Here is a 113,362-nt window from a genome sequence, read left to right as displayed (position 1 = left end):
ATATTAGCATGCGGCTCAAAGTGTAGCTGCAGGCTAATGAAGAGACATTTAATAAAGCAAATGCTGAGAATTTGTGGCGTTAGACTTAGCTTAGAAATGGCTAAACACCGCTCGGGCTGGTGAATCGTGATGTTTAAAGCAAATTGGAGTCAGTATTTTAAAATTAGAAATCCAATTTTCCAGGTTAATTTAGTATTTGTAGCAAATCTAATTCGAGTAAAAGTAGATCCTCTGTCCCAGTAACATTCTGTTTCAAACAATGTGTGAAAGTTCCACCAGATCTGTTTTGGTAATAGGGACACTTATTATTTAAGAAGGTGTGGACGTTATCAGGATGGGATTCTTTGAATCTTCCAGCTCAAGGTTCAAATGGGACCATTGTCCTGTCATGCCTGTCCTTCACTGTGCAGTGCGTCTAATGCATCCGACTAGGCTCTTGAGCAGACTTTAGCCCACATAAACCGGCTGGATTACTCTCCTTGTATTGATGAAATGTCAAAGCTGCATAGGTTTCCAGTCCTGGGGAAGTGCAGAGAACTACTGCTGAGGGGCGAGCGAGATGCACCGGGCCGTCTCTTTGTAGCATAGATTTGTCTTCTCAGGGAAAACCTTTGCGTCTCACTCTTCAACAAGGAGCGGATGTGCTCTTAGTTTAGCTTCGCAAGGTAAATTCATGGTAATTGCTGTCCTAAGTCAACAGGAAGTGGGACAGGGTTGTTTTTGCAGTTTAGCCATATGAAAAGGAAAAGCAGTGCATCAATTCAAACTAATTTAATAAATTTCCACTCCACACAGTCATAAGTAAATTACTTAGTGATGTGTAGATAGTCAGAAATTCACAGCAATATCGCTGGAGTTTAGGAGAGAGACTCTGAACACTATTCCTACATTAGTATAACAATGAATGTATTTTTTTTTTATCTATAAGTAGCATGTTTCATAGGACAAATCCACCCATGGCCTTATAACAAATCATCCAAGTTATAATTGTATAATTAATATCTTAGTATCTGAAGTATGCAAAATCTGCACTATAAAGGAAAGATATTCATCTCGATGAAAGAAATCCACGGAGCGTAAGATAACGTCACTTTGTTCTCAAGCACATACTCAACCAAACTAATATATTTTTTCCATTCATATTTTAGTCCAAAGCGCTGAACATTTATGGGGGGAAATGAACAAAGGGGAAAAAGGAGAAGATACTTTCTGAATATTGACTGAAATAATAATTTAAGCCAAGCTGCCAGATCTTTGCATGGCAGCTACTATTCATGTCTGTGCTCCTAATCAATAGAGTTGCCTGCAGCTAAAATAATTTACAAGAGCTGACCATCTTTAGGACAGGCAAACATTAATCACCTGTTGTAATTGGGTGGAAATCCTTAATTTACTTTGGCAAATAAGCTAAATGGGGGCCAGAAAGCAAAATCAATTTCTGCGAGTATTCCAGAAGCCAGAAGATGTTCTCGTTTCTTGAGAATTATGATGCACTTTAAAAGTTATGAGCCTCTCCAATAGGCGATAGCTGATATTTTTTTAAAGAGAGTTGGGGGCTTTGAGGTCCTGAAATGAGCTTTAGAATGTTTAATCTTAAAGTTAAATTGACTACGACATAGTCACGTTTTCTCTATCTTCAGAAAGAACTATATAATGTCGTCCATGTAAATGCTGCTATGTAGTTCCGAGCATCGCCGTAGTGCCAGTAATCAGAGCGTATTACAGGTGCCTCGCCGTGTGTGCTTTTATCCTTTCATCATTGCTCCAGCTCATGTCTGCTCAGAGACCTATGATTGCTTTGATACATCACTTGTCTCTGAAATGGCCGCTGCAGTGCTCACGGACCACCGGCGCCATAAATCACATTGAACTTGTGGCAGAATGTGTCGAGATGAAGGAGCTGCGACTCACATTTATTGTGCTGCCGTCTCCCCCAGTGGTGAAATTGCCATATGAATGGTGTATAATGCAATTTTTTGACATTTGCTAAGGAAAGGCAGTGCATGGGTGAAATGTTTACTGCTTTCTGCTTTCTGGGCTCCTTCAATCCCAGCCTTCATACCAGAGGCGCCCGTGAATCTTAACCCTGTAATGGAAAGTTATCTTGATGGGATTATTAACAACTAGAGGTGGTTCGGTGTCCTCGGCACAAAAAGCCAAAGCGGATCCGGTCAGTTGCTTTCTCAGGAGCCTTGCGATGACAGGATAGGATGTCACTGCTCCCAGCGATGGAAGAGCTTGTGGATGGATTTTATTTTGAGGTTTTATGCCAAGTTAAAATAATAAAATAAGCAAAACTAACCTTTATACAGGCAGTTTAGTAGCACAAGTAATATCAATCTTCTCCTCTGACTCTTGGTGCTTTAAAACGTTATTCAGCACAGGCAACATTAATAGAGTAACTGACTGAGAATTACTTTCTTCTGAGTAACAGTAAACTCATGTATTCAGATGTAGAATCATTTTATAATACATTTTCTGTCAGAACAGCACTAATTTTGAAATGGATAGAACGGACAGCGTCTCCCTCGAGCCGGTCCCAAGCCGCCCGGATGAATGCAGAGGGTTGCGGCAGGAATGGCATCCGGCATAGAACTTTGCCAGAATGAAGCATGCAATCGACTAGAAGGTTGATTTCTGTGATGACCCCTGATGGAACTAAACGAAAGAAGAAGAAGATGTCAAGTACTTTAAGTACCCAAAATGATGATGACATGCAAAATACAGCTTTGTTCCCTGATGAAATCTGTTTGCATTTTAAAATATTTATCACAGGGAAAAGATATAATGCATGAAAGCGCAATTACATTCTGATAACAAATTTTTGGTCTTGTCATTTTCTGTATTCAGAACATTCAAAGAGCTCGTTTAGCTGGAAAGATCTTTTGTGTGAGATAAATCATACAAGAAAAGTCTCTGTCAACTGACAAAAAAAAGAAGAGGATGAGAAAAGAAGCATTTCTTTGAGAGGGTTCTCCTCCCCCCACTGTGAATAGTGTTCTAAATCCTCGTCACATCTTCCTGATGGCCCATCTCCGTCTTCATTACTCGGAGCTCCAAAGGCTCCAAGCTTGTTTAATTCTCCTCCGTGGCAAATAATCTGTGGGCCTTAAACATTCAAACTACGATCATCGATGTTTTGCTATTGTGAATGTCCCTCAGCACAGCATCTACTTAAGAGCTGACTAATCACAACACACCTGCACATACCCGAGAGCTTTGCAAACATATTAGCATTTTTAACGGGATGCCTAAGAGGCGGCCTCGCTCTTCATCCGGCCGGGATCAACGCCATGCCACAAGCGATATCAAAGAGCCTGGGATTGGAATAAACACGGCACAGGCTTCATTAACAGATCCCACTTTGAGCTTGCAGTCTCACCACACGCTTCAGTCTGGGTTATCAACAATATTTTATTAATAGCTGCAGCTGTCTCTGCACAAATTGCATTCTTCAAGTAGAACATGCTACAAAAATAACTTCATAAAATCTTCGACTGTGACCTTGACAATCCTCGTCCAGACGACTGTAAATGTGACATGGTTTGAGCAGGAATATGCCGTTATTCCCCACTTCAGATGAAGCAAATCTGGATCAGACATGCTTTGTTTGTCTGTCTGTCTGTTTGTCCTTTAGCAAGATAACTCGGAGTTATGGATGGATCTTCATGATATTTTCAGGAAATGTTGGGAATGTTACCAGGATCAGAAGATACAATTTTTGTAATAATCCACAATAGATCCTTGATCACTTTGAAGGTTTCGTTAACATTGCAGTAAATGGAGCTTCAACATTTGTTCCTCAATATCTCGATTGATTATTGACCAATGTTTATGGAGTTTGACACAGTCATGTAGGGAAAGGATCTCTATATCACCACCAAATTTCATCCTGATCAGATCAGGAATGGAGACGGGAAAAAAACATATAAAATGTTAACATTGAAAACCATTGAAAATACACAACCAAATATCAACTCCGATTCACTTTCACCATGGTTGGTGTTTAAAGATACCAAGAACAATTTAGAGCCTGTTTGGTGATGATCCAGATTCACCATGCGTATATCCAATTAGGCGGGGAATGAGTGGCTTGGCAGAGGTCTGAGCTCTCTGTGCTTTTCTCGACGTAAAAGTTTTTCTTGTTGAAAAGCATGTTGCCTTTCCTTCCCTTTCCTTTCCACAAGATGGCAGTAGATTTCCTTTAGTTTGTTTTAAACCTCTTAAAGGTGTAATATCTAAATGCACCCCACTCTATTGCTTTTCACTCAGACACTACATACAGCAAACTCCTAAGAACTATCTCTATTATTCTTCATCACATTTCAGACCCTTATACTGAATTCCTTTTTTAAATTTTGCTGAACTTGAACAAAAAACCTGTGATTGTATCAATGTTTAAGTTTTTTAATACTATTATGCAGTATTATCATGTTTATTACAAGTGCTGTACTTAATCGCCACTCATGTCTGCTGCAGTTATCGGTCATAAAATAATCAAATGATGGATGGGTTTTTGTGAAAAACAATTATCTGGTGTATCGGCTTCATGCTCCTCGTTTGTTTCGCACATTCCTCAACTTATTCCTCCAGAACATGCATCTAATCCGGACAAACAGTATTACATGAAATACTGCACCGAAGCACGACTGCACATTCGTAAAGTTAAAGTTAGCAGTTAATCTGCAATGACAAACGCAGATAGATACAAACCACATATTCCACTGGGTGTTATAAATCGTTACACCTGCAAAAGAGTCTAATCTGATTTGCCAGGAACTTTGGGAGCGCTTTGCCATTTAAGAGCTTACGTGTTCCAAGTCGTCCCATTCATCTGCGCTGATTGACATTTTACAAAGCAGCCGATGGACAGAGTTGCACAATTTGAAGAGAAATGGTAGTAAGACATCACATTAAATTATTTTCAAGCTTTTAACTCAATTGCAATTAATGAACAATCATTTATTTTGCACGCTTTCATGGCTTTGCCAAAATGTGACGGAACAACGGATTTCACATTCTTTTTCCCTCTATAATCTGTCCCACCACCGACACACACGCAAATAATCTCACATTTCAGATATTATTATAAACTGAATGTCCATTTGAGTGGAACAGTGTGGGTTGGTGCTTGGTGGCTTTCTACAAGCTGTGATAGGCTAAAGGCCCTGTGGATCGCTATTGATCCATTCCTGAATATCTTGAGCCTAGTCCCTCATTTCTGGTCCTCACAGCAAATCTTTGTCGATACAGACCCAGGGTCACACATTAAAACACGATGAAGCTCAAGATTGTCACTGTCATATCGACGGCGTCTGACGGCGCAGGCTGAAAAACTTGGTGTCTGAAATCCAATCAGCTCGCTTTTATTCCCTGCGGTCAGCAACTGCAACCACGGACAGATGCCCAGTCCATTGTGTTGACAATAAAGTTCCATCTCCTTCTGTCCCGTGGCGTTGGACGTGACAGCTGTGACTTTCATGACCACCAGACCTGATTCTGACCTGTGGCGGTCAACGCAATTATCACAAGGCTAAAACAAGCGTACACATTTGCAAAACCAGTCGGAACGAACAACCAGGAGTTCTTGAAGGGGAATGAGAAACGCAGCGTGGCCCCCCAACAGTTTCCAGCACTGCCCATCGTGTCAATCATGTTGATAGGCAGTCAAGCGAGCAATTTTCAGCTGATTGGCTCCAAGGCTGTTGGCGAAATCTGTTTTATCTATGTATTACAAACTCATCAAACATAAAAGTACAAATATAATAACTATATGAATATATTGTTTCATCTCTCTTTTGGCAACTTGGATTCTGCTCGGCAATAAAAGGAAGGATTGACAAGGCTGGATGTTTTCAAGGGCTTTAGGCGGAGACTTGTGTTGCAGCTCGAGTCGGGCTCAACCTGTTCAGATTGCTGCTGTTTACGTTTGGCGTCTCAGGCTCTTTATCTGAGCAAATTCTGTTCCATCAAACCGACGGCATGTGTTTCCGGAAGGCCTTAACCATCCACTTAAGAGTACAGCATAGCAGCAGCAATTTTGAGAGAGAGGGGGAAAAAAGAAGGGCTTAGGATTCCTATCAGTCTTTGAACTACTGCTCAACCGCTTTGCAGCAGAACTCCCACTTAATAGACACGATGGAAGATAAGCACTCTGAAATTCTGAGGCAAGAAGCTACACCTCTAAGTGCTCTTCTCTTAGAGCGTCCAACTTGTACAGCAATATGCATGTAGATATTTTCTTTTGTTTTGTATCACACATGAATTTTCCCTTTCCTTTTCATGTAATACCCGAATAACCTGAAATGGCATCAACAATTCAATGTTTCTCTAGAGGTCAGTTGTTGCAAAATGTAGGTTGGCCTGAAAAGCAATACTGGGGCACACCTCTCAAGATAACCGGGCATCTGTCGACCTTTTCCTGTCTGCCAGTCCCAAAGCTGTCCATAATAAAAGTCTTTCAGCAAGGCTTATACCGCCCTCCCCCCCTTCTCATCTGTTCCCGTTACAGGTCACAAGGACCAGACCGATCTCACACTTTCTAATCAGGCGGTCACCCTTTATCATCTCCAACTGACGGCTTTAAGTAGCCATAAATAAGCATGGACCAAGCTTCCTCGTTTGTCATGTAAGGATCGGCTAGCTGTATATCTCCCCCCTTTAGAGACCATAGTTCTTCTTTACAGCCCCTGGCTTAAGTAGGCTATGCTGGGGAATGATGGTAACACATAATCCCGTAGTAATAATAATGGTCCTTTGCTCCTCCATATTAACAAAAGAAGGCCCCGCCATAAAAATACAGACTTAAGTTTTCCTTTTATTAAACAGCAGCACCACCATAAGCATCTGGTGATTTATTTTGGTGGGTCGTTGTTGGAGATTTCTAGCCTGTCAGGGGGAAAAGCTGCAATTACATGCAATGTGTCAACTGGAGGAATCTATTTGGACTGTTTTCTGAAATAAAGGTTTCAAATTGGAGTTAGCCAAACCCTGCATTATTATCACGGGAAAAAAAACGTCCGACTGTCCGGCAGAAATAACGTATTAAATGTTTTCTTTTCTCAATCAATGCTCTGCGGTTTTCCTTATATACGGCATTGTATCTGGACTTTGTGACATCCATACGCCATCATCGGTGACACAGCCTAAGATTAATGGTGCCCCTCATACTGCAGTTATTCTTCTTACAAACTGTGTCATATAGACCTCGGTAATTTGTTTTGTGCAACTTTACCCGTTCTCAGATCCTGTGCGGCGAGATCACAGATGAGAATTATATTGACTGGTGACCACTCTCATTTGTCTTCCACATAATATATGCAGACCCTGTGATGAATCATCATTGTGGACTGGATGAACATGTCATTGTTAGCTTCATACCCAGCAGGCGGTCGACTCAATCTCCTGACTGGGGGCGGGGGGGCGGGGGGGGGTAATGAATAACTAATCTATGAAATTGTTAAGTGCATTTCTATCACACATGTGCAAACAGTGAGATGGGACAAACATGGAACTTGCTTGTCCCCTGTTATTGCTGATTGCAGCTTTACTAACCTTTATTACAAGTGCAGGTAAGGACTTGGCCCACCTAGCACTGGAGCTGTGACCCCCACATTACTGAATTATATGATCATTTAAAGTTTAATACAGAGACATGGTTCTAAATACACTTTATTAAGCAAATGGATGCTCAGGTCGTCTTCATCATGTGTCTGGTTCTATAAATCTACTGTGATCTGCGAGCGGCTGTGGATTAAACTAATCAGAGAGCACAGAAGGCTCCCCTTTTGTGATCATGCTATTCCCACACTGGGTTTTATTTATGAGCGATGCAGTGAGAGATGCTCCTTTTATCTTTGCTGACAGGCAGAGGAGTATAGAAGTAAATGAGAGTGGATAATTGGAGTGGGTCAACTGCTATCTTCGATATGTTGACACGAGGTGAGTCTAATATGACTGGATGTTTTCCTGGAGTCCGTGATAAATGCCCCATCTTTCAAGACTGCAAACTTAGACAAAAAAAAAGTTACTTTTGAGTGGTTAGCAAAGAGCAACTGATCCAAAAGTTTTGATGCAGCCCATCGACTGTCCACAGCACCAGCTTCTGGAGTCCAGCGCGGCGCGGTAGAGTTTACTGCTTCTCAGGTCAGAAGTCCTTCAATCAATCTCCCTGAGGAGTCTAAGAGACTAATTAGCACATATGATCCACTCTAAAAAACATTTTTTTGTCACTGGCCTGTCTTGATATATTATCTATATTATGTTTTCAATTGCAATTTGCAAGTAAGGTCATGTAACTGAAAATTATGAGATATAAAACAACGTTTGATGCTTGCATTGAACAAGAATCAATAAGAGAATCGATAAAGAACCGGATCGTTTCAGGGAATTGAAAATGGAATTTGAATCATATAAATCTTATCAATTCTCATCCCTAATCTTTATTGAGTTTGTATGCAAACAGTATTGTGGCGTATTGCATACTGTGTATAGCGTGGATATGTGCTGGCAGGTTGGACAAAGTCGGACTTTCTCTGAACTGGCTTGAGGAACCTACAGATCACTATTAAGGTGCGCGTGTGTGTGTGTGTGTGTGTGTTGGTGCGTGCACTCCACTTGCCATTAGAACAAAAAGCAATTGACCAGCACAGATAAATGTCCTGTGGGAACATCCAGGCTATTGCTCAACCTCACATTGACCTACAGTATCATGGCGCCGCCAACTGTTTTGTGTCCCTGGCAGGAGTTACCATGGTGATACAGCCAGGTTAAATGACAGCCACCTCTGTGACATTAAATAGCCTCACTTTAGGCTTAACGGCTTCAGTCCTCACTCACCCATTAATCTTAATTCGCTTGGCGCTCTTCTGGATTAGGCTAGACGAAACTAGACACTGCTAGAGAAACCAGGATACTGTGCATTGTCAGTTTCCCTCGGTGATTCATAAGAAAGCTCAAAAGTGAGTTCTCTTCATGTTTGATTGATAGCACGTTGAGGCTGTGAATCTCAATGCACAAGTTTCAGCAGCATCGCTTCATTCACTTCTTCACCCACATTTGTGCCATCAATATTTGGAGTCGTCTATTCGTCCGCCGCGCCACCTGTTATGAACAACACTATTTAGCTGGTGCAACAATGTTTTTGAATAATGTGATCCAATATTTCAATGGGATTTTAAAGCAGGTCAAACAGTTCACAGTTTACATTTATACTATTAACGTAATGCAAGTTTGAATTTGTAGTTTAAATATTGGGGGAAAGTACAAAAGTTTTTCTTTCATTTCAACTGGTCCTACTTTGCTCTTCCTTCTTTCGTGAAATGTTATTACATGACATACATTACACTGCAAAATGAATACAGGGACACAGGAAATTGCACAGGGGTAAATATATTACAAGAGTGCTGCGCAGAAGGCCCACCGGTGCAAACCAGCACGGCTGTGGAGATAACGCTGCTGCTTAGCGGCATTGAGCGTCATTCCTCACTGCAGAGAGGGAATACTGATGTCTCATGGGCATCCGGGTTATTTCTTTTTGCATTTTCCATCTTTTGAAAAAAACATTATGCAACAGTTGCATTTATATTAATGTGACATCCAGAGAGCAACGCTGCTGTCTTGAAATATTGATTAGAGGATAACTTCATTTAGACGGAAAAAATTAAATAAATGCAGCCACTTGCTCGGATTCACTTGTTGGAATCAGATGCATCCGTGACATAGTTGATATTCACAAACTGTCTTCACACGCTGGGTTCCCCATACTTAGAAAAGGTTAAGTGAATCAAAGTTTAAACATAATGTCTCCACATTTTCCTTCTTATGTACTTTTGTTGTGCAACCATATACCAAATAATAAAGAGCATAGACATCTGTGATAACAATAGGTTTTATCTTTTCTTTTTCCAGACAGTCCTACCTTATCAGCCCAGCAGAGAACACACACACACAATGCGTTAATACAACCATGAATGGGACACTGGGCAAAACATAGTTATAACATAATGACACAATATTCTAATCTGTTTTGAATCAATATTCTAAACATATTTGTGTTTATCTTTGAGGATACTTTAAGTTGTAAAATGTAAAATTCATCCTAAACTAGCCTACTCGTGTAAAAGTAAGAATGCACTCCGAAAGCAGTCACGTTTGAGTCCTCTTCTTGCAGGATATACAACATTCAGTAATTCCTCATAAATCGTGACAAACAAATAGCACACGGAATGTTTTTCTATTTATAAAACAAAGTTCCTGACATTCAGTTTTCAAATCGAGTCCGCCCACATGTTCTTCTAAATAGGTGAGTCTGCAGACATTTGGCGCCGACGCTTTATGACTAAACTGAAATGTCACACCGTGTCTATACAGCCATTTTATTGGGGCTGCTGAAATGACATCAAGCAGGGAGGGGGGGAAGCTGCATTGTTCACCCCAAGCAGAGGAATTAAAGTCTAGAGAGGCAGTTTGTCATCCTGTCTTGTGGCACTGTGCACCAGCAGGTTCGTAACAGCTCTGCTTAATGAGGACTATGATATACCTCCAACATTTTATTGGCTGGACTTAAATTATTTTCCTATTCATGAAACCACTTTTCACTGTGAGAGAAGCCCTGGCACAAAACGAGTGTAATGCACCGCATCTGAGGACAAAAAAAAAAAAAAAGAATGTGACTACATATAAGAAAATGAAGACAGTAAATTCATTTTGCTTTGCCCTTGTAATTATAAAAAAAGAGTATTCGCACAGAACCGCAAGGTGATGGGTTCAGAGCCAAGTGACGCACTTGGCTAGAAAAACCTTGATGACGTTCCATCAGGTATGTAGGAATGCATTCCGGTCACAGAAAATGGAACGTGATGATCACCCAAAGTAACTTTGTCAAACAAGACAAGGTATGCTGCATTTGTCTGCTGATTCCATGCTAGCTTTCTTTGCTTCTGTGTGCTTAGCCTAAGGTGGCATGACTTGCTGTGCTGTCTTAAGCCCCAAGTGGAGGGATGTGGGGGTTGCATGTGGTTTTGTAACATGCGGGGAGACGTTTCATCTTCTCATCTTTCCCGGTGTTCAGAGATGCGACAGAATTTGCAAACACTTTCTAATCCACCCAACTTCACAGTGCACGCCAAAGTTTCCTGATCCCTCATAGATCCACTTCAACAAAACTAAATATGTGCATTCTTTTATTTGAGAACAGGCAAGGGCATCTGGGAAATCATCCAAAGCCTTTTCCTTTTCTTTTTTCTTTTTGCTTCTCTTTGAAGTAATTCGATGTTGTATAAGTAGAGGTATGTCTTTAAAGTACAACGTTTCTTACTCTTATAAAGATCCTAACGTTTTGAAAGTCACTGTTTAGTGTAAATAAAGAATGAATTTAGGATTATATGACAAGAAAAACATCAGATGCTGCATTTCAATAACTGCAGGAAACCGAAATCACATGAAATAAAAGTACCTTGATGTCACATTTTATGCAAACGTTCCCACGAGGAAAAACATTTTTGGATTTCACAAATTTTAGGAAATTCCAGGTCATTGTTTTTGTTCAATTCTGCTCACAAAGAAGAAACTAATACAGATGAAAACATTAAAAACCGTCCCTGCATTGTCTGTATTGATGCACCATGGTGATGGTAACAGCAGTCTAATTTGGCTGCAGATGCTAAAATAAATTGACGACTAATCTCCTGGGCGAGCTCGTATTAATAACCGTTATATCAGCGTAGCACAAAGAACAGGTGGCAGACAGGAGTGCAAACTGCTTCACTGGATAGCAGCCATGCAACGTACATGCAAGCTGTCACATACCACACGCCATCGTTGTTTGTTTTGTCTGGCCATAAGACTCTTTTTCTTATTCATTTCCGATTTTCATTTCATTTACAAGACATACTTCTGCTGGTGGAAGTTTGGGGTTTACCCCCCCCCCCCCCCCCCCATGAGTGAGTCACTAACTACACTAACTACAAGAATAAATGGCAACAGATGCTCAGCTGAGAAATGGCATAGTATTATTGGATGTTTATTGGAGCAAGATGGAGAACGATTGAATGGGTGGGGCAGTTTGACAAATTCTGCGCTACGCCGCTCTTTAATCTTCATTATCAAGTAATTCATCACCTGCCTGTGGTCGGCCTTACTTGCACCTACGATGACTTCATCCGAAACCATCGTCTGACCCGTAGGTTCCAGAATCAAGCTGGAAAAGCATTTGCTGCATCCCACCGAACCGTCACCAATCATGGAGGATCCTTCAAGGATCTTGATCTTGAGGATCTCAGAGAAAGGGAAATGGGTGTAGTCTGTGCAGGCATGTTGTACTGAATGGGAACACTGATGGATCATGTGCTTTGACTGTCAGATGACCTGATAATTGTTCAGGCATTTAAAATGTTTTAAAATCAGATCAGAAATAAATGTTTATGAAACATGTTGGGCTTAATCTTACATTTAAAGTAATATAGAATATTTATTAATTTCAACCACTGTACTTGCAGAAACTTTCTGATTAAGTTAGTCTCCTCTATAGCAATAAAACCTCCCACGAGGGTCATTCATGACCAACATCGAACCCAAACTGTTTTGATGAGGGATGCAAAATGGCTGCCCTGCGGTGGGTCGGATTGTTTGGGAGAGAATATGTGTATCTGTGACATCACGTGAATAGAAAAGCCTTTTTGATGAATGGCACCGGGTGCGATTTTAAACTTGAAGAGACCTGTTTTTCACACTATCTGCCTTTCTTACACACACACACACACACACACACACACAGAGGGAGAGCGTCTGCTGAAGGTGGGCCTTCTGCAACACCTCAAGCATGATTGAGGGACCACAACCTTCATGCAGTGATCCAAATGCCTGGGGGCTGCTCATTAATATAGATGGGGTTTTTATAGGAATGGCTGTTGGGTTAAATTATTCAGCTGGTTCAGGGAGACACATGGGCAGGCCCGTTCAGTAGCACAGCTAACAGAACACGTAAATGCCTACTGTGGGGCAGGTGAAGCAGAGCAATGAGCCGGGAACCCGGGGTGTGTGTGAGAGGAGTAATGAGATAAAGTCTTAAAAGTCCTAAATCATGAGCTGTAATAGTGTCACTGTACTCGTATACACAAAATACGCTTCGGACATTTTGTAATGACATTTGAAAAAGACAGATGGCATGTTTGAGATATGAAAGGCACAGACATACTGCTGCACTTCCGGTTTGTCCCATCAGGGGTCGCCACAGCAAACCAACGTTCTCCACTTCACCCTGTCCTTTGCATCGTCCTCCCAAACACCAGCCACTCTCACTACGTCCATGTATCTTCTCCTGGGTCAACCTCTGTTCCCTGGCAGTTTCATCCTCAGCATCCTTCTACCGATATAGTCCCTGTCTCTCTTCTGGACATGTCCAAACCATCAAAGTCTGATCTCTCTGACCTTATCTCCAAAACGTCTAACCTTCACTGTCCCTCTTATTGCCTCATTTCCAAACCTATCCAACCTGATCACTCCCAAGGAGAACCTCAGCATCTTCATCTTTGCCACTTCTAGCTCCGCCTCCTGTGTTTTCCTCAGAACCTCTGTCTCTAAGCCATCCATCATGGCTGTCCTCACCACTGTCTTGTAGACCTTTCCCTTCATCGTCTCTGACTCTCTCCTATCACAGAGCACACCTGATACTTTCCTCCACCCGTTCCAGCCTGCCTCACGATTCTTCACTTCCTTTCCACATTCTCCATCACTCTGCACTGTTGACCCGAGGTACCTGAAGTCCTCGACCTACTGTACGTCTATTCCTTGGAACTTCACTGTTCCACCTGGGATCTTCTCATTTACGCATATGTACATAATCCCGGTATTATATGAGCTACATATCGGGTGATTAAGCCTGTCTATACGGATTATTTCAATAGATGACAAAAACCAATCAACGAGGCAGGACAATAAAAAGATGTCAGAAACAGCCGAGGACCTTAAAATAGTAGCTCATAGTATAGCAGTGAGAATTTAACTCTGCTCCTGTCAGGGCTGTAAGATGTTTGATTGGCACCTCGACACAGACAAAGGATTAGTGAAAATCCACAAACTGTTTATGGCTTTTCTTCCATCTGGCATGTACACAAATACACAAAAAATCCACACACTCTAACACACATGGAGATAAATGAGGGGTCTCATTCTGCGATCAGGTACATTAAGTCATCCTGTCAGTGTGGGCATGCTGTTATTGTTGCACTAAGAGTGATGGTAATGTTCACACGAGTGTGTCTCTTGTACTGTAATGTGATGCTGTAGAGTGCGTTGAGAGAAAGCACGTTCCGCTGCGACAAGAATGTTGGTATTTGTGAAATATCAGTATTATAGGTCAAAGATGACGGCGGAAACGAGATGGTGGCATTTCATTTTTGTCCCACCAAAGCATTATGACAAACATTATCTGCTGTTATAGCGAGCTAATAATGTTTTTGAATTATTTATAACCTTCACTGATGCAAAAAATACACTTAGTGGTGATCATTTTAACTGCCTTTTGCTCCAGTGATAAAATGTTTATGCTGCAGCCACACAAGGGCCACCGGTTTGATTATATTACATTTACTTATACGGAATGATTTTCAGGTAACTCTTGGATTACTCACACAATACGACAACATTTAATCATTTATCAACCATAACCTTGAATTACATATTTTTTAATGGGGGTAACTAACAGGCATCGTATTATAGCTGAGTGAATTCCGAATCGGATCATCTCAATGGATTTGTCACCTCCACCAAGGAGGTTCTGTTTTTGATGCCATCTTTATGTCTGTTAGCAGGATTGCAGAAAAACTGTTGGATGGATCTTGATGAAAACAAATCTGAAGATGGTTCTTGGTCTAACTCAGATTCCATAAAACTTTGAGAGCGATCTGGATACCTGCCTGGATAAAAAAAAAAAAAGATTTTTCCATTTACCGGCTTTTTTAAAAATAAATAAATAATCATTTAACATGCATAAAATTCACTCATCAAAAATCAGTCATAAAGTGGTCTGATATGCACTATCATGCAAAGTATCTTCTGGATCTGATTGGTGTATAAAGATACCGAGAACAATTTAGAGCATTTTGATGATGATCCAGATCACCATGTGAACGCTGTAAATCTAGTTATGAGGGGCGGAGGTCTGCGCTCTCCGAGTGCCTGTCCGGTTATTATTGCATTGGCTGGAGTTGCAGTGACACCAAATGGCAAGATGTTGAACCAAATATGTAACGCTTAATGAGACACAGTTGGATATTCATTTAGGCAAATTGTTTTAGTCAGGAAATTATAAAAAATAAACTTCAGAATCATCAGTTCATGGGCTGCCATGTTAATCACCAAATTATTATTTTAAATCCATAAAGGTTTAGGTCTCCATGACTTCTACTGTTCAGCATTGAACAACATATTGTGTTCTAAGCTTTTACACCACGTCACTTCGCTGTTTTATCGATGGGGTATTTATCTTTCCTCGAGAGGGCTTTTATGCTGTCATGCAGTTTGAGATTGTTTGAGGTTAGGACAAGGCTTATATTATGCATGATTATTAGATCTCAGTCTAGAAATGTATTTCTCCACCTGATTGGTTGATGGGGCAGTTTCATAAACTCCACAGGGTGTCAGGAATAATCGCACACGTATCATCTGACATTCTAAAGATGCACACAAGCCTTTTAAACATGAATAAAGAAGCAGACTTGCTCAAACATATTCAGCAAGCACTTCCTCGGGGCGGGTCCGAGGTGGGGGGAAGGGCTATTTTCAGTTACATAAAATCTTAAAGGAGTTCTTTCAAGATGACCTGGAACGTTACAAGCGTGTTAATCCTTAACTAACCCAGGGAAATTCCCGTTTGGCTACAGACGCCGCTTTAACTTTGGGTCCCATTCCATAATTAAATATAATATCAAATATATTTTTTTTCAGGGTGCCTGATTTGAACCTCAACAAGAAAATGGAAGGAACAGATTGCATTATTAAGATTACGTTATTACATTATTACCCATTATCCTTATGGTTGTAGTTAAATATGTAATTATAGTTGGAGGGTGTTTTGGGATGATTAATTATTATTACCGTGAAGTTTGACTCACTAGCGATAAATCACGCTAACCCCGTCCACTCGAAGTTTCCATTGTTGTATGGCACCAATTTGATTTTCAATGACTACGTGGTGATGAATACCACAACAAAGAGACTATTGGTTGAATGTGCGATTGTGGTTTTGGTTATGAAGAAATGTCTTGTGGCTATATTTCCTGCATTGCAGCTTGACCCGCGCTTCCTGGTTTGACGACTAACACACCTGCTGGTCAGATGCTACGTTTGAAGCATCATTTAAGAACATATGTCAGACAGATTAACTGCTACAGCTAATATTCCATCTGTGCTGTCACATAAGAATAAGTATTCTACCAAATACCCAACAGATGGGCATTTCGTCATCTCGACTATAACACACAAAGTGAGACGGGGCGACATGGAACATGCGCTACGTATTAATCCAGACTACGGTAATGTGATTCTGGTACGCAGCGGTGTTGTAACAAATATTTTACAACTCAAATATGTAATGCATTCCTGTAATACCTGAAGGGATATTGCATCGTGCCAGCTCGTTCTAGCGTGCAGTAACATTGTTAAAGCGCTTTGTGTTTTACAGTGCACCAATATTTTCCTGTAGAAATTTGTCATCCTTACGGAGAAAAAGTATTCATTCAAGACAGAAGTCCATTCCCGTAGACAACACTGGAGAGCTCAAGGGAGGTCCGGATCAAATTCTTGTTGCACATTTTTTGTAATCGGCCACATAACATTGTGTAGGTTGTTGCTGTGATTTATTGTGCTACGCAGGAAATGTCCCCCCTTTTGTGTTTTGTTTCTATTTCATGTAGATGTTGGATGGAAATGCAACACAAGCAGTGTTTCAGACATTTCAATGTGATTTGATTCCATAACAAGAAGGACACACACCCACCAATGCACAGCAATTACTTTTATTTAAATTAAACCAAAGTCAACTAGAAAAACACTCGGAGCGCACAGACCTCCGCCAAGCACCTCACTCTCCCTATATTATGATTTACACCAAAAATGGTTGTCCTATATTTATCTCTGTTTTTAGATTCTTTATCCAAGAAAACAAACCTTTAGCAATTGGATTCACTTTGATGTCATTATTAGTTTAGAAGTTATTCACAAAAAGCATCACATTCAGTAATAACGGTTTCTTCTGCATCCCGATCCCGAGCTCTTGAAGACACAGAAAATCTGTTTGTCCACTACTAATTCCACAGTATCTTGGTAAATAGCAGCAATGGTCCGACCATCATCCCTTCATCCATACTGTCACCAGAAAAACTCCTGATGAAAAAATCCAAGTTTTCTTCACATTATTTTTATTTATTTCTACATACATTGTTATTTGCATCACGCTAACATAGAGCTTCACGTATCGAAAGGGATCTACTTTCTAGCTCATTTGCGTACATTAAACTCTCGTTTAGACCATGTCCGACAAACACATGGAGTTAAGACAGACGTGCTTTTTGACCTGATTCCTGCAGCACACTGTACTTACAATGAAAATGTTCAATCGTCAGTCAGCACAGCCCGAAGACCTGCATAACATCGCCAGAGCTTTCAGAGAGAAAGACACACCTCTGCCACATATAATTATTTTCTCCCAGGTGGAAGATAAAATACCCACTATGAGGCGAGAGCAGCAGAGCGGAAATATTAAAGTGATTTCTCAAATGAGGAAAGCACTTTTATTTTTAAAATAATCTCATGCACACTACTTCTTAATTTGCACAATGGGTATCTTGATGGGATATTATGTTTCATTGGAAAATATTCAAAAATATGTGGCTTTTTCACAGCAATTTGTAGAAAATAATATGGCGCCTAGTACATTTTGGGTCGATAAAAATAAATATCCAATTGAGAATCTCATAACTGTCTGTGTGAGGCGCTCGGCGGGTAGCGAGAGTTGACTGTCTGGCACTTCATTCTAACAATATGAAAGGTTTATTTATTATTAGTAGCTTTTTATTAAATTCTTCTCACCAAATAAAACATGTGGTTGTTGTGTGGTGTTATAGCCAAACTTTCTCTATTGTCTCCTTACTCATTGCCAGACACAATGATGTGCAACAAACAACAGTCTGACGTGTCATAGCATCGGAATCAGAAGAAGAAAAAAAAAGAAAAAAAAAAAGAAAAAAAAAGAAAAAAAAAAAAAAAAAAGGAATCAGAAGCGTTTAATTTTAGCTGGATTCCAATTATTCAAGTTACGGTACTCTTTTACGCCGCCGTGAATCCACCATAAAACTCTAACTGTCATAAATAACATTCAGAATGCTTTATATAATTCAGTATGCTTCCATAATGTAGACTTATTTTTTCTTTGAATGAAAATGCAAGGTCTTTTTAATCACGTTCCGCGTGAGAGACTAACAGGTACAACATGTGGACTAATGTGTTTTTGGACTGCTTTTTTTGCTGTGGCATAACTTCTCCCATGTGACAACATCATTTCCATCCAAAGTCGCATTGTTTTTTCTCTTCCTGTGGGTGTCGATGAATTGGGCCACTGCGTTAAAGTCTTCTCCAGCGCATCCACAAATGAGTTTAGGAGTGGAACCGTATTTTTTTGGCGCAGTACATAACACTACCTCCTCAAGCTTAGTGCCTAGTGTGGTAGGCACTAGGCATGATGAGGGGCATCACTTCATCCACCTCTCTTTCCCTCATGCGCCCATCACTCTGAAACAAGACAAATCAGACAACATGACCTTTTTCCATTGCTTCGGAGTCTAATTTTTATGCAGCCCAGCAAACCGCAGTCCCTTTTTCTGATTAGACTCTCTTCAGGCTGCGCTGCTGTTCATAGCCCCAATCCCTCCAGATCTCATTGCATTGCATGCTTGGAAATGCTCAACCTCAAACATAGTTGTGAGTTCTATTTTTTTTTACAATTTTATTTTGCGGAATGTTTCATGGAAACTTCTTGCCTATTTGCTTAGTTAAATCCAGATGGTAATTGTGATCAATATTATTTCTTTTGTGCTCGTATGGATAATGAGCGTTGTTGTTGTTGTTGACTCCAGTGTGATATATTTGGAAGTCTGTTTCCTTCTGCCTGCTCTGAAGTTAAGATATTGTTCACCCTCCCATCCTGCCCCAGCACAGAGGCATCGCTGCCTGCTGTCCTTTATTTCTGATCTGTGAGACCATATTGGATCCATCCATAATGAGGCAAGTCTGTTTATTCCTTATCGTCCGGCTCAACCAATAAAGGTGAGAAATACCGTTTCCTATTGAGTTCCTTGCAAAATGTGCAATCTGTGAAGGAACACCAGCACATAATTAGCAAAACAGTTTTTTTTATTAGAAATATCTTGTATAAAAATGAACATGCTCTACACATTGTATTTTCTTCTATAGATAATTCATAAATATCCAGGCACTGTATTTCTTTTTTTAAATGTTTTTAAAAAATAATTAAGTACATAAAGCAGACATGATCAATTCATTTTAATAACGTACATTAACTTGCCATTTAATTTCATTCAGCACTTACATATTCTATTTTGTAACACAGACAACGTGTTTTTTTTTAGAAAAATTAAAAGGGTTTGCGGGGGCTGTGGCAAAAAAAAACAAAAAAAACGGTAAATTATCATATTCACAAACACAAACAATCTCACAAACAATACTTTTTCAAATGATGAGAATTTCGTTGATCGATAAAACAAAACATATTTATTTCTAACTCTCTGCAGTAGTTTTCCCTCTGGATATCGCACCTTTTTCTCAAATTGATTCGGACAACTGACGAGTTTTGACATGCAACATACACATTTCTGAATTGCTGAGGATAACATTTGAATCAGACAAGTTCCAGAGTTACTGTTTCAGACAAATACTTCAGAAGACTGCAGACATAAATGGAATTTTACACTCTTAATTATAAATTATACATCTCTTCATCGTGGTCGAACAGAATGGATGGAACGTAAAACGACACCGTAGAGCGTCCATGGAGAGAATGGCAGGACCGGTTAAATGGACACGAGGCACAGAATGAAACCAGTGGCCCTTGTTTATCAAATACATCCCATGTCTTCTGAATGTAAAAATGAGAGGTTAGGTCAGCGTTACTGCAGAGAGCAAGCAGACGTGTATAGATGCATTTCAATTACTTTTGACCTCCAGGGAGGAAGACTTCAGCAACAAACTAACCCTGCTTCTTCATCCCCAGTGTGCTCCTGAATATTATCTGGCCTTTAAGCTCCTCTTCTCTCAATGCTAAATCTATTTGGATATTTGCTGAGGATGAACATCTTCCCAGGCAGTGATGAGAATGTGAGATCCGCACTATGAGTGATCCTATCCCTTAGTGCAGGTTTGACCGTAAAAAAAGGACATTAATATGGGAAAATGTGAATTAATAGTCCGTGAATTTTCAAGGAAGGATAAGTAGGATATCCCATAAAGCTATAGTGCTAAACCCAAGTTTCTCTTTTAGTCCTGTAAATCTCTCTCACTTAAACATCCACCCATCATCCATTCATCCATCCAAGAAGACATGTTATTGTAATAGTATAAATTTTAATATTGGTTTGGGTGGACAAATAAACAAACCTCCATCATTGCCTTTGCTATTGCAAAAGTATGATAAATAAGGGCCATTAAATCCGAGATGTTGAAAATATGCATTGCCAGGACCTAGTAAGTACTTAGCAAGTCCTAGCTGACGGTAGTGGAGTGTGGTGCCAAATGTAAAGGTCGTCCACGGCAAACAGTTTTTCTTTTTTAGCTTAGCTCCTTTGGTGTCTGAAATGACTCTTTATGCAGTAGTGGGTTGTCTTTTGCGTATCGGTGATGATTACATCACTGTGAATGACAAATGTTGCATTCCATAGACATTGACAACACAGCACAGTACACGTGATGCTCCCACTGGCATGCTCTGGGACTGTACACTAGGTTTGCCAAGATGATGGAATCATTATCATCATTGTGAAACATTAATTGTTAAAAAATAACCAGGATGGGACCCACTGCTTTATTTTCCTCTGCCTCCGTTACGTAGGAATACTGAATGTACTGTCGTAAGGCGTGTACAGTTTGAAGAGTACTGCAGCTTCCAACCTCAATAAATATCAGTAACCAAAGTAATAACTATATATATATATATATTTTTTTTTTTACATAGTTTTATCTTTTAACTGCATCTGACTGTTGAGCAAAAACAGAAACCGCTCTGTTTTTGTTGAAATGAAAGAGAGGATTCAGCCACAGAGACAACCGGCACTGTGCTGCACACCTAAGAAGGAAACTTACTGGAGCTTCCAGGCGGCTCGGCTCGCTCATCGGAATCTGGAAACGTCACAACACAATGCTCACTTGTGTCTCAGACAGGGGTTGAGAGGGAAATGAACTGTTCAATCTCCCTTATTCCTTCCATTTCCATCCTAAAATCCAATAAACTCTCATCTAACTCATCTCAAGCCTTTAGCTGATTTTCTTGGAAAAAAAATAATCATACCCTCTGTTTTTTGCAGTTGACACATTCCCATCTTTCCACCCCAGTCGTCTAATAGTGCAGCAGTTTGGAAGTGCTCCATATATTTTTCACCCCACCGTTTTCTCAAGAATCCAGGTCACTTCTCCTCAGGCAGGTCAATTGCTCCACTTCCAAGGTTCACCTCTGGCTTAGATGGCGTGGTTGCTGTAGTTTATGTATGTTTGCTTGGAGGCCAACACTGTGGGTTCAAATGTGGGAGAAAAAAGGAAAGGCTTAAAAAAATCTGGTGCGATTCAGACATGCTTGAAAAGATTTTTCCGCTCACGTTCTATTCATGGTTAAGTTGCTCAAAGAGTGCGGGCAGAACAAGGCTTAATAGCAGAATGATGCAAAAGAAAAAAGTTAGTGTTCAATTTGTCATTTACTAAAAAGAAATGCCACTGTGATTTAAAGCAAACTACTATAAAAAAGTAGAAATCATACAGGTATCAATGGTTATTTTTATTACTGATACATTTCCCAATTGTCGTTTGAAATTAGATTACGTCTTGAGATTGTTTGGCTGATAAAGCTGAGCTGTAATATAATTCAGTGATTAATTGGCATAAATGCAACACAAGTTTGAATAATGAACAGCAAAAATAAGTTTACTGTCAATTTTTGTCAACTAAGCTAACTAACCCTAAAAAGTGTATTTTGCTCGCATCAAAAAAGGTTATTCATTGTTTAAGGTGAATAATTATGATAAAAAATAACAATAACAGTCAGAATTAAAATGCTAATATTTTATTGCATGCAGAGACCTGAGATTACTATGTGCACCAAGCAAAGCATGCAGCAGTCAGTCAGTGTATTAACATATTGAACTGTCAAGCGTGTTGCATAAATAAATCAAATGCTATTAAGACAATATGTGATCTGACATGGGGCTGTTGTTGTCATCCAGATTTATTTTAATCAGACGACAGAAGGGCTTGACCACAGAGCTTAAAGCCCAGAATACTTGGTCATACTTGTAACATACAGGACCTGTGTGCAGTCATGCGTCTATCGTACCACTTTGTAACACGATGCCCTCAGCGAGCATGCTTGTTGGTGGCAATCGCACTGCCAATCTGCCCATGGCAGCCTTGGATGATTGAATATGTCAGAGAGGATGAATTCAATCAGAAGACGGTCGCGTCGGAGCAAAAGTGCTGCACAGGAGTAATGTGTAATATTAAATGTTTCTGTGTATTTGTCAGTGCCACATTGGAGGGGGGGTTGTATCCTCACCATTTCATCCAAAGCCTCTCCTCCAAGAGAAGCACTGATAAATGAACCTTATTTGAATATTTATGAGTGGCTAGGCCAAGATAAAGAATAGATGGTCCAGAAAGTATTGGAGCTGGCAGATCCATCTGTCTTTTCCTGTTCCCTCTTATTGTTGTTATTGTCCCATTACTACAAGTTCCTTCTTTGGCATCAGGGAAAAAAAACAAATTGCAGGGTACGCATGGCTACCGCTTGTCTTCTGCACTCAGCCAGAGTGGCGTCATCGCCCCACATTAACGGGCGTTACCGTGACCGTTTTTTTTTTTACAGCACCACACGGAAATATTGTCCATCCTCGTTAACATCTGTTGTCCGAAGGGTGGATTTGTGAGGGTGTGATTACTGCTTTATGTCATTCCGGGGGGCGGGGGGGGGGGCTTATTGTGGCCAGAGGCAACCGGGATGCTTTGTGCATAGTATACAGGCAGGCATGAGGGTTGTGGTGAACATTAGCAGAAATTAAAACCATAGAAAACACAGTGAAATGGCAAAGTCATGATCTAATCAGGTTACCTGAGAGTCTAAAGTCCCTCACAAGGCTCCCCTCCCTCAATACAGTCTAACACATAAGCACAAAGAGCACTTATTAGATTCATATTTTCAACCAGAGGGTAAGAATCAGCATTTGCAAATAGCCTCTCAATTGGATGAGACTCAACTAAAGGTGTACATGCAAAGATGGGCGGAGCCTTTTCAGTCCTAATGCACATCAATCTGCAGCATTCGGCTTGTCGGAGCATAAAACTGGGCCTAAGTAGTCGGAACATGTTGGCTTACTTGATTTGATTAAAGCCCCCCCCCCCACACGCACAGGGCATGCCTACTCTTACACTTCACCTTGGTGACTGACATATGGTCGTATGGGCACCCTGTCACACCTCCTGATCACGTGCCAAATGGGGATCTTGCAAAACTAAATGAGATGGTGAAATATCGCTTAACCTTAAAACATGTATGTATTATTAAGTTGCATCATCTATTACGTTTATCTTCCATTGACCAATTAAAAGATTGTAAAATTATTAAATGGGGGAAATCCCAGTTCCAGGCTAATGAGAGAAATGGCCTCCCATCAGTTTCAATTATTCACACGGTTCTGTTTATATCATCTGCAATGGATCATATTCATAAAGAAATATAGTTTAACGACACATTTGCTGGCACATTGATGGCACCCTAATTATTTGTATGGCCACGCAAGGCCAACTCATTTCCCAAACTGCCGAACTGTGAAGCACCGCTGCCGTCAATTATTTTCACATAAACCACGCTCATTAGTTAATACTTACACATGTGTATTTTATAACTGCTACGCAGATTTGCTCATTGCATGAGCATGAAATAAAACTCCATTGGTTAGACATTTGATATTTTCAGGTATCAGGCATGAGACCAACCTTGTGTCTCGAGACTTTCACATAGTTCGGACTTTGCCTCTCCGTTGGGCCTCAGGCCACCTTTGGGGTTGAACTTGTTGGACATGGTGGCCGCAGTGACCACAGCCTTGAGGCTTCGCTTTCGCTTGGGAACATTCTGCTCCGGGTGGAAGAGAATCACGTAGACTTTCGGCATGTAGAGCATTCCGAGAGAGACTGAAGCGCTGAGGCTTACAGAGATGGTCAGGGTTGTGGTCTGGATGTACATCTGAGTTAAAGAGGAGATAAGTGGAGAGATGTGGCAAACAATTACTTGTTGAGGGGTAGGCAGTCATGTTCTAGTTTTAAAGTTTTAGGTGAAGCGGAGCACATATAATGAAGGCTGTGCCACTCTGAGCCTGCACAGTTGGAATTAAGTCCGTCAAACAAAATCAAATTCCCATATTTTATTCTGAGAGCCTATTTCCCACCAAAGCTGCAGGGAGAAGAATTGTTTTTGGAGCATGTGATTGCTTCCAATAGACTGAGGCTTTTACAGTCTGGTATGTAGGACAGATGCAGCATTACTCATGGACTCGCATTTAAATCACTGCTTCTTGTGAAAACTTGGCACACCACAGTATCGCATAATAGGACGCCTTGATGGCATGAAGTTCCCTTAACTCGTACTTTTTATCTGCCGGGTTCATCTCTCCTGAGTTCTGCATTCATTGCTTTCTTTTATTATTATTTATTTACGATGCACCGCTAATAGAAGCGCACCTCCCTCTGATGGGCGTCTATAACATCTGCGTGTTTCTGCATTGACGTTTTAGTCAACAACATGAGAATTGTATGCGTTCTGGAGCTGTTGACAGCTGCAACTCACAGCTGGGTGGCAGATCAACAGTATAGCTACGGGCAACAGCCGAGGGGAGGAGAGCGTGTCCTCCAGCATGTTAAAATTGCCTGCAAGAGATTGTTCATTTGCGGTAATCATCCCACAGCTCAGATATGTTGATGCAGAGAGTGTTGTGAGGATATGAAACGTAGGTCATATACGATGCTAACATATGTCAGCTTCACGGACCCGCAAAAAAAAAAGACATGATTCCTTTAATCAGTTCATTCACAATCATAAATAAAATAATGAATTGAGTTCAATTGCGTTTTCATCCTGAGAATTATGCCTACATCAGTTGTTCCATATTGTTCCACAGCAAATTCATCATCATCACCATCATTCATGTTTAATTGCAGTATTTTCAATGGTGAATACTCTGCTCTGCTCACATATTAGTCTCGTAAAGTTTTTATCATTATTATTATACTATAGAGTGAGAGATAATAGTGTACTCCGTGTAGAATGAGAGTACAGTATCACAAATTTAGGATTAAGAGTACAGGTAGCATTGGCAGTGTTTCAGAGCAAAAGAAATATACACTACTGTTACTGTATTAGAATACAAAAGTGTTTGTCGGCATGCAGGAAAGGGTAATGCAGTAGAAGGTGGGTTGATAACAGCGCAGTATTGTTACTTTGCGCATTATCACCTGTCGCCGGGGGTCCTGGAACGTAACACGATAAACAAGGGACGGCTGTGTGTGTCATTCCCTTGGAGTTGGTGTGTAAAAATTGATTCACTCAGACTTTATTATATTATTTTGTACGACATTTGCTTTCAAACTTGAATTAACACGATGTTTGTACAGAAGATGATGGACGCGAGGCGAAGGTGGGAACACAGCTGGCAGACATCCTTCAGACATACTTGCCTCAGGTTTTCTCTGGCATTACATTTGCAGACATCACAAATGACTGAGTTGGTTGTTGTGGGAAAAGCCCACAATGTCCTGAAGCACAGGCATGTCAAGAGTTATAAATGAGACTTCCCAACATGGGGGTACGACATGCATGTTGTTGAGCTTGAAAAACATTGATCTTATTTTCTAAGATTTATATAAATGTTCATTAGTAATGAAGACGTATTAAGCAACATTTCTGTGTGAATCTACGTAAAAGCATTGCATAATTTCTTTTCTTTTATACTTAATTTAATTATCTCAAATGTTGAAAACTAAAGGAGAATTAAAGTACAAAACAGAAAAGCACTAATTATGAGCTGATTCCCCTCATAAAGACTCACACCGTCCACATGGTGATCTGGATCATCAGCAAAAGGTTCTAAATTGCTCATGGTATCTTTATACAACAACCATGAAAAGTAAAAGTGAATCAGAGTTGATTAACTTTTTCACAGAACTGATTTTCAGGGATAACACAACATTAAATTGCCTCTGAAAACTAGGAAATAAAACATGGAGTGACTGTGTCTGTTTAACATTTGATTCCGAATAGATGTCATGCTCTTCAACACCGAAGACACTTCAACTTGTCCTAAATTTGTACTCATTTGTCATCTTTCTCAAAAGTACAGTTTGTAAAGAAAAAAAACAACAACTTGCATTTAGAATTTTTCCACTGTTCCATTTTCCAAAGATCGCGTGCGGAGGAGACTCGTTTTAATGATGTATCTTATCTCATGTAATGCGGCACCTAATGATATCGTGCCAAGCAGGTGCACTGACAGGCCTGTATTAATACGCCTACATTAAACAATGGAGGGTGGACTGCAAGTAGCGCGTTTACAGGAGACGTGTAATACCAGAGCCCCTCTCTGCAGAGGATATGTGATTTGAAGTAGAGCAAGAGTAGATGTTCTACTTATTAACTATTCACATTTTTTTTAAAGAATCAGAAAATGTCAAAACAGCAAAAATGTGAGGACACGTTTACTTTGTCGGCTGTTTTTGTCGCCCAAGTGAACTCGATGTGTGTGGAAACATGATGTATTTATCAGAAAGAGAGTGGGAGGTATAGGGTATGCACGGCTGCAAGCACCGCAAATTAATATGTGGCAGGAGATTTTGATGGCAGACAAAAAAAAGAAGAAAGGAGAAAAGCACTCCGAGAATGCAAACCTCCGCCGAGCAGCTCATTCCCCTCCTAATTGGATTTACACCTTCCACATGGTGATCTGCATCATGAAAATGTTCTAAATTGTTCTTGGTATCTTTATACACCAACCATGAAAAGTAAAAGTGAATCAGAGTTGTTTTTTTAACCGATTTTTTTATTTTATTTTTTACAGATTTTTGAATCCGTAAATGGGGCAATGTTAAAATGTAATATTTTGTCCTAACGTTATTCTGCATCACATCCAGAAGTCATTTTGCATGACAGTGCACATCGGACCCCTTCATGCTTTTTGGTGAGTGAATTGAATGCACATTTTACAAGATGGCACAGTGTTAAGCGCTGTTGCCTCACATCAAAGAAGGTCACAGGTTCGAATCTGTTTTGCGACCTTTCTGTGAGTTTGCATGTTTTCCCTGTATCAGCGTATAAGCTAGAATACGCTAGCTAGAAATCTCTAGCTCTAATATTAAATACACAGTAGTCCAACGCAAGTGTACCCCCATTTTCCGAAGCATTTCCATAATATCTGGATCCAATCCGGATGTAATTTGCATTGTGCAAAAATTCTGCAACCTGTTGATGATAATTGACTTTGACCAAATTTGGTACATTTAGTAGTGGCACTTTGTCATTTACTCATTTCCCCTGAGGAAAATCAAAACAACACAAGAGCAGCAGTAAATTTAAGCCACGTCACAAAGCTGTACATTCTATGTATGCATGCCCAATCATTGACTATTCAGAAATTGAAGCTGAAATGAGCAAAGGAACCACGCTATAGCAGCGAGGTGAAGAAAACTCACAAGTTAGTTCTGAAAGCCTTATAAATCCCCACATTGTTGCACAAAGCGGATCGTCACATGATGAATGAATGGTGCGATCCACAAATACATATGGGGTGATTATTCAAACGTAATGCAATTTCCTTAACAATGAGGCAAACAGAAGATGCAAAGCATCTCCGGGCTGGAAAACTGATTTACAACATGCACAAGTACATTGAATAATGTTCAAATAATTGAACCAGCTGCCAGGGTTCTCAGTGTAAATGCAGTGATTCATGCTTAATGACTGCATTGTTGTCTGACATGAAATAATTATTAAACCACTAGCTGATGATTTTACGCTTAATATTCACCATATTTGGAATGCTTACCTTTTCAGCTGATTGTGAGGTCCCAAAGAAAATGGGGATGAAAGCCAACCACACAATGCAGGTCGTGTACATGGTGAACCCGATGGGCTTGGCTTCGTTGAACGTTTCAGGAACCCCTCTGGTCTTGATGGCGTAAACTGTGCAGGTGACCATTAGCAGCATGCTATAACCCAGCAGACAGATGAGAGACAGGTCTGAAATATCACATCTCAGAACACCGCGGGCCATTTTCGGGTTGGCGGTACGCTGGTCTTGATAGTCGATGATGGCTTGCGACGGGTCAACACCGAACCACACGCACACGCCAAAGAGCTGCACTGATATCAGGCTGAATGTGATGACCAACTGGGAGGCAGGGGAGATGAATCGAGGGGCGCTGACCGACATCTTGCCCTGCTCAAAGATCCTGTAGATCCGATTTGTCTTGGTAAGGAGCGCTGCATAGCTTATACTCATGCCAAGGCCGAGGAAAATCCTTCTCAGGGAACATATAAACACGTCAGGCGTGGAGATCATGAGGAATGTTGTGGCATAGCAAAGAAAGATACCCGTCAGCAGTACGTAGCTCAGTTCTCGACCCGACGCCTTAACAATGGGTGTGTCGTTGTAGCGTATGAAGGTGGCGACCACAAACACAGTGGCCATGATGCCCAGGACGGCGATGAGGACAGGGATGACCGCCCATGGCGAGCTCCACTCCAGCTTGACAATTGGAATGGGATTACAGCCAGTGTGGTTCTCATTAGGCCGCAAATCAAAGCGACACATCTTACAGGTGTAAGTGTCAGCCTGATACTGATAACCGTCGCAGTTCTCGCAGTGCCAACAACACGGAATTCCCTTCACGGTCTTCTTGCGCTGCCCAGGACGGCAGGGTTGGCTGCATATAGACGAGGGGACTTCTTGTGCTGCACCAGGCCACTGCATCTCATTAGTCTGGGAGGGGGGGGGGGGGGCATACAAGAGAGAGGAAGGACATGATACTCATATTCTCCTCATCCCTGAAAGCCAAGGTAAATAAATACGGTGCAAGTCGTTACAGCAAGAACATTAAGAAATGTTACTACATATTGGAATGATGCTTACATATTAAACAACAAGCTGCATGCATGAGGACACAATTTAATTAACACTCGGCAGATTAGTTTACACAGAGGAAAACAGCAATCGAACGAACGGGAGAGGCACCGGAAGAAAGCTGCAGCCTGTTTATCAAGACATCACTGTGTGAACTCGATGAAGTATAACTCGAGAGGAAACAACTTTAATGTTTAATTACTGCAAAGCGATACTGCACTTACTAGAGGGGAAATAATAAGTCGAGCTGAGGGTTCTACAGTATGTGTGTCTAAAAAAGATTAATGCATGGGCACTCGTGTATAACTGATATAAAGCCAAAAGTAATATTTAGCTTCAAGATTTTGAATTCATTTTCAAAATAAAGTTCTATGTGTTGGAATGTTGCTTTAAATGTAGAAAAAATAGTGATTGTCTGTTTTTGAAGATCATGTCTACTTAAATTATTACTGTTTCGAGAAATTTAAAATAATCTTGTTCAACTGAATAATTGTCACAAATTCAGTTGTCTGTTAGTACCCATTACTTTATCCGTCAATCTAAATACCAATTTAATTAAATTCTTGGTAGGACGGTAGTATAAATTGCCTTTAAATGACATTTTCTTGTCGAGGCTAAAACCGTTGGATTAGTTGGGAAATGCAAAACAGTCAACTGTGGAACGTGGATCGAGATATTAACGAATGCCACACATACAAACTTGGATGCACATTTTAAAATGTCAAATACTCGTACATCTAAGTGGAGCTGGTCTGTCCAGTTTCCAATCATCTTGTATTCTGTGGTGTTATTTTTGATCTGGTATTGGTAGATGTCATAGCGACCAGGCGCATCACCGTTCACGTTGAATACCACCGGGGTGCCGGCGATTCCTAAGGATGAAAGGGGGGAAAAAACAAACAATTATTTGAGGACATGAATTACCTTTAACATAAGTCCAGTGTTGGACGATATGGTATCAGATCAAAATGCTATTCTCTCATTGCTCCACAATCAAATGAGGTTGTAAGGGGGACTCAAAGCCGATGCAGTTCTAGTGGTAATGATGGGAGCCAAATGGATGTTGACAGCCACGCTGCCCTGGTGCTTCGAGGAGGGCCAGGGCTGCTGTCTCTTCATGTTCCCACATCATTTCACACTCCTTCATTCTGCTTATTGCCCCATTGCTTGTTATCCACAAGGTCCGCCCCACTCAGAGTGATAACGAATGACGGCACTGATTTTGATTACCACTTTGAGGTCTCTCTCATGCCTCCACTGTCTATTTCTGAGCTAAGTGACAAACCCCTCTCCAGCGTTCACAACTTGTTATAGAGAAAATTGTGGTGAGGGAAACACAGAATTGGAGATGAGAGCCCATCACAGAGCGCATGGTCCCACAGAGGGCAATTAATAGCATCCTCAACTCCATTTTCTGTTTCCTTTCTCTCTGTCAATTTGCTAATATTTAATCAATTCTGGGTTAAAATGTGTAAAAAAATAAATAAAAAAAACAGTGACATTTGGAGGTTGTGTCCACTAGATTATGGAACTATCCTAATGTTACACAAGCATTAATTATAATTAATAATTAAATATTTTGTTTTTGTGTATGTTGGTCACAGTATTGATCTGTAACTGATATTTGAACCCGAGGTTCAGAGTTGTTGACCAGGCTTATTTGTGTCGAAACCAGACGGACCTAACTGCGTTATTATCAAGAGGGCGTCTCCAAGACAACTGCAGGCGGCCATGTGCAATTATGAAGATTTTCAGGCCGACCTCAGCAATACAGGAAATTGAGCAGGATGCATATTTTTACTAATTTGATTGCATTTATCGATTCGTTTCACCTTTTCACTTCCAAAAAGGCATTGCGAGTTTTGCATAGCTAGCAAAAAAAATAATCAAAAACGAACAAACTACTTCTTTAATAACCGTTCCTCTTTTGAGGAAACACTGCACAAGATAACTCCTACATGAAAAAAGAAAGCAGCTTAAATTAGCTTAAATTAAATTGTCAGTGTCTTTTCATTTAAGTCTATCTGCTAAATGTTTTAACAAGGGAAAATGTGTGTGTGCGGGCGGCCCTATGTTGATACTTTGAAAGCTGACACAACTGGAATTTGTTGAGACAACGGAGGAAGTGTGCAAGCGTAACAACTATCATTTAATTCATGCACGCCGCTCTCAGAATCGTCTAAATCCTTTGCAGGGGCTCATTGGAATTACAAGCATGCTCGTGTTTCTTCCCCACTTTTAAGGTTGGCTCACCTAAGGGCACATTAAGGTCTCTAATTTGCTGCAGTTCACAAGAGATAATGTAATTAAACATAACTTTCATTTTCAGGATGTCATAGTTGCTGTTAAAGCAAATCGATTCCATTAAAAACCATTAGCCGATGCCGCGAGAAATGTCTATTAAAATTGATCAAAACACAGATCTTGCCGACAAAAATTAGAAGTGCGAGGGCGGCTTCGGTTTTGACGAGGACGTTTGATAAGAAGTTTATGATGAAAGTGTAATAACAAATTCACACTTTAAAGCGTTCTCATATTATATACCAATTGGCTCTGGGGAAGTAAATGCCAAATCATGACTTTTCCGTTTGGCATTTTCTCCAATGTCCCTGATATAGTTGTTAACAAAATTGATCTCTGTTGAAGCGCCACCGTCTGGCTTTGTTACCTTTGCATTCTGAGTTCTTGAAAGACCGGATATTTGGACTGAGAAAAGAGAATGCAGCCACTTGTGGATATGCATTTAAAGTTATTTAAAAAAAAAAAAAACTTTCCTTATTTAAAAAAAATAACCCCCATCCAAAACGTTCAGTCTTAATGATATACATCATACTTAAAGCCATTATCTTGCATTACAGAATGTCTAAATTGTCTAGTCTCTGCCGTGACAAATGCTTGATTGGGAAAACAAGTTCTAATTCATTTTTTTCTTGAGAGGACAGTCTGAATTCTCCAACTGCTAAATTTCTCTGACGATGACAATTTTCATCCAGAGGGCCGGGTTGACATTTCTGCTATCTTCCTCTCAAGTTGGGGTTCGGCCCGGACGTTCCGGTCAGAATGGTTAATGCAGGGCATGACCTGGAGCACTTAAAGCTGCAGGCGCTGACTGCAACTGAACTCTGGATTTCACATTCAGAACTTTTACTTTTCCCTTCATTGCATGTTAAATTATTCCCGTCATGTACTTCCCATGGCTGTGACCCCCCTCCCCTCATCACCCAATGTCCCCCAATGGGTTTGTCATACAAATAACCACTTGCATTAACTTCTGCTTAATTACACAAACAGTCAGTGTGTAATTAGCTAAAGTTGTTTCAAGCACCGGTGCTGACCTTAGCTTGTTCTGCATGTATTACTTCTTCACGAGGCAACGGGTTAAATTCATGCACATGCCCACTTTCATGGGTTTTAGATCGCTGGCGCATGTAGGCCCGTAATTCATTTCCAGTGTCAAAATGCATCTTGTTTGTGATATTGTCATTACGTTTACACGTTCAAGTAAAACCTAAACTTCTGACCTCTTAAATACCAAGTTCTACCCGATTTGGTCTGCAGCAAAGGAGAGAGAGTCTCTCAGATGGTGTTATTTTACTTGTTTGGTTCACGCCACATTTCACCTTTCTAGTCTGACTGACCACTCCAAGTTCATTCAACAAATCATTTTTATCATGAAGGACGCCGCCTGCTCATGAGCAGTGGTACCGAGTCACACGTTCATTACCTACATCTGGACTCCCAGGTCTAGGGGCTCGAACCATCAACCTTCTGATGAGTGCATGACCGCTCTACCTGTTAAGCCTCACCTCACCGCTTGGCAGTGCCCACACTTTTCCAGATGAACTGCAAAAGGAAGCTTGTATCTAAGTTTGCTTGAATACCGAATACACACCCCAGGGGTAGTTAGAAATAAGGCACCTCAGGAAGTCAAATGAAAATATCCCCTTAGCACCCATTAACCGCTGCAATTGTGTTAGCATCAGTCACGAGGGAGGCAGTTGGTGATATGCTGTCAAGAATTCAGGTCTTGAGGCGTTTGAAAAATATTGCAAATATTCTCAGAAATTAATTTGATAAATCATCTCCTCCCCAAACATTTCTGTAAACAACTCTAACACACCAAATCATGGAACTGCAACTTGGAAACCAATATCTATTTTTGCTGGCGATGTTTTTTTCACTGCCCTGCACACTTGTTTAAATCCAGCCAGTGCACTTCAAGCAAGGGGATCTTTTGCGTGGGAATATTCAATGCTGACAAGAGGAAATCTCAGAAAGCACACAGTTCCCGCTGTTCTTCTGCTTGTTGTCAAACCTCCCACGAAGCTCAGCCTCTTGTACTCGCTGGGAGTAATTTACATTCAGTAGCCTGATAATTGTAGACCCCTGCCTACTTACAAAAGCCTCCGAAGGAGCGTGTTGATGAACGGAAAAGTAGAACGTCATTTTTTCCCCTTCGAATTACATGCAGTAAAATTCATTATGCAGAGTGCTTACTCGTGTACACACCTGTGAAGTTGACATTGCGGATGTACTTGAGCAGTGACGTGCCGTTGATGGCGTCCATCTTGGAGCAGAGGCCAACTTTTCCAGGACACAGATTTTTATGCATGTCATGTAAGGCATGCGCCATGGCGTAGACCGCATCGACCACAAACTGAACCTTCCCTTCTTGTTCGTAGGAGGAATCTTTCCCAATCCGCTCATGGTCTGAAATAAAAGATGAGCGAAACATAAAGTGAGTGATGAAGGGAAGCCTCACACGGGACTGGATTTAATTCACACGCAAGAAACATGGTCACTGAGTTAGTCAGAATTAAAATGCTTGTATATATATATATATGAGTAATGACGGAGTTGAGAATAAAACGCACACTGGATCTGAATATTACATCAAACAAAAAAGCTGATCTTTAATCAATTAAAAGGAAAGGAGGAAACAATGATTGACGGATCGCAGACTTGTAATAGCCCTGAATGCTAATTATTTGCTCACTATATTGATAGACTGTCACTGAATTTTGCATGTTAATCACTAATTAATTACATACTACTCCCAGACATCAATCACAAATTCTCATCTGCCTGAAAGATCAAAAATAGCCACATGTGCTGCCTTTTTCATTAAACCCACTCAAGATTATTCCACTAGGCCTGTTTGGTTCTCATCTTGTTGCAGCAAACAACAGCGTTGTTCGGCATTGAGCCAAATCTTAAGATAATCATTAAACAGGCAATAAGCCGGTTCTTCACAACAAACATAAATTGTAAATGTGCTTTGGCGAGACAGCCAAACCATCTTGCAGCACTCCCTGGGTTTGTTTTTAGAATCTCTTCGTGTTTCTCTCCAGCAAGTCATGCAGCCTCCATCCATTAATCAAGAGGACCGAGTATGATATAGTGGCAGCAGGGGAGTAGGAGACGCAGCAAGACAGGTCTAATCATTCTTCAGTATTAATGTAATTAGTTATGACAGGTGTACATTAATCATAGCTGAGATTGTTGTAATGCTTTTAGAATGTGACAACTGCCAAGCAAGGGTTCAATTAGCAGCTTAGTCTTTTTATTAACCAATGTCCTGCCAGATATGTGGACCAGAAAGACTGACAGAATCACACTTTTACTGTGTAAACCAGACCTGACTAATAAAATAAAAAATAACCCCAGACCTCTGACTGAGCAGCTCATTCCCCTCATAACTGGATTTACACCATCCACATGGTGATCTGGATCATCATCGAAAGGTTTTAAATTGTTCTTGGTATCTTTATACACCAACCATGAAACGTAAAAGTGAATCAGAGTTGTGTATTTTTAACAGATTTTTGAATCCGTTAATCCGTTAAAAATTATAATTTCTTTCTGACCTCATTCTGGATCAGATCCAGAAGACATTTTGCATGACAGTGCACATCGGACCGCTTTATGACTATGATTTTTGGTGAGTGAATTGAATTAAGATTTTTTTTTTTTTTTAAACTTCCATTATAAATGAGAAAATCCGGATCACAAGAGTATCTGCAATCCGGATCCAATGCACATGAAATTCTGTGGTCATCATCATTTGAAGCCTTTTCTTTTTTTTAACTCATCTGTATACCAACAAGGGAATATTTTGTGCCGATTTCATGTTTCCAAAAATCATTCTAAAAAGCGTGTTGAATTTCTGCATGATTTATTTCAAAATGACAAAAAAACGAACAAAGGTGAATCGCAATTCTGTTTTCTGGAGTGTTATTTCAGTGACTTAAAAAGAAAAGAAAAATCCATTGAGTGGCACTTTTAAAGTGTTAAGATTGAAAAGCGTGCAAATTAATAAAATACCACCTGCAGGGCATTTTGTAATTAAAAAGCTGTGAAGACAAATCATCAAAATAATGATGAACATTGCATGCATATTTTGCTTTGTGACAATAATAAAAATATATTAAAAATCCAACTAAAAGAGTGAGGGAGAAGTTTGTTTGCAGCACTTCAGGAGACCGTCTGCAATTCCTTTGTTTTCTTGGATATTCTTTCTGTTTTATAATAACAAGATCGCCTGGAGCGGAAAGAAATGCACATTTCAATTAAAGCAAGCCATTCAATTCCACCTGTATCATCAAGGAAGGAGTTGACAGAGAGCCTAAATAATGACTCACGTCAGAGTGAAAAAGTGGTACAGTGACCTTAATCAAATTGCTGCTTTCAGCTCTGGTGGAAATTAGTCCGCTGTGCTCTTGCAGGCTCTTTCATAATTACCGGAGTTGTTTTTAACGCCAACATTTTGTAATAATTACAAATAAATATGCAATTGAAATGAACATAGTATTGTTATCCAGGGAGTACTGCAGTATTTGAGTTATTTGTGCCATTGCTTTCTCGCAGGCTTCTTTTAATTGTTACTCAACACATTAATAAAGATAAGATAAGATAAGCATAACACAAGATAAAGTGAGTGTGTCATGATAAAAGCAAACACTGTGTAAAGTGCAGGTTGATAAACTGGAATCGCATTTTGCATGCCTTGTGAGATTACTGGTATGCCACTCCTTATCTTTAGAGAGGCACTTCGTTTTAGCAAGTGCAGGCTTTAAACCGATAAATAGATTTTGTTTGTCTTGTTGCGATCTGCGTGTGATGCCTGAATTTGCTTGTTCCGAACAAGCAATTTAACATCAGTGACAACTTAGGCTGTGAATGTTTAAGCATGCTGCTTACAGCCAGTTATTTTAGATATGACTGTGTGCTACAGGCAAAAGAAAGCATAGATAGGGAGTTCATTTTTCCCTCTTGTGTTTGTGTTTTTAATCTTTATTCTGCCATCGATCATTCTTGGTCTTTCTTTCTGTCCATTTTAATGTAAACTGGAAGAATCGATTCGCTCCCAATCCTCCAGACATTTAATATATTTAACTGCATTTCTGACAGGTGTCAAAAATCTATTTTTTTTCATTTGCAGCCACTGTAGATGATGCATTGTCATTATTAAAGTAAGATCTTTGATTGTGACTAAAATCCTGTATGTATGTCGCTCTCTTAAACATGGCTGCCCTCACTGATAAATTGAGAAATGCGACTTCAGCAAGGTTAGTCAGCCGTGCAAAACAAGCATTTATGGAAATGAAAATGAAAACCTGCACAGTTTTTACAGCCGCCTTTCACTTTCCATCAAGGCAAACTTGCACATCCTGAAAGAACACAAATGATCCAAAGAGCTCCAGGTCACAATGCAAAATATTCCTTTCAACTGAATCTTTTCTCCAGCTTTTCAGTCAAGGTAGAGGTGTGTGTGTGTGTGTGTGTGTGTGTGGGGGGGGGGGGGGGGGGGGGGTTCATTAGTCGTGCACAGTTTGAATAGTGATGAAAGACAATCCGTCCAACTAATGGCTTTAGCTGATGTAACACGCTGAACGGTTCCCTCTTGGTGGAGCGGAGTTCAATTTGCTATAATTGATTGATTGGGTGTAACAATACGGTCAGGAAGGGGCTCACAATAATGGCTGATGTGGTGTTAACTATTAAAAACATTCATAACTAAGGATGGGGCACAATTCTAATGCTTTAACGGCACGTGTGGAACCGCTTCTCTCATTTTGTGCATTCGAACGGTTATAATTAACTTGAATATCACAAAGCTGATTGTCTAATGTTAAAGGTTGTAGACAAGTAGAATAAAAAAGCTAAATGCCGTTTATTTTAAGATCAAACTAATGATACCGATGCAGTTTCACATTCTAGGGCTAGGTTTTCATTGGCTAACCAGGGGACAAAAAAAACCAAAACAACGAACCAGTGTGCTTTAAAGCATTGTCATAATTTAGCTTATCCAGACAGGTTCAGGTCAGATGGTGTGAACACAATCCTGTAAGCACATGTAATAGTTTCTTGCTCTAACTGCCATCAAACATGACTAAACTACAAATTTAGCGAAGAAATGAAAGTAAGATTTAACTGCATTCTCTGCAGAAACACAACTGCTATTTTTGGTCTCCACTCGATGCATTACAATCCTATATCAACGCAGTCTGACACCGTGATTATTCTAAAACCAATCATAATGTCGCCACAGTGAAGTCAATATCTCTTTGCTGTCGTCTTTAAATCTTTGAACTTTCAGAGAATCAAAGAGAAGCGTCAAATGTAGCCTGGTTGCTCTTGGCATCCTTGATGTTTTCCTTTGCGCGGTGGACATCAGACAGTTGAACAGATATGTCGTCGTGCTTGGTAGCCTTGAAGACTCCTACCGACGGGGATGCCTAGCAACGCGCTTCACGCAAACAAAGCACCTCAATTTAATTGACATCGATAAAACCAATTGCAGCGACAGTGTCTGTCATCTATTCTAGCGCCCCAATAAGACGGAAAACCTTAATTATAGGAATTGCTGCACCATTGACTCTTTATTCTACCTTCTGATATCTTTCATGTTATCTGCAGGATGGAAAATGTTTTTTAATGATGCTTTTGTTCAAAGGAGTTCTAATTGCATAAAGGTCTGCTGTAACGCTTTTGTGCTGCAGTACATCCTCCGAGGAAGATTTGAGGACAAGAGGGCGTTCACCCCGATGTAATTCTGATTGAAGCGTCAGCTCTGTGCATGACTGACCAACTGTGATGGCAAAGGAGAATCTCATGCCACGACACTGGCCAGCCTCCTCTATTATTGTCATTTTGCCTCTCTTGTCTTCGCAACTTCTCTGTTGCATCAGACACGTCCTGTTCATTCCGATGTTCTAATGGTTCAGCAGCATGAAATGATGCGAGTTGCGGACATGGACCCTGCTGAATTCTGCACAGTAAGATAGACCTCTTTTCCTATGAGCTTTGCATATGTGATTATATTTGCTTTGCTTATTCTTCCACAGAGAACAAAGCCATTTGACAAAGCTGGCCTTGAAAGGACACAGGGTAAACTGTTTGTGTCCTTCTGAGAGCAAAGGGAATGGATTTATTTTTTTTGTAAGTGGACTAATTGCCATGTTGAGGATTTGTCCAAATTTCACATTTTTTACATTTATATTATTAATGCTTGGCTTTGCGTCGAACAAATTAAATGTTTACTTTTTAATTTAAACAAAGAACTACATTTTTCAAAATGCATCAACACCTGGGCTGATGCATGTCCGCTGGGTTGATTTAAAATGCATGAAGAATGTTAAAGCAGACAGTCATTATTTAAAAACTCTTCCAGGTACAGCATCTTCGCTGTTGTCTGGAAAAACCAAAACCAGACTGATTTTTGCCTCATGGGTCGGAGTGATGATGCAAAACCCATGCTGCTCTACTAATGCCTGACCTCTGGGCCTGCAGATACCAGAACATCACGAGAAGGAGCTGCAACCAGACCTGAATCATACATATACACCCTGTGCAGCTTTCATTTGAGTCAGACACACCGGTCCTAGAAACTCACCCGCTACTACCCTGTGGTTCGGGCACATAAATCAGTTGCCAATCACATGTATGACATAATAAAACATGCTGACATCACACAAATAGAATGATTACACGCTTGCCTAATCATGCTCGTCCTTTAACAATAGCGTTTTTCAGACCCTGGTGGTTCACACCTCTCTTGAACAGATTTTCCAGAGATGGATTTATTCTAATAAGGGTTAGTCTGTCAGTTTGAGATGACACACTTCCCTTGCAAAGTTCTTACATCTTGTTATTCAATATGTTATGCACGGTCTGTACAATGCGGTGTTATAGCGGACATAATAAACGGGCTCAGGAAATCATCGCGCTTGCAAAAGGAACGACGGGATGGGTTGCAATAGTATTTGCGAAACGCTGAGTGAAATGATTGTACCCGCCCTCCTGTGTGAAAAAATTTACCGTGCCCCAGAGCCTACTCGGAGGAAGAAAGGGGACGGCAGCAATTTACCTCAAGAGCAGCCACCATGACAACTGATGAATAGACCTACAGGAGTACGCATGAAACCTGCTCGACCTACGCATGAAGCCAGAATAGATGAAAGCATATTTTTTGAAGGGTGCGCTGTTGCTGAAAGATGATAGATAAAGCTCCTCTTAATTGTCTACCTTTGATGGTTCCTCTATTGTTCTCGTATAATAGAATGGGTTTACAGCAGTTACATGTGCCTGATCCCCGGCTCAGGCACACGTGTACACTGTCGTTGTGTCCTTAGGCGAGACACTTCACCCACATGGCCCGGGCGCATGCACACGCTGCGACCAGCAGCAGACTACAGTTGAAGTGTAACTGCTGTAAACCAATTCTACCTTCGGGTACAAATAAAGTCGCCTTACTTTACCTTTTTATAATAGGTCGGTGCTGCAGTGTCATTATCTGCTCAATAAAGTAATCTTTTCTGCACATGGTTGCGATAGCGACATTTTAACGTGAAAATGCCACAACATTGCCGGGAGTGTTGAAGGCAACTTGTCACTCACCACTTTGTTGTTCTGTCTTCTTTGTGAGGATTGTAAGAACCAAGGACAACTGAATGAGTCAATGTCACTGCAACCTTTTTTTCATTATGGAGATAAATGGTTCTATTATGAAACATTAGAACATTTTCTCATCTCCAATATGTCTTTATTATATTCATATTAAGGAAGCAGGGTTGGACAAGAGGCTTTGTAACATGGTTTTAATCCATGTTTTAAATTGAAATTCTTCAGAGCCAAATTGCAGGTCGGAGAATTTAGGCTATTGTAAAATAACCGCAACATCTATGCAACGTATTTACAGATTTTTAGTTGTTTTTAAAGGAACTAGCTAAGATTTGCCGTAATATTAATCTTAAATTTTACTCCATGTGCCTTTATGCAAATCTTCCCTGAAGTTTCCACCGAATTTTATTTAAAATGACATAGTTTTAGTGAAATCCTACAAACTAACAAATAGACAACAGATGTTTTTGCAGATGAAAACATAACTTCCTTGGCAAACCTAAAAATTTAAATTTAAATCTTCCAGTAAGTAAGAATGCTGTGCTGGAGTTTCTTATTTGATTAAAAATGAACATGAAATTTCTACTCTTGGAAATGGATAACAAACATTGTGAAAGCCTTGGCGTGTCCCATCTAACACTTTCATACTGTTCATTTACTGGAACTGTCTTGCACCAGTGAAGAAGTGAAGAATTGTGTGCAGGCAGGCTGGAACGGGTGGAGGAAAGTATCAGGTGTGCTCTGTGATGGAGTGTCAGCGAGGATGAAGGGAGAGGTCTACAAGACAGTGGTGAGGCCAGCCATGATGGACGGCTTAGAGACAGAGGCTCTGAGAAAAAGACAGGAGGCGGAGCTAGAAGTGGCGGAGATGAAGATACTGAGGTTCTCCTTGGGAGTGACCGGGTTGGATAGGATTAGAGATGAGACAATAAGAGGGACAGTGAAGGTTAGACGTTTTGGAGACAAGGTCAGAGAGACCAGACTTTGATGGTTTGGACATGTCCAGAGGAGAGACAGGGACTATATCGGTAGAAGGATGCTGAGGATGGAACTGCCAGGGAACAGGGCTAGAGGTCGACCCAGGAGACGATACATGGATGTAGTGAGGGAGGACATGAGAGTAGCTGGTGTTGGGAGGACGATGCAAAAGACAGGGTGAAGTGAAGGTTGGTTTGTTGCGGCGACCTCTCACAGAACAAACCAAAAGTACAGTAGTCGTAGTACTTAGTAGTAGTAGTAGTAGTATTTCATCAGTTGTTTGTTTTCTTGTACTTTTAAGAGGATTAACGTTACAAACTGGCTTACATTTCTCACTCAAACTGAGTTATTGTCCAGTGTTGTTGTTTTTTATCACATTGTATTCCGATATAGAGACTAATGCATTCCCATTGCAGGTTCCTCGCCTTGCGTATTGATATGGCAAGCAACCTGGAAAGCCCACTATTCTTCACCAACTCAAAGCTTTTTCTAATGAGGCGATTGGATTTACTATTGATGAAATTTTTCAGTGCATGCTGTGTGGCACAGTTTTATGATTGCCGTTGTTGCCCACTGCAAATTGAACTAGCCACCAGACAAGTAATGAGTGCATTAATTTCCCTGGAGTTTTTCCATTCACTTAGCCGGACCTATTACAGCTACCTAAATTAGAGGAGTGTGAGAGTGTTCTCCCAAATGACAAAAATGATAAATATATACTTAAACATTCCAAGAACACACACACACACACACAAGGTATATACGCAGGAGACCCAAGTATGTCATCATTGACCAAATGCTTTACGTTGACCCTGGGCCTTCTCTGCAATGGCTGAAATAGTTCCTTATCATCATATTATAATATTAAAATATATTAAATATATATTAAATAAGGTGCAAATCTGCGCCATATAAAGTGGACCAGACAAACATAATTTAAAGAATCTAATTCACCAATCAAAGTAAAACGCTGCTGTTTGTGATTTTCAGCATTTTACTAGTTTTAAGAGTGGCTACTACTACTACTACTACTACTACTACTACTACTACTACTACTTGCAGCCTTGAGAGTGGCTAATGTACTTTTATTCAGCTGTAGACTCACTCGTGCATTTTTTGATCCCAGATCCTTTCTTCGCCGCGTGCCGACTGAGCTTGCACTGGAAGTTGTTCTCCCAGAATTCAGCAAACCAGATATTCCTTCTGTTGTTCTCTAACGTTCGACTGATGAAGTAGCGGTCAAAACCTGGAGCACAAAAAACCCAACAAGGTTAGAATTCAAATAAGTTTCAAAATGTTAAACTGCAGGTAACTTTAGGAACAATTCCAAACGAGTCATGCATTTCATTTGCTATCGGAGATATCTGGATTCATAATTCCTTCTTTGTTTGCTCAGAGCTAAACGGTGTGAAGTCATTGTTTAATATTGGATCGATGTGAGTAAATTCATTGTCCTTCATTTTGATTAACTATCATAGGCCTTCCCCACCCAGTGGCGAGCTGTTTATCTAATTATTGTTTTTTTCTCTATGATTGTGGCTTTTCACCATTATTGAATAGGAAATGTTCTGGCCTGATGAAGAGGAAAAAGGGAGGCAGACATCCAGCAAGAGGCTGTTGGTTGGAATTGATCCTCAGCAGCGGCTCACAGCATGATCCCGACATTATGCTTCAAGTACATATACTGAAAAGACCAGTAGCCCTACATGCACAATAATGGCTTTAAAAAAACTTACTCCCAATATGAACTGTATTATAATTAAGAGATGACACACTTGTCCAGTGTGGCTGTAAAAAAGGAGACTTTAAAATAATTGGCCCAGGGAAGCTCTGCCATGAAAAGTGATGCTGACTGTAGAAGGGAGATACGGTTAGTGAAGGACATCTGGATCATTGTACCTTTGATGGACTGTCGTTTGGGTAAGATGGTGACGGCACCTTCTGCCATCTCTTCCTGGTTCAGTATTGGGGATATTTTGGAGCCCCAGCTGTCTGAACCTACCCAGATGAAATGGCCTGTTTGATTGGCTTTCTTGGCTGCTTGAAGGAGGCGCCTTTTGGAATAGAGGAGCAGAAAACAAATGTAGCATAATTTCATTTCTAATATATTCCATGCACAAACAGTGACATGAGATGGAAAGCAGAAGTATAGGCTCCGGTTTAGATCGTCCACTAAGACAAAGTGCAGCTGCCATACAGTTGAGTCCATGACATGGATATTTTATTCTGATTCTGGAAAGAGCTCCAATGGGATAATTTAGTAGAATTGAAAAACCACAATAGACGCACTATCCATCCAGAATGCAGCAGAGTTCTTCTTGGCTGTGACAGAATGACACACTTGCCACATTTCTTCCAGCTTCCTGCCAAAGGAAATAAGTTTCGGGAGCTGTAAACCAACTGGCAGGAAACTCTGCAGTTGCTGCAGTCTTATATCAAGATAGCTTGAGCACAGCGACATAAAATTTAAGCACAGCCACCTGGCCTGCGAAGCATTTACTGACCTTCAAATTGTCCCAAAGATGCTGGAACAAAAAATAAGGTTGAAGCATCGTATCTTTTTGTTGACGGCTTTAGGTGTACATGGCACCTTCGTTTTTGTTAGCATCATCTGTTGTAGGTGATTGCATGAGGACCATGCATGTTTTTTTCTTCTTAAATGTGTACTAAATGAGGATAAACACGACAGACACCCAACAAAATTTATGCCTATTTTGCCTTAGCTTTGCGATTTTAAAGATTTATACTGTATATGCTTGTTTAGGGTTAGGGTTCAAATGTTCTGGTATCCAGAGATGTAAAGTATAGTCAGCAACAAGAGAAATAATAAGCCCACAAGACAAAACCCAAGTGTTTCAAGAAAATAAAGTAGAGGTGTTATGTCAGGAACAAGGATGGACACGACTGTCGTGTAATTGTGAGAGACCAGGTTCAGCGCCGAAAGTCAAACCGGAACGGTGTTACATCACAAGAACTCCGCGATAACCACGACAGTTTCGTCTGATAAAAAGCTTAAAATGACACATCTAACATGTCATTCTAGAATAACCAGATGTAAAATCAAAGCACACAATACAATATAATTTAATTCAAATTACTTCTGACATTTTTATATCTGAAGTTTCACTTCATGTGGAGACAATATTGTTTTTTATTGGGCTTCTATCGGCTCTCTGGGTTCAAGGATAGAAGCCAACATACAGACCTGGAATCCCTCTGGCTTTATGTAATTACTATACATCCAGACTATCACCCGTTATCAGGTCTGGATTAAGTTAATGAGTATTGGGAGTCCTTGGTCAGCATCGAGAGGCTGCCCCCAAATCACTGCTCACTTTCTCCAGGAATGCATTGGTCTATAAACGGCGGCTCGGAAACCTTTTCCCATACATAACAACAACAACAACAACAATGCTGAGCTACTTCTGTTCAAGACTCATTAAGTCAGTCATATTGCAGATGATCCATCCTAATGATAGATAATGTATTTTATTGATAAATTCGTCAATCAGCAATCAGCAGACTTCAGATTAAATTCCGCTGGAACCGTGAAGCTTTTTGACTTGATGGAATATTCTTCAAACCAAAGCATGGAGGCATCCAGTATATAAAGCTGCATGCATTATCAGGAATTACTAGCATTAACAGTGAAGAGAAAGTATTTCAAGATGACACCCAATATTCAACATTTGATTTCTGGAACATCCCAAATATTAGTGGAAACTGCAGCAGTAACAATAAAGAGTGGCTGACCAGCATTAGCCTGCAGGATTAAATCACTTAAACCAACTTTACGGTGAAGAAAATAACTTCAGGCTCGGTCTGATGTTGTACTGGATTTGTAGGGACAGTGATGGTTTTCCCTCTGAGCGAACGACGCAGCAGACAAGCTGCTCTCCATTGTTAGAGCTGTCATGGTAATAACACAGCAAATCCCTTGTCCTTCCCCTCTTTTGTTGCATCCATACAGGCAAGAAAATGCTCATCTTATTTGTGTTTTTATTTTGTACTTCAGTGGACTTAAGACACTCGTGAATGGTTTGGCACACGGTGTGTCGGAGCAAATTGGGAGATAAGCAAATCATCCCAGGCCTGATATTTCAGTGGGGCTGCTTACAATAGAAATGTCACCAGCAACATCTGGGTGGTAAGTGCGCCCCCCCGGGCCCCCATCAACAAAGAAAAATACGCCCACTGGCTGCTGGTCACAGTCGGCAGATACTTGCCGCCGCCTGTGACAACTTTCTGGGGGCAGCCCTGATCTAGTAAAGTGTTAAAGTCCAAAACTAAAGAGCATGAATGCACTTAAATACACTACTCGGTTAAATACTGAGTTAATTTGCACATGTGTGGATCAGATCACACCATGTTTTGGTGTGTCAGCGCTAAGTTCTACTTTGCTTGCCTATGACACAAAATGTTCACTGACGAGGCTTTAAATTTTTTTTTTAAACGTAATCACATGTAATCATGCTGCCATTTGTAACTCGTACATGGGGAGGCATGGTAGGTGGCAAGCTCTTTATTATGACACACATTTCACATTGCGTGCTGCAAAGGCAACCTCGGATAAAGACCTTATGAAACAGCATTAATCATTTTAGATGCAATCAAATCAAGATTAAAAAAGCCAATTTCATTTAAGGAAGGAAATTAGCAGGTTAATGCATGAAGGGAATATCCATCAGTGGCTGAAGATAAATGAAGATTCTTCTGCACTCACCTGATGTCATCCTCATTGGCAAAGATAATAACCACTCTGGCGTTCGGATTTTCGCTCAGCCTGCGAATGATCTTGTCAAACTCTCCGGATTTTGGCTCGCGTGGTATTTTTACAGACTGGGAAATGCACAGGCCACCTGTTTCAAAAAGAGAAGGGAAATAAACAAATCTAATTAAGCAGGCGTCTGTGACACGTCTGAACAGCGTTAGCACAGAATGTCACATACATTAATGCTGCAGTTTCACTTCTGACTTGGTGAGCAGAAATGTGTATTGCAGTTTGGAAACGCTTGACAGTTTCTGTTAACCCCCACAATTATTTTACGAAACCTGGACTTTTTTTTATGATAGATCCACTATTAAATGTGTCCATGTACAATATTTCTTAGCAAGATTTATGCAAGGCATTAAAAAATCTTTCCTTAGACCACAAGGGGCGACTTTGAATCATGGATTGCCATCAATTCTGTTTCTAGTCCTGCCGGGGAATTGAGGGGAATTGGGTAGCATTCGGTCGATGCATAAATAAAAACATTTCACTGATTCCATTTGGTTTCCGAATCACTTGTATTTGTTGTTTATTTTGTTTGTTTTGGTAAATTTGAGAATTCTACCGCATACAGTGAAATGGATTGCTACACTTCTCAGGTATTGACCGACAGCCATAACTAGAATAATACCCCACAGATCAGTCACACATATTGAAATGCTCTGATATTAAATAAAAAATCTCATTTTTTTTTTTATTCCCATATCAACATGAGATGATGACTCCTTTATCTCCCCGCCATAATTCCACCGAGAGCAATGTACAGGCTAATGAATTTCCCTTTCGTGACACGGCACAGAGCCTGCCCACATCAGTGCTGGAATAATCCCTCTAGTTCGGTTCATGGCCACCAGACTCATGTCACAGACTAATAAGCTGGTAAACTTGAAATATGAGAAAAGAAAAGGGAACACCATTAAATTAACAATGATGTTTGGCTGCTTTACTTATGGGTACAAAAAATCCCTTCCTGTCAAGTCAGCCACTGGCTTCAGTGAATCCTGCGTAACCGTCCTGAAAAGTACACCGTGGATACATTTAATGATCTTTCCTTTTTCTTCATACCTGTAGCGTTTTTTCCCCCGCTATACGTCTCTTCTGTAGGTTTAAAATCTAACTCCTATATTTCAATTTGACTCTATTGAAAGACTCTGAATCTAAACCACCAGTCAGAGCCAGAAGTGATGATGATGAATATATTTAGTAGATAGAATGTTGGAGTACAAGTACAGTCACAGTAGTGGCTGATGCAGATGGAAGCCTCCAAAGTCCATCCCAGCCAGTTTTGCATACCTGCCAAATACCAGCAGGTGCATTTAATGATATGATTCAAACATGAAGCAGTCATAGAAGTTCTCTTTATGCTGCATTCAGAGACAGCACCGAAAACACGGTGAAGTCCATGAGTGATGGCGGACTCCTCAGCCCAGTAGTTTGTTGCTCCTTGTTCCAGCTGGTGCAAGACGAACAGCTTTTGTCTTAAAGTGTCGCTGTAGCAGCCAAAAAGATCTGTGGGAGTGTCGTATTTATTCAGGAAAGCACATCTTGATTTCTAAAATGGGTTTTTGTTACAATCACACTATGAATAATGCCTGAGATGGAAATAAAGCATGTTTTCAAAGTGAACTGTAAACGTTGTTATTATGGACACGTCTTGTACTCAGCATTGGCAAGTTCTCACATGTTAGTACTCGTATTTTTGTCTACTTTTTGCTTTGTCTGGAAAAAAAAAGGTGGTATTAGTACAAGTGAAAAAATAATCTTAGAAAGTGTCTACAATCTGCACATTTCTTCACTCCACATGCTCCCGATTGTTGAAATTGTGCACCGAATAAAGCACAGGTTTCTCTTTCAACCACAGTGTCATTAAGCTTAAACTACTCGCATGCACGTGGGAAATTTAGCACTGGCTCAATGGCAACTCTCTGATCTCAGAGGCTCTATAAATCATGGGCTTCTCTGTCTTCGCCTCACCAGTGCCACGGTCCCCAGTTCCCCAAGCATCTGCCATGTGGAAGCATGGAGAACTCATCCCTTCCTTTTCTTCTCCGCTCACATCCTGGGCAGTAGACTGCTGCATGACTCATCCTCCGGTGACAACACCAGCAGGGCGAGGGGGATAAGGACCTGGCAAGCGGGGGGACAGGGCTCTCCATGGGACTAGTGTTGGAATGGATACAGCCATTCATCCATGCACCTGTCCATTCATTCCTCTTTGAGTACAGGATGGTCAAAGACATGGTCCCTTGACACGAGCAGCTCTGGAACGGCACACTTATTCCTCACCTGCTTTGAGGAAGACTTTGTTTTCCTATTCTGCCCCCCCCCCCCCCGTAAAGGCTCCTTTTGTCACATCATCTTATTTGCATACACAGAACCCAGGAGATCATACATGCAAATATATAAACCGAATGGATATACATAACGACCTGCTAAAATGTGCTTCAGCTACACCGTGTTGCTCATAAATTCAATTTTCATATAATTTAAACCAAAATGGACTCTAATTGGTTTGGGGAATAAAAAGTCCTGCACACGACATATTTCATATGAATCTTTACAAATGACATGAATCTCTTTCGACATCAGATTTGCACTCCATCTTGCAGTTTGACAGGATCTAATTAAGGAGATAAACTCCCCCCCCCCCCCCCCCCCATCGTCTCACTTTATTTTACATGAACACAACAAAGATTAACGCAATTACAAAGCAATGAATCACAAAAGTGTCGACTCGCAGCCCTGTAAAAACTTTGTCTTCAGAGACATTCGAGGTCATCTGCTGATTAATGTATCTAAATTACCTGAACATGATATTACTATTAGTGGTAATCAGTGGTTGGTGTAAAATCTAACCAGAGCAACTGTGTTGGGATTTTGCAAAGTGAATAAAAATATAGCGTTAATTAATCTTGACCTTTCTCAGTGACCATGCTACTTTGTGCAAAAATGCCCAGCAAATTAAGTGCAGAAACAAGCGCAGACTCGGTCGACGTTGCTGAAAACTTGATGTGCATTGTATTTCTGTCCTAATGCGCATCCTAAACTGCTCTTAACATCTGAACCGAGCCTAAAATCCACTGAAATGCTCTGTCGCCAAAGAGGAGGCGGGCCGCCGTTGTCAGTTCCAGTCCTGCTTTCCAAATACTTCACAGCACTAATGCCCCCCTCTCTCATTTGGCACCCTTGAGAGCATCACCATTAATCCCTGGCACGGTGACTGACTGCAGCACAACTCCTGTGCTTGGTGAACAGTAGTGCTGAAACACGAAAGGACACCCACATGAGCGTTGTAGTGAAGGAGCAGGAATATAAATAGCTCATTTATTGGGATGCACGCTGTTGAAATATCTTCACCAGCAGGCTTAATTTGCAGCAAGAGAATACGACTAGTAACGGAAGTGCAGAGAACTAAAACTAAACTAATCTTGTGTCTATGGTGCTAATGGCTGATTGCTTTTCCTTGCAGCAGGCTAAATGAAAAACCCTTCAGCTGCTGCCCCTTTCATGCAGAATAAAATTATTGGTTAGTCAACAGACACAATTTATGAATATAAAAAATTATAATTAGACATACCGTTTAAATTGTGTAGAGTTTTGGATTTCCATTTGCTTTGAATGCTTTGAACTACTACTACTAAGTACTACTACAGTACTACTACTACTGTACTTTCGGCTTGTCCCTTCAGGGGTCGCCACAGCAAGCCAACCTTCTCCACTTCACCCTGTCCTTTGCATTGTCCTCCCCGACACCAGCCACACTCATGTCCTCCCTCACTAAGTTCATGTATCTTCTCCTGGTCGACCTCTAGCCCTGTTCCCTGGCAGTTCCATCCTGAGCATCCTTCTACCGATATAGTCCCTGTCTCTCCTCTGGACATGTCATCGAAGTCTGGCCTCTCTGACTTATCTCCAAAATGTCTAACCTTCACTGTCCCTCTTCTCGTGTCATTTCTAATCCTATCCAACCTGGTCACTCCCAAGAAGAACGCCAGCATCTTCCGCCGCTTCTATCTCCGCCTCCTGTCTTTTCCTCAGAGCCACCGTCTTTAAGCCGTCTATCATGGCTGGCCTCACCACTGTCTTTCGGTGATGCACATAACCTGGCCTTGTGTACAAAACAGCAACAATAAAAGCTCAGTGGTGTAATCACTGTGCTTCACAGTGGACAAGAAATCAAAGGAATGAAAAATATCTGAAACCAAAAGAAGACGATGCACTGCAATAGATTTAGATTGAAAAAATACCCCTCTCTGATATAGTAAGCCGTCTACCAAATGATCTATGCAAATCAGTTGATCAGAGGCATGCAAAAAAAAACTGGCAACATGTTCAGTGTTTCCCTGCCTTTCATCCAGCACATGCTGGGACACAGTCAAGCCCCCGAAAGGGAGAGAAAACGAATGGATGGAATCGACTGTGGGCCGGAAAACAGTGACATTAAACGGGATAAAAACGTTGCCCGAGGTGACCTACAGGAGGTGTGCTCTGTTACTGTGGGCTTCCAGTGGAGCTCGAGGGGTGGGTGGGTGGGTGGGGAGAGTGAGTCAGATCCGTCCAGGGAACGGTGCCAGGGAGAGAGAGTTAATTATAACAGGTGTTTTGTGTTGCACTGATTGCTCTCTCCCATATACTGCAGCAGTGGATTTGGAGAGGGCCTGTTAGAAACCGGGAACACGCACCACTGGAAGCCGGGTTTATGTTAATCATTTTGGGCAGACCTGGAATACTGGAGGAGGAGAGGGATGAAATCGTAAGGAAAAACAAAACGTGCCGATGTTCAGGCACAGAACCTCCCACAGATCTTTCACCAAGGCAGGGCTGGGGGGGGGATAAAAAAAAATTATCCTCAAGAGATTACATTAAAATACCCCATTTTAATTATAATTAGCAGACTGCTGAGCCCCAAAGATACCCCCAACTAACAAGTTTCCTCCTTTTCCATATTTGTTCCGACAGCAGAACCACTGATATGAACAACGGGGTTGGGTATAAACGTATCATTCTGCAGAGATAATGTATTTGGACCTTGTGAATGGCTGTCAGAGGTATGAATTTACCCCGTTCTTAAAAGTAAAGACTCAGAAAGAACTGCGATTACTGTGATGCACTTTCACACAGTGTTTCCTGTTAAATATCTGTGCCATTGAATCTTTGAAAAGGTCTAATTCTTTGAAATCAGAGGAAGTGTTTTTGTTTTGTTTTGTTTTACTTAAAACTGTGAGGATGGTGACGAATTCACATCACATTTAAACTGAAGTTTAACCTTAGAAAAAAAAGTAATTTACCGAGCAACTGGCATTATTTTTGGACATCACCATGGTGCAGTGGTTAGTACTGTAGCCTCACAGCAAGAAGGTCACACGTTCTAATCTGACTTGTGGCCTTTCTGTGAGGAGTTTGCAGGCTGTGCTCTACCTGTAGACTTCTGGGATAGGCTCCAATAGATCCCGCCAACCGTATTTCAGATTAAGCGGTTAAGAAAATTAATGAATGGTATTATTTTTTTTAAAAGCACTGCGGCTTTTCATCAAAGTTGTGTTAGCTGTAATAAAAAGAGCAAAAGCAGCTCCAGGCTCTGGGGTTGCTATTAATTTGAGCTTGGGGACTAATCTTTGTTCTCTGGAACGACACATTATCCGCTGCAGCTTGTATCGATGACTCTGCTAACAATCTTTGAAACTATATGAGGATCTAACAAGGTGAAAGTGTGGTGATATTCTGGCCTTAAAGTTGATGGATAAACTGAAAGTATTTGTTGACACGGCTATTTTCTTAAGCCAAACGGTAACCAGTCCTCGTATTACAGGTGTCAGCAACTCTGCTCTGTGACATCGGCTTTGAGCCCCAGAGGGAAATGAACCCATTCCCTATTTGCCGCTGTGGGAAGCTCGTGGAGGGTTTGATGGCCTGATGGTATTTTGTACTTTCAACCTGTATTGTTCATTCTGCTTAGTGTATGCTGTAAACATGCAGGGACTCCTGGACGACTGTAAGCAGAACTTCGCAGATTTTCTTGATGTGGGTTGAACGAGTGGCTGGAAATTAAATATTGGAATGTATTTGATTAATGTTTTAATATATTTAGCATTTTGAGGTCGAGCTTTTCTCACCAGTTCCATATATTACTCCTAAGTTACCTGACAGATTTTGATTACATTTTGTCAAAGGTTTTGGAGTTGTAGGAAAAAAGAAGATATTCAGATTCAGGATTTCTTTTTTTTCTTTTTTTCATATTAGAAAATTAGGAGAGAGAAGGAGAATTTTAGGAGAAACTTCACATTTTTAATAATTCAGTAATCTCTTATTGCCTTGTATTGTCTCTTTGGAACTCTATTTAAAAGAATTAGCCTGTCAATTCATGATTAAAATTCATAAGTACATAAAAATAATTGTTCAGTACAGCTGTTTCTTTAAAATTCATTCATCAGCAGATGACAGCAACAGCTCTTTTTGTTCACTACCGTGACATCACATTACAACAGAATACTTTATTTTTCTTAGAATACAGACAATTTGAAACTTTTCATATCCTTAGGAAAGATCTGCGACCGCGTGTCATTGTCGGCTGTTATAGAACGTGTCGCCTGATCAATTCCTGAACTGAGGAAAGATACATGACGCGTTCTGAGGCAACTATAAATTAGATTTTGAGATGACTGAATTACATTTTCCTTCTCAGTGGAAATGATTTATAAATCAAAGAGGGGCCTCTGAGCACTGTGAAATTAGATTTTATGCATTGTGGTGAAATGACTCGCTTTACGATCCTGTAAGCGAGAAGAATCCGAAAAGTCAAGGTTATGAGAAGAAACTGTTGCTGAAGCTAAAGACCTCCCGACAGCAACGGTGTGACATCACAAATCTGAAGCAGCGATACGGATCAGTCGTATGTTCCCTCTTCTACATACAGTATAGGAAGCTTGCACTAGGTGAGAGGCGGGATACACCTCGGACACGTCGCCAGCGCATCGTGGGGTCCACACAGAGACAGACAACCATAAAAGGACACAATCATACACTACGGACAATTTGGAGTAATCAATCCACCTAAACTGCATGTTTTTGTAGTTGGGAGGAATCCGGAGATAACCCACCTTGACACGGGAAGAAGATACAAAGTCAGCACAGATTGGATTCGAACCGGAACAGCGCTAACCACTATGCCACGTCATCTTATAATGTTTGCAACCTGACTCAGGGACACGTTTCATGTGCTTTTTAAAGTAGAAACGTACTGCCCGGTCTAAAAATGTGCTGCAACAGCAAACTGCAGCAAGGGGAACAGATGCCCCCTGAGCTGCAGCCGATCCAGCGTACTGCAGGTTCATACATTTCATGATAAAGTGCCTTCACCTTTAATCTTGCCTCAGGCAGACCTCAGAACAGCCTCCCACAGAGGCCAAACTAGCCAAGACTGTCTCATCCAAGATATAGCACTGAAAGATCCTCAGATGAATGCTCCCCTTAGTTATTGTGAAAATAGTGATCTAAAAGCGTCCGGCCTCAACAAGGTTAAATAGTTCCTGAAACAACTGGAGTTCCTTCAGCGATTTTAGAACTTCATTTTTTTTTTTTTTTACTACAAACAAACTAATGTCATGTTTTTTCAGATTTAGCTTAATGCCGTACTGACACCGATTTGGGTTTTCCTTCCTGTGTGAAAAGTGTGAGACACTCTCCTTATTCTTTGATGCTGTGTCAGCATTCTTAACGCGACACCATTGAAGGAGCAAATCGTGCTAATCGATGATCTGTGTCTGTGACAGTCATTCCGTGCATATCTGCAGCGAAAACTGTTGGGTGACTTTCATACTGTCACCTGAAAGATCCAGGTGGTTAAAAGCATCGTGAAACAACTATTAGAAATGTAGCTGTGACAGATTTGAATGTATAAAATACTGCTGAACCCGCAAATCCGCATAATGCTAACACCTTTATTGAATTGTAAGGATGTTCTCGTCATTCTTTTCACTGTGGCAAAATATATTTACACATGGAATCATTTAATTACACAGACCATAGTACTTTGCCTTAATCATTATAATATATCGACGACAGCCCATGAGAAGCATGTAAATAAGTAGTACTCAATTTGTGTTTTCTAAACACAGCATTTAAAAAATATTCCTTAAATTTAATTTTCACAGGATGTTTCAGGTTAATGAGAATTCACATCATCCCTCTTGACATTTCCCTCCTGACAAAAGGAGCAGGACGCATCCCTCATTTCTAACATTTGTGTAATCTGCCTGTCATTTTTATCTTTGCTCTCCTCTTTCTCTCTCTCTGCCTCTCTCTCTGTTTCTCTCTCTCTCTCTCTCTGCGTAGACTGCCACGTACAAGAAGAAGGTCTTTTTAATTACAGTTTGGAATTATTCATCAAACTAATCTCGGATGACAAAATTATATTCAGTTGCATATTTGGGAAAATGAATACACATATATGTTCTTCAGATATTTAAGGATTCATTTTCCGTGTCTAACAAGAAAAAGAATATCCCATTACTTTCAGAGGCTGTCAGGTGGTGGCCTGACTCCATCTAATTTGACAATACTCCAGATACGTGAGCTAAGTGTGCAGTATCCTCTCAAAGATTCACACCACTTTTCACAAGGTGGGAATAAAATTACACGGTGTGTCAGCCTCCATTACTGCAGAGGGCTGTACACGGTCTAATAAGGACACTGGAGGCACAGACGCTGTTCAAAGAGAAGAATAAACCGACCGGAATCTACTAGTGGAGCAAAACTTGCGCATTTCTCATAGCGACACCGGCAAGCTGTCATACAGGCAAACAGTTCTATCCTTCTTTTCTTGTAATCACCTTCCGTAATGACGCTCCAGCATTAATCCCAAAGGGGCTGGTCTGTTATACAATGGGATTTACCCGGAAGAAAATGCAGCTTTCTGAAAACAGCCGTGCATCTTGAGGGCGCTTCACTGCCGTGGCGGCATGTTCTGGTGCAAAAACACCTGCATTCGTTGGCTTTTGAAAGACTCTTTGCACCGTGACTAAAGTCAAAGGCTGACGCACTTTAAAGAAAAAACGCAAACAAACTCTGAAACTTGCATGGTCTAGTGTTGAGCATTTATGTCGCTCTTCCCTCTTCAGCATCTTTGTTACTCAGAAATCCTTTACTCAACCTTCTGCTTCCTGTTCCAGTATGAAGGAATACATGCATAAACACCCTCGTGGGTAATTAAAAACATTCACTGTGTGCTGAAATACATACAGTATTTTCTGCATGGCTTCCCATCTTAAATACCTTCTTCAAAATGTTTTCATAATAGATATTTTTAAACTGACATAACATAGATAAAAATACTTTGCCCAATCATTAAATAATGCTCATGAATGCGGTGCTCTAAGCGTAGTCGCCATGGTTACCAGAACGTCAAGTAACCTTATTAATAGTAAGGTGTTTGAAACTTAAGAGCTTTTGGAGAAGAACCATCACCAAAAGCCATCATTTGATGGGTGTTGCTCTGTAGAAATTTATAAGTTGCATGTTTTCAATTCAGGCTTCAGTAAAAGCTTTTTAAGCCGTCCCTGTGGCAAGCAGAAAGCCTTCCTTGCTTTTTTAATGCTCTAGGCATAACCAGAGACAGACAGCTGCTTAAATCCCACGAATGTCTCAGGGTTTTTTTACAGAGAGAAAAACATTGGAAAGCCAAGGTGTTTATTTCAACTTACTTTACCTCATCCTAGATGTCAAGTCCAAAGACGAGGTCCTTCCAGCACCCTTGATTTTCTTAATAATTCTCAATCTTTGCCCCTTGAGATTACATTTGCTCTCCAAGAAACACAGACCACCTCTGAGATATCGACTGCCCCACTGCCGAACTGTTCCCGCTCCACAGTACAGTCGCTCAAGTAAAGCCATGATCAAATACTGTGTGAGTTTCCACTTTAATTCTGTTTCGGCTTGAAAACCCAGTGAGCCCGGATCAAATGATATTAGATACCCTTGAATGCAGGACACTCTGTCACAGAACATCTAACACACCTTAACACCACTAACTCCAGCACATGCCTACCTTTGCCTTGGACAATCAAGGTTGCAATGCGTTTACTTGACAAAAAAAAAAAATAGGAATTAGTATTTCAGTCAGTTTGCCCAAAAAAGCTCATCTAAGTAGCTCCTGTTTTTACCTTTGAAGCAAATAGACATACAGACTGGACTTATTTCTATTTCCCTCTATCGTTTGTCACGTTAGGGTGATCATTTTATATCCTCCAGTTAGCATTAAACAGAAATACTAAACTGCAGGGCAAGAAAAGGCTAAATCAGTTGGAGCTAGCTGTGGACTCTGCTGGAAACTGAATGATGTATAAAAACAGCAGCTGTAGTGCGTTGACTTTAGGACCTCATGAACATGTTGGCCAAAATGGCAACCTGCTCTTCTGCGCTATGTACGTTGTCTCTGGTATTAATCTTGAAGTATGACAGAGACGAAGAAGAGCAGTGAAGCAATAGACTGCTTAAATTACATATATGATAAAGAAACTGCATCGGTGCAACAACTTCCTTCATGTACCTTTACCCGAGACATTGTACCGAATTACAGTAATATCATTTTTCATCCTCGTCAAAAGTAATTCTACAATTTTCTCCAAGTTAGACAAGTGCTATTTTCCTTGGCTTAGAAATCCTTCGTTTCAAAAATCTGTTTTTATCCCACAAAGCCACACCGGTGGGGGGTGGGACAAGCTGTAGGTGGGTAAAACTGCTGCTCAGCATGGCCTTTGGCTGGTTAATGGGACAGAACATGTGGCCAGTTCTGATATGGCTGTTTTATTATGTAAGGAGAAATCCGCACAACCATTTAGTTACCAAAAACATGTGTTGTTTTGGTGTTGACGGCGCTGCTTGCATGTCTTCTGAATCCCTCCAGTACAATGAATCAAAGCATGAAATACAGGGAAGCAGGTGGGGGAAAACGATAATTCAGCATGTTTGCCTTTGTTTGTGAAGAATAGGAGTCTGTAGCCACATTTAAGGTTGCTGTCAAAATGCCGGATCCATCCGTCCTGGACAGATCGTCAGTTTATCAAACGGTACACATAGAAAGATAAACAGCCATCCATACATTATTGCAAATTTAGCGTCGCTGGTTCATCTATTTTGAGGGGAAGGTTGCTGGTGGGAATCCACAGACACAGGGGGAAACATGCAATCTCCACACAGAAAGGCCCCAGGTCCAGATTTGGACCAATCAGCCTTTTTGCCATAACAGTTCTAATGATCATATCATCGCGCCGCCCTATGACACAACTAAATCTAATAAAAATCTCTTGGAGAATATAAGAATCTCTGTTGCTGCAGGCAAAGCAGTGGAATAAGAAGAGGTTTGCTTAGCAGTCATTACTCAGGGCTTGATTTAATGAAAGGCTGTGCTAAATGTGGAGGGAAATGAATTTGCTGCCCCTACTCAACCCCAACTACTCAAATTTGACAACGTGGTAATTTGTTGCACGCGTCCACGTAAAGTATTGCAATATACGTAGCCCTCTGGCTTCATCCTGGAGGAGCCCATCTAGAGCAGGAGTGTAAGAAAATGCGAGTTGATGGTGGACAAACACAGTGGAAATCTAGAGTGTGAGTTGTATTGATGTGGAAATGTAACCGTATTTAGTTTGGAACTATGTAATATGACAGAACACATCAAATGCATGAATCAAATATACGAAACAAACATTGTAGGATATGTCTTTACTCTTGAGTCTCTAACACATCTTTGAGGCACTTAAATATTCTTCAACTGGCTCATATGTGTAGTTTTTGAAGACTACAGCAAGTTGAATGCAAATCCTAGGTAATAAAAGTCATATTTTGTGGAATAAATATTTTCGAAACGGAGCAAAAAACAAATTATACTGAAATTGTCATGTTGGGTTCCCTTTGCACAGACCGCAAATAGGCATCTGTGCCGGACAGACGGCAGAGCTTAGCAGGAGTAATCTGCTGCTGGTGTTTCTCCAGGACAACCGGTGATGGACGACAGCTTAGAATTGTCAGAAGAGACGGGAAACGTTGTGGCACGGAGAGCAGCGTTCCTGTCTGTATTGATTACATTGTGCTTGACAAAAGGGTCAGGGGTCAGGTTGAGTGTGTGCCGACAGCTTGATGCCCCCAGATGATTGCATTGCCCAACACTGTGTAGTTGCTCAAGGCATATTTTGCAGCCTCACTAACACCTGAAAATGAAACTCAAGTGTCTTCCAATCTGTCTTCATTACTCAACTGCAACAATAGCTAGCAAGCCTGGGACTAACTGCTGGTGATAAGTAGCCTTAAATAAAATACCTCAGTTCTACTGCCACTGATCTACAACAAATATTTCTGTCCAGGTCCTCATTTTCACTTCCATCAAAACAAACTTCAGGATGTCTTGTGGGAATGTCTGGGGAAGGAAAAAAAACAACTCACCATCCTCTCGAGACTTTTGAATAAATGCATCAACGCCACTCTCTCCATAGTTTCCCTCAGACGCTACAGTGGAGACATAATTCCAACGCATGGCTTTAACAATGTCCACCATGGCCTGGGCTTGGTATGTGTCCGGTGGCACCACCCTGGAGAAGAAGTCATACCGGGTGTTATCGCTCAGCTCCGGCGCCGTGGAGGCGTAGCTCACCTGAGGGATCTATGGGAGAGGGAAGAAGGGAGAGAGGGAGGTTGATCACTAGAAACACAAAGGGTTAATTCTACAAACAAATAATCTCTGCTGCTCCAGGATGTTATTCACCCTCTACTGTTGGCATCCTGCTATTTTAGATAGAAGTCATGATGATCACAGGCTTAGCCACACTACTCCCTTCAACGTATTTACCACATCAGTCAAGTAACACTAATCCGCTCATGAATTCACACTTGTCATGAATATAATACCAGATTTACTTGCTGTTGCAAAAATACATAAGCATGAAACGATCTGCCTGCAGAGCTGTGATAATACACTGCGTTCTTGTCAAAAATCACAACGCTTTTTTGGAGGGGGTTTTCATAAGGAAGAGCTATAAATAAAATGTATTATTATCATTGTGTAACTTCGAAAAGTTTGAATGAAAGTACCAGTGAATTGAGCGATAGCTTGATTGGATGGTCAAATGCATTGACCTGATGAAAACTGCCTTAGTCCTAAAACAGTCTGTAAGCAGCTCGCCTCGAGCAGCAAACTCGTCATCTTGTATGCGATCTAAACTTTTGCTTGCTCAAGCTCTTTCAGATTTATGGCCCGGCATAGTTTCTGCGCAGTTAGGAAGTTAACTGACCAGATTTTATGCTATTCTCATAATGTGTTTCATGGGTTTAACTCTAAATATTGCTACGCTTTTGATGCTGATGCAGATTAATCCAGATTGCCAGCTGCTAATAAATGGCAGTAGAAAGCAAGATGGCAATCATTTGGTGTGCATGAGACAATAAACTTTGTGCGCTGAAGCCCTTTCTTAATATAAAAAAACATTGTTCGAGTCAAAACACTGATCATCAATGTTGCGCTGATTAATTTGAGAGTCCTCTGAAGTTCCACTACCAGTACAAATGTATACAGTAACTCGTGTTAATTTTTTTTATATATATATACCGTATATATATCACCTAACCTCCAGGGTTTCTTGCTCCATGCCTTATGTCAGGGGTGTCAAATTCTGGCCCGCAGTGTAATTATATTTGGCCCGCGAGGCAATGTAAAATTAATATTCGAGCTGGCCACATTCACCGCTAATACTACAAATCCCATAATGCCATTTATTTTATTTTACATTATTTATTTCCACTGTTGTTTTATATATATTGTGGCAACTTTATTTTTCTTTTGATGTGGCCTTATACATTGTTTACCTATTTATTGTGCATTTTAATGTGCAAAATATTTTTTTTTTGTGGCGTGCATGGGTGGGGTGGGGGCCCCAGGGATTTCTTGCTTGGAGTCCCAAGAGACCCTAGCAACGCCACTGTATATGTTCACACATATTTTGTATAATATAACACATGGAATTACAGCAATAAACAAATCTAAATTCTGTTTTGTTTGTTTCCGTGATAAATTCATATTTGAGCAGTCATTGGACATTGTGATGCGTGCCGTTACTGAACTCTGTTAAAAAAAAATGTTTGCCCCCCCTGTCACAAATGTCAAACTCCACCCAGGATGCCAGGTATCTGGCTTGGGCACATCAGATTAGATCAGTGTGTTGTAAACTGAGCAGTAACTGAGCAGTAATTCTTTATGCACTTTTTCTTGCTACTCCAAGGCTTGAATGGTGGGTTCACAAATTGTTATTTTATTTTCAAATTTATTAGCCTGTGGAAAAGTTCATTTTCATATTTACCTCGGAAGGCTGCAAATAAAAAAAACCATGCAATTTCTATTTAAAATGCCATTTTTTAATTTGAAATTCGATTTTGCATGTCTTCATGATTACATTACAAAAGTGTTGCTTGTCCCATACTCAATGTTAAAGCAAAACTTGTTTGGGTCCATATTAAAGGTTCATTTATTCAATGTTGGCCCGTAGCTTTGATTAATTTTAAATTCTGGCCCACTGTGTATTTGAGTTTGACAGCCCTACCTTATGTGATGGCGTGCAGAACTTTCCACCTCTCACACCTACTGTATGTGTCTCTTGCGCTCGGTAGCACTAAAAAGTGGGAATCTTTCTTTTCTCTGTTTTTCACACTGGTTTGACGTCAGTAGGCAGAAACTAGCAGACTAAAAATAAAAGTGTTTGGAAGGTGTTAATGATCTCTGTCATTTGAGAGTGTTCTAATGTTCTATTAGTATATAGCAGCTCAGAGAAAATTTGCCTTTTGGCCATTTGCACCTCTGTGTCATATTAATGAATGCTTAGATGATTCTTATTTAAAAATTGTGCAGCTTCTTGTTCCAATGCGTCAGTGTATTATAGACGCGTGGAAGATAAATGGCACCATCAATACATTTGTTGCTTAGTTTATGATATCTAATCAAAATCAGTTTATTTCTCGAATAAAGGTGGCAACAGCCCCCGTAACAAAGGCGGCTTTCGTAGAGATTGAAATATGTGTCATGGAATCCAGTTAATTGGCTGTATTTTTTGGCGGAAATAAATTAAGCTTGCCTTCCAGATCTCAGAAACCAGATTAAAAATGTCACGTTTGTCACCAAACTCTAAAATCCAAGGAAAAACATTTCATGTGACTATTATTATCCCCTTATTGTGTTTTTCATTTTTACGCTGTCATGTAAGGTGGCGCCGCCGTGACGGGCCAAGTCTCCGCATTTGTCACACAAGTTGGAGTCGCAGTGAAGCGACCCTTTGTTGTGTTTTTCACCTGAGGTATTTTCACTGCTGTCACAATCACACACTTTCAGCATTCTGTCAAGACCGGGGACAGACAGGGCTTATCGTGTTTGTGTTGGCAAGGTTTCCTGCTCGCTGGACTACGGCGATAGTCCTGAACAGTGTGCTGCCTCTAATAGAACGCCCTTAGCATTGACTTGGGAAATTTTTATTCCTCTGCAAAGGCCTCCTCTGATTTCCCGCTAGAGAATCAAAAGAAAGAGGGGATTAGAAGGAAGAATCAAAGTGTGACGTGTTCTGAAAAGACAATGTGCCATGCACAAGCGAGGAGAAAATATCTTGTCAGGGGTTTGACGTATGAAAGCTGCTCTGTGAGGGTGAATTCAGGATGCCTCACGATGCTCGCGGCCAGATTCAGTGGTAAAGATCATACGCGCTTGCTCAACGGTCCCGTGGCTTCATTTTAATGCTGCTGCGTGCATCTGCATATGAATCATCTGTTCAGGAAGCGGCCCAGCTTCCTGCATGCTCGGGTTTGTGAACTTTATACTTTTATAGAGTATATCATACAATGTGAGCACCCCCCCTCCAAAAACTAAAACTAACAATGGCAAACCGTATTAATCAGCACCTCTCACACCAGAATTATTCATTTAATTGCTAATGGGCTTGGGAAATATACTTAATTGCTGTGATGTGAGATTGTTGATGCTGATTTAATGTTCAAATCACTTCCTTTAAATAACTGGGCGCTTTTTGAAAATCCAATGAGCTCATTTGGCGCCGCATCAATGCAGGGGTAACGATGCTTATTAGAAGTGTACAGAAATATTACGCATCCGTACTGTTTGCCGGTGAAGAAAAATCAAGCGCTTTCATCAGACCCTGGAGAAAGAAACAATTCCCCACAAACAAGTTTCATCAGACTAGGAAAGAAAATGTTTTGCATGAACTAACTCATGCTTCTTCCTGATGGGTAGGCAGGCCGGCTGTTACTGTGTGGCATGTGTGATGTTTCATCCAGCGTATTATGAGGTAGAATATTTGTTGAGAAACATTCTCCCTAACGTCACTCTCATACTGTTGGGTTTAGCAGACTCACTTCATACATCACTGGTCCTGTATTCACAATTTGTGTGATGTGTTCGAGGTGAGAGGCCAGAGTCCCCCCAGCGTTATGCAACTGTCCCTTCGGCTTGCCGATTGATCGGACCATTTCAGTTTGTCATTAAGATGCCTCACTTCTGCCAAGTAACAAAGGTTGCTCTCCCCCCCCAGCTTGACTTGACAGCGTGAGTAACTGCAGAAGTGCATATCTGCTGAGTCATAAAGCACACTTGCAGCCCATTGTTTCTAGGATCGATATGGCGAAACTAAAATGAACAAAAGAAGCTCCACAAAAAGAGAGAGAAAAAAAATGCATTGACCAACTTTTTTCTACAAAGTCTGACCAAATTCATCTCCGGCACAGTTGAGTGAACAACTCGTCGATAGGTTCCCGCTGCAAATGATGACGAGCCTTTTGAGAATCCTTTCATGGGGTCTTATTGCCTTTGACATGCCACATGTCTACAAAATGAGGTATAAAGCTGAACAAACAGGGACTCTTCTCCATATTATCACTGACCGGAGCGTACCAGTAACACAACAGGAGCCGCTGCAGCCTTGGTGCATGAGATGAAATATCCACACTGTAATCTAGTTAGTGATTGCTCTCTTCCCACACTGGTTACATCACTGCTATTTAAAAATGAGAAATCAATCTCATCTTAAAAATTGTGCAAACTATCTTCTAATGGTTAATCTACTCCACATTGCTGTTTATTATTCCAGCTAAAGGCACTTGAATTATTTAATGTTTAATTATTTTTTAATTTTACATTTAATAACTTTTTTCTCCCTCCATGGCAACCCATGAGCTCAGCAAGATGGCAGCTGTAGCGACTAGCAGGTCGAGATGTTCGCAGAGTAGCAATAACATTACCGCTATGAGTACTAAGACTTGGTGTTTGGCTCGACTCCCACCGACCTTCACTGAAAGTCCACTGACAGCTGGACAGCTGTGATCTGCTTGAATTTGTTTTTGCAAAATATAGAGAAACAAAATACAAATTTGACTTCATAGAATCCAACAGAGGCGGGTTTCATTCAATTAAGGGCCAAATACATCTGCACTGTCTCATTTCTCCTCCATAAAATAGCTCAGCGCATCAAAACAAGGACAGAAAAAAACTCGACCACAGTGTCAGAATCCTTATTTATTTTACAAAGATACAAAGAAGCACTAAAAATAATGTGCCGCCTCTCAACGACTCCCTGCTTCCCACTTCTTGACACTTGCGCTGTTTAAATCCATCAATGTGTCAAGGTTTACAGGCAACATATGTAATAGCAGATGTTCGGTCATGCTGTATGATAAACACAAGGATTTTATCCTTATTTTTTTTGCCAAACTGAATTCTGTGGGACTCAGGAGAAGTACTTTAGAGCCATTAACATTGAAATAAGGTATAAACCTGTCTTTTTTTTTTATCCCCCTTCTTTGGAATATTTGTTGTTTTTTTGCATGTTTTCTTTCTTTGCCGTGAAGAACCACTAGCTAATGAATTTGGCTGCAATTGTTTAGAAATGACTCGTTTGTACTGTGAAGCATTTGCATGCTTTAGAGTGCCAAGAACGTGAGGTTCAAATGCTCAGATGTAAAATAACAGCTTGTCTGTTCTGCTGAGTGTGCGCCTCAATATGAGCAGAACTCCTATTACATGTCATTAAACATTTAACACCTTCATGGCACATAAATTTCAAAACTAGGTACCAAAAATGTCCTAGTTTAAGAAATAACATTTGACAAAGGAAAAAAGAGGAGATTATTGATTGCATAATAAAAAACGTTATCTGATTAATTGATTGTTAAGTGGTTTATATTCTTTTATTCAGTCCTACACACAAACACACACACATACACAAAATGCAGTGGAAATAAAGTCGCCAGCAGCCGATTCTGCATCTTTTCAGTTTGAATAAATCATTATGTCGCCAGAAAAAGAGAACAGACAGGCAGCGCAGATAAGAATTTATTTCCCGATCTTGCCGGAGTGGGTTGTTCCACTTTGTTTTCACTCTTTTGTCACTAATTTGTGACTCATTTTTCATACTCTGCCAAGACAAAACTATAATAAAAACATGCTGCATCTGGCATAAATATTTGATGGACCTTTTCAGATAGTGTTCATCTCCTCTCCTGAACGTTACTGTGCTTTTTTGCACGCGGTTGTTATTCTGTTGAAGATGTGAATACAGGCACCGTGGTAACTGGATTAATTTACTGTAGTTCATTGCCTTTGTTTGTTTGTCTCTTTATTTTCTGACTCCTAGCAGGATGACAGAAATCATCAAAGAGATTTTCAAGAAACTTGACAGAATAGTTGGACACATGACAAGAATGTGTCCAACATCAAATACGAGAGAATCCGGTTAAATGGATGGAGTCCGATTGTGTTTTCCTGTGATTTCAAATGGCACCATGCTATGCAAAGCTACAATTTGACACTGATGCTAACAAATGATGAATTAATGGGAATTATTGTCTGACTGCATTAGTTGTTAAGCAAATATTATCTCTATATTAAATATTCCTGAACTGGTATCCACCTCTTTCTCCTCTCCTGAGGCAACAAGGCATCAATGAAAAGAGAAAGGACATTATCACCAGTGCCTTTGGGATATAAATAGATTGAATATTTCTCAGAAAGATTCAGAGCAAGTGTTCATCCTTAATTCATCAATGTAGGCCAATCCTCAAAGTAACATCATGAGGTCAGTGCTCACAAACCATCTCTAGTTTATTGGGGTGCCTGTTGTTCCTGCATACAAGCCGACGTATTTCTTGAGAATCTAAAATTACATTTATTTCAGTGATGCACATCAGTAAGCAGCTGACAGTTCTGTTTGATGGAGCCACACCAAACGCAGCCAGGGCCCCAACCAGTGTCTCTGCAGCAGTCCCCCCCCACCCACCCACCCACCCCCTAGGCCAGTTCATAACCCCTTTGTATAATTGCATATGCTTGATTCATTCTTCTGTATCACTGATTTATGACCTAAGACAAACCCAGCTCCAGCCACTTCGTTAAATTCCTTTGTATCTGGGCCTCTATTGTGTTGGCAGTAGCCTTAAATGCTATCAGCAGACACAAACACTTGTTAAGTGACAGAAGTGTTATCAATAAGGAGGGAGATAACAGACTGAGGGGACGGAGTTGATTTAAAAATATTGAGTTATGGTAATACGTTACATTTTGCTGAGTGCAGACAAAAACCAGAATAATAGGGAATAAAGTTCATTTCCCATTCTTTATTTATAGGGTTTATTTAAATGTCTGTTTGCTGCTGAATAATAGAGATACAACAAACAGCATTTAGTTAATAACACTATTTAGGACATGTCTCGCATAACGTCGGTTAAACTGGAAATGTATTTTGATGCATTTTTTTTTATTCCAGAAACAAGCTTTTGGTCTCTTTGTTACCTTGTTATTTGATTTTCTGGTTGCACAGAACAAGATTAGAACAAGGGTTAACAACGTCGGCCATCAGCGCTGTTAGCCCACAGGACACTGGTGGAAAATGGATTCTGGTGTTGGGGAGGACCATGCAAAAGACAGGGTGAAGTGGACAAAGTTGATTTGCTGTGGCGACCCCTAACGGGACAAGCCAAAAGTACAGCTACTAGTCGTTGTAGTAGTAGTAGTAGTATTAATAGCCGCATGTGGTAGATTACAAATACCCCCCCCCCATACACACACATAATGATAGCATCTGTTAAGACAGAAAATGGACTGCATGAATAAATCAGAAATCCGCCAGGTATATAGAATCTCATCTAGGATAGGTAGAAACATGCCGGGTTGAGGTAATGAGTTCGTTTCCATCATCGGCTTCCATCGACAGAGGGCATGTCCCAAGTCGTTTCTCCTCTGCTCCTCTCTCACCTCTCGCCGTCTAATTTAGCCTGAATGACTTGTAATTTACTACCTGAGCTCCTAAGGCGCCTGTAAAAGACTTGCCTAAGTTGCCATCAACTGTCAAGCCGCTCAGCCTTGAAAGTTCAACTCAAATTTCTTACTGTAAGAATGTCTCTGTATGGTATATTCATCCAACAGATTACTTGTGCTGCTTCAACGTAAAGCATCCCTAATATGTTATGTAGAATAAGTATGCATCTAGACTATTGGTACTAGTTATTTTGCTTGAGAAATCAAAAAACCTCTTCCTTATAAGTGAACAAAGGATTGTTGAAGTGAAGTGCCGAAATTCACTTCACTTCTACCAACCAAACCAGACAAAGCACCCCTTAATAAAACTCTTTCAGCAGGATAATGTAAATGGCAACAGAAAACCTCCCACCGGGGTAGAACCTGCATCTAAAGCAGACTGAAAGGTAATTCGATCATTTCCTGTGTAGCATTTTAAAACAAATTCACCCGCCACAGTGTGCCACCGGCGGGAGTAGGCACTATTGAGGTTAAACATATTAAATGAGGTGAGGAAGTACAGCGTATTTTCAGTGTCTATCTCATAAAAGATTAACATGGAATAAACGCCTTATGCTGCAACCTTAAGAAGGAACAAACACGATGGTTTTCATCTAATTTAGCTCGGTAAATGTGGAAGCACTTGGGGCTTTCCCCAGATCACTTTTGTAAACGTGGCATTAATTGTGTTTGTTTTGCACTCTAGTAACCCAAAACCTTTTGCAATGTGGGAATTTGTTCAAAAGAGGCCGTATCTCTGCTCGTGCATCTGTTAAATGTACAAATGTACAGACAATATGGGTCACTTCATTATTTCATGAATGTGCTACCATCGGATTTAGGACATGCTGAAGGGTGGAAAAGATTAACCAAACAAGCACTAGGATCTGAACACAATGGCCCTACAAATATTCCTTTACAAACGTGTGTGTGGGGGGGGGGGGGGGGGTATACCGAGTGTCTGATTCGCCTCTGAATGTTCAGGAAGGAGCCCAAAGCTTGACATGTTAGTGCTAATTTAATTTAATTATTTTTAATTTAATTTAATTTGCTATTCCCTTGACTATATATTTATATAAAAAAAACATAAACTTTGCTATGCAAGTAATTATAATTCCTTCAGAAATAGCAAACAGACAAATAAAACACTCCAAAGCCTTGAGGAGATGGTTTCACTCCTGTTTTGATATCGCTTGCTTATTTTAATGTCGATTAGGAGTGAGTTTTCCATTTAGACCGAAAGGAAGCGCTCATTTATTCTGTTTACTGAATTATATTGCTGCTTTGCGTCTGGATGTGAGCTCCATTTATATCAGCAAGGGCACTCTAAATATATATCAATATAATGTAATATAGTTCAACAGCAGCTCAAACTGTAGCCTCCATAACGATGGTACCAACCAACACCGCATATATTTATATGTACTGTACTGTATATACATTGAAATTATATGTACCGGTATTCGTACCAACTTAAAGGCAGCATTTATTGTCGTGCTGTTTAACAGACATGAGTATAAAAATAAAATGGCAACTGAGTGTGTGTGTGTCAAATTATGGAGGGTACACATGCCACACACGCTGCATCCCTTTAAGTGTAAATAGAATTGATTCATGCTTCACTGTTTGGCTCTCCTTTGTAACATCCAATAATATTTATACATATGCTGTGTGAACATCGAGTTCATCACAGGCCTGATGCTCAAATTAACACCGGCTCGTCATCCATATTGCATATTTTTCCACTGTGGGAGGGAAATCGAGTACACAACACCATTAATACACCATCTCATACAGTAATCAGATTTGTATTTATATTAACCTTGAGAAACTCTGTAACTATCACTAAAGGCTCAATGAGAGACGTTTTATCATGGAGATTGAAGCATTGGGCTGCATGGATCGACTTGAACAACATAAGGCTGGGCTGAGCTAAATGCAAGAGTGCATGTTATTCACCTGTCAATGCAATGTCCCCAAGCAGCTTTCAAACTTCAGACAAACAAAATCTAGGTATGAGATTGTTAAAATTAACAGATTAAATTCATTAGTGGTTTTTATCACCTTGTAGTCGGATGGAAACACAGGACAGAACTGTTACAAATCAAAACGGCATGAGTGGCCAACACATCCTAAGTATGCATAATAGTACATTTATTGTACTCCGTAAAGTGCGTTAACTTAAATACTCAGAAGTGATGACTAGTAAATTGTGACCAGTCCAAGTCAGTTGGACAAGCGGTGTGTCTTTGAGCTGTTGCTTGTTCCACAAAGAATTTAGTGCATTTGTATCCATTGCAGAATTCAACTCCTAACTAATAATAGTTGTTGTTCTTAAATCAAGACTCCAACGAATCAGCCTCTGTGGGAATGGGAGGAAAAGAAACAATTATGAATGTAGAATAATTCAGAGTTGTGAGTATGAAAGCCATTTTCTCTATTTCAACACTCCTATTCTTGTGCAGTCTGATCAATATCGGTCAAATCAGCAATGAAAGGCTCTAACGCGCTGACAGCGGCGTCCAACCCAAAAAAAAAAATGAAAAAAAAAAAAAAATGACCGGTGGCTGTTGTTGTGAACCAAGAGATGCCGCTACGTGATTCAGCCGGATATGTCTGGGATGTTATGTTATAGCCATCCAGCTTAGATTGAAGCAACAATGCATTTCACGTGGGATGCAATTCACTCTGTGCATCGACGGATTCGACGCCCTGTATAGCTCCAGATGGATTATCAGGCTACGCGCCTCTGTAATATGCAAATTCAAATAAATGATGTATCTGTCTACAGATGAACTATTCACAACCCCCCCAGGTGCTTTCCAATCCAGGGGAAAACCCCTGAGCTCAGCGAAAAGCATCTGAGAATATATGGCTGTAAATAAGAAAGGGGAGGCGCGCTGATGGGCAAAGCGCAACCCTCTCCTTACAAGACAGTTCATTAAACACCTTTCACCGAAGCGGTGGAATGAAAAGCACGATATTAGCTTGTGCGGGTCAAGGGGTCATCTTACGATTAGAGTCCACAGATAAATGCTGAGGCAGGCGAGGGAGCGGGAACCTCCACCCACGAAGCAACCCAGGAAAGTCACCAACTGCATTTAATTCTTTGACAGTTTACTTTATCTCCAGTGGAAAACATTTTGATCCTTCACCTCACGCTTCCCTGACAGAGCACAGTTGAAATAAATAAACGGCCCTATGTTACAAGCGGCACGGTGGCGTAGTGGTTAGCGCTGTCGCTGTACAGCAAGGAAGGCACTGGGCTCCCCAGTTTCCTCCCACCCCTGGAAACCATGCCATTTAGCTCAATCGGTTAAGTGGAAGAAAATGGATGGATGGATATTACATGTGTGCCTGCAGTATGGAGTGTCTGAAAGGCACTGAGGAACTAATGCATGAAGATTAGTGAGCTTGGTCCTAATATGTTATTTCACTGTTGTGGGATAACTTAATTTTGAAGATTTAATGCAAGAACAAAAATGAAAGGGTCATCATTCTTATAATTTTCTAACATCATTTCTCACGACAGAGTAATTGAACCAGGTTTTACCGGCAATAATTTGCAGCATAGCAACAGGAGTCATATAGATAAGCAGCCTGCAAGTTCTGATGGACTTTTTGTGGGCCATACCGCTGACGGAGAGGCTTATTAATGACCTCCCTGGAGAGGAGAAGTGGTACATGGGGAGGCTTATAAATAGAGCAGTGCTCTGATGAATAATCTCTGATAGGTTTGAATGACTTTGATGCCCCACTAATAAAAGCAAACTCCAGCTTAAGCAGGTATATACAATCGGAATTATTTAATTTCCATCTTTACTTTACTTTACAAAATATACTGTTTTTCGGCGGCTTTGCGATGACCAATCAAACCAAAGCAGTTTAAATAACTCAGTAAAACAGCCTTCACTACTGTGTTCCTAAATACAACGGGAAACGCTTTTACTGACTACTGCAGGCTCTAAATTACATAACCTTGTAATGACAATCATCTCCGGAGTTTGCAGAGCACCCTTATACTGCAATGACTGCTGCAAAAGTAATGTATAACAAGACACCAAGATCAGGCAGCGTTCATGCTCTGGCCTCCAGTTGTGTAATATTCCTGGGTTTATGTGTTACAAGAACCACCTTCAGATGGAATTCAGACCTGTGGCTTTGTGATATGCTTGCTTGGAATGATGACAAAACTTTGTATTCCTGCCAAGATGATTTCTTAATGGAATTTTAACCTCTAAATATATATTTTTTGCGCAATATATTAATTTTTCAAATATTTGTTTTCCATGTTTCACTCGCAATTATTTAATCCCATTAAGAGCATCCATTTACGCGAAAGCTGAAGCTTTGGAATAATTTCGACATTCCGTTTCAAATAGTTCAAAATAAATTAGCAATCTTAGCAGTAATCTTAGCTTGATCCGTGACCCTATTCTAGTGACAACACTGTATTATGTAGGTTGGGAAGTAATAAGTAATGTTCCACAAGGGTCTCCAACAGACAAACGTTGTCAAAAACAGAACCTCCTTGGTGGCGGTGACAAATCCGTTTTCTCTCTTTGGTTCTGGTTTTAGTAAATGTCTTACTTTGCCCTACTTTCTCTCCCGTTTGAGTTGCTAGTCAGTCTATTTCAACTAAAATAGCACAATTGATAGCAAGAGTCAAATTAGAACAAGAGTCTCTCATGGATGTAAAAGAAGTAATTTAATCCAATTTACTTCACATCTGGGTGTCAGATAGCAAAACGAGATTGTTTTTCTGGTGTATTCTCCTTAGTATTTTGCGAGTTGATTATATTCCACCCAACAATGACTTTGAGTTCACCACGGCCAGGGACGACTGGCCAGCCAAGCATTGCACAGAGGCTTTTTTTTTTAGTCACTGGGAAAAGCTTGTTAGACTGGACACTTTCACCTTCTGCAGCATCGGTGGCATTGATGCCGGCTGTACACCAGAATTGTCCAGATGTAATCCAATCTATTTGCAGCTCACAATTCATCGACTCCATCAGGACGTGGTAGATTCTGTGCATTCACTTAAATATATGGGTGAAAACCGCTCTAATTAAATTCTTTCTCTTCGATCAAGCTGTTTTCCATCTGATATTTATACTTGCCTCATATGGAATAGATCAAGGATGGCACGGAGCACTTTTGCAAGTAATTAAACATGACCTTTTCTTCAAACCAGAATCAATTGACTCATGAGTCATGGCCTTGATTTATCAATACCTAAAGAATAGGAAATGCACCATCCAACTGGGAACCTTTGCTGTTTTTTTAAGAATCCCAGAGCTTCACCAAATAATCATTTAAATGTATTTCATTGTTATGTAGGTGATGAAAGGTCAAGCTATCGAGCTATCAGTATTAGAAAGGTCCATGTGATTAGTGCACAGTAACACAATAATGCACATACACCCCTCATAGGATCCCCATCAATGATAATGTGAAATTCAAATCCTTTTTGAGTAACTGAAGGTATGGGCCGTTAAATCAGCACATAAGGGTTGAAATCCAAACCAAGCTGCAGCATGTTGTTTCCTTTAATGACTTACAGATGATTATTTGGTGTGGGGAACATACTTAATATTTTCTGCCATGAAATATAAAGAAACGGCAATATAGTCTGTTATCTATTATTTACCATGAATGTTTTGATGAAAGCAGAGGCAATTATTGTATTTTTGCTTCTGACACATTTTCATCTGGAAACATCAAATCTGCAACAGCATCAGAACTATAAATCCTGCCGAGCATTTTATAACTCATCTGATCCTTAATGGAAGAGACCTTTGTGTGAACCTCTGAACATTTTCCTCTCCTATTCATTCCCCACAATTACACTTACACAGCAAGTAATGCCCCCTTCATATGGTAATTGACCACTGGTAAACATTGTGTATAATGCAGCTGCATTTGGGAAATTGTCATTTATGCAAAACCTTCTCTTAAAATCTTTTTTTTTTCTTTCTTTAAGCTTTTATTGTGAGTGAAACACAACAACTGAATGCTAACTGCAGACAAAGGGGCAACTGCATCGACACCATGAGGTCTGGGGACAATAAAGACTGTTTCCTGAAATCACTTCTTAAAGCCTGGTTCTCCCTTATGTGGAATATCTGGGGAAACTGGCATCAGGGTAATTTAAATCGTGTCTGTGCTAGAAAAACAAAAACTAATCTACTGAATGTAGATGGCATCCTCATAAGCATCTGAAGACTTTTAAGGGTAAGAATTAATTTAGTCCTTATAATAGTTATTAATTAAAATTGTTTTTTTCCAGGAATCTATTTTCATAGTTAATCTTATATTCACACTACTGTGCCAGAGATGAAGAACATTTGGTCACTTAGAAATGAGACAATAAGAGGGACAGTGAAGGTCAGACGTTTTGGAGATAATGTCAGAGAGGCCAGACTTCGATGGTTTGGACATGTCCAGAGGAGAGACAGGGACTATATCAGCAGAAGGATGCTGAGGATGGAACTGCCAGGGAACAGGGCTAGAGGTCGACCCAGGAGAAGATACATGGAGGTAGTGAGGGAGGACATGAGAGTGGCTGGTGTTTGGGAGGACGATGCAAAGGACAGGGTGAAGCGGAGAAGCTTGATTTGCTGTGGCGACCCCTCACGGGACAAGAAGAAAGTGCAGTAGAAGGTTGCACTTCACCTTCTAACGGTGTTGATACTGGACAATTTCAACTTTACTTTTTGATCATTTGACTAATATTTGTTAAACCTGAACGTAAACAGGATCCCTTTTTAGCACCATGTTCTATACCATTTGTCGAGTGGGCTGAAGAGACCATTTTCCTCGAGACCGGCTCTCTTGCCTCCCCCTGTAATGTGATTAAAAGCTGTTGACCTGCAGTCACCTTCTTCCCGGCCAATGGGCTTCCATTGCACATTTCTTCCATCCCGAGACATGTTTTCACACATGCTCTAAGAGCTGTGCAGTCAAAGCAGGCCAGGCGTCTGCAGCTGTGACTGTGAAACCGGAGAGGACACTGGCTGGACTTTGAAGTTCTGTGGCCTTCAAACTGCATGGACGGCAAAGTAATGGTGTTTTTCTAGGACTGCATTCGCCGTGCATCACCTGGTTGTCATCCTACCCTAAACCCACCTGGTCTTACAAATCGAAAGCCTGTTACTCAATACATTCCCGTGGCCCTGTTCTCCCTTGAGGTGTAATGTATGATCAATGCTGAAGTGTTCAAGGCATTGCACCTGTAGCAAATATCGATAGCCGCAGCCAGGCAGCGGGCGATGTCCTTGGTAAAGGTGTTATCTCAGACGCATGTGTTGTTTGTTTGTAGCCAATCGTTTGGAAGAAACTAAATAAAAAGTGTTTTATCAAGGAAAAAAATAGCTTTAACCAATTTGAGTGTTGTGTCCGTCTACGGAGTGATGAAGGGCGGACGGAGGAGTGGGGATTGAGAAGCTGCCGTAAGTCTCTGGTCAGAGAGATCCCTACGGCTACAAAGAGGGATGACATGTTTGATTGCATTTATATTTGATTGAGGTCAGTGCTCCTTTCAGCTAGCTGGTAGAAAATGAGATTTCCCCTCCCAAAATATTACCCCGCATCCCTCTTGCAAAACCATCCATCAAAGTACTATGCGCTTTATCGCTTTGCCGGTTTTAAAGATCCCATCAACCTGTCTTCCTTGCCTTCTCTCCCACATATTGCAATGATCTGACTCAAATAAGTCAGCAAGACACAATTAATGATTCCTTGAAAGTCAACAAAATCCTTGAAGCAAGCAACTCTCCGCCTGTTCTTGAACGCCACATAACAAACTCAGCTTTTTAATTATTTACGCAGAAACATATTTTTCTGCCATAACAAGCTGCTGTATTGCATTTTCATCTTGCGGTAGAAATGCATGCTGCTGGGTTGCAGTAATATATTAGAAGCTACTCTGTGTGTCACAGCGTGAATGTGGCATCCTACTCCTGACAAATGGGAGGAAATGCCACACGCTTCTCCAGGCTGCCGGTGAGGTCCAGCACTGCCAGAACGGATATGATAAACAGACATGCGGTGAATATTTGTTTGCTTTATGTGTACCTTTGCTTTCGTATTTGGAAGTGGGGAATTTAAGCTACCCGAGCTACAAAAAACAAAAACAAAAAGGCAAACATATATTGCCTTGAATTTCATCATGTGGTATTTATGTGCTCTCAATCTGTCGCCCCCGTCGCAGACAACTCTCCGTCTCGGCTGCAGATTGAAGGACACTTCTGTGAAACTGTGAAGAGTGAAACAAAGAAAATTTTATTTTTGTCATTTATTATACCGTGTCTGAATATATCGCTGCTTCCGTTTAATAAATCTCATTGCGCGCATGGCTGATGTTTACTGGCTCGAGAGACGATATTGACTCACAATCCTATCTGTGCCATCCAGGCATGATTGTGCAGACATGCTGGGAGAAATGACTGACAAAACAATTAGCCATGTGTCATTTTTGTATCATTTAGGTAGCATTGTCCCTTCACAACATTACGCTACACACTAAAGATGTGTATGTCATGTCATTTGAATCAGTCTTAGGCTCCTGGATATGATAATTGCCTTGAGCAAAGATACCCTCAAGTTGTTCAATCACAAGTGATGGCGGTGGCTGATGACTCTGCTGGGAATAATGAATGGAATTAAGAGCTGATGACTCTGTGGTGAGGTGGAGCTACGTGCATTTAAAACAAAAGAGTATGAGCTTGGTACATGAAATAATATTGACAACAAAGAATTGCCTGTTTTTCAAAAAAAGTTTCATTCGATCGAAATGTACAATCAGTCTCGCTATAATTCCTGTTCCCATACGCGTATCCTGACAGCGCATCATATCTTTGCAGTGAGTTATTTACTTTCCCCCACGGAAGGCAGTTGAATTCTTTCAAGACCCACTGGGCTGTTAATTAAACACGAAAACATGGAAAAATGATGATGAGAAAAGTTTATATGTCAAATCTGAGGACTTCATCCGAGTGCGTGCTGCAAAAGCAGTTTGCACGTATTACCAACGGACTTAATGAAGCCTTCTTGACATGCTAAGATCAAAAGCAAAACAATGAGACTGTTCTCAAAGGAAGATTCGTAGCACGTTGGGCTTATGACTGTGGACCTGAATGCACAGCCAGTGTTCACTCTCTCCTATCTCGGCTGATGCCTCTCTTTCCACCTGTAATGCTGGATGCTGTTGGCTTCCCTGACACGAGGAATACACATCAAAAACACATTAGTCTAGGTTATGGAAATCTGTTCTGAGTGCTGGTGTAGGCAGCGTGGAAGTCTCAGGGGGAAAAATATATATATTTCTCAGTATGAAAAGAAATCCGCACAATAACAACAATTGTCTTCAACGCTTGCATTTATGCATTTAAATTTCTGATCAGTCAGCAGACCGAACACTGCTGGTATTGGCACAAGCGTCCTTTGTTCAAAGCAGACAAAGGAAAAAGATTTTGGCAGTTATATTACGACTTAGTTCGTTCCCCTATTTTCCTGATGGGTTCCACAGATTACATGAAAGCTCAAAGTTATCCCTCGCTTGTACACTTTCTCCTCTCCATTGTTGATTGGCAAGTGTCTCGTCGTGTTTCGTGCATCGCCTCTTCCTCCCTACAGCAGTACAGTTTGGATCTTTTGATCATCTGAGGCTCATTGGCTCTTTGGAAGAGATGCGCACAGATTGCAATCTTCAACAAACTCCCTCAGGACTGCTTCGGCAGGGGGATTTGATTAGCTTATCATCTGTGTGGAGACTGACTCAAGTCGATGCGATTATGCCGAGCTAAGCCGGGAGCACCACAGCCTGCATTGACTGTAGACAACAGCATCCATGAGGAACGACCGGCTGCGGTTTCCACCACTACTGAACATCATCACATTCGTTTTTGTCTTTTTGGTAATTTGCCATTACTCAGGAATGACACACATTTATTCCAGAAATGTTCTTCAGGTTCAGGGAGGAATGCGCTCGTATTGTTTTCCAGGGATCTGCTTTAACATTACGACTCATCCTATTCATCATCCAACTCCTGTTGTATTATTTTACAGGACTGCAGTGATGAAATAGCTCGCACAAGAAGGGGCTTGGTAAACAAATGACCACAAATAACGCAATCCATTAATTCAAGATGGACCTGTAAATACCAAGCTGCCAGAGCCATTAGATTGCAGCATGCAGACGTCTGGAATACTTCCGACATAGACAACCTGCTGGAGCGCAGTCAGCAGCGGTTCTATTAATAACAACTAGGATGGAACCTGCCAAAAAGAGGCAGTGATCAAGGTTGTGGCTCTAACAGGTGTGCCCTGTAATCTGTTATTTCATTTGCCAATCAATTACATGCTCTCATTCCATCGCGGGAAGAGCATCTGTAGAAATTACGTCTACTCGGTAACATCTTGAAGCATGATGATGATGGATAGAATGTTAGGGCAGTACAAGTACAGTCAAACAATAGTATATCGTACACTACAAGTACAGTCAAACAGTAGCATGTATTACAATACAAGTACAGTTAAACATCCTGTCTAAGATGAACATTTCAAAAAAGCCCTTGCGGTATTGTTTCCGTTGAAAGTCCTTCGTACGTAATTCATCGACATGTAACAATACCAATAAAAATAAAAATAAATTACTCTATTGATGCAAAATAACAAGAAATTAAAAAGACACATATGTACGATGTAGGTAGGCAAAAAAAGGTGGAAATCAGGGAATGGGGGCAAGGTAAGGGGGAGGGGGATTGATCTGGAGAGAGTCGTGATGACTATCTCCGTTTCTGGCCTCCTGAAAGGTGCATTTTCAGGGCTGTTTTGAAGGAGGCCATCGAGGTCCGTGTTTTGCTCTGATGTCAGAAAGCATGCATACATGGAGAGTACAACAGTAGCATCAGGAAGATTTTATATATTGTTAAAGCTGAATTAAGTCTGAATGACTTATTGTTTCAACATCGGCATAAGGATGCGTCAAGACAATAAAGGCTCAAATGTGTTATGCTACTTTTTTTGCTGCTTGATACCACAGTTCTTTTGAATGTCTATAATTCTCTTTAAATAAATTAAAAGAACATTTTTTATTTCCAGCAACATTAAAAAGCTTCTTATCTGTCCAGCTACACATTTAAATGGGAATAAAACAGCTCCCTTCAGGTATACAAGCCAGGTCAGTAATTCTGTACTTTTGATTTCCTGCAGGTTAAACATGCACATTCAATAAAATGCAAATATAACCTGCTTAACCGGTGAGCCCGTGCTGAATTCTGACAGGAGTTCGCACTGACATGTCTTAAATTGTCTGACTAGGGATTCGCAGATGGGAAAATACTTGGCTCTCTTTGAGATAGCCCAATTAAAGGAGTGAACTTAAACATTTTAAAAGATAAAACGCAACAATGAAAACATGCTTTGTTTGTCAAAAGCCAAATTTGAATCCCAGAGTGAATCACAGCTTGCACCGATCACAAAAATAACAATCTACCATCACCCAGAAATCATCTTAGCTGTATGTCGAGAACGTCTCCAGGGCTTCGCCGTTCAGCATCCAGTTCATTTTGAGCTCCTCGTCTGAGCTCCTATTTTCCTTCCACATTGTTTGATTTAATTATGTTATCTATATTTGTCTTGCCTGGATTTTGTGTGCACTGCAAAAGATAGACTCTCTTAAAGTAGGGCACCTCTCTCATTAGATACTCCCAGATAAAAAAGAAAACTGCAAAGCGGGTTTTGCACTTCATTATCTTTCTTACCAACAAGAAAGTGGTCTTCGTTTTTCTTAAATAAATGATTAAGCGGGTCCTCTCTGGCTCAGCATATTTAACTCCGGCACTTTGAGATAGTTGTTTTGGAGCCATTAGCGAGGGAGGAGAAAAAGTGGAGCTAGCACTTTAAAAAAAAAGGTATTCACTTACCAGTATTAAGCTGTCTTTCCCACCATGGGTTTCTAGCCATTTTCTATCACTCTCAAGCTGCTGTCGCTCTCATGCTTTCAATTTAGAAGAACAAACACTCGTGATGCGAGCTACAACGGCGGCACACACGATTCCAATCTGATAGGTTACTTGTTTCATGAACAAAATGAGCAAGAAGGCCCTCGTTTGAAGTAAACGTAGGTGTGTCATGGTTTTGGAATTTAGTTTTTCCTGCTTTATTTTCTGAACACTTTCTCTAGATAATGATTGTCTTTGGTCCCTTGGTGTTCCGTGTTCTTGTTCTGCTTTGTCACTCGACTGACGTCTTGTCGCAGACCACTCGCCACCCATTCCGTATCTGTCATCATGATATTCTGCCCCCCCCCCCAGGATAGGCTCCAGCAACACCTGTGACCCGGACGGCGGATAAAGCGGACATGGAAATGAATAAATGTTTTTTTATATTTACGTATGTATATAGACCAGGGGCCTGTAATCCCATCATGTGACCTTTTATCTCAGCTGGCGAGAGGCAGGGTACACCCAGGACAAGACGCCAGCGTATCGCGGGGGGCATTGGTAGTTATGTATATGGTGTACATAGGTTTAATTCTCAGTTATGAAAGACACAATCAGAAGACTGGTTAGAGTCTATCCATATGTCGAGACATCCTTGGGTAACATTATGCTGTCCTAATGATCAGGTAGCACCTTGTGTGGTAGCTTCGGACGCCACCGCACGAATGCATGTCGATTTACGATTGATATTTGATCGTTTTCTTTCCGGTACTGTCGGGGCAATCTTTGCTGTCCACCAAAGTTCACTGTCCTATATCTTGGGATGATGAGCCTCGAGGCACAGAGCTAGTCACTCCTGCAGCCAAGGCCTTATAGTTATTCTATGTGGGACTTCCCACAACAGCAGCCAGAGCTGGAGAAACTGGCCGCAGGATCAAAGCAACACTGTGTCAGACCAAACTTCAAGACATCCATCCCTTCAGCCACATATCTCAAGCATAACTGAGCTAATGGGACCTCCGAGACAGAATCATGTGAGCATGAAAACCTCTAAATGATGGGAGTAGCAGGGCCTCTGTACCACAGCCCGAAAGGGTTAGATCTGACTCGCCCAGGCATTTAAATTCCAGCTACAGCAGTATGCTGAGTCAAATAATTGCCCGAGTAACAGTTGCTGTTATCTGAACTTTGGTAATAGCCCTGTGACTGTGGCTGGAAATGTAGCTCCTATTTTTTATTTTTTATCATACTGTGGATCACGAGGTCGCTCAGAGCACATTTAAGTAAGAATATCCCTGGAGCAGGAAAAAATGAAGAGCATGCATTCATTTACTTTTGATACGCTATCTGCGTGACTGCCTGGGTGACGGTTCCTCTGTTAGGAGGAAAATGATTCACACAATCAACAATATAGTGCACATTTCCACGGTACAATTATCTCTCTCTATCTGGACACCTTTTTTTCCCACGTAAACAAAATTTCACTTGAACATTTCAGGAAAAATCCTCTTCTGGGATATCTGGATGTAGACGGTTGCATCTAATAGGCCATGAACAGAAAAACATTTATCTACCTTCCTTGTGTTACTGTGAGTATATTCTACTGCCATGTGTTGGTCAATGCGCTGCAGTCTTACAGAAACTAGCTTTATGATTTATATTATTGAAGCCTGAACACAGAGGTGTTACTTCCTTGCAACCAAAATAAAATCATGACTCTGACTATTATAATACAGCTTCTTCTTTTTTTTTCCATTTTGTGGTTTCCTATATTTCTCATTCTCAAATATTACGATACATAATTATATTATATGTATGTTTATTGTATGTCTTAACAATTCTGTTACAAATGTCAATTACAATGTCTGTTTTATTTATATGATGTAAGAGTGTCATCATTTCCACATGCCCGTCTGACCATCATCCAGAAACAGAGTTGCTAAAACATAGTTCAATGTCCTTGTGGCCACGGCCCCCCCGCTTATAAAAGGGATCACTCCTGCAGAGTAATGTGCTGTGTCACTTTTTATGCAGCTCCCCTTACCGTTTAACAGTAAAAGGCACAGGAGGAAGCTGACTGCAACAGGTGAAATGTGAAAGAAGCCCACATATATCATTTTTCTGGGATACTGTGAGCAATTATGATTATGTTTAGAGTTAGCTGCAGTAGAAAAGGAAATACTCATCTAATTTCTCTCTATTATGCAGCATATCCAGCACAAGAAGTGGCCTTCTGTTTTGGGCTCAATGCGTTAATTAAGCTTTCAGCGAGAGAAGTCTCTCAATTAGCAGGTGCTACAGCTTATCATCTGCTGCCCCTCAGGAAGCAATGGCGCTGGTCATTATTATTAGCGTTTCGTTTTTGCCCAAGAGTAATTTCCTGAAACTTTAAATATGAATTTCTCCCATTAAATAAATGTGAGGCACGTTTTTTCATTATCTTAAACTTGTGTCGCCCTTTGTTGATTTGTCTTTTTTTTTTTTTTTAATCGGTCGGTGTATCACCTAATGGAGTATATCGTGAGTTCAGGCGGCCCACGGAGTCACTCTCTGCTGTCGTTCTCAGCTATTTTACCTAATAGCAGCTAATCTCTAAGCCGGCCCACAATCATCTGATGGCTCAGATGATTCCCTTTTATGCACATTACTTAAGCTTCTTAGGCATGTCAACCATTTCTGCATTCTCTGCAAGCCATTTGCTAAAAAAATAAATAAATAAGTGTTTGTTATAAATAGAATATTTCCACTTATTCTTTAAAAACTAAAGTCTGCTTACTGATCAGTGCAGCGGCACATAATGGACTCCCAAGCGCCCCAAGGTAAAAATACTATATTTGCTAGATGAGCATGATGGCTTGAAAGAGAGTGATGTAATGGCTTCAGTGTAACCCCACTCCAAACAATTTGAATATTTTAGGTATTATGACAGATGAATGAACATGGCCCGTGCGGCACAGGGATTTCAACGCAGCACTTTTTTACATGGTGGTGACACAGGATGCGTGAATCTGCTGGAGTCAGCACTGACCAAGATCCCAGTGCAGCATACCCAGCTCCGTGTTGAATGTCCATCAGGCTGTTTCTGCGGCAACCACGGCTCCTATTATCTGCAAGCTGCTAAATAGGTGGAGGCGAGATGCGAACATTGAAATAGGTACAAAACCTGAAGAATGTGAACCGGAGATGAATATTCTGGTTGTGATTCTCTCTCACCTCTCTCTATTTCTGAAACGGGCTTTGGCTCCAAGATATACTAACACTGTGCTTGCAGGTGATGGAAAGATTCTGGCTAATGATGCACAGAGTGGTTTTATTTTTCTTCTTCACAGTACCATATGAAATGTGTTGTGCTATATGTATATATGAAGAAAAATGATATTAAAATATAAATTACAGGACTTTTTATTCTGGATGTTCTTCTATGGTTTTCCAACAAAAAGGAAAATTCCAATTAAAACAACTCCAGTTTAGCTGATGTTGCAATACTTAACCCGGGCTAATTTGTTTCTGCATGTTGTTCATGTCTGGCACTGTTCATACGATTAGGGCTTTGTCTTTCTCCATTAAACTCTGTTTTGCTGTTTGATTAATTGATGTAGATGAAGAGATTTACACTCTCCCAGCTGGTAAATGGTGCACTGGGGAGGCCAGAAAAACAAATGATAGCTCTGCTGATATTTCTGCTGAAGGGTAGAGAATATAAATCCCTTTCATGGAATGCATGACGGCGCATTTATTTTAAATCATAACTCAACACTGCTTGCATTTGTTGAACATTGCAATACACACATCAATAACACTAAGGGAGGCATTCATTTACGGAGGCTTCACTGATTATCTCTGCAGGAACAAGTAATTATTGTGTTTTGATAACTGAACCTTCATCAAACTTTGCAGATAGATTTTCCTTGTTTTTTGATGGACAGCTATTCCAGTGAAGATTTGCTGCTTTGCCAGGATGCAGATAACAAAAAGAGGATGATTTTCTTTGATACACCAACACGCACCTCTTAATCTTATATTCTTTTAACAACCATAGACTCTGTAATTGCAATGTTCTGAGTATGTACCAGCCGTAAGAATCAGGCCGCTCCAAAAGTGGGAAGCAAACGTAATTCCTTGTCTCTCTTTAACCTCTGCAGGTGTATGTGTCTACTCATCAGTGACATTGTTTTCTAACAAAGGAACGGAAGGATGTGACTCCTCCTTTTGAGCAAAGTCTGAAATAATTTTAAAAAGGATTGCCAATCCGTATTTATATTAAAAGTGGCTTTTTTCTGCAAGCTTAAGTCTTTTCCTCTAAAAACTGCATTTTAACTAGCAGATACGTTGAAGCAGTGTTTGTCGACTTCTAATTCTGAATTTTAAAGTTGGTCTCGCCCCAGGTGCGTAAATACGAAAATGATGAAATTGTTTCTAATTTGGTGAAATACGTTTGGTGTCACACCCCACGGTGTTAAATACCAGTCGGTCCAGGCCGGCGGGTATTTATGGTCAACGTTTTCAGATGTGGGGAAACTTTAGCTGACGAGGCAATAGAAGACTTTTAGGCATGTTTGCAATAAAAAAAAAAGACACGATGCCACAAGAAACAGTTGAATTGCATCGCATTGGTTTGAAACAAATGCACAGAAAACACAGCTCAGCTGGAGGTGAATAATATAGCAAATGTATTTACTGCTCTGAATAATAGGATATAAAAATTTAATGTAGAGAAAGACTTGACGACATCAAGCAATCAAAAAGTATGAGATGCTGAACCATTAACTCTTATACATGCTGCTGTTTACTATCGCAGATAAAATTTGACTAATTAAAGCAGACGTTGGATAATATCTGTAGAGCAAATGTATTAGAGCAATGGACATTAAAATGTCCCCATTGGACTGAAAGCCTATTTGTTCTCCAGTCTGTTACCCAGAAAGCCAACTCTGTCCATGGTGCTGAACTGGCACCTTTCTGGCCATGCTTTAAAAGATGTCGTAACACACTAATAAGATAACATATTGCTTCCATGCAAATGTAGAATTACATTTCACTATGCTGTTTTAATTAAGTTCTGTCCTGATGCTGCCAGTCAGATATATTTTTCATCACTTCTGTACAAGAGAAGAATTAAGTCACCCCTACAAATACATGTTTTGCTCCAGCGGGGGATTATTACACACATCCCACCTCACACATTCGGCTACCATCCTAATGTTTTCTTTTTTTGTTGTTGCCATTTATGGATTATTTATCCTAGTGATTTTTCCTATCGTGATGTTGAGGAAAGTTTTAGTGAAAAAGAGAAAAAGAAAAAGAAAACTTTCTGGATCAATCCCTCTATCTGGACTGAATTTTAATGACTCGCCTCACCCTTCCACAGAGATGCACAGACATACACGGCAAAGGCAATAAAGTGGCACAGATGAACAGAAAAAAAAGTGTTGAAGGATACGGAGAACGTTTCATCAAAGTTTCAACTGCTGCTAATGTTTGCTGCCGACAACATTCACTCTGCGTCTCAGCTTAATGAACCCTAGTAAAGCAAACATTAGCTTCACTGCCGGAGCCAGCGCAGAAGAAATCCTGCGTGTTTCCAAGCCTGCAGAGGACCAGAGCCAAGGGCAGGTATATTTTAGACTGATGCAGATGAGGAGAATGACATCCAGCATCGCAACATGATGAATGTAACCACATCAATTCGTATCCACTGCAGTGTATCGCTAATTTTCTCGAGATGAATGAACAGCTCCGGTTTCAATGTACTGCTCCTTCGGTGTGTCATCGGTCTGCTCATTCATACACGACTCATACCATGCATGAAATGAAGGTAGAGATGGATAAAAGAGACACCTGGGGAACAAAATATTAATATTAAACACGAAACACTCACTTGCGTGTTAGCATATCCAACAGGCCATCATTTTCACCACTGATTTAAAGTTTGACAGAGGTGCTAGCACGAATCTAGCGCTGGTTAAATTCATCATAAAGCCCCAACTTAATGGAAAAGGATAATGAAAGCACTGTTAGCATGTTTTGACCTTTAATGGCCTAAAGTTTATTCACACATAACAAGGTGTTATATTGCCAACTAGAAAAGCACTTTCCTCCTGCAGCTGTTGTTGGTCAAAAGTAGAGAACATGTTTCATCAAATGCTGTATGGCCTATTTGACAATTTTCTTTTGACGTCCACAGTGCACAGGATTTCCTTGAAAAATTCCCAGGCGTTCCACTTACTGGCATGCATTGTTGATTGTCCATCTATTTTGCTTTTCCAGATGAAGTGAAAATCACTCGAAATCACAATAAGCATTTGAATAGCAAGCAACACACACCGTCCATAATGCCTCCTCTCTGGATTAAAAACATTTATTCTGTTTGGTAAGCATGACAGGAATTGAAATGTTTAATACTCTTCCTGTGGGTAAAGCCGTCCCATTCATCAACAGGGTATCCCTTCTTTTGAAAGTATGAAATCTATCTATCCTGGCTCAGCCTCAGAGCAGTTTAATCCCCATTCACCTCCTGCAGTCCATGGAATCTGAGAACATGTCTGTGATAGTCACAGAAGTAAGCGAAAAAGTATAGCACTCACAATACGACTCACGTCTTGCCCTAAATCCCAGCAAACGCATTAATGGATGCGGAATGCCCTTAAGTGTTTCCCTGCTGATGAATCCAGACGAATACAGTATTTAAAACACAATCTATTATTCATTAGACACAAGTAATTGAAGTTTTCTCCTCCAAAACAGAGTGTATGTTTATCAAACCCATAATTAGAACATGGCTTAAGACCATGCCGAGACATTACATCTCATTAATAATCAAATACTGCCTGAGTGATGTGAAACTAGGCTTTCTATTCACAGCGGCACACCCGATCTTCCTGCTCATGGAGCCACGAGACGATACATCGTTATTGACAAGGCTGCCGATGCTAATTAAGAGCAAATGGCTAATTATACCCCGATGTTTACCTTCTTGCTATCAGGTTTTTTGTTGTTCTTTTTTTTCAGCAAAGCAATTCACAACAGAGTCAAGTACCTCCATTACTCTGACCCTGAAGTGGAAAAGACTGACAACTGATGCCATCAGTGTTTCCAGGAAGAACATATCTGTGCAGATAGATAGAAATCAACGATGGCTCAAGATAACTGGGATGTAGGTCCAAAGATGCTGGTCTGGTGGATTTGGTTGGGAAGACAAAACAAAATATCTGGTGTTCAGTTTAGTTTAGCTTTCCGGTTTCGTTGAGAGACTTTGACTCCACTCGACGCCACTCTTTCAAATGATTTAATGTCCACTTTTTTGGCTGTAGGGATTCGGGAAATGATACTCTATGATGTGAGATTATTAAGACTCATTGACTTTTTTTTAGCGCGATTGGTGACTAGGAGCTAAAACTGATCGCCTGATGAAGTGCATGATTGCAATGATTTTGCCTGAACGGATGCGATGCTCCACTTCCCTCCGAAATTGTAGCATTTCTCTGCAGGAGCTTTGCTCTCCAGGACACTCGCTTAATGAATCTGAGCAGTTGTGTAAGACTCTGCGGGGAGCACAATGAAAGCACAAGACTAAAGAAATCTGTATCTTCATTTTCCAAGGAGCCAAAAAATACAGTCTTCATCTCAGGGGTTCATACACTCCAGCCGAACTGTAAATGCTTCATGGATACTTGGAAATTGTTTCTCGCTTGAGGTATGAGCTCGGGAAGCATACTGGACACGCTCAAATGATCGAGATCATAGTGGTGTTTTCATAAAAGGCAAAAGTTCTGGGAAAACTTAAACATAAACAACAGAGTTGCTGGTTTGCAACGGAGGTGTTACAAAGAATGCCGATTGGCCTCGGGAATGAGAGCCATCTATCCTGTTGCGGGAGCGTGATTGCTTCCTCACACATACAGCAGCTTTTACTGAAAGTATGCGCTTTTGACAAATGCCCGAATAAGTTTGTTCTTGGGAGTTTTTAGACTCCACTCAAAGAGTTGTTGTACTATGACCAGTGTGAGTTATAAATCTACATTTCCAACGAGCAGATCTGGCTTCAGTTCAAGGTTTATGTTGTCTTTGTGACAGAGATATGGATTCAACCTCTGTCGAGGTGCATTCACACATTCTCTTCATTATATTTTCTTCATGCATTTATATGTACAGCTTGTATGAAATGGTAGCTAATAAAGCCAGCTTCCCCAGGTTTACAGTTTCTATGCTAATCCAGTCCTGCTGGCTGTCTCTTTTTTATCCAGGAACGCACAGTGAGAAGCAGGCGTGCATCAAAACTAAGAAACTTCTTGTCAAGAAAGAAAGATTTTCCTGTTGGTCTTGAAGTTGTCAAAGAATCAAGATTCGTCCCTCTAGAATTTCAGATTGATGATTAAAGGTGAGTGGGCGAGTCAGACTACATTAATTCTGCTGTCGTAGGCATAGTTTAATAACTCTCTGGGGATTTTATTTCCCAGCATGCTTTACCTGTAAAAGTATTGTTGTTTTCTAAATTCTAAGTGTGTGCCGAATGCAAGGGGAGGGGAGCTCCAGTGTGTTTCGACGTTGCTGATGCATGCGTGACGGCGGAGGGAACGGGATAATCAGCTGTGTCCCAGGCTCGGAGCAGTAATTCATGACTGTGGGAGGTCTTGACATAATGAAAGGCCGTTGGTTTAAAGCGATCCGAGTTTTGGACTATTGGTTTCTAAACGAGTGTCACGACAGACACTGGCAGCGGCTTCAGAAACAGCCGATGCAGCATCAAGCTACCTCTAAAGCCGGCTCATTGATTTGCTTGAACTGTGTGATTGTTGACTATTACCTGATAGTGCTCAGGTGTCCGCGGTGCCGTTTGTACGTCTCGTAACATAGCAACCATTTGAAGTCGTGGTTAATGCTGGCAATGATCGTCCTCTTGACTTCTTTCAATACTGATCCTGATCAACTACGGAGCAACGAGCTCCTGTCCTGTCTTGTTAATCTGTGGTAGATTTTTATTTGCTTAACTCTAGCTCATATAAACAGTCCAGGAGCCTCTAAGGAAAACTGTATTTCTATTCGGTTAGACTCAGCAACCCTCGGCTTTATTTATCACGTCAGCTCTGTCTGAGTCCCTTCACCAACTATGATATTTCTCACTTTGAACATTCATCCTTTTAAGTGAGCATGCAAGCTCTGATTTATTAATGTTGTTGTTTTTTTGTTTGTTTTTTGCTATATCTCTTTATATAACAATAAGACAAAACAGGCTGGTATTTCTCCAGAGCGTTCTTGTAGGAGTAAGAGGAAAATTTTGTTGTCAACTATTATTTAACAGAACATGCAATGGTTATTATATTGCCTGAATCAACATTGAAACAACCAACACAACCCGCACGGCGGCGCGTTGTCGTACGCTGCCTTAAACCTTGGCAAATCTAAGTTCTGGCTGTAATTCACTATCAAAGATCTTTACGCGGTATGACTAAAGCCATTTGTACACTGCACAAAGGCAAATTTAAAGCGTCTGTAATCAATACTTTTATATGACCCACCGCGAATTATCGCTCGGCTCTTTCATTTTCCTCACCTCTTCTATACGTCCAACAGCATATCAGGTTTAATTGTCTGACATAGCTCATAGCAGTGTTCCACACGGCCATCTTCACCTCCGCCTCTTCGGAAAACTCTTCTTCCTGACCAGCTGTTGCTTTTCCTCTCTAAAAGACCAAGATATATTTGCCTCTCATGGAAAATTCTTCTCAGTCCCTGTGGAGGCATTCTGGCCGGTCATTTGGCTCCAAGGAGAACTCAGTATGTTTCATTGTTCTATCCAGGCCTGTGTGCTATGATTAATGCAAGTTTGGTTCCAAGCAGGACTCGCAGTGTGTGAGTGAGCATGTAAATATGGATACTAAGGCATGTTTACAAAACACCTTTATGTTTAAATGGCTTATATTGCATTAAAATAATCCAGTATTTAAACTCAAAAAACAAAATAATGAGATCTGAGGAATCACAGTATCGCTGATGAGAAGGAAAATATTGATGAGCGATGAGAATTTCTTCGACAACATCACAAGCCGCATGCTGACAACATCATGTTGGAGATGAAACCGCGCAACTTTGAGTCGAGGGAGCAATTTGTGCGTCTCGGGATTTCAAGAAGCATCAATGAGAAGGGTGTGTCAGTGAGCAGCATCTCATTATTGCTTCATCATCATTTCATCGCTGCAACTGTTCCATCCACGAGGGCCTGTTTTGAAATTGATGGCTGAGAGATGACGGCAGCCATCAGAGAACGCTCGTGGACAGGCAGGGGAATCAAATGGGGTGGAGTGCATTGGATCTTTGATGCATCTTTATGTTTCCGTGTTGGAAAATTGGACGTGTTTGTAAAAATACTTTTAACAGCATCCAAGCTCTCGTTGTGCAGCTGAGGTGTTAAAGCATAAATTACTCAGTGACGACATGATGAAAATTGTATCTCAGTCTTTTAGGGCCTGGTCACAGGTTCTGTAGTTCTTGTGAAAGCCGTGAACTAACAATAAAGCATTAACAGGAGCAGTGAGTCGTGCTGTTGTCTCACGGAAGGAAGGTCCTTGGTTCTATCTCACCTGGGGCCTTTCTCTCCTCGTGTCTGCATGGGTTCTCTTCAGGTTCTCCGGATTCCTTCCTGTAGCTAAACCCCGACGAGGCAATGATGAAGCTTTAATGGGTTTCTGAAGCCTTTTTTTTATAATGCTCAGCCTTTAGAAAGCTCGTGAACATTTTCTTCCTTGCAAACTTCCAGAAATGCCGTAAGAGCTAAGAAACAATTAAGACGCATCTCTCTTAATAATGGACAAATATACAGAAAAAAAAATCAACACAGTCAACAGTTCACTATAAAAGCACATTGACAAGATGTAAGCAAAGCACATTCATGTAAACACACACAAAACGATATAAAACAATACCTTGTTCTCACTTCCAGCCAGGTGCTTAACTGCGTCCATTAAGCTGCCGTTAGGAAGGCGCGCTAAGTGCCAAGCAGGAAGTACTTCAAAATAAAAGCGGCAAAAAGGAAAGTGCGATAATACAAACAGATAATACAGGAAGTAATATAAACAAAACCCAGACAATCCATAAGAGTCATTTACACTCCCACCTCCAAAAAGCAAGCAGTTCAGGTGAATTAGACATGAATTAGAGTGAATGTTAATCTGTCTCTATGTGGCCCTGCAATAAAATGGCGACTTGTCCAGGGTGTGCCCCACCTCCTGCCCACTGTCAGACAGGATAGGCTCCAGTTTAAAAGCCGTGACCCAGATTCAGATAAGTGGATGAAGACAAGATGATTTCTGATCATCTCGTCTCCAAGAAGATGGATTGATGGATGGATGCTTTTGAACATTTCTGTTGCATGCATGCATGCATGCAAAAAATAATAATCATTTTACCACAATCACAAATGAAAACCAAAGTTACATCTTCCCTGGCCAGCCTGTTACGCCACCATTATTCCACACCCTTGGGTTTGCCAGTGTTGTTGCACTGAATTACACTCACACTGGACCGCCACGCCACGCCACGCCAGGGGCCATATCAGTAACGGTCTACGTCACCAGAGAAATACACAGCCTCATAGGGAGACAAAGAAAGTCTAAAATATGCAGTACTTTCCCAACCATGATATCTTTGGCACCCGTACGCTAATCCATTACCCCAGACGCCTACACTGCAGGGGAGCTGTGGATGCCTGATAAACACAAACAGAAACAAAGCCTGAAGACTCTGCCCACATTTCCTGTATGTTTCCCTGCCATTATCGCTCAGAGGTGACTGAATGCATACCGTTATATATTAAACTATATAACAAACTTTTTTTCTTGAAACAATTTGGGGTTACACCACCCACGGACGCCAATTCAGGAGAGTTTTGAGGCTTGCAGGTGGCTCCACGTCGATGCCACCCGTCCTCCTTTGACCACTAGATCCTGCTTCGTCTCCTCAAACCCATTTGCTTTCTTTGCCCGTCTTTTATTTTACTCTACTTGTTTTCTCTTCCTACAAATAAATCCTCAGAGACGGCCTCAAGCAACAAACAAGGTCTTCTTATTGTCCAAGGCGTCTAATTATCCAAGCACTTTATAATCAGCAATGAGCCATCAAAGGCATATAATAACAGTGGAAGTTAATAATCACTGTTCTGTCTTCCAGTGTCAGGACATGAGGTTTAGGTGTGGGTTTGAGGTTCTTGGCTAAGGCGCTACAGATAATGAGATCCGGTCTCTTGGAGCTACGGCTGACAAGTCTTTGTCTGAAATAAATGGAAACAGTCGGTGAGAAAAGCTGACTGCATCGGTCACTCCTCATCATCCCTGCAGTATTCCAATAAATACTGCTGAATTTTGCAGTAATTACATGGATGTTCAAGAAGCTCAGAAGGCCTTGTGTTTAATATGCACAACATAAAATCATTTTGTACACAAACGGAATAAATGTCTTTCCTGTGGAGCCATCTTTTTTTCACTGAGAGGCAAACTCCCTCTCCACGTACTGAAACTGAAACTCTCCTCTTTGAATAACCTTGCAGCAAGAGTTGGCTTAAAACTTCACTTGGCATGGAATTTGGCCCAACGATAAGAGGTGGCTTCTGTCTGGATCAAACTGGATGTTGGCACTGTTTGCCTGCAGTGTAAAAAGAAAAGCACCTGTTTGTTCATACCAGCTGCTTGAAAGTACAAGCGACTTCTATTGCTGCTAAACAAAAGAAGAACCACGGGAGCTCACGGGGAGAGGAGGAGCCGAGGAATTTAACAATGATGCGATCCGACGAAGAAATCGGAAAGAAGGCGATTTACTTTGTTTCCTGCGAGGATAAGACAGAGGACCGGCGTTGCATCTGCCTCGAAATCCTTCTCAGACATGAATCACTGATTTCTAAATCAACCCACTCTCCTCCTCTTTGCCCGAGGTCCGAGGATTGCCAGCAGGCATTCCAGAGCCAGCGTCGAACCTCTCAGCCGCTTCTCATTACAAATGGCACCTCGTCATTTGACCAGGCTCAATCGCCCTCTCGCCACCAGATCCTAAACGTCACCACAATAAAAACAAAGCTCCAGCCTGCAAAACACGTCCCGGAGATCTACAAGTCCCCCCCATCATCTTTCTCTCTCCATCACAGGCCTGTCCACCTTGGCTCTGGTTCCTGCTGGAAACCTTTTGAATTTTCTCTCCCCCCCCCCATTCTCAGATTATCACCAGTAGAAGACCTTTAAACTGCATCAGTCTGTTTCTGCATCCGGGTGCACAAGGTAGTAGGCTTTAATTTCTCTCTCTCTCTCTCTCTCTCTCAAGCCAGGCTTTTGCTCCGAGGTTTCTGCCTAACACTTAAAAAAGTCATTTCTCCTTTCCACTGTTGCCATGCGCTCGCTCGTCGGGGAAAGTTTAGTCTCTATACAGTTTTATGTTTTGCTTATTGCAATTAGGGGATAGATAATTGCTCGACTCGTTGCTGTAGTAGACCGGGATCCAATTCAACCACAGACATGATTTGCATAATAGACGGGACAAATTATTTAATTAATTGTATGTGTCTCAATGAATGTGTGTCATCGCCTCCCTAAGACAGACTGACGGGTCTGCGTTTGATATTTTGCATCCTGGTCATTGCACTTCTTTATGAAGCTGTGCAAACAATCCAGTCAGGGCAAAAGAGGCTGACGAATCCACAGCATCATTGAATAATTCAAAGCACTCTGCCAACAATTCATCCTGGCAGCTTTTAAAGCCTCTGACTTCACTATTGATCCGTGTTGCTGTACCCCCCTCAGATGTGTACTGAATGACCAAAATCAAATGCACAAGGTTGTTGAAAAAGCTTGTGTCAACTGTTACTCGAAAATTGATCTAGGGTATGTGTCTGTACTATTATGTGATTTGAGTCCCTTCTGTATATCCCTTATGCCATTGAAAGCAATTGATTATTGCCACTTAATTACCTAATATAAAGCCATTATGACTGCCTAAATAAGGTTTATTTGGATTCTTTCTTCTATTTTCTATGGCAGATCATTAAAAAAAAATTGAAATGAAATGTAGAAATGTATTATTGAAATTAAAGTATTGTATGGAACAGTTGTCGTACGACCCTGCATTATAATTACACACAAAGCACAATCCTGCACCATCAACATATCACAAAAAGGAAAGAAAAATGTTGCACTACTTTTATCAGATGCCTTGAAAGATGACAGTTTCATGAACGTCTGTGTTGATCTTATCCCTCGCATTTAAAAGCATTTTAATTGCTGACAAGAACTGAGCTGAACTGCACAAAAGGTAATGCAAATCATGTTTAATTTGCATAAACGGCTTAATCAAACTCATCCCGCAGAGACCAATTCACTATAATCCTTTGGCAGTGGTGCCTCAACACTTGAAAAACTGATGTAAACAAGTAAAAGACAGCCCACTCTCATTGCCGCTAATCATATTAACCAACAGACATCATCTAAAGCTAAATTCCTCCGCTTGCAAGTGCAACACACACACACACACAAACACACACACCTTAAGTTGCATGGTCAAAATCGAGGTCAACCTGCAACTACATGCACAAAGTCTCTGGGACTCAAGAGAAAGAAAGGCACTCCTCTGCACGCCCCAATCATTGGATTTTAAATATTGTATTACTCCCTTTTTCAGTTTAACTTGCAGAAAAGAGAAACTGAGCGGGTGAAAAGCAGTGATAGTGCATGCAAGTGTGCAGCAGACACATTATTAGGTTACAGTATGGGTTGATTGAGCGTGCCTGCAGTCGCTCCTGCTCGAAATCAAGCTGTGCCTTGCTTTCTGTAAGCAGTGCAGGCTCATTGCCTGCGTGTTTCAATCTAGTCATTCCTGCGTGCGCTTTGACACTGATGCCAACAGACAGACAGCCAACTTCTCCATGTGTAAGCAAGCGTGGCTTTGCACCTGAGGCATATCTTTGAAGTTAAGGACCTGGAAATGGGAATAAGAAAAAAATGTCGTACTGTACTCTAGATGTGAATGTGGCAGCATAAAATATTCAGAACTATGGGTAAAATTTCATAAAAATCATAAAACTCCACATTCTCTTGTTTCAATGTCACAACTGATTCATTATTTTAACAAAACTGTCTCAGCTAATGGTTAATGCCTGGCAGAAACGCATTCGCCCTCGGAAACCTGCCAAATACATGACACGGCACTTTAAATATGTACGACTAGTGAAGGCTGCATGCAGCGCTGATATCCATTAAAGCTGCAGGTGATAGACGCATGCACTTACCCCGAGTCTCCCTCTAAGGCTAAACTGTGTATGATTTGTAACCACATTAAGACACACATTAAACCAAATATTGCAGGTAAAAGTGACACACACATATAACAACAATATAAGAAACAAAGATGTGATTAAAAAAAACAAAACATGTATGCTTGCAGCAAATATGGCTTGCACAAGCAAAACATCTGACCAGATTCGAATCTGCGGTTCTAATGTGGAAATTATCAATGATTTTTGTACCTTTAATAGCTTCGTATCAATGCGTGATTTATTTCAGATCCCTTTAAGTGATCAGGAGATGCTTTCTGGAAATATTTCATTACAATAAGAACAATGAAATACCTACTACCTATTGCTTCTGTGCTAAGAACAAAAAAATCAATAATTCATCCACAGCTGGCATTAAATTCTCAAGAATTTGATAGTTGTGATCAACATATGTCTGTGTTTTGTTATCAGGAGCGATTTTCTCATCATTTTTCCTTCAGGCATGTTCCACAGATTTGCCTCACCAGAGCAATCTTTTGTTCTTTTAAAAAATGGTCGAAGATGCACTCTGTTGCATGAGTAGAATCACAGACAGCATCTAGTCGGGATCGGATGCCTCTATTACACCTGACTAGTGGATTAACTGTGAGAACAGAACACATGCGGGTCAAGATCGTCATATTCTGCACCGGTAATCTGGATTTAAATAATAAAACAAATGTGAAACATTCTCGTAAACTGTCTTATCCTCTTTCTTCAGTCATGACCTTTATCCCGAGCAGCCGATCCAACCAAAGAGAAAACACTCTGATTACTCTGAGCCCTGTTAAAACTAATTCCTGTATAACTGTAAATTTCACACACACATACACAGTGGGCAGAATTATCTGCTTTCTTTAATTGAATATAATTACCCCTCGCCTTTTCCCCCTTGGCTGCCCCGTTGCTAATAGAGAGGAATGTTCTCAATTATGAGGGTTATTCCTCTCTGGGTAATATTTACACATTAAAATGGTTATGTTTCTTTTGAATGCACCAAAAGCCGTCTTGTCCGCTGAATGTTTTCAGAGATGCTCAAAGGAAAAATCTTTAGGGTATTAAGATTTGCAAAAACTACCTTGCAAAAAATCTTGTCACCTCATTATATATCTGCATATATATATCTAGCTAATTTAAATTAATTATGCTCAATCATTGATAATGATTCCACTTCATCTAATGGGACAGCGACTCTGGATGCTTTTTGTCCGTTCCGCTCCATATCAACCCGTAAAGTAGCGGTTGTGGTCCAGCAGGTCCGAATGGGATCTTGTGGGCTTAGCTTCTCCAATAATGCAGTAAATATGGGGTGAAACAAAAGATGGGAAGCTTTAATGTTAAGAGTCATCAATTCTCTGTGTCATATTGATAGACAAGGAATATGACATTAACATGATTCAATTCCAGCTATTTTGACATTTCATCCCAGCGGGATTGAAATCTCTACCAGAGGTGATTTCATGGTTTACGGATGCACTGAAAGTAGCTTCAGATGGGAATCGGTAACACGTATGAAAACAATGCATCACTAGGTTCAGCAAAATGGCATAGGTTAATGTGCGTTATTGTAAAGCGAAAGCCCTCCGGCGACTCCGTCGCAGGGAAGGGAGGAAGTGGGCTGATGGCGCTGCAGAGCGAGCAAGTCAGCAAAGGAATTGCTGACATTTGAGATATGAATGAGCAGACAGCGCAAAGAGCATTTAATGTTGGAAAGATATACGGGTGTGTTTTCTGATTGTATTGCATTTAAGGTCAATTTAGGTTTATTTAAACTCAAACAGGGGTTGACAAATGTAAAACTCTCCATCCTTCAATGCTGGCTGTACCCAATGGCTGCATGGACACCAGCTGAGTAATCTCCTTTGCAGTTTTGCATTCACTGCATTATCACAGCCTCCTCAGACTGTCGTCATAGCTGTTGCCGTCAAAACCTTTGCCACTTCGCCTCCTGAGGTGGAAATTATGTCATCGTCATTTGACCTGCAGCATGTGTTGCATCAGAGGGAAAACTGTTCAGGAAAATAATATAAAAGGGACCTCAGGTTATAAAACACTGCTTCGATGTGAAATACAAAATGCCGGTTCCTTAGAACAAGAGAATCTGTGGCCATGTGCTCTCGTGGGGGACGGCTATTATTATGTTTTATATTCATTACCGATCCTCTTGGCGCTTCTCAACACACATGCAGTTAGCATTAGGCAGAAATGCTCACAGTTGGCTTCTATTCTGTAAGCAAGAAGTAGATTTTATTGTCAAGGGGGAACTGAAAGACCTTAATTAACATACAATTACAGTTTACCATTTGGGAAAAGCAATATCAGGACTGCGTGATTTAATAAAATAATAATAACATTTTCTATGCTTTATATGGCAAAAGATTAGGAAAAAATTATGCAGGTAATTTTTAGACTCACTAAATTTAATATTTATGATATTTTGACATTTAAATGAAGAGAGACCCAGAAACACAGAGCAGTAAAGCAAAGCAATAAAACACAGAAGTCTACGTTTTCCGTTTGACAGTTGCTCTGTCGTCCTAAAGTGGATTCTACTTGGTAAATATGTTTAGTTCCCCCCACAAATCGCTTCCAATCCAGGTCATGACCACAAGAAGAAAGACAAATTAAAAGTTTCACTGCAAATCCCCACTGAACAGCTTCACCGACGACTGGAGAGAAACTGACAGAATAATGAACAGCCACCTAAACGTTCCTGCTCTTGTCACAGCCTGCAGAGACTGTTTGCTTTAACAATAATCCGATGGCCCGTATCTTCTCCTTTGACCAGGGAGCGCTAGTGGGACTGCGTTTGATCCCTTGGGTGCGCTCGGAGGGGCCAAAGTGTTGCTAATCTTTCATTTCTGCAGGTATGTTAGGTTTACCTGTTGACTTGCTGCAGCCTTTTCCTGTAGGAATCCCCATATCTTCCATTTGCACAGTTGCTCCGGCATTATGTCGTGTTTTGCACCTTACAATATTCTCCACTCATGCAAAGCTCACTGACACGATTACTGAAATGACATATTGCGCAGCAACAAACGATGCGCTCCAATGGCTTAGTAGTGGAAGGCCTTCAGATGATAGTGATTACAGGTTAAAAGACACAGGGCGATGTGACAAATAGAGCTGTTGTGTGTGTGCAGTGTTAGGAAGAGACCACGATCAGCATGTAATTAGGAATTGATCTTCTGCCGGCGAGTACCTTTGCTGTGAGATTCGGAGCGCAGTGATTGTCTTACTGCTGTTTGTGTTGCTGGTTTTAGATATCATCTGAATTGCTAAAATGGCGCTCACGTTGGAAAAGCAGCGATGAATGACTGTTTCAAGCATGCTTTTTGTGTGTGTGAGTGTGTGTGTGTCTTTACTTCATCGCTATTTAAAATAGAAAATAACAAAAACTAATTGAATTTGTCACTTGTCTGGATTTTTGGACACTTTTGGAGCTAATCATTAGCCTAACTCCTCAAACACAACCACAGCTTGAGTGAGAGATTATCTGCATCAGTTTCAATTATTTCACTCGAGAAAAATCTGAAGAGTTTATTTTTTAAAAAACGTGCCCAAGTAGAAATGACACCGGCGCCATCCTCCCCGGCACTGCTGTTGTTAACTGCTGTAAATTGATACAAAAAGATGTGGGAAATGCTGGCTTTGTCAGCTCTTCCAGAGAAATGGGTTTATATTGGCTAAATAAAGAGGCAGATTAAGAGGACTCTGAATCAGCATTACTCACATAAACCTTTAGACGCTTTGTATCAAACGTTCCACTTAAACAGCAAAATATTTGAGCAGCCACAGCATGGATGTCATTCATTCTTCCCAAACTTCCATTAATGGCACGACAATGTGCTAAGTAGTTGGGGAAAAATAGTACTTACTGAGGCAGGAAAACTATAACTTGAATTGTATTTGTTTATTAGTCAAAAAATACTATAGCCTTTTTATAATTTCAGAATTACAGCTGGAATGTTCTGAATTCATGGTCAATCCCAACCGCCTCTGAGCAGAAAACGAGTTCCTGTGTGTGACACAGCAGTGACTTATGGGGGGGGGGGGCTCCATGTCTCTGGTGCTGGAAGGCTGGATGATGTCCAAGCTGTTTAGCCTGAAGGCAGCCAGACTTCCTCTTTCCGTCCCCAGTGCCGGGTAGGCCGAGGTTATCGGCTGGCATTAGGCTCACTGAGCAATCCCTTCAAGATTTCAGGCAACTTTACAGTTGCTGTAAGATTTTTTTTATTCTACTGACCTTTCCTTGCTTGTATTTTTATGCTTATTAGGCCAAAGAAAAAAGAAAAACACAGACATTGCTGTGCTGATATTAATAAACCATTGAGCTCATCACTCATTATTTCTTTGCTACGTCATTTTGTCATTTTGTCACTTTGTCTGCTCAAGTTTAAAAAAAAACAAATAAAAAAATCCTTCTCCAAAAATCAAGATGGAAGCTGTCACGGCGCCATCGATCGCTCCTCATTTTCATCTGTTTGAGCGTTTCCGTTTCATCTCCCTTCAGGCTTCAAATCTTGGTTTAAGTCGAGGTAAATTTTAAGCAGCGCCGCCTCACGCAGCAAGACAATGATGGATTGGTGCGTTGATGGTCAGATTATGCAGGTGAGACATCACTATAGCCTTTAATCCGAGCTCGGTGACGGCTGCGCTCTGCTGTTTGTTATACTCTGATACTCTGACTTTGTTATACTCTGATACTCTATATTCTTTCGCTCTTAACTTTTTCCAGACATGTCAAGGCCGGGCGCCAGATGCATCATAAAATGTTTGAGATTACAGAATTGCAACCATGGTCATTTATAGTATTCATGTTGTACTCTTCGTTTCACTGTGAGAAATGGACAGAAATGCTCTGCAGAATGAAATCATGCATTTCAAAAAGAAAAGCCTTGTCCCTCTTCTGCCAGCATCCCCTCGGTGAGCACGCTCGTGCGCACTAATTAAATGCTAAAAATTAATTTCACCGAGTCAAACAAATCGGCAAAGAGAATGGATAGGAGGGGACGGCCACACAATGGCTTTTGTGTCACTGTGCTTGGTGATTATAACCAGTGGCTCTGATTGCTTGCTGTGGGATTTGGAAACTGCAGGAGAATCAGGACACACACACCCACACACGCAAAAAGGAACAGTTCTGGGCAGCCATCACTCCTGACTGTCCTGAGGATTGACCATCGGGGCTTTGGTGGGCAAAGTGAGCTGAGTCAGAACTAATCCTGAACTAACGGCGCTGCTTCTCTGTAGCCAGCGCAGGGTGGATGGGGGGGGACGTCTACAATCGGGGATTGAGACAGACGAGCTTCACAGATTTGCTCTGCTCGGTTGTAAAAATCAAGTTGAGGGGAAACAGATAAAACCGTAGCAGTCCACTGGTCTGTGAACACAGGAAACAATTGCCTGCTGCGTGTTTTTAAGGCATTTATTTGATTTGCTTTCCTGTTTGTTCATGTTGGTCAGACTTCCCAGGTGCAGAGATGTCAGGTTGTGTGTATATATAGGATTTGCTGGGCAGTGGAGGGTGGATTCCGGGGAATGAACTAATGTAGAGAAATGTGCACCAAATTACACTTTGCACAAACTGAATCAATTGCCTTGTCACGACCTCAATTACCACCCAGTGAGGGCACTGAGGCTCCGTGAAGGTGACAGGGTAAACTCTAGGACAACTGACGGGTCTCGTGCAGCACGAGCAAGCCTAGCTGTACTACACTGTTAGAAAAGTAAGACCATTTGAACACAACAAATGTGACCTACTTGTGTCTTTATTACAGATTAAAACAGTGAGGTGAATACTGTATACAATGTGATGACTGCCTATACAGCTTTGTATTTCATCAAGTTCATGTCAAAATTCTTCCACCCGGTGCAGTAATTTTGAATAGCATGCTGCTTTCAGGTCTGACTGTAAGCGCAAGAGGAGATTGCATTTACCTTTACGCCTGGATTAATAAATTGAGCATGAACAAGTTAGTGTAAAAAGCAGATGTGTGCACATTTTTCACAGCTTTTAGGGCTTTCAGCATCTCCTTGCTGTAAATTGATGCGGTAATCCAATAAGAGCCCCATGTCTCAACACGGTGAAATGCCGAGGGGGGGAGTAATGCACTGGGCCTGAGGGCTGTCTCTAATGAGGTAAGAGAGAGGCAGCTGCAAGGCCTCTGCATCGCAGACAGCAGAGCAGGCGACTAGTTAACCCATTCTGCTCAGAGTACTCTTCGCTACCGCCCGCCTCTCCTCCCGATATCCCTCGCCACAGCTCCGAGTTCGCTTCTCCACGGAGGAGAAGCTCGGTCCTGCAGATTAGCTGTGGCTGCTTGTACCTAAACTTAGAGCGCTGCTTTGTGCAAGTCGCCCAAGCTCCCCCCGCCCCGTCTTCATATGGCAGCTTATGATTGTCTCAGCAAGCCACCTTGGATACTTGAAACATAGTGCATTCACCTGCAGTTTCTGACTGCTGCAGCGATATTACTCAGGCGAGTCGGTATGGCTGGTTTCGGTGAGGTGTGAGAGGCACAATCAAAATCCTGGTGCTTTAATTACAGCCTGTCTGTCGTGAGTATCATAAGCAGCCGACCACTAATTACCTCCAGCTCTGCTGCACTATGCCCCTGCTTATACAGCACTATAAAGACCCGACTGCTGAGAACAGACCGAGCCCCGGACCCAGTGATGAGGGAATGCAGAGAGGGAGCTTTCAACGGCAATCCCTGAGCGTACATTACGTAACAATATAGTAAAGAATTCATGGCACACCACGGGGACGGAATCCTACCTGCTCTGAAGTGCTGAGCTAGCACTTGGCTGTAAACCACTTTAAAACTGAGGCGGATGAGGGGAAAGCTCAAAAGTAAGATGCTGAGAAACAGTCATCAACAGGAAGTTGTCATAATTGTGATGAGGACACAAACCCTTGGTGCATAAATACTAATGGGACAGGGATTAAGATGACCCGGCAACTCATAATACTTCAATCGTGGTACAGAACAATCTAGAGACTCGATTATCTGGGGTTTTATTTTTTTTAGAAGAGTACTCCTCATCTTGAGTTGCGTTTCAGCCGAGCAGCTCGAGTAAGGCAAGGACCGAGGCCGAGAGGTTACAAGAAGAAGAGTCTTTATGAGCTAGCGGGGAGCAGTGAAAGCCCCCCCCACCGCCACGCAGGAGTCCTATTTGTGCGATTTTAATGATATTGAAAAGAGTCTGCTGTGATGCTTTGTGTCTGCCCAAAGCATTTTCAATTCAGTGACACTGAGTTTTTGCAGACGGGGTTAATGAAGCATTTGTCTGTCAGATTTGAGTTGCATGAACAGATCTGTTTTTGCATTCTGCTGATTGGAAGCGTTCCAATGTGTGCCGCTGAAAGGAGCGGTTGCAGAGACCTTTCCTGGTGTACAATTCGTTATCGCGGTGCAGCATATCAAAGCTGCGCGGCCGCTATCGTAACGTTCTCGCATTTGTGCATCTCCGTGTTCATTTTTGAATCACAAACCTGTTTATGATCCAGACTGATGTGCGCATGTATCCACCCTTTGAGGCTGATGCATTCCCCTGTAGTCACCTGAAAGCCTGTTCTTTTGCATTTCCCCGTTCCATTCGATCCCACTGCCGATGCAGCGAGCCAGGGAGGGGCAGTTCGGGGATATTCTGTGCAACATGTTCACTTCATATCTTCTCCAGATGGTTTCTCAGTGTTCGAATCAAGACACCGATGGAATATAGATTCTAGATTTGTAACCAGTGGTGTTGCTGGATGATTTAATGGTTGCACGCACATCCGAGTTAAAGGGATTCAGGAAGAAACTCTTTAGTTTCTCTGCCGAATATCAAAGTGTGCGTTTCTCTTGGAGCGGTTTCAGAGAGAAGGAGTTTTTAGCAAGCATCCCTGGAAATAGAATATTTACTCTGTCCCTCAGTGGGATTCGACCATCATGCCCAAGGCCCTGCCAGGTTGGCTATTCAAACACACTGGGCATATACCTCTAAGGCCACAGTCCATCAAAAAAGGATTACTGCTTCCTCTGACCTCGACCCGGAGGCGGAATTATTTGCGCTCCCTTTCAGTCTTTCTAAGCTGTTTAAAATCTGTGTAGAACCACTGTATGTTCGCACAAAGCGCATCCCTCGCCCAATAACTCTGAGTCTTGGATGGAGCGGCCGAATGCCCAATAGAGGTGGTGTGTGGGGGGGGGTAGAAGGGCTGAACAATTTGCTCCCACCGCGGAATTTGGCATGCTATTTCAAACACACAACAACTCACTGGCAAAATGGTCCTCGGGCAGAGGCTTGTCAGTCAGCTGTGAGTGGACGGACACCTCCTCGGGCGACTCACGGGCCCTCCAGAAGAAATCTGGCAGACTGGTTTGGTGAAGTATTGGGGGTGGAGAGATGTGTCTTAACATATGGCGTGGAAGTCATACAGGTTTTTGGGTCCTTCTGGAGACAGGCTCAACAGCATCTGCTGCCGCCGTCTTTTGCTGGAAGATAAAGGTCGGCCCAGAGGGAATGATTTCTTTCCTTCTCCGGTTATGTATTTATGTCTCTCTTCCTTCCTTCCTTCCTTCCTTCCTTCCTTCTTTCCTTCCTTCCTGAACAGAACTGGGGCTCAGGGGTGTGAGGAATGTGTGAGAAGGGTTTCTGCTTGAGCAGAAAGGCTGATTGTGGACTGCTGTGGAAGCATTGTCATCAGATTTAGTGCCCAGATGAAAAGTCCTGTGCGATGTGGGCCGTGTGACGCTAGCGGCATGAGTGACATGAGCCTTTTTCGACGGCGTTCACGCATCACCACAGCAACAAAAACAAAATGTTCCAAACGGAACAAAGACATGGCAGCATAAAGCCGCTCAGGTGTGTATTTTTAAATTGCAAGCTGGCGTGCCAGAAGATGTGTGGTGTATAACACAACTGCATCTGCATCGACTGTGAAGTTTTACATCGAGCTACGATTTTGTACGCAATTAAATGACCTTCTGCTCCGAGGAGCCCTCAGACCTCGCGCTGCCGTCTTTGAATTAGAACCTGCTAATAGCTGCTTTTTATACCTCCCAGTTGTGGGCTGTCATCGCCGCGTCCTCTTACAATTTGCATTCCCCTGATGGCGCGAGTTGCGTTGAGTGTATTTTGATTTATAGAACAAGTGTTCATATGGTGAAAAATGTCGGCCAGCCTTACTGTACGTCACTATTGCTTCACAAGGGGCTGAAATTTTAATTGAACAAAGGGAATTTAGGCCATAAAATACTAAATCCTCTGTCCCATATAGGATTTAACCTAAATTACACAAAGACGTAGTCACCGCTTTCATAGAGCTGGGATTATAACAAATATAATAATGAGATGTCATTAGTACCGGAAAGGCGGCCTGTTTTGGCACCGTCTTTATGCCTGTTACTTTGGTTGTGGGTTGTACTTTGGTTTTGACAGCAATGTGCAGGTTTCTGTCATACAGTGTATCATTTATGCTTAGCTGTCATTTGCATCTGGCGATCCAACACGCTGCTGACGCTCATTTCAGGCAATATACTCAAAAGCAGTGGAATGAGCTCGCGGTGCCATGCATGGCATCCTCAAATTAATTAGAAGGAGGCAACGCTAAGGACTCCTGGCAATTTAGTGCCGTTAGCGAGGGGAATTATGGTGTAATGATAAAGCGCTTGCTTTTCTGGACAGTGAGGACAAAATATCTGAAGAGAATGTGAGCTCAGCTTCTGGAGGATGGATAAAGGTCAAAAGAAAAACACGGTTCTTCGGCAACGTGACCCAAAGAGATATCGAAGAAAGGTGAGCTAAAACGCAGAGACTGTGGGTGAAACTCACCTTGAACAGACGCAGTATGTTGGCCACCATGATTGACACAGAGCTGGCCGACGCGCCGATCACTCCCACCACCCTCTCTGGCTTTGTGATGATGGGCGGCCCTCCGCTGAGACACTTGACATCAGTTGAGTCCTTCTCAATCAGCGCCTGGACAAACGTCAGCGACTGCTCCAGAGCGTGGGTGTCCCGGGAGCATGTGTCCAGGATGCGTGCCCCCAGGGTGATATTAGGCAGCAGCTCATTGTCATTATTGATACGATCCAGGGCAAATAGCATGGCCTCCAGCCTGTGGATGCCCTTTTCCTTCTTCAGCTCGCCGCAGGCCTTGCCGTCGTTTCCCCTCGCGTGCACTGGGAACAGCCCACCCAGAGATATGTCCCCATCGATGCGTATAGAATTGAGGTGCGTGTGGCCCGGCATTTTGGGTTTCGCTGCGAAAGCCATCGATAAATTACAAGCAAGCAGCAGCAGCACCCAACAGAAGAGACGTCTGCAGCGGCCGAGCCACAGTCTCTCGACGCTTCCTTGCAAAGTCATAATGAAAGGCTAACTCTGCATTCAAAAACAAACTCAAGTCCTTTGAAAATGAAAGCGGCGTGCGCGCATACGCCCTCGCTCATACATGCAAATGTTCTAAAGGTAAGCTGCGGTGTCTTCCTGAGAACAGTCGTCTTCGGAAGCCTCGTTCTAGCTGTGACACTGGGCAATGCTAATTACGCTACCCGGCGCTCTTTATCGCTCACTCTGTCTGCTTGCCTCTTTCTCTGAGAGCAGTAGCTAAACAGCGCAGGATGAGCTGAAGCTGGGGCTCCTCAGAGACAGTTCTTGCAAGGCGAGAACAAAGGTGTAAAGTTAGCCTCCTTCCTCTGCCTCTCCAGAAGCACTCGGGTGCCTTCAGCTCTCCATTCGGTCCTTCGAGCAAGCAGGAAGTCACAACAGGACCCCAGCGGGTCCGCGAGAAGCCTCCTGCAAAGAACCAGAGGAGGAGTGTTAGCACAAAAAAGCAAAGAGCAACGTATTGTGTTTTCTGCAGAGAGAGGGCGCAAATGATGAAATGGAATTGCATTGATCGGATAAACGGCACATTTTTCAGGGGTTATTCGTCTCATATTAGTCTCCAAGGCAGCTGAGCTGGAGTCTTCACTGTGACGTCTCCCATAGAGCCTCACTTAAGTCAGCAGATGGGGGACAAGCTGCTGTTTCACGCTCTCTATATTTTAAGTGACATCATATCCAGGATGGCACAGTCATCAAAGTTACCAGTTGCTCAATGCTAAAATTTAAACACAAATGGTACAATAATGCTCTCTGATCTCTGTGCAGCAAATCTGTTCTGTGTAGCGCCCGAGCCGCCTCTGCTGCTTTCAGAGCACCGCACTGAATTATTTCTATACGTGCCTTGAGCATAACAAAATTACTGCTGCTTGGCGTCGTTCCATGGACTTTATAACCTCGCGCAGCTTTGCTCATTTAAATTAGCCCCAGCTTTATACCAAAAGGTTGTGAAATATAGCTCTAAAAGAAGAGTATAGGAATCTAATCTGCGCATATCATCCCTCGCCATCCTACTCCTTGTCAACAGTGTCAACATTACATATGTGTGCCGTCTCTGAGCAGTCCTCTGTCTGTCTATCTATCTATATGTCTGTCTATCTATCTATCTGTCTGTCTATCTACTATCTGTTTGCCTGTCTGTCTGTCTGTTTGCTCTCTTATTTTGCTTTCTCTCATTTACTCTCTCTCCCTCCCTCTCTATATATATATTTTTCCTTGTAGCCACAACGCTCTCTCTCTCTGTGTGTGTGTCTTATTGCACTCTCTCTGTTTGTCTCTTCCTTCCTTTCTTTCTCTCTTGTTTTGTCTCCGTTCACCTTTCCCCCTTTCTCTCTCTTATTTCCTTCTCTCTCTCCTCTCTCCTCTCCTACCCCTCTCTTTCTCTCCCATCTTTCTCTCCCACCCTTCTCTCTCTCCGTCTCTCCTTCTCCCCCACCCCTCTCTCCCTCCCTCTCTCTGCCTGTCTTCTTCTTGCCTCCCCTCAGAACGCTGTGCTTCACTGCTGCCATGCTGCTGTAAACCCATCACTGTGAACCAGTGTAATACTATTATTTTAATGGAGATGAAGTCTTCGTGGCTGGCAGTAATGTCCTTTTTCATGACATCTTTTTTTCTACTGTTGACTGTTTAATTCGCGTGGAGGCATCTAGAGATTTGTCTCATTTCATGAATTAAAGATCTGCGCTGTCTGCTAGCCATGTGTGCATCTTCGCTTCTTTGACATCAGATCAAATAATTAAGATGCCCTGCGCTAACCCTGCGTCCTGTCATGTGACGCTTCTCCCCTCCTGCTGGGTACCAAAAGAAGACATATCATCCCGCATAGATCAGCCACTAACACAGCATCCATAATGGATGAAGGCCGACTCACCATTGCAAAACATCTACGTAAAAGCCTAGAAGGAAAAGGAAAAGGAAAGGAAAGGAAAGGAAAGGAAAGGGTGACTCGTAAAATATTTGAAAAGAAACAGGTGGAAGTTGCTGCACATCCTCAAAAGACGTTAAGGTAGCAACGATATGGCAACATGGTCTTACGTTCAAGTTGCAACAAGAATTAATTAATTTGCATTATGGGTGACATGATTTTTATTTTTTTTTATCTAACAATTAAAAATCTCTGTTGGTCTTTGTTACGGCGTCGTTCGTTAATTTCCAAGATGATAATCGGATTTTGAAAATGAAGAAGAAGCCTGCAGGCGAGGAAGGCGCTTCTCGTTTCAAATCAGCTTACACTTCATCTTTGTGGCAGGATCCTAAAACGATTACAGCGCACCGTCTGGAGTGTTGGACAATACCCTGATAACTGAGTCGGGTTTTTACGAATAAGCCTTGACATCTCTGAGATGAAATCCTCCCTTCCTCTCAAGATCTTTTCGGAAGGGGGCGGACAGACATGCCCCTTCACTGTCATCACTCTGTGTAACGCAGCATGCACAGTCGCAGCTGTACCAGATGTTTAGTCACAAGCCCAGATGGGCAGAGTGCATAAACATCAGCCGTCTGCAGAGAACTGGAGTTAGGGGAAATTGCAGGATCCACTCAGTAAGCGTGTCTCCTCTCTGTGACGAGGAGAAGCTCTCCCCTGATGGTCCTCTGCTCCCATTCCACGGCCTCGCTGGTGGCTGAGAGGCCGTGGCTTTTATTCCCCGGCACTTCATGTCTTGGGAGTTGTTGTTTTTTTGTGTGAATAAACACTCTTCAGCGGGTTCGCACGCCCTTTATTCTGAATAGATTGCAATTTACTTGAAATTGTTATGAGTGTGGATAAAATAAATGCCCACCAGGGTGTCTCTACTTCAGTGTTAAATAAGCATCAGGGAGCTGGGGGGTGGAATACAAAGATAAAATCATGGTACGCGCCAAAAAAAAGAAAGTCAGAAGACTTCTCTGTGTTGGTTGAATATTAACAACAACTCTAAACACTGACAACTAACATCTCATCATTTTAGTTCTGCTTTTTATACTCGATCCTTAAACGGGAAAGAAAACTGTCTTGAATCTGTTAAGTGAATGTTTTCCCATAAATGCTACAACAGTGCTGCAACCAATGCTATTCTTCTTCCTTTTATTATCTGATGCTGACATGCTTTGATCTTTTATTCATTCCTCCTTAACACTGGAATGAAGACATCGCCCTCTATTTTACATCCCTCAAAACCTTGCGATGACACGTGTCCTTCTAATGGGTCTGTCTAAGCGTAGCCGGCGCCGTCTGACACTGACGTCCTAATCTGACGGGTAACTGCTGCTTTGGCCGTCATGCTTCAGCGAAGGTAATACCGAGGCCCAAAAGACTAATATGATCACAGTTAGGGAATGGAGATAAAGTCCTCGGTGCTGCGCTGACAGCACGTCTGTTCAAAACTGTCCAAAACTGTCTCCTCGTATATTTTAGGAGGAAATAATGCAATAGAATCTGTTTACGTGTGGAATTCAAGTTTGCCACATGAAAAAGGCTTGTATTGATGTTTTTTTTAAAACAGTCCTATTATTGCTCTTGATTTTCTTGATAATAAACATTCTCTGCATTTCATGTAATCCTTTGGAAATGTAGGTTTTCTTTAAGCATGTTTTTAATTCCAATTTGAACACTGGGCCAAATAAGCTGCTTCCTTCCTCCGAGGCAGATACCGAATGAGACGTGACAGTTCACATGAGCAATAGCCAATGTCCTCAGAAAGTGTAAATAACACAAACCTTTTTATACTGTGAGTTCAGATGGAACTAAGTCGTGAGTCAGAGAAGGAGTGCGAGTTCTGAGGTTGTTTGGCACTAAGGGACTCGCCTTTCTTCTCCAGCATGCATCTTTGCCTCTTATCTCCAACCTTCAGCTCTGCACTACACATTTTTTTAAAGCCCTGTGCCAGAAAACATGGGATAAAACAAGTTTGCAGAGTTTCTTTCTTAAAAGAGCACGGAACAACCTTTTTCGCAAATGTTCCACAAATCACATTGTCGTCTGTGTCACATTCGTTCAGTGTGAAACGCTCCACGTCTGATGAGTCAGGTTCCAGGTAGCAAAGATGGAAAACAATTTTGCAAGGCTGCAGGGAGAGAGGGAGCACTTGACAGAAGTGAAGAACTGAGCACATGATAAGAATACATGCACCTCCATCTGCATTCACACTACCTCCATACTGGACAACTTAACCAGCTCAAAGCTAATTCCTCTCTTCTCTCCCCTCCCTAGGACACTGTCCATCAGCTCACTCCACCCAATAGTTAAATGTCTCTTTGCACAGATTCAGATTCTGTGCCACATGATTTTGAAATCCCCCCCCCCCCTGCATGTATGTGAGATGTGAATTATTCATGAGCCTGCCAACAACATAAGCCCAATTATCTGGAGACAGAACTGTTAGGATGGGGTAGAGGACGTGATTTTGTCTTGGTGTTCACTTTATGTCTAATTCAAGAGAGTGTTTTGTTTCAGCGAGAGAAAGATAAGAAATGCGTGCATGAGAGGCGGCAAAGCAGTGAACAAAGCGAGGCAAGCTCGGGCTTTGTGTGTGTCCCAGTTTGCTTGATCTAATTTTTTAATGTGGCACTGCAGTTTACAAGATTGACTCACACAAAACGCACCCTTTGAGCTTTGCTGTTGAGGAGCTGGGTGCGGCGGTTTGTAAGCATTTCTATCCGACAGTCCAAATACAAGACAGACACAAAGAGTGGACAGGATGTGGGGAGAGCGTACAATGTTTTCCCATCAATCAGCATTTGTGCTTTTAAATTTCTACTCGTCTTCTTTCTGGAGGATCCTGAATCAGAAAGTTGCCTACAAGGATTTCACCAGTTCGAACTTTATCACTTGAACAACGTAGATGCTGAGCATTTTCCAAAAGTCACTCCCCATGCTTTCCATTCACCGCGGTTCCCAACCAAGCGATATTGAATGCGTCTGATTGAACAGATGGCTAGTCAATCACACCGATCGATAAGCTGGCGAGATGCATGGGGAGTTGAAGGATCCTGTCTGAATTTAATTTAAATCAAATTTGATCATTGAATGCTTTCCATCCTATGGCGCAAAACTGTTTCAAGCCAGAGCTCAAGAATGATACGTTTCTCATGTTTGCATCGCAGAAGTCTAATGAAAAATGACTGTGGCAGCTGTCTTATAGAGAAACTTCTCTCAATCCACTAAATCTCTCCCTCAGAGCGGCGTGCTAATAGTCCTGCAAGAGCCGGCGAGCAGGCCGGAGCATATTTCGGAGAGTGTGCAGCTGGAAACTGTTTTGTAACAGAAGTGCACCTCCCTTGGTTTGACAACAGGGGGGCAACGACGCATTTGTGAGGAATCAAATATCTCAAATCACACGTTTAGCTTCTAAGTATAGCCCGGGTTTATCCGTCCTCCTGGAGACAGAAGCTATGAATACTGCATCCTTCCATCGCTGCCACCCCGTCAAAGAGGGATTCAATGTTGAAGCACGCTTGAGTGGATAAAGTGGAATTTTGATCCTGAGAACACCACCATTCACTTCTGCTCTGTCGACGACTGTTCCTGAAGGATTCAAAGACAATATAATGTTTGAGGAGCTAAAGGAAGCTAAAGAGCATTAGCACGTCCAAACTCTTTCCTGAAAGCTCAAAACTGCAGAAGGCGATGCATGATTGTGCCCGAAAGCCCAGTTCCCAATTTAAAATGATTTTCAAGTGTCCAACTGGGGGTCGATCTGTTTTTATTGACTTCTGTTCAGCTGTGAGAACACGATTATTATCTCTATTAACCTGCCTGTCCTCTGAATTTACTTGTAAAAGCTCTAAAAGCAACAAACTGGGGTGCATCAATTCAGACGGGATCAGCGCTGCATCTGTCAAAGCTTTTTAACACCCGGTTCTCATTGTCGTCATCATGGTGTCATCAGGAAGCACAGAGTGAGCTCCACACGCTGCACTTGTTTGTGGACTTCTCTCCATTTACAGATGGCTCACAGAATGGCATGTGCTGTCACATGCAGGAGTGTAAAAGCGCTGTATATAATATATACATATATATATATATATATATCCTTACAGTAAATTCTTGATCCAGCAAATTCCCTATCCCTCCAAAAAAACTAAAATAAAACTCCTCAAAATCCGTTCTTAATCCTTTGAGTAATCCTGCTCACAAACAAACCCACATATCAAAGTAAGCAAAGGTATCTTCACATTGGTGGAGGTAATCATCTCTGCCCAAAGATAACTGCACATTGTGATAACAATCCTGTTGCCCTGATTGATTTCTAACCAACAACGGTTCATTCCCCACCCACTTGGTGTTCTTTCGGCCGACTGGGATTCGGTGTAATGCCTGTTGTTTACTTCAGTGACATTCCCCATCCGTGTCACAACACAGCAAGTGGCATGTTGGCAAGGCCAAATGGAGCACACCCTGAGTGATTTGAATGAGTGTCAGGAGGTCACAGCAGCAGGACCCTCATATTTCTCTCCCGGTGCACGGAGCAAAGCCCCGACTCGCTCTTGTTATTTCTCCTCCCTGCAAGAACACAGGCATTTACGCATATTTATCAGTTTTACAGTTTTTTTTTAATCATAAAGGTCATGGCTCCTGAGTATTTCATTGATTTCTAATGTTGCTGAAAAATATAAGTATTCTCAATAATTGCTTTCAGAATACCTGGACTGGTATTTATTTCTTGGGATGCATCCTCTGCCGCTGCGTTTGGAGACAATAAAAGCAGAGATGAGGTTTCTGAGCTGCTCAGCGTTGGCCACGTTTTCATCATGAGTCTTTTAGTGAGTAGATTTAAAAAGCTGCAGCTTCCTAAAGACCAAAGCAGCATCTGACCCAAATGCCATACTTAAGCCAGCTTCTCTATATGATGGAGGAACAATTGAAAATGTCCTCTAAAACATAACAGAAAATGCAATGCATGGTTTTATGATGAAACAATGCAACCGCTTTCCCCGACTGCATTGCGGTTGCGGTGCAGTAAATCGGCTCTACACTATGTTGGTCAGTGGTCAATTGATGTTGAGCTGCTGCTACATCAGGCTGCAAACTCTTTGGCCTGTGAATAAAGGTCCTTGTCAACATCTCAGCCCTCTCAGCCACTCACATCCTCCCACTGTCATCTTTCCTTTTCATTGGTATCATTACTAAAAAAAAATAAAAGAAGAGAGGAGGGCTGAGCTTGTTTAATGCTATCTGCCAATACTGAAATATCTCCTCGACTTGCCATTCATCCCTTCCTAAATGGATCCATCCAGCTTCAAAGGGTACCCAGTCAGCCTTTGGTCTGATGACATGGATTTAATCCCCAGACTAAAGATATTATGAAAGTGATTTTTCTTTTCCCTTTCCTTCTCCTTGTCAAATGTGAATGCTGGGCAGTTGGAGTGTGGCTGAGAGAGAGCGTGTTACGGCTATGCCAAGAGGAGAGGGAGCTGTGGGTTCGACGCAGGAGTATAAACCGTGAATCAAAGGGTGTTGGGTTGTAAGCTTTGCACCATCTATAATTGGGCTGCCAGAGCGCTGTTATTAAAATCTGCCACTTTTTTCCCGTTCCAAGCGGCATTCTGAGACTCCTGGCAGAAAGTCTCTTGCAGACGATCAGAGGGGGGGCAGAGGATGGCTACAGGAAAGCAGTGCTATAGTGCATGATGATCACTCCAGTATAATGAGTGCTATATTGGAATGGTGATGTTATTCGTGCGTCACCGAGCTGTACGTGGGAAAAGGAGGTATAGATGATGCTTAATCTGCATCGGTGGCGATTTCCGCTCCATTTTTTTTGTCCCAGTTAATGTTTTTGCAGCAGTTATTCGCTGCGGCGGGGTGGAGGTTGTCCTTTTCATTAGCTTTTTTTTTAATGATCCTACTTTTATGAAGCCTTCAAGGCCGTAACTGTTATGGATGTCTGTGCAAATACGCCTCTCTTGCCTTTGTGGGCGTGAACATTGACCTTGCTCAAGCCTTTCAGGATGAGAAAGTAGCAGTCATTCACTGCGACACGTTTCCAGGGTTGGCCAGACACATGGCCTTATGACAGTGGCCTGAAGCTGAGCCACAGGGCCCGTCCTCGGTGAACCGGCGGCCATCGCTGACCTGCTCCAGAGGCTGTTTGAGGAGTCAGAGTTCATAGGAAACTGTGAACGTAAGCTGCAGTGATTCAATGAGTAAATGGCCAAATGAGACCTGGTCACAAGTGTGTTCAGCTGTCAGAGCTCAACTTCTAATCGAGAATACAGAAACCAAACATCCACCGTCACAAGACATGCCTCATATATTTAATTAATCTGTGTAATTATCATTTGGATGGTTTTGGTTGGACGTTTCAAATAAAATTCTCGGGAATGTTTTGTGAAATTTTGTGGACCAAACTACTAAATTATGGTAACAAATAAATTGAGAAAAGAATAATTTGATGAATAGAAGCATTATGATTTTACATAGTCTTATTTCAGCATGCGACAGAGACTGAACTAAACACACAGACATAGACCATAGCAGAAAACAACAATGATCTTCCTTAACGGCAAAAGCAATCCCAAATATAAGACTTTGAATATTTTGAGAACAAGAAATTATCTGAATGTCTCTGCAGAATTTCATTACGTTTGTCCTGTTATGTTGAAGCAACTGAAGGTGGAGATGACTCATCGGCCTCCTTCTGCGACTGTGATAAATCAGCGTGTGTGCCCTCCATGTCAATGCACGCCAACAGGAGATACTCTGGGCACGGCCTTGAGCCTCCTTTGTGGCTTTCTGCAGGAAACGATTCCTGTGGAGTCCCACAGATGCTAAATCCTTGCTTCAAAATTTCAAAGTCTGGGTCTCACACAAATAGGTTTCATTGGGATCAAAGAAAGCACCTTCCCTACAGGGTCCTTTAACCGGGGGCGATGCCAGGAGCCGACCTTCCGCACCAGTCAAGTGGTTTCCTGTTGGTCTCTCAACAAGCTGTCTCTGGCCTGGCCCGTCTGAGTGGAGTTGGCATCTATTGGGGGTTCCCTCCCACAGTCCAGATACATGTTACATAGGCGTGTTGGAGACTCTGTAATATCCATAGGTGCGAATTGTTTTGTCGAGGTTTGAGATCGAATTTAGCTCTACTTCCCCATCCCTAAAAAAGAAAACGAAATCACTGATGTTTCATGACCGAGCGGGATGTAGAGATGTTTTTCTCTCAGCCTCTTCAATCCACATCAGTTCATCCTCGGGTCTGTTTAGATGAATTCTCCCCAGCAGATAAAGATAGAGACTGGAAAACAGTTTTTGTGCTGGGGTGTCGCATAAACCGAGCTACCTTTGTGTAAGTCAGACGTGCAAGCGAAGCGTGGGACTTGATAATTGGTCCTTTCATCCATCTTGTTAATTCTTAGATCAAAGGAGACGAG

General features: G+C 41.4%; 1 protein-coding gene across 1 annotated transcript; it reads right to left on the bottom strand.

The window, feature by feature from the left end:
• Positions 1-21,741: 21,741 nt before the first annotated feature.
• LOC137909782 (metabotropic glutamate receptor 4-like) lies at positions 21,742-103,999 on the bottom strand. Its single transcript, XM_068754205.1, has 10 exons — positions 103,463-103,999; positions 58,522-58,738; positions 46,039-46,174; positions 43,215-43,369; positions 42,421-42,561; positions 33,945-34,145; positions 30,171-30,307; positions 28,359-29,294; positions 24,265-24,511; positions 21,742-21,791 (listed from the first exon to the last, which is right to left on the bottom strand). Exons 1-10 carry the CDS (start codon positions 103,997-103,999, stop codon positions 21,742-21,744), a joined length of 2,757 nt encoding a protein of 918 aa, XP_068610306.1.
• Positions 104,000-113,362: the final 9,363 nt, after the last annotated feature.

Source organism: Brachionichthys hirsutus, chromosome 2 (genome assembly GCF_040956055.1).
Source record: "Brachionichthys hirsutus isolate HB-005 chromosome 2, CSIRO-AGI_Bhir_v1, whole genome shotgun sequence".
In the NCBI taxonomy this organism is placed as follows: domain Eukaryota; kingdom Metazoa; phylum Chordata; class Actinopteri; order Lophiiformes; family Brachionichthyidae; genus Brachionichthys; species Brachionichthys hirsutus.
Note: the sequence above shows the minus strand (reverse complement) of the source record. Positions and strands in the feature narration are given on the sequence as shown.

Bases quoted from the DNA above. Each gene is read 5' to 3' on its own strand.
- LOC137909782 (XM_068754205.1), bottom strand. From the start codon at position 103,999: ATGACTTTGCAAGGAAGCGTCGAGAGACTGTGGCTCGGCCGCTGCAGA. The intron at 46,175-58,521 runs GTGAGTTGTTTT...TTTTTGAAACAG, and splicing joins TCAAAAGTCTCGAGAGGATG to GTGGCCTGTGCATTTCCCAG. The intron at 24,512-28,358 runs GTAAGCATTCCA...TCTTTAACTCAG, and splicing joins CCTCACAATCAGCTGAAAAG to ATGTACATCCAGACCACAAC.